We start from the raw sequence: 140,155 nt of genomic DNA on the forward strand, positions 1-140,155 counted from the left end.
CTAGTTTTAGATATTCTTGACTACTCTGACTTGATATCTGAAGATGGCTTCATCCTCTTCTTAGATTTCTATAAGGCCTTTGATACAGTAGAACACCAATTTATTTTTCGGTCTTTAGAAAAATTTGGTTTTGGGAATTTTTTCTGCAAAGCAATTACAACGTTATATATTAATGGCAACTGCTCTATCAAACTGAAAAATGGAACTTCCCCAAGATTTAATCTGAAACGTGGCATTCGTCAGGGATGTCCGATTTCCCCTTATCTGTTCTTACTTTGTACACAAATTCTCTCAACTCATGTCGGTAACAGCGTTGTACAAGGAATGTCTGTCGCGGGTAGGGATATTATCATCAGTCAGCTTGCTGACAATACCACCATCTTTTTGAAAAATGCGAGCCAGGTACCTGTCGCTATTCAAGTAATTAACCAGTTCTCAGAGGCCTCCGGTCTATGCCTAAATATTAATAAATGTGAACTGCTACCTATAAGAGATTGTAATCTACAAACTATCTGCAACATTCCAATCAGGGAAGAAGTTACATACTTGGGCATTATCATCTCTAAAGATCAGAAAGTGAGATGTTCAGTAAATTTCTCTCCAATCATTAAAAAAACTCAGAACAAATTAAACCAGTGGTTGCAAAGGGACTTATCTCTAAAAGGCCGAGTGTTACTCGCCAAGGCTGAAGGGATATCCCGGCTCACATATGCAGCTCTCTCTTTACACCTGGACAGTAACATTTGTAAAGATATTGATAGAATGCTTTTTGACTTCATCTGGAAAAATCGTACCCATTATATCAAAAGAAGTGTTGTCATGAATAATTATGAATCTGGTGGGCTCAACTTTTTGGACTTCAGTACTCTAAATAACACTTTTAAGATTAACTGGGCTAAGCATTTTCTTAAAAACCCTGTCTCGATCTGGAATTTTATTCCCCACTATATATTCTCTCGCTTCGGTGGGCTAAGTTTTATTTTGAACTGTAACTATAATGTAGACAAACTCCCTGTAAAACTGTCCACCTTCCACAAGCAGGTCCTTTTAGCATGGTGTCTAATTTATAAGCATAACTTCTCACCTCACAGATACCTAATCTGGAATAACAGAGATATATTATATAAAAACAAATCACTCTTCTTTGAGAGTTGGGTACTTAATCAGATTCTGCTGGTGGATCAGCTGTTTAATGGAGAGGGGCAACTTTTCACTTACAGTGAGTTTTTATCAACATATAACATTCCTGTTACGCCAAGAGAATTCGCGATTGTATTTGACGCCATTCCATCAGGCACGATAATGCTGTTTAGAAATGCTGGTAGACTTCCTCCTACTGCTGTCTCCCTCCCCAATGTGGCTGAGTCACCAGTTGGAAAAATCTGCTTTTCTCAACTTCCTCGAAATAATAAGAACGTCCGTGCTTTATTTCAGAGAGAAATTGTTTCAACTCCAAATGTTACATTTTATTGGAACCGATTTGTTAATGATATTGACTGGAAAAAGGCTTGGATGATTCCTCACAAATACCTGATAGTGAACAAGGTGAAAGAAGTGTCGTTTAGAATAATTCACAGATATTACCCTGCCAGTCATTACATGCTGAAATTTAAAAGAAACATCAATGCAAACTGTTCTTTCTGTGAAGATCATCCAGAAACTGTTGTACACCTTTTTTGGTATTGTTCATACTCCAGAAGATTTTGGCAACACTTCAGCAGATTTATCATTGACCGTATCTATAAAGACTTTGCCCTATTATGGGAAAATGTTGTATTTTGTTTTTATAGAACTCATAGTAAAAAAAAGATGTTTTTTTATTATAAATTTACTAATCCTTTTGGCCAAATTTCATATCCACAAATGTAAATTCAGTTTTAATAAACCTAATTTTATTCTTTTTTCCCATGAGGTTGTGCATTACATAAATCTGATTTCGGGCTCCCATAACAAGAAGGCAGTTAAAACTGTCAGTATTTGGTCCTCCTTATCTCTCTAATGACCTTTAAGCTTCCCCTGGCAAATTGTACTGTATTATTATGTTTGTTGTGTTTGTATTTTTTACTTTTGTGTGTTGTTAGTGTTCTGTTTTGTATTTTTTGCAATAAAGATGGCTTAAAAAAAAAAAAAAAAAAAAAAAAAAGGGAGAGTCTTACTAAAGAGCAACGTGAGTCCGTGAAGCGAGAGAGGGGGAGAGAGAGAGAGAGAGAGAAAAGCATCGATGATCGCTGAGGCAGCGTGTGACCGGGCAAGAAGCGAGAGAAGATACCGTGCTGATCCACGGGATAAGGACGGAGAGCCATTCCTGACACGGAGTGCAGAGTGCCGCGATTTCGCCAACAGAGGACAGCAACAACGAAGACTACAGCGCCGCAAATAGCCCCTACAGGCGTCAGAGTGCAGTATCTGTTCCCCTTCGAGGGGAACTCGAACTGCGTCGGTTACGACACTATGGGAACGCCTTTAGGCATGACAGGGCTGAATGCAAATGAAAACTACTCCAATCCTATTGGTCCTAGTGAGAACGGTAGCATGTGACGGCATAACCTTTAGGGGCATATAAGCACACCGGCACATAGCTCATTAGCTTTTTTCTATTCAGCAGGCACGTTGGTTGATGTTGGTTTTGAATAAGCTCCTGTATCCTACTCACCTGGAATAATGTCCGAGCGCTTGTACCGGTTCCGGAGATGTGTGTCTCCCTGCCCGCGTTTCATCACGGTAGGCGATTCTCACGAACTGTGTGTTGCTTGTTTGGGCCTGTCGCACGCCACGGCAGCTCTTGAGGGGGCTGTTTGTGACCATTGCGAGGCCCTGCCCATGCGGGTACTGAGGTCCCGCGTGGCCCTCTTTTCCAGTGACGGACAGATACGCTCTCCCCGTGGCTCGGGCCCCGCGCTCGCTGAGGCGGCACGTCGGGTCCGGTCATGGGGTTCGCAGCAGGATCTGTTGGAGGGTTCCGAGACGGCTGAGGCCCTTTCTCGTCCTTCGTCTGCCGATTCCGACTCCCCTGGTCGTTGCTCGGCTTCTTCTGTTCGGGGACGCAGGCTGGAGAGGCGGTCACGCTCTGGCTCTGAGGAGCCGGCTGTGCTTGGCGCCATGGAAGAGGTTGAGGACTTCCGGGTGTCGGACCGACGTCATCAGAAGAGCGCCGCGCCGGACTATGATGAGCTGTTGGATGTGGTGACTCGGGCCGTGGCAAAACTCGGACTGGATTGGCCACAGGCTGTGAGGGAGCTTAACGCTGGTGGCAGGCTGGATGATCGCTTCCTGCGGAGCCACTCCGTGCCCCCGCGCCGATCCATGCCGTTTTTTCCGGATTTACACAGTGAATTGTGTAGATCATGGGATAAACCTTATTCTGCCCGGCTTTCTACTCCCCAGCTGCTGGAGTTTGGCAATGTGGCAGGTATTAAGGACTGCGGCTACGGGACGATGCCGCGGGTTGAAGACTCTCTTGCTAGTTACCTCTCTCCACAGCTGACGTCGTCTTTTGGCAAGCCGGCGCTGCCGACGGGTCCGTGTCGGGTGACTTCCTCGCTGGTGGGGAAGGCGTATATGGCGGCAGGCCAGGCTGGTGCGTGCTTGCACACCATGGCGGTTTTGCAGGCCTACCAGGCGGACCTGCTGCTGGAGATGGACGAGAGAGGAGGCCCCTCTGAGGAGGAGTTGGCGGAGCTACGCCGGGCCATGGATCTTTCGCTTCGTGCCACCAAGGCTACGGCCCGGGCTGTGGGTCGCTCCATGTCTGCGTTGGTGGCCACGGAGAGACACCTTTGGCTGAACCTTTCGGACATCAGGCAGAAGGACAGAGAATTCCTTCTGGATGCGCCGGTTTCTACTACGGGCCTGTTTGGGGAGGCGGTGGACTCTGTCGTCGACAGGTTTCGCCATGTGAGGTCCCAGGGGGAGGCATTCCAGCAGTTTTTCCCTCGCCGGACTGGATCCCGCTCTGCTGGGTCGGCTGGCCCTTCTCAGCCCTCTACCAGCTCCCACCGCCAGAGACAGAGTGTGGCTTCTCGCGGTCCCCCTCGAGTGGCTTGGGACGCTGGGCAACGCTCCCGCGCACCCCCCCCCCGGCAGGTCGGACCTGAGGGCCGTCATCCGGTCTCGGAGGGGGAAGGCGAGGCGGTCCTGACTGTGTGTTGGCCCCCGGAGGCCGACTGAGGTCCCCTCCAGGGCGGCCGCTTGCGTTGTTGTCCCGCAGCCGTGGCGTTCGGGACGCACTAGCCGCCGCCGGGCCTTCTCCGCTCTGCCTTCCCCGAGGGGTGGCAGTGGGCCGGAGGTTCGGCTCCTGGACTACGGGTCGTCGGCGGGTTCTTCCTGGCAGCCCGCTTCAGGGGCTCTTCCGCGATCAGCACGTCGCACTGGCCACCAGCCCCGAGGGGTTGGTTCCGCTGGCGGATTTTGCGGACGCTTGGCGCGGTTTGGTGAACGTGTCCCCATGGGTTCTGCGCACCGTCGTCGAAGGGTACAGGCTGCAGTTCCGGGTCCGCCCCCCCGGCTTCTCTGGGGTGGTCCGGACTGTGGTGCGCCCGGACCAGGGCCTGGTGCTGGGACTGGAAGTGCGCTCGCTGCTGGAGAAGGGGGCCGTGGAGCTCGTTCCCCCGCAGGACAGCGGGTCCGGTTTCTACAGCGGTCCGGTTTCTACAGCCGGTATTTCCTGGTTCCCAAGAAGGACGGGGGTCTGCGCCCTATTCTGGATCTGCGGGTTCTAAACCGGTCTCTGAGGAGATACAGGTTCAAGATGCTCACCATCCCCGCCATCGTGTGTCCCATCCGGTCCGAGGACTGGTTTGTCACCGTGGATCTGAGGGACGCTTACTTCCACATCTCCATTCGTCCTTCCCACAGGAAGTTCCTGAGGTTCGCCTTCGGGGGCGTGGCGTACCAGTATCGGGTTCTTCCCTTCGGCCTGGCACTCTCCCCTCGCACTTTCACCAAGTGTATGGATGCGGCGCTGGCCCCTCTGCGGCTCCAGGGCATCCGGGTCCTCAATTACATCGACGACTGGCTTATCCTGGCTCAGTCTCGGGAGTTGGCGGTTCGGCATCGAGATGTCGTCCTTGCTCATCTTCTTCGTTTAGGGCTGAGGCTCAACGAGGGGAAGAGTGTGCTAGCACCCGCCCAAAGGACTGTCTTCTTAGGGGTGGTGTGGGACTCGTTGACAATGCTGGCACGTCTGTCTCCGGCTCGTGTCGAGTCCCTTCTGGCCGCGGTGAAGGGTGTGAGGCTGGGCCACGCCATCACAGTGAAACACTTCCAGAGGGTGTTGGGCCTCATGGCGGCTGCTTCCAGCGTGATACCTTCTGGTCTTCTGCACATGAGGGCCCTGCAGTGGTGGCTGAAGTCCAAGGGGTTCTCCCCGAGGGGGAACCCATTCCGCCTGATACGGGTTGCGCACAAATGTCTTCGTGCCCTGTCGGTGTGGAAGAAGCCTTGGTTCCTGGGGGCTCCCTGTCGCCGTGTAATCGTTTCGACAGACGCTTCCCTCACCGGGTGGGGCGCGGTCATGGACGACCGCTCGGCGAGGGGTGTTTGGCAGGAGCGTCACTCGTCATGGCACATCAATTGCCTCGAGATGCTGGCCGTGTTCCGAGCTCTGCGGAGCTTCCTGCCTGCACTCCTGGGTCATCACGTGCTGGTCAGGTCCGACAATACAGCTGTGGTGGCCTATCTGAATCACCAGGGGGGTCTGCGCTCGCGCCCTCTCTGCAGACTGGCGCATCAGATCCTCCTGTGGTCCCAGCGGAGACTGCTCTCTCTCAGGGCGATGTTTATCCCTGGGCTTCAGAATCAGGGTGCGGACCTGCTGTCGAGACAGGGGCTGAGGCCCGGGGAATGGCGGCTCCACCCCGAGGTGGTGGAGTCCTTGTGCGCAAGGTTCGGACCTATAGACGTGGACTTGTTTGCGTCTCAGGAGTCTACGCACTGTCCTCTGTGGTTCTCCCTGACGCCGCCGGCCCCGCTAGGGCTGGACGCCATGGTGCGGGAGTGGCCGAGGCTGCGTCTGTACGCTTTTCCCCCAGTCGCCCTGCTCCCGGGGATCCTGGAGAGGGTCCGTCGGGAGGGCATCTGCCTGCTTCTGGTGGCTCCATTCTGGCCGACCCGGGTGTGGTTCTCGGACCTGATGGCGCTCCTGGACGGTCTGCCATGGCGCGTCCCTCTGAGGAGGGACCTGCTATCCCAGGACGGGGGCCGGGTTCTTCACCCTTGCCCCGCCCTGTGGCGGCTGTGGGTCTGGCCCTTGAGGGGGCCCAGTACCTGGAGGCGGGCCTGACGGAAGGAGCGGTCGAGACACTCCTCAGCTCCAGGGCCCCGTCTACACGGAGGATGTATGGCCTGAAGTGGAACGTCTTCTCTGCCTGGTGCAGTGGACGCATGCTGGACCCAGTTACCTGCCCGGTGGTTCAGGTGCTGGAGTTTCTGCAGGACCGCTTCTCTGCGGGCCTTTCCCCATCCACCCTCAAGGTTTACGTGGCAGCCATTTCGGCTTTCCACGCCCCTTTGGGGGATGGGTCTCTGGGGAGACTTCCCTTGGTCGTGCGGTTTCTCCGTGGGACCCTGAGGATGAGACCTGCGACTCGCCCTAGGATTCCCACCTGGGATCTGGCGGTGGTTCTCGAAGCTTTGGCTGAGGCCCCCTTCGAGCCCGTGGAGTCGGCTGAGGCCAAGTACCTGACCCTGAAGATGGCCTTCCTCCTTGCTATCACTTCTCTGAGGAGGGTGGGGGACCTCCAGGCTCTTTCGGTTGCTCCCCGGTGCCTGGAGTTTGCCCCGGGTAATGTGAGGGCCATCCTGCACCCCATTCCGGGCTACGTTCCCAAAGTGCAGTCCTCTGTTGCAGGGCCCATTGTACTGCAGGCGTTTCATCCTCCACCTCATGTGACGGCGGAGGACGGGAGGCTCCATTTGCTCTGCCCTGTCAGAGCGCTGAGCGTCTTCGCTCTGAGGTCCTCCCGGTGGAGGAAGACGGACCAGTTGCTGGTGTGTTTCGGGTCCCCCAAGGCTGGGTTCCCCGCTTCCAAACATACTATCAGCAACTGGATTGTTCAGACTATCTCCCTGGCCTATCAGGTGCGCGGTTTGCCTTCACCTATGGCTGTACGGGCTCACTCCACGAGGGGCATGGCGGTCTCTACGGCTCTCCTCTCTGGGGCGTCTCTTCAGGGGGTTTGTGATGCAGCTGGCTGGGCCACTCCTCAAACCTTCTTCAGGTTTTATAGTCTGGACCTTCCCTCCGCTCCTGGCACCCGGGTGCTCTCCTCCTAGTCGTGCCCAAGGGTTGCTTGCACGCTGGGCAGGCGGGGTTCGGCGCGGGTTAGTGGGTATCTCGTTCCCATAGTGTCGTAACCGACGCAGTTCGAGTTCCCCTCGAAGGGGAACGTCTCGGGTTACGTATGTAACCCTTGTTCCCCGAGATAGGGGAACGAGACACTGCGTCGGTTCGCCGCCCCTCGCCCCGCCTGGAGTGCCTTGCTTCATAGTAAGAGCTAATGAGCTATGTGCCGGTGTGCTTATATGCCCCTAAAGGTTATGCCGTCACATGCTACCGTTCTCACTAGGACCAATAGGATTGGAGTAGTTTTCATTTGCATTCAGCCCTGTCATGCCTAAAGGCGTTCCCATAGTGTCGTAACCGACGCAGTGTCTCGTTCCCCTTTCTCGGGGAACAAGGGTTACATACGTAACCCAAGACGTTTTCCTCCTATGCTGTCAACATATGGCAAGCCATTTTAACATTTAAAAGCTAGACTGGATATGTGTTGCAGATATCTTTAATTCAGTTTTGCCTAGTCAAAAAGAACATTTCGGATATCCGCAAATACATTCTTCCTATCCACAATTGTAATTTCAGATATCCACAAAGACATTCTTCCTAGGACAAATTACATCACGTTTGCCATTCATTTGTATGTGGTTTATCATTCCAGATATCTACAATTCAGTTGCAGATATCCACTATGTGAATTACGGATATTCACAACTGAGTTGTAGATATCTGTAATTCCAGTTTGAGATATCTACAATGTGATACTGACTAGTCATAACTCCAGTTCAAGATATCTTTAATTCAACTCAATTCAAGATATCTATATGGTCCTTTTCAGATATCTTAAATTAGGTTTTGACTAGGCGAAATGACGTTGTAGATATCTGTAACTGGAATTATGACTAGTCAAAATGACGTTGTAGATATCTGTAACTGGAGTTAGGGATATTCGTAATTTAATAGTAGATATCTATTTTCAAGATATAGATATCTTGAAATAAATTTTAATTAGAGATATCTGAAATTTGAGATATCTTTAACTTTCATTCTGCCTAGTCAAAATGTAATTACAGATATCTTGAATTAGAGTTTTGACGAGGCAAAATGACGTTGCAGATATCTTTATGCAAATTGGGCCCGCATCCCACAGGCGGGAGCAGAGCGCATTGTTCAAATCATCAAATCACATAGCTAAAACCTGTTAGTTGTGTAATTAGCACATTAGCACATTAACATGTCGGAGCAGCCAGAGGGCGAAGGCGTTTTTAATCGTCTTTTTAATGCTGCAGCCCGTGCAAGACAGGAGCTGGCACCAAGAAATGAGGATTCAGCGTTACTTTCCGCATATGTTCAATTCTTCCGAGATTTGTTTCACAGTTTTCAATGGAACGACGTTCTCTCTCCCCACAAATCCCCTCTGTGAGGGCTCGTTCAATTGCATGCCATTTTCTTTTTTTTTCTTTTTTTTTATTAAAGCCAACGCCATGACTCTTTCTTCTTCCGTTCTCTGAAATAAGGAAATTAACTTCTACTTAATCTACCACTTCTTTTATTATGGCGGGGAGGGGAAATCACGTATCTAAAATAGAGCAACGTCATGCCCAGTAATTTGCACTAGTCATAATGACGTTTGAGATATCTATAACTTTCATTTTGCCTAGTCAAAACTGAATTACAGATATCTGCAATTGTCATTTAAGATGTGTGACGCGTTGATTAACGTTTTCAATGACGTAATTGTAGATATCTGTAATTCAGTTTTGCCTAGTCAAAACTGAATTACAGATATCTCTATCTGTCGTTTTGACTAGTCACAATCACGATACAGATATCTTGAATGACAATTGCAACTATCCGAAATGTAATTACGACTTGTCATAAAGACGTTATTGCTATCTACAATGTTAATTCCGGATAGTCGAACTTAGCTTTTAAATGTTAAAAGGGCTTGCCATAGTCAACACAAACGGGCGGCTCCACGGACAGCGCCAGGTTTGATTGTGCTATCCTGCGCTTCTTTATGGAACTTTGTAGGCTACAGTTTGAAAGAAAGGACTTGGTAAAACAAACTGCTGCATTGAGACAGTAATTTTATCTGTCTTTACAGTCTAATTGCTGTTACTGAAACTGTGTAATTGTTATCAATGTTTTAATGTTATTGCTAATAGTTTTCATCAGAGAGTTTAAATACTCAATCGAGTTTAGGTGAATAGAAATAGCAATTGACTGCTCTGATAACTACATTGTTGTAAAGGGCTTATCTGCACAATTAGCAAGTTAATGTATACAGTTCCTTTTCTAAAATCTGCAAAATGTCAGTTCACTAAGAAAAATCACCAAGTGCCAAATTAAGTGAAGAAATAGATTCTCTTCAGAAGAAGTTAAGTAGTTTGAGAGTACAGTTAAAGGCACAGACGGATGAAGCTGAAAAGGAGAGATTAGAAACACTTATAGGTGACATTATTGCTAAAATAGAGATACTAAAAGTATCAATGGTTGAACCTACTTCCACTACCTCCCAGACAGACAACCTCAGGAGATCTTCACGAGATAGAAAATTAACCCCAAAAATGCTAGAGTTGAAGCAACAAGAGACTTCTCAAAATGAGAGTAAATTCATAACATTGTATGAAAAATGGAAAGAGCAGGTTAAAGCTGCATGCACCAATCTTAAAGATGAGTGTTTTGATGAAGACTTGTGTGAAATGATGGATGCTGTAGAAGAGCTAGAAAAACAAGTAAAAGAGGCATATGTAAATGTACGGTCTCAATCAGCACCTTCTACTGAGATTAGAAGGAAAGTAGATTCCTGCACAGCGGTATCAAGAGACTTGATGGAGCTAATGAAAGTACGCATGAGTGAAGTAAGGCAAGTGAATTTTGATGCTAAGGCAGAAAGTACAAGACTTCATTTGATACTGGACAAAGAGTATGCCCAGTCAATATTTTGCTCCTAAAAAAACAAATCTACTGTTCGTAGCCATCACTCAAACCATTCTTCACAGTCATCAGAACAGCAAAGCATTACAGCCAAAAGAGCAGAGTGTGCAGCGCAGCTGGCCGCAAAAAAAGTTGAAATAAACATGGAGGAGGCAATTGCTGCACAAAAGCAAGAACTTAAAAGACTGGAAAATCAGAGAGATCTTGATGTGATAGCTGCTAAGCTTAAGGCATACTCTGAAGCTGACTCAAATGAGATTCGCAGCGAAAATCAAGCAACACCTCCAGTACCACGTAAAGAAATTAAAAAAGAACAAACGTATAAAAATGAACAAACAACCAATACTAACAATGAAGCATCATTAGTACAAGCCCTGCATGATGCAATGTTTCTTACAAGACTTCCTACACCTGAACCCTCAGTCTTTGTTGGAGACCCACTTAAGTTCTTAGAGTGGAGAACAAGTTTCAAAGCACTGATAGAACGCCGATGTATAAATCCAGTGGACAGGTTGTTTTACCTGCAGAAATACATCAGTGGTGAGGCAAGATCTGTAGTAGAAGGAACCTTCTACTGAAAAGATGATGAAGCTTACAATCAAGCATGGGAAGCGTTGAATGCACGATACGGCCATCCCTTTGTGATCCAGTGTGCATACAGAGAAAAATTAAACAGCTGGTCGAAGATTGGCTCAAGAGAGTCAGTGAAATTAAGACAATTTAGCGATTTTCTGACAGCCTGCAGTAATGCCATGCCTCACATTAAAGGACTCCAGGTGTTGAATGACTGTGAGGAAAACTGAAAGATGCTCCAGAAACTCCCAGATTGGTTGACCTCTCGCTGGAATCGCCACGTCACTAAGCAGCTGAGGAATATCCCAATTTCAAGGAGTTTGCTGACTTTGTAGCAAAGTAAGCAGATATAGCATGCAATCCTATGACATCCTTTCAAGCCTTAAAGTCTCCTGAAGAAAGGCCAATAAGAGATGTAAAACGTCCAAAGGCAATAATGAAAACATACAGTGCTAGAGAACAGCTCAAAAGATTCAAATGTAGCAAGGAAAGTGAGCATATCCACATTATCTTCACACCCAGTAACATGCCTATGCTGTGGAGAGAGTCACTCCATCCACAAATGCCAGAAGCTCCCCAGTAAGCCTGCAGAAGAAAAGAAAAGGTTCGTATTGGACAATAATCTGTGCTTTGGTTGTCTTAGGAAGGGACACAATTCAAAGGATTGCAAGAATAAATCTACTTGTGGTAAATGTAAAAAATCTCATCCAACACCACTTCACGAAGACCGTGCTCTTGCAGCAGACGCATCTTCTTTTCATGCTATGCAAGCAGAAGCAAACATGTCCTCCCTTTCCTGCTGCATTGGTAGAGGCCAAGGTGGGAGCACATCCATGATAGTACCTGTTTGGATTTCTTCAATCACCACACCTGAAAAAGAGACCTTAGTGTATGCCCTACTAGATACACAGAGTAGCAACACTTTTGTAGACCAAGGGGTAAGTGAGAAGATGGGGGCGGGTTCAGAGCCAGTCAAGTTGAAGCTTACCACTATGATGGGAAAAGATTCCATTGTTCAGAGTGAAAGAGTCAGTGGGCTTAGAGTTAGAGAGTTTACCTCAAAAAGCTTTGTCAACTTGCCACCTGCTTACACCAGAGACTTCATTCCACTAGAACGTTCTCACATCCCTACCCCTGAAACTGCCAAAAAGTGGAAACATTTGACCCAAATAGCACAAGAAATACCAGAGCTAATGGAGTGTGAGGTTGGACTCCTTATAGGCTATGACTGCCCCAGAGCCTTGGCTCCACGACAAGTCCTAACAGGAGGGGACTACGAGCTGTATGGTGTTAAAACTGACTTGGGTTGGAGTATTGTTGGCAATTCATCTCAGGTCGCAAAGTCAACAGAAGTAACAGGTCTGTGTCATCAGGTATCTGTCAAGGAACTTCCACCATTGACACCAGCCAATGTCATCAGAGCCCTGGAAGCTGACTTCAAAGATACTTACCCTGGGGAAAATAGCATATCACAAGATGACATTCAGTTCATGCATTTACTGAATGAAAGAATACATCAGAATGTAGATGGACACCTCGAAATGCCTCTTCCTTTTAAGACACGCCCACAACTGTCAGAAAAAAAGCGTCTGGCTCTGGTGCGGCTGAAGCAGCTGAAGAGAAAATTTGAGAGGAATCCCAGATTCAAAGATGACTACATTACCTTCATGGACAGTGTATTCAAAGATGGGGATGCAGAGAGAGCTGACAACCAACCCAGGGCAGGATACTTCTGGTACATTCCTCACCAGGAATAGCCTAGAAAACTGGAAAAAATCAGGGTTGTGTTTGATTGCTCCGCTAAGTATGAGGGTACAGCTCTGAATGATCACTTGTTAGCCGGACCCGACCTCACAAACGGATTGACAGGAGTATTCTGCAGGTTCCGCAAACACGCAATTGCACTGATCTGTGACGTTGAAAAAATGTTCCACAGATTCCATGTAAGCCTAGAGGACAGAGACTACTTAAGATTCCTGTGGTGGGAAAACGGTGATACAAAAGAAGAGCCAAAAGAATATCAAATGCTGGTCCATCTGTTTGGAGCAACATCTTCTCCAGGCTGCGCAAATTATGGAATGAAGTTCCTCGCAAGCCAGAACGAGAAGGAGTACCCTGCAGCAGCCAACTTCATAAGGAAGAATTTTTACGTTGATGACGGGTTGATCAGCGTAGACTTCATGGAGACAGCCATCAAACTAGTCAGAAGCGCAAAATTTATGTGCAAAAGGGAGATTACACCTTCACAAGTTCATTTCAAACAACAGAAAGTCTTGGAGTCTATTCCTGACAGTGAACTAGCTAATGGAGTACAGGATGTAGTTCTCAATCATGAAGAGCTCCCAGTTCAGACTGTGTTGGGAGTGAAGTGGAGTGCAAACAGTGACACATTCTCCTTTAAGGTAGTCCTAGACGAGAAGCCAGCGTCACGGCGGGGAATTCTCTCCACAGTCGCTTCTGTGTTCGACCCGCTAGGCTTCTTGGCTCCTTTCCTTCTTCTTGGAAAGAAAATACTGCAGGAAATGTGCCAAAAGGGCATTGGGTGGGACGAACAATTGCCCGCAGAATTAAGGCCTTGATGGGAGAATTGGCTGAACGATCTAGAGAATCTGCAGAAACTCCAGATTCCACGATACTTTGTTCCTGAAAACCTAGGAAAGGTACAGAGGATTGAACTGCACCACTTCTCGGATGCGAGTAGCAATGGGTACGGTCAGTGTTCATATATCCGAGTGGTGGCAGAAGACAAAGTGCATTGCTCTTAAGTCATAGGTAAAGCCAGGGTTGCACCCACCAAAGTTGTAACCATACCTAGACTAGAGTTAACAGCTGCAGTGGTCTCATCAGCAGTTGGCAGTATGTTAAAGGAGGAGCTGGAGCTCAAGAGTGATCAAGAATACTTTTGGACAGACTCGCAAGTAGTCTTAGGCTACATTAACAACGAGGCACGCAGATTTCATGTTTTTGTTGCTAATCGAGTCCAACGAATCAGAGAAACGACAGACCCAGCCCAGTGGTACTACATTGACACTGACCAAAATGCTTCCAGATGGCTCCAAGTGGCAGAGTTGATGAGTTCAACGTGGCTTACTGGACCAAAATTCCTGTGGGAAAGAGAGATTGTCACCCAAAAGACAACTCCACAGCTTATGGTGGGAGATCCAGAAGTCAAAGTGACACAAGTACTACAGACAAAAGTAGTCGAAGAGGACAATTTTCTGGAAAGACTGGGGCGTTTCTCAAAATGGCATACAGCAGTAAATGTTGTTGCTCGAATACAGAAACTGGCGAAAAGAGCAAAAACAGCAGAGCCCATAAGTGTAGAAGACAGAAGGAAGGCCAGTCTTGTACTTGTGAAGTTAGCTCAAAAGAATGCCTTCAAAGAGGAAATACAAATGTTGAATCATGGCAAACTGCCACAAAATCATCAGTTGTTCCAGCTTGATCCAGTAATGCAAGATGGTGTTCTCAGAGTGGGAGGGGGATTTTAGAAGGCCTCCTTACATCATGACTTGAAGCATCCGGTAATCCTACCAAGAGATGGGGTGATTACATGTCTGATCATAGGTTACTGCCATGAAAAAAGTCAGCATCAAGGCAGAGGACAGACTCTCAATGAGCTCAGAGCACATGGTTACTGGGTGGTGGGTGGCAGCAAAATTGTAGCAAGTTAAATCAAACAATGTGTCACATGCAGAAGAGCACGCAGACCAACAGAAACACAAAAGATGTCAGATTTACTTGCTAACCGTGTTGATCCCTCACCACCATTCTCTTTCTGTGGGATGGATTGTTTTTGGGCCCTTTCTCACAAGCAGGGTCGCAGAGAACATAAGAGATATGGTCTGATATTCACCTGCCTGTCCTCAAGGGCAATCCACATTGAAATATTGGAAGATCTAACAACTGATGCATTCATGAACGCACTACGGTGTTTTATAGCTATTCGTGGAGCTGTAAGACAAATCAGGTCAGATCGAGGGACAAATTTTGTTGGGGCAAAAAATGAACTCACAAAAGCCTTAAGAGAGGTTGATAAAGATAGACTGACGTCTTACCTGGCAGAGAAACACTGTGACTTTATCATGAACGTACCTGATTCCAGTCACATGGGGAGGGTTTTGGGAACGGCAGATAAGGATAGTTAGGAGCGTCCTTGGCTGTGTTCTTGTCAAGAGTGCTGGAAGATTAGATGATGCTTCTTAAAGAACATTTTTCTATGAAGGAATGTCAATAGTAAACAGTCGACCCCTCACTACTGACAGCATTAATGATCCCAAAAGTCTAGAACCACTTACTCCAAACCATTTGCTGACCATGAAAAGCTCTGTCCCGCTTCCTCCTCCAGGCAAATTTGTGGCAGAAGATGTGTATGCCAAGAAAAGGTGGCACAGGGTACGGTACCTGATGGAGGAAAGAGAATCTAACAAACATTATCCTCAGACAATTCTGGCACTCAGCAAGGCGTAATGTAAAGGTGGGAGATATAGTCATCATCAAAGAAGACGAGGTGCCCCGTAATGAATGGAGAATTGGCAGGGTACTAGATGTTTGTAAAGATGAAGATGGGTTGGTGCGGAAGGTTACAGTACAAATGGGAAATAGAAAGCTCAGGAAAGAGGGTCAAAGACTTACTAGTTCATCCATTCTTGGAAATCTATTCACAAGTTAGTTGTACTTGTAGAAAACAACTCAAATGTGTTGTAATGGAACTAATCTCTAAGAATTTACAGTACAAGTGAGAGGAGTTAAAGTGGCAGTGTTGACCTGTGAGGTGTAAAATGCCAGTTTATTTCTAGAAATTACTTGATTTAGTCAAATGTTTCCATAAATGTGTCATAAATCATAGTAATTTGATGGAAGTGTAACTGTCTGAGGGACAGTGCTATGGAGATTTACACGTTAGTTCATATTGTTTGATAATTCCATTGTGTGAATTTATACGGTAATTAAAAACCTTAAAAATGTATAATAAATAAGTTTAAAAAGGGACATTTGATTTAAAATTGTACTAAAATGTTTTACATTAAAAATATGTTTACATTTTGTTCCTTATTACAAATGCTATTTCTTATGTTGAAATCAAAGGTCAAATGACCAGAGTTTAGTGAAGGCCACACCTGTTGCATTGTGGGAAGAAGGTATTCAGCAAGAGCCAACGTGGCTGCAGAGAAAAAATGTACGGGCTTAAACTAAGATTTGCACGGTCCAAGAGGCGCACACGGTAATTGTGCTTTTGTATTTCAGCTTTGTTATATTTGTTAAATATTTGTTGTAATTTCTTTGTATTTAATGCACTTTCTGCACTGTTGTGACGCTAACACTAATAACATTGTGGGGCCCGTCTAGTTAAAGAAACGTGTGTAAGAGATTGTAAAATGACTGAAAGTATATTTGACTTATTGTATTTGATGTGTTTATTTTCTTTATAGTTTTCACGGTGTCTTGTGGATGGAAATGTGGAAATAAATGTTAAAAGGACATCTGTATGATGCGTGGCCGTATTGAATCATTTCAAATTGTTTTCTTGAACATGACAATAAGTTCACTGTACTTAAATGGCCCCCACAGTCACCAGATCTCAACCCAATAGAGCAGCTTTGGGATGTGGTGGAACGGGAGCTTCATGCCCTGGATGTGCATCCCACAAATCTCCATCAACTGCAAGATGCTCTCCTATCAATACTGACCAACATTTCTGCTTTCAGCACCTTGTTGAATCAATGCCATGTAGAATTAAGGAAGTTCTAAAGGTGAAAGGGGGTCAAACACAGTATTACTATGGTGTTCATAATAATCCTATATGTGAGTGTATATAGCAATTGTAAGTTGCTTTGGGTAAAAGCATCTAAAAAAAAAAAAAAAAAAGACGTAATGTAATTAATAAAATTACAGAAGAGTTCATTAATACACTGTCTAGTATGGGCTTATTTCCAACAATCACCAGACCTAGTATCACATCTCATAATGCCACTTATAAAAATAACTTCCTGTCATATTTGCTGAAACTGAGCCTATGTTCCAGTAGAACTACATGAAGCAGGCTGGCTCCACTGTTGTGCGATTTGCAAAAATCAGGGCCAGGGTGGGGTGTCCATTATAATAGAATAGAATAAATAAAATACTAGATGATATTAACAATACTATGAAAGGTTTATAGAATATTCTATATAGTATTGAAAATAAAATAAAATTGAAAATACAAATTACCCAGAACATTATATTGAAAATGGCAAAAAAATAAACACCATGGAAGATGTGGTTAATAGTTTGTAACAAATTCTTTGCAAATGTGGGACCAAATCTGGCAGCAATGATAGACAACCCACAAACACAAGGTGTAAGATGCTGATCTGTGGAATAATAATGATCAATTCTCAATTTTCTTTAAAGCAGTGGCAAAAGAATGAGATAATAAACACCTTATGAAAGCGTAAAAGCAAATCCTCTATGGATTGGAATAACATTAATATGATTTTAATACAAAAGGTCATTGAAAAAATTGCCAAACCATTTACTCATATCTGTAACCTGTCTTTTCAATCCGGTAAAAAAAAAAAAAAAAATGAAAATAGCAAAAGTAATACCATTATATAAACCTTGGGATAGACACCATTTCACAAATTACAGGTCTGTTTCCATACTCCCCTGGTACTCCAAAATCCTTAAAAAGCCTTTTAAAGAATGTGTTGACAATTTCATTGAAACAGTTTCTATCTTTGGCACTAATGGAAATAATTGAGGAATCAAAAATAGCATAGACAATTAACATGTAGTGATTTTTATAGATTTAAAAAAAGCACAAGCCATATTTTATTACATGAAATAGAGCAATATGGTATGGATTGGTTGAGGATATCCACGATCTCGGGATTGATATTGTTCTGCTAGAAAGTCCACCAGATGTCCCTCTTTCCAGCAAGATGTCCGTCCCCTTCCTCTGTGCCGGCGCTCTAACCTGCAGCTGATTTCTGAGGACTATGGTTACCTGGTCCACAGATTTCTGCAGGGTAAATGCAGACAGCTAGCTAGACTGACCAATCCGAAACAACTTCCTTCCTGAGACTTAGCGTCGCCTAGGACTAATATAAATCATATATTTATTGTACAATCATCACAAATCTCTCAGGATATGTTCTCATAAGTACCTGAACCACACCTTAAAAGTTCCATTCAAATTAACTGTGACTATAAATGTACAATAACTGGACATGGGAGGCCTTTAAATGCACAATAACTGGATTGATACAAGTCAAGGTATGAGCTTGGAATCGCAGCTTGCGGCTTTATTACCAGTTGCTTGTGTTGGTCATCTTTTCTTAAATCACCGTGCCCTAGACTGAGCTACATATCACACTAAGTAGAAAAAATGGTTTTGACCAATCGGCTGTCGGCATTTTAAACAAAGTGCATTGTTTGTCCAGTCAGCTTGCAGGAAATGATTTATAACGACGCTGGACCACGTGTAAAATTACTTTGAAGTTATTATTGACAAGAAGTTTGAACACACGAATTGCTGTTTTTATATTTATTATTTTACTATTTCTCTTATCCCCTGATGCTGCAACAGTGTGATTTCCCCCATTGTGGGATTAATACAAGTTTTTGATTCTTATGATTTTGTCAACTAACCAATTAGTTGATTTAAACAGATTTGGAAAACTGAGTTTCTTCCTGCCAAAGAATTCCTTTAAATCTTGTGATGTGTTCATACAATTTTTGGAAAGGAGTCGTTTAGCACTAAAAAAAAATATTCGTTGACTAAAGAACTGTTAGACTAGGACCAAAACAACCGATTAGTCCACTAATAGGGGAAAGCCCTAAAAAGGTAGCCTCAAGGCTTGATCCTAAAATGTAGACAAGACATATCTTTCATTCGTTATTAGGAAATTACAACAATGGCAAAGAAAGTTTTTGGTTTTTCATTTTATTCTCACAGTGTCCACTGCTCCAGCATCACACTTAGAAGTTCCTGTGAGGCAAACCAGGGGAAGAGGAGACAATTATTATACTGTCAAATCCAAACCAACAGACACTGATTTTAACTTGATAAAATATCCTGTTTGAAATTGCAGAAGAAACAAAAGATACAATTTTACCAACAGCCATCAAAATGTGAAATTATAGTATAAAAGTCTTAAATGTTTTCTTCTGTAGTATTTTCTCAAATCAACACACTCACAGGGGACAGTAAGAATAGGCTGCTTCACTTACAGCCTCAGGGCTTAAAGTGGAAATATGCTCTCATTAAAGTTAACTTTACTGGCAAAACAGTTAAAGTCCTTCCTACATTACACAATAATAAAAGTCATAATTTTAAAGAAGTAAAAAGTTTTGGATACATTTTTACTTCGTCTAACCATATATTAAATTAAGAGATCCGCCACGGTGCCATGCAGCCTTATGGTACAGTGCATGGCTTACTGGGACAGTCTTACAATAGCTTTTCCTTTTATTATCATATGTCAAAATGTCTGCTGTGAAAAAGGCCGAAAGTGCCAAAGTTATAACATTTGAGAACAGGTTCTTACTTTGCAACAATGCTATCTTCTCTTGCCAGCCGCAGGATGGAGTCATCAGACTCGCCCTGTGTGTGGGGGGGGGGGGGGAGATAAATGCTTTCAGCATGTAGAAGGCAATTTTATGACATGAGAGAAAAGAGTTATCTCAAGACACTTTACAGATCTAGTTCAGTTAGGTCTAGACTAGGGATGAGCCGAATACTCGGCTGAAACGAGTATCCGGTACGGATAAAGCACTTTTGCCGAGTACAAGTATCATACGAGTAATGTGAGTCAATATCCGTGCTCTGATTCAGTGAAAGTCTCCACCGACTGTGTCTCCTTTCTGTGATAGGCTAGTCACAGTGCCAGTCACAGCGCCTCTCCCTTACACTATTCTGTGATAGGCTAGTCCCAGCGCCCCTCCCCTACACTATTCTGTGATAGGCTAGTCCCAGCGCCCCTCCCTACACACACAGATTCCTTCTGTTGTTGTGTCCCACCGGCTGTTCTCACACGCACTCAGGGCGTGGAGAAGTGAACAGCTCTACCCTTCAGGTCTGTGGGCTTTCCTGTTAACATTTAGGGTTTCTTCAGCTTCAGGTTTGTTTTATACTTCGGTTTGAACTAGTACCTAGTCCCCAGGAGACTTCTGGTAACGTGGGGTTTGTTTAGACATGGTGTTGGTAGAATGGGACTCGCGTTGCATCTCTGCCGTCGGAGTTTTTTTTTTTTTTTTTTTTTTAAACTGCCTGCTGGCTCTAACCAGTTTTTTTGAGTGTCTGAAACTTTCTTGCTGTGTTTTATAAAAAAAAATAAAAAGCAATTGCGGTATAAATGAATAACATTACAAATTAAGATAAACACACACAAACACATTCCACCCCCCCCCTCTCTTTGTCTCTCTCTCTCTCTCTCTCTCTGTATCTTTTACTCACTCACAGACACACACACTCACAATTGAGTGTGTTTGTCTTTGAGTGTGAAAATAAAAAAAGAACCAAAAATAAATAAATGATCACACTGATCATAGAAAAATTAAAAGTTAAAAAACAAAATTATATTATTGAGTATGAAAACTCTTGTTCATTACATTTTACTTAATAATTGCAAGCACATTGCTGTATTTGTTGCAAAACTTGTTATATACTGTAGGCCTATATAGTTTGTTACCATGACAACACCAATGACACTCAATGCTGATGCTGTCATGGAAATAGTTTTCTAATCAGCAATAAATATAACAATTTCTGATCAACCCATATCAATTGCATGCTTAAAATAACATACCGGTTAAAGCCCCCCCCCTTTCAAGACAACCCGACCCACTTCCGGGTTACATCTGACCACTTCCGGTTTAGGCCCCGCCCGAGTACGGATCCGGATACAGATAATTAATGTGGTAAACTGATACAGATACAGATAATGCTGTACTCGCTCATCCCTAGTCTAGACCACTCTAACGTGTATATGAACAGATTTTTTCCCCCCTGTGATATATATTGCGATAAAAAAAAAAGATTACATAACTAGCTCTATTTTTAAATAATAAAATCATTCTCAACTATTGCGGTGATTTTCTAGAGAGTGCATCTACATAGAAGAAAATGAAAAATAATCTTTTCTAATGTGAACCATTATTTGGTGAACTTTTAATACTTTACAAACACCAAAGCAAGTAAGCGCTGTGACTAATGTTACTCTTCTGAATTGGTTTTGGAGAGGGAAATTAGGTAGAAATATGCTGGTTGACTAGAATGACACCATTGTATTCATATAATACTATCAACGTTTTGTTATGTTTCCAGGTTTGCGGCTCCGAACCGTAACGTTAGTTGGGACAGATGGACGCCGCCTTGTTTCTTTAGGCTAACTATATTAGCTTTAGCCTGGCTGGTAGCAGCTTTCTGCTTGTTTCTTTAGGCTTACTATATTAGCTTTAGCCTGGCTAGTAGCAGCTTTCTGCGGGGGGAAATGGCCGGGAAACGTAATTATGTTGCATTAATCAGGTGATTTAGTTTGTATTTGCAGCGAACATTAAACATTTACTGCTGTAGCTTCACTGACTACCCATCAAAACTATAAGCATCACTGTGTCAGCCGCTACGGCACGGTACCACGAGAGCCTCACTTCCCATAACAAACCCCTTTGGACTAACGTCACATACACATGTTGCCCACATGGCTGCCTGGCTTAAAAGCGGAAGGGCCGGACGGTAATGTAAAAGGAGAAAGGTGAAAGTTTACTTTTCTATCAAGCAACAAAAAAGGAGCATCAACATCGCAACGTCCTTCGATGTGACTAATGCGCATGCGCACATTGCGATGCCTATGCTAAAACACAATATTGTTCAGCCCTAATTCTAAGTTTGATTTTGCTTTCTAATTGTATTGTTAACACCTTATTTGGTCCAGTCAGGGTAGGATGGGGTGGGCAGGGACGGGGTGTTTTGTGTTTAAGAAAAACTTATAACTGTACCACTCATACCCGTACCGATCGATATACACTACCGTTCAAAAGTTTGGGGTCACATTGAAATGTCCTTATTTTTGAAGGAAAAGCACTGTACGTATGAAGATAACTTTAAACTAGTCTTAACTTTGAAGAAATACACTCTATACATTGCTAATGTGGTAAATGACTATTCTAGCTGCAAATGTCTGGTTTTTGGTGCAATATCTACATAGGTGTATAGAGGCCCATTTCCAGCAACTATCACTCCAGTGTTCTAATGGTACAATGTGTTTGCTCATTGGCTCAAAAGGCTAATTGATGATTAGAAAACCCTTGTGCAATCATGTTCACACATCTGAAAACAGTTTAGGTCGTTACAGAAGCTACAAAACTGACCTTCCTTTGAGCAGATTGAGTTTCTGGAGCATCACATTTGTGGGGTCAATTAAACGCTCAAAATGGCCAGAAAAAGAGAACTTTCATCTGAAACTCGATAGTCTATTCTTGTCCTTAGAAATGAAGGCTATTCCATGCGAGACATTGCTAAGAAATTGAAGATTTCCTACAACGGTGTGTACTACTCCCTTCAGAGGACAGCACAAACAGGCTCTAACCAGAGTAGAAAAAGAAGTGGGAGGCCGCGTTGCACAACTGAGCAAGAAGATAAGTACATTAGAGTCTCTAGTTTGAGAAACAGACGCCTCACAGGTCCCCAACTGGCATCTTCATTAAATAGTGCCCGCAAAACACCAGTGTCAACATCTACAGTGAAGAGGCGGCTGCGGGATTCTGGGCTTCAGGGCAGTGTGGCAAAGAAAAAGCCATATCTGAGACTGGCCAATAAAAGAAAAAGATTAAGATGGGCAAAAGAACACAGACATTGGACAGAGGAAGACTGGAAAAAAGTGTTGTGGACAGATGAATCCAAGTTTGAGGTGTTTGGATCACAAAGAACGTTTGTGAGACGCAGAACAAATGAAAAGATGCTGGAAGAATGCCTGACGCCATCTGTTAAGCATGGTGGAGGTAATATGATGGTCTGGGTTGCTTTGGTGCTGGTAAGGTGGGAGATTTGTACAGGGTAAAAGGGATTCTGAATAAGGAAGGCTATCACTCCATTTTGCAACGCCATGCCATACCCAGTGGACAGCGCTTGATTGGAGCCAATTTCATCCTACAACAGGACAATGACCCTAAACACACCTCCAAATTGTGCAAGAACTATTTAGAGCAGAAGCAGGCAGCTGGTATTCTATCGGTAATGGAGTGGCCAGTGCAGTCACCAGATCTGAACCCCATTGAGGTGTTGTGGGAACAGCTTGACCGTATGGTACGCAAGAGGTGCCCATCCAACCAATCCAACTTGTGGGAGCTGCTTCTGGAAGCGTGGGGTGCAATTTCTCCAGATTACCTCAACAAATTAACAGCTAGAATGCCAAAGGTTTGCAATGCTGTAATTGCTGCAAATGGAGGATTCTTTGACAAAAGCAAAGTTTGATGTAAAAAAAAAAAAAAATCTTATTTCAAATACAAATCATTATTTCTAACTTTGTCAATGTCTTGACTCTATTTTCTATTCATTTCACAACGTATGGTGGTGAATAAGTGACTTTTCAGAAAAACACAAAATTGTTTGGGTGACCCCAAACTTTTGAACGGTAGTGTATCTATGTTTAAAGTCTATTACTCAAGACAAAGGTTTAAAAAAAAAATAATTCTGTACTACAAAACTACAGATGATATTACTAAAAACTGCACTTTGTGTTAAACCCTCATACAGAAAGAAATAAAGATTGCATCAACTCATATTTTTAAGTACAAAAGCGACAGATGTAAACTACAGACCAACTTGCGATGGGATGACACCAGCAGGGGTGTAAAATGGCGAGGCAAAGGCACTGCCCCCACTTTGGCTGTCGCGGCTGCTTATAATTCTCTCCTAAACCCTCTTCCTGATGACTGACAATGCTATGGGTGTGCAAGACAGCAATGAACGTGCCATGCAACAGATTGAGCTGATATTTACCATTCTGCGGATGGCGCCACAGATGGCGTAGGTCTTGAACTGACCATTGAAGCGACCGGTCACCTTGTCGACCTGCAGAGTACAGAGCACACCAGATGAGAACATCTGAAGTCCAAATAACTGTTGCATATCAAAACCTGAAATTCAATCTTCAAATAAAAGATATTTATAAATAAGTTTCACAACCAATTGGCATCTTGAAAAGGTACCATAGTAGTGTTTTAGCAGTTTCTTAGCTAAGTTTATGATATATTTTACCATTTTTAAATGCATGTTGTGCAATTTCAGTTTTGTAAGTTTGTCCTTCAGTTTCATGCAGCCAGTTTTCTAGTAACACTTGAGCAATGTGAAAACCAAAAAGACTTTAGAATAGCTGTGCAACACTGTGACTATACATTCTCTGTCTAAGCTATATTACTGCTGCCTGGGATTTTGTGTACTTTTCAAAACAATCTGTAGGTTATATGTTACCACACAACAATTATTTACCTTTTAAACGATTAAATGTATGCAGGCTTTATCACACATGTAGACATTTCCAAAAGTTTATATCAAATGAAGTGCATTGGAAAAGAAACAGTATTTACTGCCTATATATATATATATAGAGGTTACATTTATGTTACATTTATACTAGCAGCCACACATGTGATTTGTAATAAATTGTTAACAAGCAACATAGAGGGGTATGGCCCTCAGACAATAAGTGCATTACTCACTGACAGCTAAAGTCTGTCATGGTCTATTAATTGCTGACAGAACTATGCCAATCATATTCCAGTTTCCATGCTATGGAACCTATTTGTGATGACTGATATAGTCCAGCTTCACATTATGTTACAGCATCAGTTTCCCCCCTCAACTATTCAACCTCTCTCCCATGATGCTGTTGTGGTTAACTCTTGTGACAAACTCCATGCAAATACTCAAACCAACACTGAGCCTATTCTTTGTGTAACAACTACAAACAAAGTGAATTTAGACGGTATAGCATGTGTTGTTGAGCCACCTTATTACAAGTTGCAGGTTGTCATATAAAAACTGATTCACAAATAAGCTGCCACATACCAACAGTAGTGGGGCTTTGACTAAAAGACTGAGCTTAAGCTAAAGACATTCTTTATTGAAAATATATACACACACACACACACACACACACACACACACACACACACACACACACACACACACACACACACACACACACACACACACACAGGACCTGACCAAACACTAATAGAGTAATGAATTTTATTCATGTTATCGTTCGCTTACATTAACACCATGATTTGGCTTAGTTTAGCTGAATAAAAAAAAAAACATTTAATAGAAGTTTATACCCAAAACACTGAGATATTACTACAGGTATTGGTGTTGTTTAAAACAGAGTCTTTCGTATCTATTTAGTTGATATAAAAAATAAGACTCATAAGTTTCCCATGTTACCTCAGCGATGTTGAGCTGGACAGAGGCGTGGTCCTTGGCGCCAATGATTCTGTTGCTAGCAGAGCTGCAATACACACGTACAACATTTTAACTTATTGTCACCATCATTCACACTGATACTCTGCATAACAAAGCTTTTGGCTGACTCTCAATGTAACAATTTCTGTTAACATTAAGGGGTGGGAAAAAAAAAAAAAACAGCATGGTATCGCAATATTTATGATGAAATACTGCACTGATACAGATGCCACAAATCAGTCTTTTATAGCAAATTTCATATTAGAATTGAACTTTGGTATTAGTACAATACAATCAAAAAATGTTCCGTCCATTAGAACTCATCACAACTATTTAGCAATAGTTGAAAATAGGAGAAGGTTGCATACATAACATACGGGGGCGTTAAATGTTTCTTTAACCGCCTCACACTGCTGCGTCCCACTGTGTAAGATTGTGTGAATCACAGGCGAGACGGAGAGCTTTTGCTTTGGGATTGTGGTTTCTTACGCTGTTTTGGATGGAAAACAAGAAATAAAAACAGACTGCCAACACGCTCACTGCCAGTCATTAAGTCATTTCCTGTTTATCGGTGGGATAATTTAAAGGAAATGACACTGTTTTCACACAAGGTGTGTGGGGCCCTATTACACAGAAATGGATCATAGACAACATTTTTACGCTGTTAGAGTAGATCTCGGCAGGTCATACACACCACTCCGCTGCTCTCTGTACCGACTAGTGTTGGAACATTAAACTTTAATTAAATTTAATTAAAAGGTGAGAAACAAAATGCCATAATGTGTGAACACAGCTTTATATCTAGTTATACAATTTTGTCATTCTTTTAGTGGGGTAGGACACCCCCCACCCCACCCAAACAGTGAGGTACTTGCAATTTAGCATTTTCTCTGTATTCCTTTGTATAGCTCTACTCCACTTAATCTCAGTAGAAAATATTAGACAGCTGAAAGTTTAATTACTTTACTTTTTTTAAATGTTTCTTTTTCGTTTAGACAACTCTTATCCATCCCCTCCCTGTCCAGTGAAAGCATGTCTCTCCAGATGTGCTGATGTTGAATGTTAGTGACAAACTAAAAAAGCACAATGAAACAGCTGGATATAACGCACAAAGCTTGAAACAGGGCCTTTTATCTGACACCATAAACATTTGATGATCGTATTCGCTCGACGTTAACGTCACTAACGTTTTTATTTGTACTCACCATTTACGTGGAACGTAAAGGTCCACAAATTCACCAGCGTCGTTCTGCATGGTTACAGCTTGTACACGCGCTACAAATCTGAAAAAAAAAAACATTTACATGAGAAAAGTCGGGCTTTCTTGTTCTTGTTTTAAGAGTCGCTTGTCCCAAATGCTTCGTAAAAGGTTCATTGTAAAACATAAGATCGGTTTCTTTTCAATAATATATTAACATCCAAAGTTACACAAAACCCAGTAAATGCAACCAGTTAGCCAGCTAGCTCATCAGTTAGCACACATCACGGCCGCATGTGGCTGCTCACACACTCGACCTTTACGTCCGATATCTACACATCACTTTTGCCGTAAACACCAACCAAATGCCATCTACGACCACATAGTCACCTTAACTTTGACAAAGTTTAAGAAAATAGCGGGTACGTAGGGACAGAACCTGCATTTTAAGCGTTTCAAAGAAGAGAGCTCGATGAATACACACCGTATATGACAAATGGCCGACAAGAAAGGAAGAGAAGCCGACCCGGAAGAGGAAATATTTCTTTTCTAGTGTTTTTGTCACCACCATGACTAGTCGCCCCCTGTTGGATGTTGGTTTCTTCAAATTCATCTATGGTTGGTATCCTACGATTCATTAATACACAAATACCCATACATTTCCAAGACAACTTCAACAGGAATGAAACAGCTTATAATATAGACTGTATAACGTTACATAATTAGCGAATATCCACAAATCACATCGCGTGTGGTTTGTCCAAGCGGTGTAGCCGTAGCTAGCTGTCAAAGATGCCGGCTGTTCTGCAGATGCGCGACTCACAGCCTGTGCTCACATCTCCATAGACAGTTAAAGACATGGACCAGCTGTCAACAGTGGCTGAGCAAGGCTCACCTTATCACATCATCATTCATACATACAGGCACCAAGGACTTAAGGTCCAAGGAGGACCGACTGGCAGATTCTCCAACTTCCCTACCAGCAAGATAGTCATATCTATGCTGCTGTACAGCAGAGACTTCCACTCCCATGTAAGATGAGATTTATTGAAATGGGGACATTTCATCTGAAGAAAGGGAAGAATATAAGATGAGATTTATTTTGCGAATATTTAGTTAACAAATTACTGTTTGCTGAATACCTTCTTCCCACAATGCAACAGGTGTGGCCTTCACTAAACTCTGGTCATTTGACCTTTGATTTCAACATAAGAAATAGCATTTGTAATAAGGAACAAAGTGTAAACATATTTTTAATGTAAAACATTTTAGTACAATTTTAAATCAAATGTCCCTTTTTAAACTTATTTATTATACATTTTTAAGGTTTTTAATTACCGTATAAATTCACACAATGGAATTATCAAACAATATGAACTAACGTGTAAATCTCCATAGCACTGTCCCTCAGACAGTTACACTTCCATCAAATTACTATGATTTATGACACATTTATGGAAACATTTGACTAAATCAAGTAATTTCTAGAAATAAACTGGCATTTTACACCTCACAGGTCAACACTGCCACTTTAACTCCTCTCACTTGTACTGTAAATTCTTAGAGATTAGTTCCATTACAACACATTTGAGTTGTTTTCTACAAGTACAACTAACTTGTGAATAGATTTCCAAGAATGGATGAACTAGTAGTCTTTGACCCTCTTTCCTGAGCTTTCTATTTCCCATTTGTACTGTAACCTTCCGCACCAACCCATCTTCATCTTTACAAACATCTAGTACCCTGCCAATTCTCCATTCATTACGGGGCACCTCGTCTTCTTTGATGATGACTATATCTCCCACCTTTACATTACGCCTTGCTGAGTGCCAGAATTGTCTGAGGATAATGTTTGTTAGATTCTCTTTCCTCCATCAGGTACCGTACCCTGTGCCACCTTTTCTTGGCATACACATCTTCTGCCACAAATTTGCCTGGAGGAGGAAGCGGGACAGAGCTTTTCATGGTCAGCAAATGGTTTGGAGTAAGTGGTTCTAGACTTTTGGGATCATTAATGCTGTCAGTAGTGAGGGGTCGACTGTTTACTATTGACATTCCTTCATAGAAAAATGTTCTTTAAGAAGCATCATCTAATCTTCCAGCACTCTTGACAAGAACACAGCCAAGGACGCTCCTAACTATCCTTATCTGCTGTTCCCAAAACCCTCCCCATGTGACTGGAATCAGGTACGTTCATGATAAAGTCACAGTGTTTCTCTGCCAGGTAAGACGTCAGTCTATCTTTATCAACCTCTCTTAAGGCTTTTGTGAGTTCATTTTTTGCCCCAACAAAATTTGTCCCTCGATCTGACCTGATTTGTATTACAGCTCCACGAATAGCTATAAAACACCGTAGTGCGTTTATGAATCACACCCCTCTCAGACCACAGCAAAATCAAAATCTATCTGAAAAGGTCCCAGTCTAAGTCTGGAGCCCCGGTGCCTGTGAACTGTTTAACAGCACATACTCATACAGATGGATCCCAGACAGCAGGGGGGCGTACCAAAAGACACTTGAAAATCAAAACATACACAATTTAACTAATTTATTTTTAATTGAAACATTTCCCCAGATTAATTCTGGTGTAAATTCTGCTGTGGACAAAATTAATTCAATATTTCATCCTTTGGCTTCATTGTCTAATTTGAAAGCCTCTAAACCAAAACCTCAACAAATGAACAGTAACAAATGGTTTGACGCTGAATGCAAAAACCTAAGAAAAACTTTAAGGACATTTGATTATTATCAAATGAAAAGCATAGGGACCCAGATAACCACAATATATGCTGTCAATATGAGGCCACTCTAAAAAAAAAACAAATACTCCCTAATAACTAAGAAAGAACAACACAGCAAGAACCAGCTCTGTGAAATTGAGGAATCCTTAGAGTCAAACCAGTTCTGGGAGAAATGGAACAACCTAAACAAAACCCGGCAGAACAAATTGGTGATCCAAGATGGAAATACTTTGATCAATCACTTTAGTGAATTACACAGTAATATTACAAAAAATGATGAACAGTACAAGATATTCACAAAATGGAAAACTCTGGAGGTGATGATAAAAAACAACCAAAACCCTCTAGAGTACCCTGTAACAGAACAAGAATTAACAGATGTCATCCAGTCCCTGAAAGGAAAAAAGGCTTGTGGTATTGATGGAATCCTCAACAAAATGATTAAATACTCAGATTGGCTATATTAAAAGTATTCAGTACTATTCTATCAACTGGAACTTTTCCAGACATCTGGAACAAAGGTTTAATAACCCCAATTCATAAATCAGGAGATAAATATGACCCAAATAACTACAGAGGAATATGTGTATCCAGTAACCTGGGAAAATATTCTGCAACATCATTAATAAACGACTTGTCAACTTTCTTGATGACCACAATATTCAGCATAAATGCCAAATTGTTTTTTTGCCAAATTGCTGCACAACGGGCCATATATTTACCCTCCAGACTCTAACTGATCAAGAATTAAACATTAAGAAAAGAAAGGCCTGTTTTTTTTACTTCCAAAAAGCCTTTGAATCCATCTGGCACAAGGGCCTTTTCTAAAGGCTACTTGAAAGTGGCATTGGAGGAAAAACAAGATTTGAGTAAGAACATGTATACAAAAAGTGAATGTGCCATAAAGATTGGAAACAAACAAACAGCGTTCTTCTCCCAGGGCCGGGGAGTGAGAAATGGAATGCAAGCTCAGTCCAATTCTCTTCAATCTATATATCAATGAATTAGCGAAGCAGTAAGAGAGTTTACCCTGAATGCCACACAGGGAGGAGAGCTTTCTATGCAATAAAAATTAACATTAAAATCTGTATTCCAATTGAAATCTGTCTTAGAATTTTCCAATTTGTACTAGAACCAGTACTTCTCTATGGTAGCGATATTTGGGGGCCAAAACTTAATAATGAATTTGACAAAACAATCATAGAATCTTTCCATACCGAGTTGCGTAAGAGCATCCTGCAGGTGCAGAAAAAAACACCAAATAACCTGTGCAGAGCAGAGCTCGGCCAATACCCCCTCTTACTAAAAATACAGAAAAGATCAATACAATTTTACAATAACTGAAAATCAGTTAACCCCCCAGGTACTCCGGTTTCTTCCCACCATAAAAGACATGCATCCTAGGTAGGACTACAGTTGAAAACTAGCCAATTGGCTAACACTGGCGCATTTACAGAAATGTTCATTAATGTGCATTGTCCTAATCAAATAAATAAATAAACATATTAAATGTCAAAGCCCTAACATACCAGGAGCTGAAAGAGACCCCTCAGCCAGCTGGTCCTGAGGCTCTCTGCAGTAACAAGTCCCCAACAGAACGAACCAAATTATCAACAGGCAGAAAGAAAATATATGTAACACTGGAAAGAAATTACCAAAACTCAAAGTAAATTACCCTAAAAAGAGAGTTCACACTGGCAAATTACAAATTACAATAAAATGTCCTAAACTAAGAAAAATGTTGACAACAATCAGACTGAGTGAATACAGCCTGGCCATAGACAGAGCTGGCTGCTCCCAGTGGGACAGAGAACAGGTAGAGACAGAGCTGGCTACTCCCAGCGGGACAGGGGACAGGTAAAGACAGAGTTGCATGCCCCAAATATAAAACACTAAGACAAAAACACTTTGCAAACACTTCCCAAAAATACCCCAAATTCAAATTCATATCAGACACACAGAAACTCCCCTATTTACTGGGAGCAATGCCCAAATGTGAAATAATTGCTGCAAAATATGTCTCCTCATGCCATGAAGTGAGCACAACCAGTGGAACCTCAGACTGATAGACGGTACAAAATTGTAAAAACAAATTATAATTCTAAAATATTATTTTGATAATATTTTGATATTTTAGTAATTTCTTTACATTTAATACTGATTTATTTTCTAAAATGTATAATTATTTTTTAATAACAATTTTTTTGGTCTTTTAATATACACACACATGTTACTGTTTCATTTATTTATTTTATTTAAAATGTTTATATTTTTAAATTATTTTAACACACACACGCTTACTGTTTTGTTTTATTTAAATTTTTAATATTTTTTTTAGTTTTAGTTTTTAACACACACACACACACACGCGCTTACTGTTTCATTTATTTATTTTATTTTAATTTTTAATTTTTTTTAACACACACAACTGCTTACTGTTAATTTTTTTACATATTTAAACACACACACAATTTAACTACTTTACGCTTTGATTACTTGTTTAATGAAATGTATGGGGCTGATTGTTCTTATGTAGTTTGTTTGATGATACCTTAGGGCGGCTGTGGCTCAGTGGTAGAGCGGTTGCCTGCCAATTGGAAGGTTGGTGGTTCGATCCCTTGCCCTGCAGTCCCATGTCAAAGTGTCCTTGGGCAAGACACTGAACCCTGAGTTGCACATGTGAATTCACATGTGTGAATGGTGAATGTATGATGTAAAAGCGCTTTGAGTAGTCGTTAAGACTAGAAAAGCGCTATGTAAATACAGCACATTTACATTACAACTTTTCTCTGCCATTCCTTGTGATAACAATTATAGGTTGATAATAGGAGGCGATTTTAACTGTGTGCAATATAAAGACACTGTTACACTGGATTGGAGGAGATTGTCCCAACGGGCATGAGCTCACTCTAGCTCACTTGATTTAGGCAAAATTCTATGTGCCCCATCTCCCCCCCTCGAAGCCAATTTTGCGCTAACCCAGTGGTCTATCACTCAATTAGAATTTGGTCTCAATTTAGACGACATTTGAAGTTGCAGTCAACATCCATACATTCCCCCATAAAGAATAATTATAACTTCCCACCTTCTCTCTCAGATTCAACCTTTGGAACTTGGTCCTCAAAGGGCATTAAGTCTATTTCCAATCTGTTTGTGGAGGGCAAGTTCGGATCATTTGCCCAACTTTCTGAATTATTTAATTTACCAAAGTCTCACCTTTTTAGATTTCTCCAAATCAAACACTTTGTCCAGAAAAACATAACCTCCTTTCCAGATTTGCCAGTAAGCAACATGGTTGACCAGATCCTTTTGTTATCCACTTCACTTAATCTCAATTCTTTAGATTAGAGATGTTATGTATTTCCTAAAGCTCGAAAAGATCAGATACACCCTTAAAGGCTCCCTGCAAACATTCAGGAAGGTCTGGGCCCCCTTTTTAGAGTACTATGAGAGCTTGCAAACACCATTAATTATGGATGACTAAGGTGTTATTATGAGACTGAAGCGGCAGCCCCCCCCCTTTTTTATGTTTATTTAATTACAATTATTATTATTTTTATTTTATTTAATTTTTTTTCTCCCTTTTTTTATTCTCCTTTTATTTCATTTCATTTGTCTCTTTTACTGAGATAGCTTACTTTTACTATTATTGTCACTTTTTTCCCCTTTTAATGTCCTCTACCCATTCTTTTCTGTACTGGTATCCATTTATTTAGACACTGAATTGCATATGCTCCATCTCCAATCCCCCGTTGGGCTATTACTCTAATGGGCAATTATTCTTGTGAAGATGTGGACCTAAAGGGACAATCTGGGATGGGTGGGTTGGGGAGGTTGAGGTGTGAGGTACCTTTCATATTGGTTAATTTCTGCATAACACAGCCATATATTGTTTGTACATACTTGGTCCATTATGTGCTGTAGAAATGTTACATTGTTTATGGAAAATCAATAAAAATTGTTAAACAAAAAACAAAAAACAAAAATATAGCACAGAAACAGTTAAAAATACCGTAGAAAATCAAGATATTAGCTACGGTATATAAATAAATATAAACCCATATAATGCTTATATGGGTGTGAGGAGCATGTAGATCGATGAATATAAATATACAACGTCTAAAAAAAACAGAAAAATATAATTATCTAGATATACACAGTTGGGAGTATAAATATCCATATTTAAAAAGTGCAGAATAAGGTGCAGTCAGAACAGATACTAAAGTGCATTCAAACAGATAATTATGTACATGAATAATAGTCAGATTGACTATTATTCATTGTTCAACAGTTTGACAGCAGTGGGGAAGAAGCTGTTCTTGAACCTCACAGACCTTGCTCTCAGACTGTGGTACCTCCTGCCAGAGGGGGGGTGGAAAGGGTGAGTGGGGTCATTTGACAGGCATCTTTTCTGGGCCAGCTCATGAATGGTGGACAGTGTAGTCCTAATAGTCTGCTCAGCCATCCTCCCCACTCTGCTCAGCGCCTTTCTCTCTGTGGAGCTACCTTTCCCAAACCAGAGAGAAATGTTGCTGGTCAGAAAACTCTCAATGGTGCTACTGTAGATATTGGTCCTGATGGTTGGACTGAGGTGAGCCCTCTTATACCGCCGCAGGAAGTGCAGACGCTGGTGTGCCTTTTTGATGAGGGAGGAGGTTTGCAGGTCCCAGGATAGGTTGTCATCCATGTGAACCCCCATTCCATTATGTTTTTATATTTTCAATTGTTCCCTATGTTTCCCTTTACATAAAGATATGTCCAGCGTAAATTGATTCAGAAAAAGGTAGAAATAGGTGCATTCAAAATCACCAAAATGCAGGAAATTAAGTGTTTCGTTATGATTAGGCCAAGTGTTGGTGCCTTCTAACTAACATCTACAAACCGGGCTGCTTATATGAACATTCACTGGTTATTAACAAGCTGGGCAAGCCAATCACTGTTTTGCATTGCATTCAGTTTATGCAATGCAACCTCCAGCAAACCTCCAGTCCTAGAAACGCCACTGATTTTTGGTTTGTTGGCCACCCCGAAGCTGCCACCCATCCTCCTGTGTGAAAGTCTTGCATTTTCCCCTTAACTTTTTCCGGGACACAAAATCCACTCCCCCACTTGAAAGCCCTGTGATGGAGCTTTTTCTTTTTCCTGGGGCATCCCTGGAAAAAGCTCAAGGATCCATGGGGGTCCATGGATACCACTTTAGGAACCACTGTACTAAGTGACTGATACAAACTGTCCAATCATTCTGAATACACTTGTACATAATAAAGTTTATTAAGGGCACACAATAAACTAGTGACATAACACAGCATGCAAAACACCAATCAGTTTCACAATTGTGTTGTACATAAATATTCAAAAGTATTAAAGGTGTTATTGCAAATTATGTGGAGAAGCAGCGCTCAGTTTTTATGCACCATATATCTGAAACCTTTGCAACTCTGAGTTCTTTTACATCAAGGCTGAAAACTTCTCAGCTTGCCGCTCCATTTTATTTAACAAATATACCTGTCTTATTGTAGTTAAGCTTTTTATTATTCTCAAATTTCGTTCTTTTTAATACATATATATGTCCTATAGATATATCATCTAAGTGCTTTTGGTGTTTTATGTAAAACACTTTTGAGTTGGCTTGTTGCTTAAATGTGCTATATAAAGGAATTTGCCTTGCCTACATGATACATGTGACAAATGTGTGGTATACATACGCTGCATACCACATTTTACAAACAAAGCATGTGGGGTTTTTCTCCACAAAATTGGATCCCTCCCTTAAAACGCATAACACTGCCAAAAATATAGAAATTTATGAAATTCCATCACATGTTAAAAACACACGTTTTAAGTTAATTCATGTCACTGACATACATACAACTTTAGCTATGACCGGTTCTATAATAAAATTAGATTTAGCCTGTCATAAAGGATGGAGTTTATATTATAGATTTACGTGTAACCTATGAAAATATTAATATATTAGATATGCACACCTAACATAAAGTAGTCAATGTCTTACAACATGAATAGAAATAAAAGTATGTTCACTAGCTTGACCAAACTGGAGCACTGCGGTGTGAGACTGATAAAATAAAACGTAGAAAGAATTTAAAATCTAGGTTGTTGAAAAAGAGATTTCAAGGCACTATGGTGAAACTAGTCCCAATGATATTACAACTGTTATGTTAGCTACTTAGCTACAACAAATACAGCTACTGCAACTACGCTATGTACTAAGACTTAATGTTCTGGTTTTGGTTGCTCATTCTCATTGTGTCATCTTGAGCCATGTACATCCGACAGCCAGATCAAAGGGACACTTGCACCATTGAATATCTTTGCCATGGCGTATCTTCTCGTAGACCTTAATCTCGATGTAGATAGGCTTGACGATCCTGTTATTTTCAGTGCCTTTTTTGCAATCAGCATACGGGATGACCTCGGGCTCTCTGTCTTCAGAAACATTCAAACTGAAAAAAGGAAAAGAAACAACCATGAATAAATGGAAGCAGACTGTTGCCGCTATTATTTTCCACTTTCACTGAGTTAAATACTTTGGACAACATCAGTCCAGATCAAAACTACCTACTACTATGCATTTGCCAGTCCCAAAAGGTCCCCGGTGATGGGTGAACACAGGAACTTGAAAAGCAATAGATTTCAGCTTTAATACTTGTTTTAGTACTTGATTCAAGTTCTGTCACTGAGAGAATTATTCAAATCCAAGAAGCCATTTTTCATGGCTCCCGGTTGCATCCGTTAAATGGAATTGTTGTTGGCGAGAGAGTAAGCAGGGTTTATGCTTCTCTCTCTAGCTGTCTTTTTCCCTTCATGACACAATCATTTCTGTGACTTTTTAGTGAACAGCCACTTGTAACACCATGAATGCCTTCCAGGAGAGACTGAGAAGATGAGCCTTAATTCTCTTATTTCAATTTCTGATGTGGTCAGACGATACTTTGTTTGAACCAGGATAACCTGACCCGTAGTCTTGTTCGAAGCCTAAGATAAACTTCAGCTGCAAAGTAACTTATTTACCTTTATAAATCTTTGACAAAGTAGCTCTACTTGTATTTTAGCAATGATTAAGATGTTTTGTTCCTCTCTTCTATCCTGGCCAACGGAAAGAAAACTCACCTCACTTTCCAGGGCGCAACTGAAGAGTGTTTGAGCTCCGACACGTGTTTGTATTCAGGCAGGGAAAAATTGGCAGAAGGTTCACAAGGATCCCTACAGACAGTGCTGCACACTGTCCACACCAGTCCCAGAAAAACCTAGAAACACAAATATGTACATGCACAGATATATTATTATGTTATTACATATTATCATTTGTAATTCACCATCACAAAATTGCCAAATAGATAGTTGATAACTTTCTGAGATCATGCTCCGTGTATGTGACCTTCGTTGCATGTCTGTTTTCTGTCTTTGTGTTTCCTCTGTCCTTACTATCAAGTCCCAAATAAAAAGCTGAAAACTTTTAATAATCATATTGTTGGAAAAATATATTCTCACACCAACCGCTTTTATGAATGAAATAGCTTTTAAAGCTTTGCGTATTGATGAATTTTGCAGTCCAAATTTTTCTTAGAAGGTAATTTCTAAAAGTCTTAGACAAAACCTTGCAAGCCAATATTTGAATGAGTCCTGTTAGCCAAATCCCTGCTACTATCAGGACCTCTGACCTCTAATTGGAAGCAGAAGGTTTATGGTCTGACATTGTGACAAGGCATGGCAAATTAATAATGGCATTAATATTAAAGCACATAAATGTTAAGTTAAGTTCATTTTATTTGTACTTCTATCACTCAACCGTATCAATCTCCTCCAGATCATTGACAGTACTTACCATGATTGTTGTGACGTCCATGCTGAGGCTTAAGAGTTAAGTTCCTTAAAAAAGTGAAGCGGGAACAGTCTTGGTACTCTGGTAACTCTGGTATCCTCTTACCTCACTCAGTTAGTGTTCCTCATCTTTTCTCAGAGCACCTTTGCTGTATTTATGCAGCAGCGATGACGAAAGAGCATTTGCATTTGCATGGAGGGAAAACACCGGAGGCATTATGGACCTTAGCTAAAAATATATTGTCTCAATTTTATATTCATCTTTGAGTCCTTGACTGTGAATGTGTCTCTGGCTGTTACATTTCTCAGCTATCAAAACAGAACACACAACTAGCTACCAGTGCAAACACATCAGCTTGTGGAATCCCTTTTTTGTTTCGACTTTAGTATTTTTTTGCAGTGGGTCTGGCTGTATTCACTTTTACACCCCAGGGCTTTAAAACATAATTCATTTTGTGTAGTAATAACCAGGATTAGAAAGTCATTCAAATGGCTTGATAAGTGTACAATTGTGAGGTCAATTTGTCAGAATCAGCAACATTTCATGTTTTGACTTAAACCCCAATCCTGCAATAACCTGCAGGACCTAATACACAGAGGTTTATTATAGCTTAATACATATAAGCTACATATATAGCTTTAAACATATAATATATATATATATATATATATATATATATATATATATATATATATATATATATATATATATATATATATATATATCAAGTTTCACTCATGTTCAACATATGGAACAAAGTATTATGAACACTGGATAATACACAGATTGCCAGACAAAAAGACTATATAAAAATACGTGGTATCAGTGTGGAGTTACATTTAACAACTCTACGTCATCCTGGTGTTCTCCTGATGAGCTGATAACATGCAACAAACCACAAGAGCCACAGGGAAAAGTGAGAGGGAGTTCTCCTGTCATTGAGGCATGGGAGGGGAGGGGATCCTAACCACTATAATGACGCAACCCAGGGTTTTCTCTTTATTGGCTTGGGGAATCCTACACAGACGCCTACAGAGAAACCTTTTCAACAGGCGTGTGGCAACCAGTCTGCCGCCTACACCATCTGACTACAAGACTGTACATGTTTTTCTTTAACTAGCTTGCTCCCTTGCTTGTAGTGAGCTATGGAGGATCAATGCAGACAAAACTAATAATTAAGGTAAAATATGAAATAAACTCATGGTAAAGCATGAAGTGTACAAGGTAGGGCACCAAGTGCTGAGGGGGAACCAAAAATAGTCTAATGAGAAATCATCAGTCATAATAATGATAATGACAATATTATTTCAGTATGGAAATATTAGGCACTTTTTAGGCATGTACTGTATATCACAAAACAGGCAGAACAAGAGTTGTTCAAGAAAGTAGTTATGTGCCCCCCGGTCATTTAAGAACGCATATTTTGGCATTTGCAATGTCCAATAAACCCAGACCATCTTTAGGATTGTCATTTAGTATAATTCAGCAGAATATAGGCAACAGTCTCTCACACAAATTAGTTGAGTTGTCGGATTTGCAGTGGGACAGAAAATGGCTCTTGATAATGTGAACTGTTACTGTAAAGTTTTACTGCGACAGAGGACTATGGTTACCTGGTCCTTAAATCTCTGCAGGGTAAATCCAGACAGCTAGCTAGACTATCTGTCCAATCAGAGTTTTCTGTTGATGAATAAAACTACTTCTGAACGTACACATGTTCCACCAAAACAACTTCCTTCCTGAGACTATTTAGCAGAGGAACCGTGGCTCCGTCCGGAGCTTAGCAAGACGATTGTGATTGGTTTAAAGAAATACCAATAAACCAGAGGATGTTTTTCTCCCATCCCAAAATGCTGTGTGGACTAGCCAGACCTTCCTATGCAGTGCTGTGGAGGAAGGTCTGGTAATGCAAGACTAATTCATCATTAAATATTGCTTTCCTTAAGCTTTTGATGGCCACTGATGACATCATGTCACAATTATAGATGTCTGGATTAATTTCTTTTTAACTTTTTTGCTTACAGAAGTGAGTCACTGTTAATCCTTTCTTCTTGTTTTCACTTCCCACCTGGCATTGCTCAACAACCAGCTTTGTCACTTTGCTTCCAACATGCTCTGTTGGCAAGCCAAAACACATCATGACAACATACAGTGAATACAAGGATAGTAGCAGAATAACTGAAGCAAGAGTATGTGGGCTGCTGTGATAAGCTTGCTGCTATTAAACCACGCATTGGCATTTTATCCAGGCGGTGTCATGATTTTGTTGTTGTTATATTGTTATGTTGTATTTGGGTATCCTGGGGGAAGACCTTGGATGCTTTGTCGCTTTTGCATAATTAATAGCAAACAGGTTGGTGTATGGAGGAAGTATGAGAGGGCAGGACAGCAGGAACAAAAGATGGTCACACACCGCATGGAAAGTATATATTCCACACTGTTGTGGTTTGCATGGTCGGGTTCTCTCATCTATTTCAAGGACGTAAATAGGGATTCCCTACACACACACACACACACACACACACACACACACACAAACACACACACACACACACACACACGCACACACACACAGACACACCCGTTTGGGCAACCAGACACAGAAATGTTGTTTGGTCTTTGAGTCACGTGGATTGGAACTTTCTCCGGGTGTTCCTGATAGAAATTAAATAATTTAAATCATCATTCTGTTTGAATAGCATTTGCTATGGGCTCATGGGAATTTCAGGAATAACGTTTTTGCAAATGCACATAAGCTACATATGTTCACATTCCAATGATAAAGCCCTCTAGCTGCTGTTGAAACTTTGACGACACTTCTTCATTTTCCCCACATTTCCCCATCAATACATGTGGATTTGTGAGTGGGATGTCCTCCTTTCTGGTATACATGTCACTGCCTCTGCGGAATTATTTGTATCCCCATACATTTTGAAAAACAAAACGTAGTCAAACACACCCGAGGAACAAATGAGCGTTTCCTGGGTATTTTGTTTTTGCCGCCTCTCTCCAGTTTGAAAGTGCTGTGTTTATGTTGACACAATTGTTTGTAGGCCTGAAGCTTTTTAATTCAGTTTGGAACTACAGTGTCGTTCAATACAATCATTCCAGAATTATGAATCCAAAAAAAAGTCTGGGAATCACCAACTTCATTAGGGTATACATCTTCAGGGAAACTAGAATGTTTGTTAAAATAAATAAATGGCAGTCCATCTTGTAGATGATGAAATATTTCACAGAATAAAAGAAAAGTTTGACCTTCTGATGGCACTGGAAGAAGAGTCAGGTGATCAATGCAGTCAGTAGGATTCCTCAAAAATGTCTATACAAAATGCCACAGTAATCCGTCAAATGGTTGTTGAGAATTCTGACCCAAAGTGGTGAACCGACCAACAGCACGGCATTGCTATTAAAAGAGCCTTACTGCTAGCATGGATAAAAACAATAGCAAATTTACATACAGAATTCAATGTAATACCTAAGAGTCACCCCCATGCTAGTATCTATAGATAGGCATAATCTTAAGATCATGTGACTCAAGCAGGGATGATTCCAGGATTTTATAAAAGGGGTTCACAAAGTCTAAATAAAGTACACATTTTCTAAAAGTTATCATGGAAACAGTAATTGGTCATGTGACTAGGGCTGAGACCATATCACATACCATGTAAAAATAAGGTGCAATGCACTTACAATAAACTTCTCTCAAACTTCAACAGAGAAAACCTTGCTGTATACAGGAAATAAAATGCAGTTAATTTTCTACAGCAACAAGTGCTCTACAGTGAGTTCAGTATGTTTCTTCTTCTAAACCGGCCTCAGTTTTTTTACACAGTTGCATGAAAAATTCATATTAATATGGAGGGGGGGCAGCTCGGACCGGGACAGGAGCAGACTCAATAGACTGATCCGGAGAGCGAGCTCTGTCCTGGACTGTCCTCTGGACCCCATAGAGGAAGTAGGGGAGAGGAGGATGTTAGCCAAGCTGACATCCATCATGGACAACACCTCTCACCCCCTACATGACACTGTGGGGTCCCTGAGCAGCTCCTTCAGCAGCAGACTGATACACCCACGGTGTAAGAAGGAGAGGTACCGCAGGTCCTTCATCCCGGCCGCTGTCAGACTCTACAACACCTGCTCTACCTGATAGTGTTGTAGTTTCTGTTACTGTTTTTCTCCCATCTACATCACACACTTTCTGTTTATCTTTAATATTGGTATTTATATTATTTTATTACAAGTACTTACTTTTCAATATTTATGGTCTCAGGTTAATATAATTTAAATTATGCTACCGACTCTTGCTTCTTTGCTCTAATTACACATTCAACTTAACTTAATTTTTAACGTCACTTACACCGCAATATTGTTTCTCTTATCATGGCAACCGCACTTTAAAATTCCTTTTGTTTGACGGCATTTTACTTACTCAGTCTACCATATTTTCATTGTCTATTTCTTGCCTGTATTTCTTGCCTTGTATTTCTTGCCTTGTATTTCCTTCGTGCTTACTTGTTTGTGTGTTATTGTTTTGTTTTTCTGTTTTTTTGCTGTTGCTGCTATGCTGCTACTTGTAACGACAGAATTTCCCCGTCGTGGGATAAATAAAGTATAATCTAATCTAATCTAATCTATGAAAGTGTAATTTGTCTTATCCAGAAGGGCTTCAATTTTACTAGCGGTAATAGTAGTCTCGCATTGCCAGCTCTATCATTCTAGCTCTACATATAGAGTAAGTTATGGCTACACCCATACATTTTAGGATAGGAGGATAAAACTCTCTGGGTTGTTTGCATTTCTTTAAACCAATCACCAATCATGGTCTTGGGTAAAGCTACGCTCCAGACGCAGCAACGGTGGCTCTGCTAAATAGTCTCAGGAAGAAACTTTGCACCCTGAAGAAGAAAGGGTTAGGGCAGCTGAGCAGACAGAGAGCAGTTTGGTAACTTGTTGCTCTCTTTAATATAACCAATGTAAGCTGCTCTGTTTAGGTTACAAAACGTACACGCAGGCTGAAATTCAACCGTGCAGTTTTGTCGGAATTAAGCTATAAGCCGAAGGAAAGGACGCTAGCTGCTAGGCTAATGTGCAATGGTAAACAAGTTCTGTTGATGGGTCTCCTGCATTTTGACGGGCTGTAATGTTGATTTGCAGCACTTCAACACATGTTTGTTTTACACTTGGCAAAACGTGACGTCCTGCGGGTCTGCTTGCGTCCATTTTGCGCGTTCATCATGCCTAGTTTAATACTTCTGGATTTGGCTACTAGTGAATGTTAAAAATGTTAAAAACGTAACATTTTAAACAAAAACCCTTTAAATGTTTGGGCTAGTAAGTTGATGTCCCCCAAAAAATGTCCTGTTTCCTGTTCCTGAATAATTTTAATTTGAAAGTCCAGATTGTGACTTAATTTCTTGACACCCTTATCACCAAATGTATTCAGATTCCTGGTCTACCTAGGTCAGGGGTGTCAAACTCATTTTAGTTCAGGGGCCGCACACAGCCTAATTTGATGCCAAGTGGGCCGGACCATTAAAATCATAGCACAGCTCATCATAGCTATAAAAAACAACAAATCCATGTGTTTCCCTTTGTTTTAGTGGAAAGAAGTAAATGCTAATGCAATTTGTTAGAAATTATGTAGGTGGCTTTTACCGTAAGGGGACCAGATTTCTCATACAAAATCCGGGGACATTTTCAGCTCAGAAGCGTATATAGGCCTATCTCCAAAACACATCATGTTTTTGATTTTTGTAAAACTTAAAATGGGGACACTAGACCTAGAGCTGAGTATCGGATACAAGATAAACTATTGAGGAAATATTTTCCTTTGACATTGATGCAGTATTAAACGAGATTGCTGCAGTCGGCAGAAACAAGCTACAATGGAAGTTAATAGGATAATTGTCCAGCTTGTATTTACGTTCATAAAAGTGCTCGTTTTGCTTCTGACAGACTCAGATTAATGTTCTAAGTGTCTGATAACATTATGGGAAGGCTTTCTAAGGAGGTTGACCTTTCTGTTAAAGATTAAGATCCTTTTTTTAAACATAAAAAACCCACCAGACTCCATGTAAATAATCAGTCATTTTAGCATCGTAAAACACGGCTTTCTAAAACCACTCCTTGAGACCTGAGCAGCGCTGCTCGATCGGCTCCGTTTGGTCAGTTTTCTTTCCCTCATTCCAATTTTGGGTCTGTCAGTCACAGTGAAAACCGGGGACAGGTCCAGGGACAGATCCAGCCGGGGACGTCTGGTCACCGTATTTTACCGCTGCTTCACTGACCTCTCCGCTCCGAGTGAAAACGGACTGCTGTTTCTTCAGACCCACCAGCAACTCATCTATCTGCTCTCGTCTCAGTTGTCCTTGCAGGCTGTCGTATTTTTCACCATGCTGAGGGTCATAGTGGCGCCGAATATTATATTTCTTAAACACCGACAGGTGAATAAATAGGAATCTGTCCATTTACCTTGGAAAACTCTACACTCAATATCCACTTTTCTCCTTTTTGACAAAGACATTTTGGCTAATGAGGGTGTAAAGGTGAGTACAAAAGTTAGTAGATGTGTCGTAGTAATCATTGAACATTAGCTGTGTCTGTCTCAGCATTGTTTTTTCTTCTTCTTTCATCTGCTCCATGTCTAAAACAGTGCGCCCCTAGTGGACAATTTAGGAATAGCAGCTTATTAAAAAAATTCTAGCTCATGTCTCATTGCAATTTTTAACTTTCAGATTTATTCTGCGGGCCAGATAAAACCCCTTGGCGGGCCGGTTCAGGCCCGCGGGCCGTACGTTTGACACCCCTGACCTAGGTCATACATGTTGGCAAATTACTTTCTGCAACAGTATCCGTAAGGGTGTGGTGTAAACATGTCTCCACAGACAGTGACCAATCAGTTACCTAATACCTAAAACTAACCATTTTTCTTATGAAGCTTGTTATCAGAACTATATGGCACAGCAGGAAGCTCTAACATTACCTTGGAGATGGACATCACAGCAAAACTAGCAAACTGCTAAAGCATTCTGTTTTAAAGAAGTGGACATAGCTTCTGGGTCTAAAAAGCAGCACAACCTGCATGCTGTTATTGGCTGGGGGTTACACACCCACGTGGGACCTAAAAGCTTTTTGCTGACGCCCGTAAACGTCCTGCACGTACAAAAATAAGAAGAAAAGAGAAAATCCACGCAGATGGCACGGCCTCTGCACTGTAAAGAATTTTCATGTAAATTAACAGTAAAGTGCTGTAAGCAGAGATGCCAGCACTTTGTTATTAAACAATATTCATACTGTTAAATGACTTTACAGCCTGTTACTGTAAATATCAAACAACACATTTCTCATGTTTTTACACTTTACAATAAAACACTGGCAGCAGACACCTGCAATACACTGCATTCCTACATACTATATGATTACATAATAAAAAAGGAAAATGTAGTATATTTGTGTGATTATTTGAATTTACAGTCACATTCTTGTTAGGGGGTTGCCAGTAGATTACTTTAAATTCCAACGTTTTACTGTAGGCAGGCGTAATTGATAATAAAACAAGCAAATTTAGCAGTTTAAAACATTAAAAACAGCAATCTCTAATGCAATTTACTTTATAACCTTATTGTTTTGTAGGCTGCAGAAATCTGCATTATTGTGATTAATTATAAACATTAGGCAATAAACAATTTTGAAACACTTTTATTTAAAAACAACGGAAAACTTGGATGACCCAGAGAAACTAACCAAAAGAGACTTTTGATTAGCCAAATGCCAGACTGCCTCTGACCAAACAAGAGAAAAAACTGATGCACAAGTCATTATGAGTCATTTATTTTACTAAACTTGAAGTGGACTCTCCAACTTAGTGACATTTGTAGACATATTTTACCAATGATTGACCAAAATATTTTCTGTTTATACGGTACTACTGATCACTTCATCATATCTATTTTCAGTACTCAAAACTATTGAATCACAATACTTCTAGAATTGCAATACATGAAAATGCAATACAAATCCAATCAGCACCACTTTATCAAAGGCAAGCAAATCTGGACACAAGCATATCGTCCCAGCCCCAGTAAGAAGTTTTTGTAACTGTGTGTTGGACCATTTTAAGAACATACACCAGAAAGAACCTTTTGAAAATATGCATTAATAGCATTTACAATGTAATAACATTTGGGAAACAACTATGGATTATAGGCTTTGTGGTAGGCTCTTCCCTCCTAAAACAGTCCAATGAGGGAGGCATGTTTACCATTTTTTAAAGTGATGTCAGCTCACTGACCTATATGAAGTCCCATTCAAAAGGAAAGGAGGTTCTTCAGTAGTGTTTGCATTCACTTTGTCCGTCTTCTCTGGACCATCACTCCATTCTAGGAGACAAACTTGCCCCAGAAGTCTGTTGATCCTCTCTCTGGATTGATACCAATAAAGCACCTAAAATCTCAATAGTACAAAATCAAAGACTAAATGGGAAACTATTATGAACACTTTAGTCTTAAAAGGATGGTTTGGGTTTTATAACATAAGGTTTTATGAGCTACTAACCAGTACTGATATCATGAGGTATTTTTTTGTCATTCTGCACCTAATTTTCCTATCAGACAATTAACCTATTACACCTCTAATCAATTTTTTTGTGATCAAATTTTTGTTTTTAGTTTCAGAAAAAAAATGTATACATAACATTCATGAACAGTTACCAACAACACACTGGAACGTGTCCCAGGGCCACAAAATCCCAGAGAGGAAAAACGGGAGGGAGGGAGGCAAAACAACACATGCAGAAACAGACAGACACAAACAGACGGACACAAGACAAGGGCCCAATCACATACGCAAACAAAAGAAAAGGCTACAGCATTGCCTTTAAGTACTCAGCAATGCTGTGCCAAGTCTCCAAAGTCTTCTCCGGGGCTCTAGCCATACAAGCGGTCGAAAGTGCCATGCACGTGACATCCAAAAAAGAAAGCATGCATGAACAAACAAATAAGTCCAGCTATAAGTTCAGCAAACACAGCATGTTTTTGAGCTTTAGAGAGCTGAAAGGCTGACAGGTCATTCATAATCACAACAGTGACGGTAACAGGCACAGTATTATTAATCAAAGTGGAAATTTTGGATGCAATATTGTTCCAGAACTGACCAACAAGAGAGCACTCCCAGAACATAAGAAATGTACCTTGTGCTTTTATTGGGCAGAAAGTGCATAAAAGGCGGTTAATTATTTTCATGTAATGCAATTTCACGGGGGTGAGATATGTCCTTTGTATGAAATTATGGTGAATCTACGAATGATCTGGATTGGATTGCTTGAATCTAAGACCATAGACTATGCCATTCGAGAGCGAGATCTGGGCAATCACATGCCCAGAAACTTTGGCAAAGAGTACGTCTTGGAGTGAACAAGGCTCTGTCATAGCACCCGCAAGGTACGCCAGCAGACAGACAACTCTGGGCCAAGTGAGAAGGGGTCTTAACACAAATGACAAAAATAATGTTTAAAGTTGGGAACTGAAAGGCCACCATCCTCTTTCTTCCTCTGTAGAGTAGACATCTTAAGTTGTGGCGGCTTGCCTTTCCAGATAAATTTCGGTACTGTTGATTGTAATTTGCGCCAGTAGCCAGCAGGAGGGAGGAGAGGTAACATAGAGCTCATAAAATTGACCCTGGGTAAAACATTAATTTTAACCACTGAGATACGGGCTTGAGTAGACATGGGGAGACATATCCATTTTTCTCCATATCCTTCAAAACACTGTTCAGAGCAACAGAATAGTTATGTTTAATGATATGGTTTAAGCAGGGGAAGACCACACTGCCTAAATATTTAAACTGCTTTACAATGGGGATGTCGGCAGAGATGGTTGAGTTGCGGGTCAGTTTTAAATGAAGTAGACTTTGCCCAGTTAATTTTAAAGCCTGATAAGCTTCCATACTCCTTGCATAATGGACACAAGGTGAAGAAGAGACTAATAAAGGTTCACTAAAAAGACCAAAACATCATTCGCAAAAAACTGAGAGATGATTTTCTGTACAACAAATGCATGTTGGTGAAACCATAATCGATTGACGAATGGCTTGAGCCAGCGGCTCTAGAGAGAGGACAAATAGTCAAGGACTCAAGGGGCAACCTTGGCGGGAAGATCTAGGGATTGGAAATAAAGAGGAGGAGGTGCGTCCAGATAAAACTCTGGCTGAGGGATTAGAATATAATACCAATGAAAGTTTTACCAAAGCCCATCACCTCTAAGACTGACCATAAAAATGGCCACTCTGGTCTGTCAAAGGCTTTCATTGCGTCAAGAGAAAGAAGTGACATTGGGGTCTTACAGTCCTCCGCCGCAGTAACAATGTGAAGAAGGCGTCTAACATTATCTGCTGCCAGTCTCGTTTTTTATGAATCTTGTTTGGTCAGGGCTAACTAATTTTGACATATGAGACTCTAAATGGCGAGCTAGGAGCTTTGCAAAGATATTCATGTCAGGGTTAAGCAGGCTCAGAGGCCTAAAGCTAGAACACTCTATAGGATCTGTTTCCTTTTTCAGGAGTATGGAAATCAAGGCTGTGTTAACATCCATTAAGAATTCACCCTTTTCAATAAAGAAGTTAATCATGTCAAGAAGAAAAGGGCCCAGCTGTTCCAAAAAAGTTGCATAAAATTCAGGGGGAATCCCATCAAAGCCTGTTGATTTTAGTTTTTTGAATATTCTGTACTGCCAGTCTTAATTCCCCAACAGAAATTAATCTGTCCAAGCTAATTGATTCCTCTGCTGATAACTGAGGCAAGTCAAGCTGATTTAACCAGCTGTCACACTGAGATTTTTCCACCGTAAACTCAAAATTTATATAGATTGGAATAAAATGTCTGAAAGGATTTATTTATTTCAACAGGGTAAGTTCTAATATTACCATCTGAGGATTTAAAAGTGGGAATATCTGCAAAATAATCACTGTATCTTAAGCTTATTGCAAGAAGGTGACTAGGTCTAGCACCATGAGGTAATAGCGTTGCCTTGCTCTATGGATAAGGAGTTTAGATTTCTAGGCTATAAGAAGATAGCAAAGCGTTTTTAGATGCTAATATCTTCTGTTTGGAATGTATTTAAGAAATGGCAGTCATCAGGTACAGTGGAAGTTAAAGCAAGATCTGGAAGACCAAGACAAATATTACACGGAAAAGCAAGTCAAAACCCACATTTAACTGCACGATCCATCCAGAAAGACCTGGCATAAACTGGATTGGGTGCTACACCATTCCACTATAAAGAGATACTCGTACAAACCTCTTCTACGTCCTCACCTAAAAAATCAGCGTTTGAAGTTTGCAAATGAACATATTGACCAGCCTGATGCATTGTGGGAACAAGTTCTGTGGACCAATGAGGTTAAAGTACAACTTTTTGGCCGGAATGAGCAAAGGTACGTTTGGAGAAGAGAGGGCACAGAAATAAATGAGAAGAACCTCTGTCCAACTGTTGAGCATGGGGGTGGATCAATCATGCTTTGGGGTTGTATTGCAGCCAGTGGCACGGGGAACATTTCTCGAGTAGAAGGAAAAATAGATTAAATAAAATTTCAGCAAATTTTGGATGCTCACTTAATACCGTATACCTTAATACCAGATGATGGTTTCTACAAATGGATAATGATTCTTAACACACCTCAAAATGCATGGTGGATGACATCAAGAGAGGTAAACTGAAGGTTTTGCCATGACCTTCACAATCTCCTGACCTTAACATAATTGAAAATCTATGGATAGACCTTAAAAGAGCAGTGCGTGACAGACAGCCAAGAAATCTCAAAGAACTGTTAGACTTTTGGAAGGAAGAATGGGCGAAGATACCCCAAACCAGAATTGAATGACTCTTGACTGGCTACAAGAAGCGTTTCCAAGCTGTGATACTTGCCAAAGGGGGCAGTACAGGGTATTAACTCTGCAGGGTGCCCAAACATTTGGAGACGCCATATTTTTGTTTTCTGTTATTTTGAAAGTGTAGGTGAGGGAAATTAAATCTAACTTCTTGTGACATATAATACGAATGTCTAATCAACCTGTTGCGGTAAGCGTACCTGACTCATTTCCGTTTCCTGTGCTTGTGTGTTGGTAGCGTGTTGCTGCCCACTGAATACCAGTTCAATTTATTAGATTTGCTAGTACAGCGGCTAACTGTCCGCTAAACACCTATTCTTATAGTAGTTCTGCCAAAGCACTCACAGTTCTTTACATTTTCAGTGACTTTCGTCAAATAACAGTTTTTGAACTTCGTAGCTAACGCCACCGTACATTAGCTTCGCTGTTAGCGACTTTAGCTTAGCAGTTAGCCTTATCTGGTTAAGTGACTTGAACTTGAGATAAGTGTTGTGCATTAAACTACATTTGCTTTGCTTAGAGCTTGCATCAACGGGGATTAGGCATAAGCATTTGTTTTACATTTTTCAGTGACTTTTGTTAAATAACATTTGTTTTGAAAGCTTGGTAGCTAACGCTACCGTACTTTAGCTGAGCACTTAGCCATGTCGTCTCTCTCTCCTACTTTCTCTTGCTTGATGTGTGAGATGTTTAGTTACTCCTCTGCATCCTTTAGCGGCAATGGTATGTGTAACAAGTGTAGTTTATTTATAGACATGGAGGCGAGGCTTAGTGAGTTAGAAGTCTGGATCTGCACCACGATAGATCAGTCGTTAGTTACTGTAGCTAACCACCCCCCGTGGTCGGTGTGGGCCGGCCTGAGCCTGAGTTAGCCTCTGGTAGCCGTCTCCCGGCTACTCCTGAGTAGCCAGGAAAATGTGCCTGGGTGACTGTTCGAGGCAGAAATAGTCGTAAGCTTTCAAAGGCCACGGACCACCACCAGCCTGTTCACGTTTCTAACAGATTTTCCCCACTCAGCAACACACCCACCGAGAAACCAACTCGGATTATCTGGCAGTCTTTTTGGGGAGGACCTGGTCTGATTCGCAGAGATGGCATTCATCCCACATGGAATGGAGCAACTCTCATTTCTAGAAATCTTGAAAAGTTTAACTAGTGGACCTAATCCTTGAAAATCCAGAGTTGGGACCAAGAGGTAGAGTGGCAGTCTACCACACTTTTCTGCTCCTCCATTCCAGGAGTTACCTAGTCTGCCCCCCAACTATTGAAATTATTTAAATCAAAGGTAAACAGAAGAGGAGCTTTGTGTAACCAGGCCCAATGGAGGGCTTAGCCAAAGTTAGCATATTTTGACAACGCCACCTTGGGTCGTTCACCCAAAGAGTTTAACATATGAATTTGATTATCAACAATCCCAGGGATTCCCATTACGCAGGCAAGGCCACAGAGAGATCAGAGGCGTGGTTAAGTTTAACTATGCAAAATGATTTATTGTAACAAAAAACAACATTTATTTAAACATTAACTATAAAAGAACAAATAATAAACACAACTAATGCAATGAGGAAAACAAAAGACACAAATATTTAGGGCCCGGGAGAAATTAAGTTGGTCTGGTGAAAGTATTTAATGAATTTAAAAAGAGCTAATTAAAACAACTGGTTGCTACAGTGTTAACAAGTGGATTATTACAAGTGGTCTTTATTAACAGGCTATGTACCACAGTAGTTTAAAGTAGTTGTAATTAAACCTCTTCTGAAAAAAACCCAACCTTGATCCAGTCTCCACATTTAAGAGTAGGCTTAAGACTTTCCTTTTTGATAAAGCTTATAGTTAGGGCATATAATTGAATATTGTTAGGGAGTGAGGAGTTGCAGCGTCCGCCTAACCCGACCCACCTGCTTCTCGTCAAAGTTGTCAGATCTATCAATCATATAATCAAGAATATAATAAAACTAAAGGGAGACTTGGCATACAGCCCGATCCGGTTGGGGAGAGTGCTAGCCTGACCAGGCCCCTCTCTTAACCCTGTCTCTCTTGGTTATGCTTTGATAAAGCTTAAAGTTAGGGCATAGAATTGAATATTGTTAGGGAGTGAGGAGTCGCAGCGTCCGCCTAATTCGGCCCACCTGCTTCTCGTCATAGTTGTCAGATCTATCTATCATATAATCAAGAATATAATAAAACTAGAGGGAGACTTGGCATACAGCCCGATCCGGTTGGGGAGAGTTCTAGCCCGACCAGGCTCCTCTCTTTACCCTGTCTCTCTTAGTTATGCTTTGATAAAGCTTATAGTAAGGGCATAGAATTGAATATTGTTAGGGAGTGAGGAGTCGCAGCGTCCGCCTAACTCGGCCCACCTGCTTCTCGTCATAGTTGTCAGATCGATCTATCATATAATCAAGAATATAATAAAACTAGAGGGAGACTCGGCATACAGCCCGATACAGTTGGGGAGAGTTCTAGCCTAACCAGGCTCCTCTCTTTACCCTGTCTTTACCCCTCTTAGTTATGCTGTAATAGTTTTAGACAGCTGGAGACTTCCTTTGACACACTGAGCTCCTCTCTCCTCTATCTTTCTATCTTTCCATTTATGTACATCCATGTCCCAGAATTTTTTTTTTCCCCAGCATGTTCCCTCGGATCCGAGAGGCTCCAAAATCCTGGTAGCAGCTGTCGCCATGGTCCCGCTACACGTTTTGCGATGCCATGTTCATCTTGCTACACTCTGCTGTGCCCTGCCACTTCCTGCTGTGCCTTGTAATGCCGAACAGTGCCCTGCTATGCCATGAACTACTGCAAAGAACTGCTACAAACTACTATTTTTTCTATTTTTTTTATTTCCACTCTTCATTCTAACCCCAACCGGCCCGTCAGACACCGCTTACCAAGAGCCTGGGTCTGTCCGAGGTTTCTGCCTAAAAGGAAGTTTTTCCTCGCCACTGTTGCTTGCTCTGGAGGAAACTACTAGAACTGTTGGGTCCTTGTAAATTCTGGAGTGTGGTCTAGACCTACTCTATCTGTAAAGTGTCTCGAGATAACTGTTGTTATGAATTGATACTATAAATATAATTGAATTGAATTTAGTTGAATTAAAGGAACTGCTCTAAGCTGGTTTAAGTCTTATTTATCAGATCGATCTTAGTTTGTTCATGTTAACGATGAATCTTCCATGCACGCCAAAGTCAGTCATGGAGTCCCACAAGCATCTGTGCTCGGTCCAATCCTGTTCACTTTATAAATGCTTTGTTTAGGTAATGTTATCAGGAAACACTCCATAAACTTTCATTGTTATGCAGATGATACTCAATTATATCTATTGATCAAGCCGGATGAAACTAATTAGTTAGCTAAACTTCAAATGTGCCTTCAGGATATTTAAACCTGGATGACCTGTAATTTTCTAATGTTAAACTCAGATAAAACTGAAGTTATTGCTCTGGGGCCCAAGCACCTCCGTGACGCATTATCAAAAGAGATAGTTACTCTGGATGGCATCACCCTGGCCTCCAGCCTCACTGTGAGGAATCTTGGAGTTATCTTTGATCAGGGCATGTCCTTTAATTCCAACATAAAGCAAATTTCAAGGATTGCCTTTTTTCACCTACGTAATATTGCAAAAATCAGGACTATCCTGTTTAAAAATGATGCAGAAAAACTAGTCCATGCATTTGTTACTTCTAGGCTGGATTACTGCAATTCTTTATTATCAGGCTGTTCAAAAAAGTCTATAAAGACACTTCAGCTAATCCAGAATGCCGCAGCACGTGTTCTGACAGGAACCAGGAAAAGAGATCACATTTCTCCTGTTTTAGCTTCTCTTAGAATAGAATTTAAAATCCTTCTTCTCACCTACAAAGCTCTTCATGGTCAGGCACCATCTTATCTTAAAGAGCTCATAGTACCTTACAACCCTACAAGAGCACTGCGCTCCCAGAATTCAGGGTTACTTGTGGTTCCTAAAGTCTCCAAAAGTAGAATGGGAGCCAGAGCGTTCAGCTATCAGGCTCCTATCCTGTGGAACCAGGTTCCAGTTTGGGTTCAGGAGGCAGACACCATCTCCACATTTAAGAGTAGGCTTAAGACTTTCCTCTTTGATAGAGCTTATAGTTAGGGCTGGCTCAGGAAAGTCCTGAACCATCCCTTAGTTACGCCGCTATAGGCCTAGACTGCTGGGGGGACTTCCCATGATGCACTGAGCACCTCTAAAATTGATTTGAATTGAGTAAAGTTAAGAAGTGAGTAGTCGCAGCGTCTGCCTAACCCGGCCCACCTGCTTCTCGTCATAGTTGTCAGATTTATCTATCATATAATCAATAATATGATAAAATGTGAAATGCTTGTTACTAACCTGGCTCTGAGGAGTCATTCCCTGGAGTCTTTTAGTTCTTTTTTGCCCAGCATGTTTTCTTGGATCAGGGAGGCTCCAAAATCATGGTTGCAGCTGTCGCCATGGTCCCGCTACACGTTCTGCGATGCCATGTTACATCCTGCCACGATCTGCGGTGCCCTTGTAATGCTGCACAGTGCCCTACTATGCCATGAACTACCACAAAGAACTACTAAAAACTACTATTTTTTGGGACTGTCATTGCCACTCTTCATTTTAACCCCAACCGGTTGTCAGACACCTCCTACCAAGAGCCTGGGTCTGTCCGAGGTGTCTTCTTAAAGGGGAGTTTTTCCTTGCCACTGTCGCACTGTTGCTTGCTCTGGAGGGAACTACTAGAACTGTTAGGTCCTTGTAAATTCTGGAGTATGGTCTAGACCTACTCTATCTGTAAAGTGTCTTGAGATAACTCTTGTTATGAATTTACACTACATTTAAAATTTAATTGAAATTGAATTAATCTGTCATTTGATGCCTTTTAGAGATTTTTCCATCTTTTCTTGGCTTCTTTATGCACATTAACACAAATTTTTACCTGGGGTGACCAAACTTTTGAACCCCAATGTATCTCTGAGTGGGGGATATAGTTGATGCTGTGCTTTTGGCAAGGTGTCTACATTCACAACTTACGGTAACCCCCCGGTAAAGCCAAATTATAGTTCACTTTTCAGCAATTTCCAAGCGTCTGAGAGGTTTTTGCTTTTTCTCCACCAGTCGGCATGATTCAGAGTCACGAAAGAACAACTCTCAGGGTCATTAACATGCTTACTGTATCAGCATTCACAAGGTGCTTTTCATTGACTATGGTTGAAAATTGGTACAGGGCAGAATATGAGGCTGATTCACATACGCACACTTATCTGTGTAATCTGTGATTTATAAAGGGAACATTGCTTACAGATGTGTGAGAGCTAACACTGCTAACTAAGATGATAACAAAATATGTACAGCTAACACAGTGATGTACAGGTAACAACTTAGAATCATATTTGCAAACAGAAAGGAAAGTTACTTTCCGATGGATACACAGGATCCTACTCCTGAACTATATCTATTCAGTATATATTTTGTAAACTATTTTTGGGGGCATTTTTTTTTACCTTTATTTATACAGACAGATGAAGACATGAAAGGGGAGAATGACATGCAGCAAAGGGCCACAGGTCGGAGTCACCAGGCACTTCTATTGGCTACATAGGTGATGGTTAGAGGCATCACTTTTGCATTAGTCTATACAATGTTTTTTATTGTTAAATCCTACAAATGATACCTTTTAAGTTAAGAAACTAATATTCATATTTGTTTTCAGAAGGTTGCATTTGTTATTTTGTTATTTGTTTTGTTATCTGAAAAAGATGAAGACCAAGTTTACTCTTACTGGAAACTCTTATTGAATGTATTTATTTTGATTTTTGTTATTTGAACTGTTATCACAACAATGCAAAAAATATTTACAAGTTTGGTTGCACTTTTGTATTAATGCCATCGCAAAATCAAGTATTTTGAGTTACATACACACAATATTTCCTAGACCTCCAATTTATAAAAGTCCATGATTTCTGTTTCATCCACTGAGTCTCACTTAAGCATAGGGTGTTCAGAGAACACACTGCGCAGCCATGCATCTCCCAAACATCTCCCCTTATTTTACACTGCATCCTTTTCTTTTTTAAGCCCTCAGTATCTGTTAAGGGTTTCTGGTAGGCATTTCCTCTTTTCTGCAGGGATGCTAGAGCATATTCAGTTTCGACAGGGCGTGACTCATTTTTCTAAAATGAAGAGGTGTTCTACTCTATGCATTGGCGTTGCATCAAAGCTTTTCAGAATCATGGTGCATGCCAAATGACTAAGTGCTAAATACAGGATTGAAAGAAGGATGAAAGTAGCACGTCTGATGAGGCAACTTTGTTTCTAAATTTAACCAGACTTACTGTAACCTTGCTGGTCCAGGTTTCTACATGCTTTGCATCTGCTGACTCACAAACTCTATTGTGGTTAAGCTTATATTTCAGCGTGGGTAATGTGAATGATGTGTGTGTGTGTGTGTGTGTGTGTGTGTGCATGTGTGTGTGTGTGTGTTTGTGTTTATATTACTATCTTTGTTTGAATGCTAAACGGTTATATATATATATATATATATATATATATATATATATATATATATATATATATATATACGGAGCAACAGGCGCCATGTAGCTTTTTCGGGCTGTGCCCGGCCACTAGGCACTCGCTAACGAGCCCGCAGTCTGGTCTTGGATCCAGACAGGGGCCACGGGCTTCCTCTGGGCAGGGTTACTCTATCTCCCTCCCACTGATTCCTACTGGGTTTTTGAACCATTCTTTGTCGGGCCCCTCACCTGAGACCACATTGCCATGGGAGACCCTACCAGGAGCACACAGCTCCAGACAACACAGCCCTCAGTTTCAAAGGGACACACAAACCTGTCCACCACGATAAGGTGATAAAAAACTGAGGAATTGGCATCTTAACTCCTTTCCATCACAGTAATATATATACACATAATATTATCTGCCCCTCCTTGCTTCTGTTCTACTGATGTGACATTTGGATCGTTCAGCTAATAGCATTTTTCAGAGTGCCTTTGTGGCCTTCTACCTTTACTACTCTTGCTATTATATGTAAAAAAGTAGTTATTTTATTTGAAGAGCTGTGCCTTGTTGGAAACGTCATATGTACATGTTTAATTAATAAGTGCATTTGGGTTTATACAGATTATCATGCAAAAGTTATTTTTCTTCATTAATCCAACAACAGCAATTTCTTCATTGTTGATTCATTTTTGGAGACACTTTATTTTACGTGTCCCTTAATTCCCCAAGAAGTTAACTATGCTGTAACTATAGTGACAATGTTACAAGACAGTTATTTGTTTGTTGTTGTTGGAATTTCCTGGAAAGAACTGCTACATTTTAAGACTAGAAAAACTGAAAGAAACCATCTTGAGTGAAATAAATTTTGTTTGGAGTCAAAGCTGCACTGATCAAATTGTTTATTTATTGACATCCAAAACCCAAAGATTACTATCCTAGAAGAAAACCAGCAAATATTCCAAGGCTAAAACCAAGGACGTTTTGGCATTTTTGCTTACAAAATTACTTTTCAATTATCAAAAAATTTTACTGGTTAATTCTCATTCGATCAACTAATCATCGTACAATTGGACCTACAGAATTTAAAAATAGATGTGCGTTTCCATTTTAATAATAAAAGAAAAATAAAATACAGGATCAAAATGCAAGTTAGCAAATCAAACTGCAAGTTAGCAAAAAGTCTACCAGACACTCAAAAATCTTTATCGTTTTTAGTCTGCTTACTGATTTTTCTGAGATCATCCATTGCAGGAACTTTTGAAGAGTTTCATATCCGTTCCTTTCTTTATTAATTTTAGCTAACTATGGGACATAAAATGAAGTGTAACTATAAATGTTTCCACTAAAAGTGTATTTACTCATTTTCAATTCACACAAAATTACCTTTAGCCATTTAAAAAAAAATGTAAGTACTTTGTCTTATTGAAGGGTGTTTATCATTCCAGCACCAAAATGAGTTTGCTGTAGATTGTCTGAAAAATGATGTCAAAAATCATCATGGTAGACGGGTGGAGCTCGGCACTGATACTGCAGAGCTCCCTTAACTTTCAATAGAAAGTGCCACATAATAGTAAAAATGTAAAGAAAAGTTTTGTAACATTTTGTCCTGAGCTTTATTTTATCCAGTAAACACATCTAATGGGCCTGAGTGCAGTATTTCCTTTTCGCTTTACTTCCCCAGTGTTACCATCTGTTCGCAGAGATACAATTTTAAATACTGTTCTTTTCTCATTGTTTTTTTTCTCTACATGATCTTGCCAATCCACACAGCAAAACTTCCAGTTGTGATGTAAATACTCCTATTTTTTCCCTCTCAACTTCATCTTAATTTTTCTGTTCACTGCCCACAATTTTGATTTGGAATGCATATTTATGCCCTACTAGACTTAAAACAAGCTTTTTGGATTCAATCCGTTAAACCCAAAAGAAGACATTTTGAATTTACTGTCAAATTGTCTGCAAGAAATCATCCCTACCACAGGCAATACAACTTGTTAACACTTCATCATTGAGTGTTTGATAAGACTCATAGACATCACAACTGCACTAAGTGCAACTTGCTCAAACACAGGTTTACTTACATCTTTATTAATACAATTCTAGTAGGTTGAACATTTTTATTCACCACTTGTAGGGCATTTTTGTTTTTATTCAATAGTAGTTCTTGTACTCTATCCTTCTATAGACCAATAGATTAATTACGTCCAGTATACTGGTAATGGATTGGAGTCCTGTTGGCTTCATCAGGGTAATAAAGGAGCTTTATCCTTGTGATATTCTTGTTACCATTGGAGGTCACTAAAACGCATTCTACAAAGCAGTAGGAGAGTTACGCACCATCACTCACACAGTCTAAAGGTTGCGGAATACTGAGCACATTTTTACTTCCGTAACAAGAAAGGGGCCCCAGGGGCCTCATTTAAAGTAAAAACAATGTAAAAATGTGCCCACTTTTCCGCAACCTTTTGCGTTCTACTTTTTAATATACAGTCTATGTTTTTTTCATTTACATGCAATATTTAGTTATCCCAGTCAAGTACAAACACTCAACAAACAATACGCTCGTTTGATTTACGCTGTTCTGAACTACCGCCAACTGGCACGCACACACAATCCTTCACAGCAGACTGCATTTCCAGAGGCTGAGTTTAGGGTTGAGTTGACTGAACGTTAATGTAAGAATAAAGTACCTGGTCAGATTAGATATTAGTCCTACTGTCATCTTCAAATTAAACAAGAAGACTCTAGAACTACAAGTCTAGAGACTTTTCGTTTAATTTGACGTAAGCAAGTTGCTTTACTCAAGGCCTCGTGTGTTGTGTTAAAGCAAAACCCACTACTTGGTAGCGTTCCAGGCAAAGTCACAAGCTGGCTAGCTAAACATTGTGCCATTGGCAGGATTCCGGTTTAGGCTAGCTAGCTAGCTAATGTAAATGTTAGGTAGCCACTAGCTAATATTGAGTGTTAGCGTTAAGTAGCCACCAGCTAACGTTAACGTTAGCTAGCCTTAACCCAAACTAGCAATAGCTGATATTGCTTTCCAGTCTGCGACATATTTTGGGCTTCATTTAATAAACATAACATGTGGTAGCACACAATTGTATGTGTATTGTTTTGATTACAATGTGCGGAATTACTTTACTTTAGTCCAGAAATGTAGCTTGCTAGCTTGTTAAGTATGAAAGCCAATGTCTTTCTGCAACCAGTTCTGCAACCAGCAGACTTTATTTATTCTAACAACTGCTGAATAAATGTGCAGTGTGCTTTAGAAAAGATGTAAATGCATGCAAGAAACCAAAATAATCTACAAATAGATAAAATGAATGTCAGGTAAATGGTAAATGTGGAAGACGTTTATGTCAATGCAAATCTGAAAACTTGAATGACTATTTTGCATGCATTTTATTTTGGCCTTTTTATATTCTAGTGCAGTTTTGGTTAATTGCAGTGGGTAGTAACTAACTATGACGTATCTTTACCAGCTGTCTCTATAACTACACTGGATAAAGGTATTCTTACCAGGTGACTCTAGAACTACTGAAGGTTTGTATATACTTAATTGTAATACAGAGGGTTTTCACCGACGTCACGTTCTGGGCAGTAAACCGGATGGGCGGCCATATTGGAGGCACTCGGTGTAAACAGCTGAACGGAGTACAGTGGAGTATTGTGCACTTTGTTCAAAATGCCTTGCACATGAAAAGCACAAAGTACAATCAAGGATAAAAAACACAAATTCCAAGACTTATTTCCATTTTGGTACTCATATTTTAATATTTAATCATAAAAATGCTGCAGTGAAACATGGAAAATCATCACAGATATCATGAGACATGTACAATAATATCTTAGGGTTTGCTGATAATTGTTACTAACAATTAGATTTGATTGTTTTTATGAAATTTAGAGATTGGAATATATTGGAATATGATTTTGCTTTACTGTTGAGTTTTAAAAAGTTATAATGTCTGAAGGAGCCAGGTTAGAAAATTATGCATACATCTGTCCCCATTTCCCCCCTCTTTTTAACATATGGAAAGGGGTTTCCTGCTATGCAACAAAAGGTGGTCTTCTGTCTCCTGTCCCCTGGGGTCTTGGTCTAGGCTGGGACAACACAATGTTGATTGGACTGTGTTGATGTTAAAGTTTCACATTTACACAACAGAACCATTTGCTCTGCAACCAAAAGGGACCCCCAAAGGTGCAGAAGGCAGGTTCTGATTGGACAGCAAAGATACACTCGACCTGCTGTCATGACAACAACGGACCAATGAGAAAGGATTTGAATGCTCCAGGGTAAAAGGAACAGCCATGCAGCGCATGAATGAGTGTGATCTAAGAAGTTTCATGACTGCTTTCACGTGACTCCATCAGGGAAGCGTGGATCAGTCCGAGGTCAGCTGCAGTGTTATTGTGTTTGTTTGTGTCTGATTGTCTTTGTCTTATCATCTTCATCACTGCTGTTGCATTAAACCTTTTCTTAATTCTCAATTTGACCTTCAGCCTCCTTTTCCTCAGAGATCCGAACGAACGCGATGTTAGTTATGAATTTACAACACTTTACTATATAATTATTCAAAATGTTGTAGTGAGTTACAAGAAAGTAATGACAGTAATTAAGACAATGTATATAATTATGTAGCTAACGCTACCAAGTATATGATACTCTGTATAAAGCTGCAATGCTTGATTGAGCGAATTATGATTTCTCTAACAATAGGTCTTAAATTGACTTAAAATGGCCTTAAGTGGCATTTAATTGAACTCTGTGACATCTTTGCTAAACTTCAATACTACTCAAAGCTACCACATAACAATCTGATCCTCTGTTTGGACCGGGAACAAAGAGTTATGCATCCTTCACATTACTATACAATAACTCAGTTTTATTCTCTCTGGTGTATTTTTCAGGTTTTCAATGACGACAATGCTGCAGCCATCCAAGAAGCTATTACTACATTTGCCCTCGGTATCTTTGTTGTCAGCAAAGCCAGGGATGGTCTCCCCAAGCTGGAACAGTCGTTGAGGGAGCATAGTATCCTGATCCATGAAATAACTAGCTTTCAATAATAAACATCTGCCTGACTCTATGGGAATTTAACATAGGGCGGTGTATACTTATGCCACCTGTATTTAATGGAAGAACATTTATTTATTTACAAGAAATTATTCATTCACAAAGAAAATTGGTGTCCTTAAAGGTTGGATTTTTCCTAATGTTTAAAACCCACCTCTTTTCTTTGGCTTTTAACACCAGGTAGAGGGATGATTTATGTGTATACCTTTACCATATGCCGGCAGTGCATTTTATTGTACCTTATATATGTGTGTGTATATGTATATATGTGTATATATATATATTATTATTATTGTATATATCTGTATTCGTGTAAGTGTGGCGTAAAACGGCAGTTACCGGTTAAAAAACGCCACAGAAGAAGACAAAAGGAGAAGGTGTCACGTTGTAACAAGTTTTATTCCCTGTCATGAACTTGGTCTAGCACAAGAAAACACAAAAACAGACGGAGAAAGAGATTTACACAAATGATGGATAGCATCTGTTTGAGCCTTCATCAAACTAAACAAGACTAACAAGATTTAAATCCTCTTGAGAACATACAGAATTACAATACAGAAATAATACAATACTCTTATCTCCCCCTCCCTTCCACCCTCTGCACGACTCACCGCCACTCCACTGAAACCAGAACCTTCTTAGAAGCTGCCACCGTACATTAGTGTACAGCCGCAATCTGCAGGCGTTTAATATCAATAATTAATGGGAAATTAACTCTTTAACTGAGTGTTAAAAAGGGCCTACATGCTGTCTTTCTGGGGTCTGCTCTGAGTGCAGAGTTTGTCCATGTTGGTCCATTTGATTTGTGTGCTTCTGTGATTTTACGCAGGATCCTTATTATCTTCTTCGTAGGACATAACATCTACATAGGAGATCAAGTTGACAGAACTTATTCATCATATTCATTTTGCAGGAAAAAATACGTTTTTTGTCAAATTTTAACAAAGATTGGGGCTTTATGCAGACTTCACTCTCTTGCCTAACCATTTAGACGGCTGTGTGTGTGTGTTTTATGTGTGCACTCACGTCGGCGTTCAAATGATTTGTGCCAGCGTAAAAGGCAACGCTCGTGCTGGAACCTAGTAATTCATGATAAATGTGCGTGTTTGCATCTATCATAAATTGTCAAACATACACTGCCTTTATTACGAGAACTGTACGTGCAGGGGTATTTACACACATTCTTCTAACCATGGTGATGGTCACAGTGAAGGGTGGATGCATCTAAATAAGACACCAACTTGGTCTTTTCGATGCTGTTACACAATCCTCCTTTAGAAAACTTTACAGCGGCCATTTTGCAACCCCTCTCGTGTGTCTACCATCAATCCATGTATCAGGTTGTGGTCATTTTGCGGCGGTTGTATATCCACTACTTTGTTTTGTCAGTGTAAATGTGGGTTGCAAAATAACACAAGTAGCCATACACACATTTATATAAATATATAAAGGTGAAGTCCCTGTGCAGCAGTAGAAATCGTTCTTCAGCAGGATTTCTATTCAGCTGACAGAAATAGGCTCTGTTGAATCAGACGCTGTCCCTTGTCTTTGATTGTGTCCATCCAACTTCCTTTTTTGTTCAGCAAGTTTTTGGTTTATTATAAGAAATCTTAGGAAAAAAAAGTGACACCTTTGAGGAGTTTGCGCGCAGCTGTTTTATTTCTGTCCTCGTGGTGTTTGACAGACGTTACCTCCACAGCCTCTCGCAAACAAACCGCCACGTGGTTTTGGTTGTTGAACGTGTTGCACAGCTAAAAAATGTTCAGACTTTTCCCAACTGCACAGAGTACCTCAGAGATACTCCCAAAGGATTAGTTTTCCTTCTGCAGGCAGAATCTTTGAGAAACTAATGCAGAGGATTGTCCAGGCTCTGATCAACAGCTGTCCGTTCAAAAATATAATTATTTTATAACAAATCATTACGAAACAACAGCGACGACCTGCACATGATTATTAATGTGGGAAAACACTCGACACTAAGGATGAAGATGGTCTCTCTGTAATTCTCAATAAGCATACAGAACACCAGTGTTAAAGGAAATCAGCATTTTTAAACAGCTTCTTAAACTTAAACTTATGATGTATTAGGTTTAGCAAGTCTATGATTAAAATAGTAACTACATGTCTGAAATCACTTTTTCAGTAGGATTTTTGTCAAACATTGTTTGGACGCGCTTCTGTGCCTGATTAGAACCTCTGGTGGGCCGGTTCTGGCCATTGACATCCCTGTCAAAAAACTGTCAATCCTAAAGAGAAACAGCAAAACTTGACGCTTACTTTTAAGAAAAATGTTAACTTCTCTAGTGTTCAGCTACACAACTCTTTTACCCACAATTCCACAGTCTAAAGTCAGCCAAGACTGACATGATGACGTGTCTCCTAACTAATCTACAGCAACACACTGTAAACAGGTAAAATATAAAACCGGTCTGACGTAGGGCTGGGCAATATTTAGATATTATATCCACATCGATATATATGAGCCTGGATATCCTCTTACATTTTGGATATCGTAATATTGTGATGTGACACAAGTGCATGGAAGTAAATCTGTTTCATTGGATTTTAAATTAAAAAGCCATTGAATTTCTAGCTCTGAATATTCATGCATTGAAAGTAATGTACCCGAAACTTTTTGCCTTTGAATTTTACACAACTCATTTTTGCCTTTTTTTTCTAAGTTCACAAATTCAGAATATAAAATTCAATGTCAAAAAATGTAATGTACCAAATTCAGATGCTAAGTACAATGTGTAAAATTCAACTCATATTTTCAACTTGCTCAAATTCATTAGGCCAAATTAACCGATGTTAATGTAATGTATGAAATCCAGTGTTGACATCCTGGAACCCAAGGAAAAGCAATTAATTCTAGAATCTAATCCAATGAAACAGATTTAAGTGATTTCTTTTCCTGGTTTTACAGGCTGCATCCCACTAAAGTGAAATTACCAGACTGTTGTCATATCACAGTATTGAGAAATTTAAATCTTGCTCAAAAGTGGAGATTTGAAACCCCGCCTAATTTTGAACGCAAAGTTATGCCTTCGCGACGCAACATCAACATTGATGTATTTGGTCAGAAGTATCGTGATACGTCTCGACAACAAGAGAAACAGACACATTAAATATCATGTATACACAGCGGTGTTCCAATGTTCAAAGATTACATTTGTAACCACAAACTATTCCTGGACTGAGCATGTGTGAAGGCTATGCTGTTTTCCAGGCAAGTATTATGGGATATAGCACATTAGGACGTGCATACCACAAAGCTGTAGTTAAAGCACATTTACAGTGTATGCCAGCTCAGATAAGGTGATTAACCCTCATGTTGTCCTCTGTAAAACTTGGACCCATTTTTTTTTTTATATAGTTTTATTTATATACAGGAATATGGGATGTTAGAATAAGTGCCAAAAATGCAGATAAAAAATGACAAAATGTTGGGAAAAGCGTTAATTGTTTTGGGGAAAAGCGCGGAAAAAAAAAACACAATAAAAAACCTGGCGGACAACACTAGAAAAAGTGACAAAAACGTCTGAAAAAGCTTTTTAAATGTTGTAAAAGAGTCCAAAATGTTAAAATAAGGACAAATAGTCAACAACGAGAACAAAACACAAGGGTTAATTGAGTGTATTTGCAGCTTTAAAAAAATAATTAAATATTCCAATACTAACATTTATAGCTGCTTCAGAGTTCACACTGTATACTGGCTGCTGGCGTCAGTTTTAAGACAATAATGTAGTTTCTTTTTTTTAGTTTTTTTTTGTTTTAACAAATAATTTGACGAATGGTACGTTTGAGGCATTTTGTTTCTTTGGGGGGAGGGGGGGAGGGGGGTGCAGACAGATAGCAGTTTGAGGCAGGGGTGTCTGCGTGTGTTGGGAGGACCGGTGGGAAATGTTGGGACTCCCTCTCTCCGCCGGCGGCACGGCGTCCCATCAGTGCCCGTCAGCGCCTGCTCTACGTCGTCTGCAGGGGAGAGAAGGAGAAGAGAACACAAACAATTCAATTCAAACAACTTAATTTAACCCTAAAGGCAAATTCAATTTTGCAGTCAACCAGTCACATAAAATTCAAACACCGTCGCAATCGTTCAATCAACCAACAGGTCAGTAGCAGCAGGTCAACAAATTGACGCAAGCGCAGGCTGCCAAAATTAATCAACTATAAACTCAAGTAAAATTAAAAAATTAAGTTAAGTAATAACCACATTAATTAAAACATTATACTTCCCCAGGATTACCAGCCCGGAATGTTACAGGTTGCTGCCATCAGCAGGATTTAAGAGCATAATGGCAGAAGTACTGAAGGTGTTCAAATGTCTGTTGGTGTCAGAATATACAAGAAAGAACATGGCCAAAATGACCCATGATGCTCTAAGATTTCTGGTCTAGTATTTTCTTCCTGAGGGAGCGCAGGTCTGGTAACTGAAGATGTTAGATCAGAGCAGAAGAGTACTTTACAGAGAGAAAAATTGTACACCTCAGTTTTCAAATTCTGCAGAAATTGGTGCAACTCCTTTTTTCCCCTGCACTCCTTCCTTTCCCAGTTTCCTTTGCTTACTCAAACCATTGATTTGCATAGCTAGTGTCCTGCATCCAAACAGCTGTTTTGTATTTTTTATTGTGAGCATGGCAACTTTATGGCAGGCTGACATTTACATAGGTGACTCTCTGCTGCCGACAGATTGTGTGACAATGAAAATATTGACTTTGTAGTGGGAGCAGAGAAACATTACACACAGTCTCTGTTGTGCGATTGCCTAGTCATTGGGTTTTTGTCAACACTCTTACTTTTAGGAGATAGATATACTGTACCTGTCACAATCCCATTCCTAATTATAAAGGAGCGACACGCATCAGCGGCTTTTTTGTAAACACACACACACACACACACACACACACACACACACACACACACACACACACACACGCACACACACACACACACACGGGAAGGGAGTGATGACATTGCGGGTATGCCACTGACCTAAACTTGCTGTTTTATTCCATTTGATGGCCGTATTAGCACATGCCAGCTACCTACCTATATTTGGGGCTGTAATTTAATAATGATACATCATATATATAATAATATTAATATATAATACATTTTTTATAATCAATTGAGAAATTGTTTATAGATAAAATACCCAGACAGCAGGTTCTTCATCACACTGATAAATAAATAGAATCCAATTACATTTTAATTTGCAGCATTGCCCACAATGGTCTAATAAATAACACCTATCTTGTTAAACAAGTAATGGTACACTTAGTTGCCAGTTTTTTAGGTACTCCGAGCTAAAACTAAGACAGTCTAATTCAACAGACTGTGTTGTTGCTGCGATGTTCAGTTTTACGTTGACACTGTTTTAGAGGTGTTGATTCAAAGAAGTGATCATGGGGTGGCTGTGGCTCAGTGTTAGAGCGGTTGCCTGCCAATCGGAAGGTTGGTGGTTCAATCCCTGGCCCTGCAGTCCCATGTCAAAGTGTCCTTGGGCAAGACACTGAACCCCGAGTTGCCCCCAATGCTGTGCCATCGGAGTGTGAGTGTGTGTAAGTGTTTATCTGATGAGTGGCAGCCTCGGCCACAGTGAATCAATGTGTGTGAATGGTTAATGTTTCCTGTATGATGTAAAAGCGCTTTGAGTAGTCGTTAAGACTAGAAAAGCGCTATATAAATACAGCACATTTACATCATTTTGGAGGCTGCTGGACGTGCTGCTATTGAATTGTATCGCATTTTACTGACGATGTTTCTATTATTTTCTTCTATTAATAAATGTGTCAGGCAGTGGCTGGGTTAGATCTGTTGGTGAAGCGGACGCACATGTGTAGCTGTTTATGCCTTGACGCAGAAGGACCAGGCTTCTAGTCTGACCTGTGATCTTTTCCTGCATGTTTTCCCCCCGTCTCCCCTTTTATATCCAGCTGTCCTATCAATTAAAGGCGGAAATGCCCGAAAATGGATATATAAACCAAAAAAAAAAACATGCATCAGTCAGTTTCTTTACTTTCAGTTTAAAAACACGATTATATTCGGGTTAGGCAATACCCCGTGTACACACCTTACCCCGGTTAAACTCTGAGGTCCCATAACCCGGTTAACAGACCTAGAGCACTCCTGACTAACCAGGGTATTTGTGCATGTATACACCGGGTACAACGTAGGGATGTCACCAGAACCGATACTTAAAGTACCTTACGGTTCTAAAATGACAAAACAGTGATGATGCAGGTTTTTTCAAACATATCAAACATAAGCAAAAAGGCTACATTTTATTTACATTCCATAACCAGTTCTCTCTTCAGTTTTTATGTCATCTAAACCATACAAGACATTGGGTGTTACACTGAGCCGTAGCCTGACCTGTGCATTCTGTCTCTGCATCTTGTGCCTGGAGCAGGCCGCCACCTCTTTCTCCCCCGAGCTGTCCCGTTCTGACTCACGCTCCCGCTTCCCTGTGATGCTGCCTCGGCCTTGTAGTAGTAGTCCTGGATGGAAGAAAAACATGCTCATTATCAGAAACATTCTACTGGATGGACGTGCGAGTACTGGATCAACCTATTTTGAGGTCTAGTTAGATAAATCTTCGTTGCTCTTCCACTACTGGGAAACACCTGATGTTGGCAATTACTAACCGCAATTTATTTATGAAGGCCCTAACACGTACACACAAAGTACAAATATATAAGCATAACATGAGAACAACGCATAAACAAACAAAACAAGAATAAAGTATAAGCATCAACTAGGGCTGAGCGATATAAGGGAAATAATGTAAGTGATAACATTGTTGAATATTGCGATTATATTACTTGTGATAAATTAACAAATATTAAAGTGAACTCAATTCTGCTTGTCTGATGCTTTCAGTATTCCACCAAAATAAAATTAACTGCTTTTTGAATTTAAAACCAATAAGAGGAAATAATTAATTTTCTTTTTAAAGTAATTTTTTGGCATTAAGCCTTTATTGTCACAGCTTAGATATGAAAGGGGAGAGAGAGGAAATGACATGCAGGAAAGTGCCGCAGATTGGAAATTAACCTCTGCATCAAGGACTGACCCTCTATATATGCAGAAAATCAATTCTACCATTCTTTTATTGATTAAATTGAACTTTGAATAGAATATAGAAGAATGACAGTTACATTCTGAAGTGCAGTTTTTGACTTATATTTTCTTTCAATATCTTTTTCTTTCTATCAGTGTCTTTTGTGACGTGTTTATAGCGCCAGCTGATTGGGTTGAAGACAAAAAAAATTAGATTGTGCTGCCCTAGCATCAACACAAGACTATCTACCCCACACACACACACACACACACACACACACACACACACACACACACACACACACACACACACACACACACACACACACACACACACACACACACACACACACACACACACACACACACACACACACACACCACACACACACACACACACACTACAGTAGTGTAATGGTGAAGAACAGTCTGGCCCTCTTGTGGCAGCATCTATACACACTATACATTTCTATTGAAATGCTTCCCCAGAACATCAGCAGCTTCTCTCTCACCTGGGTGTTGAGGCACAGCAAACTCATGGTAGAGCGGGCTGCTGGGGATGGTCTGGCTGGTGTCTGGCACCGAGTGGTATCCTGCAACAAACACATCAAACACACACAACAGTGGTTTATGAGAGAGCTCAAAGGTTATGCATCATATCCTCATAATGTAACAATATTCACCCAAAAAAAAATAATGCATGACTTTTAGATTCTTCAGTCTTTCTGCAGTATTTCATTATATCACACTACCTAAAGGAATAGTTCAGATGTTTTGATGTGTGGTTGTATGGGCTACTTCTCCATAGTCAGTGTGTTAGCTACAGTAGATTGGGGGGGGGGGGGTTACCCCTTTCTACTACTGAGGGCTAACAGCTGACATAAAAACGATCAGACATTTAAATGTTCTCTGTAAATAGAAAGGAATTACATGGCTATGTAGGGGCAGTACATTACAACTTGACCCACTTTCACTTAACAGAGGGGCATCATGATGGTGGCTAAGATGATATCGTACATCGGCACAACCCTAATTTACCCTGCAGAGATCTGAGGAGCAGTAAACCATTGTTCTTATAAATCCACCGGATGTTAGAACGTCAACACAAAGACAGAGGAAGGTGATGGACATCTGAAAAAAGAGATGCATCCGGCAAAATTTCCTGCAACACTGGAGCAATCCCTGAAGTTGAACGTTTGTGTATATAATGTATATTGACCACTAATACACTGATTATGGTGAATTAGCACATACATATACAAGCCAAACTATACCTTTGAGTAATGAGCCAGTGATTAAACAAAAAATTCCCACTACTGGGTGGGATTACTAGTCAGGAAACCCAGAAAAAGCAGACAAGTGAACTTTAAGTTTGGAACATGAGCCGCTTTCCAACCAGGTAGTTATAGGTACGTAGTTATAGGAATAATCCATTTCTTAACAGTTCTATTAACAAATCTCCCTATAAAACGCTTTTGTCATTTGCTTTCGCACTGGCCAAGTGGCCATAGGATCTGGTAGGGGGGGGTAAGGGAGGGACGCGAACAAAGAAACGGTATTTATAGCGTTAAAATCAGAAAACAAATACACCGAAAAAGAAATATGAACTAAATACTAAATTTAATGTATGTAAGAGACACGGGTATCTCTCTCTCCCCCGCCTCTGTCTGCTGCACTGTGGCCGTGTGTGTGTGTGCGCTAAATGGCTGTCACATCACTTTATGGAGCTTCTCAACTCTGAAAACTTTAAGGCAAATTTAGTGATGAATAAGATGGCGAAAATTGTTGAAATTGTCTCATTGTTTGTCTGTCTCTACAGGACACCCAACCCTCATTGACTTAGGTTCCTATGTGGAAAAGGGAAAAGACCCTAGTGCCCTGAAGTAGGAGCTGAAAGAGTTACAGGAACTGTGGTCAGAGGAACTTAAAAATCCCCAAACTGGTCCAGTTGGAACACGAGAAAAAAAGGGTTCTAGGAACGTTATGTTCTAGGAACTACAAAAATCCCTCTGGTCGGAAAGAGGCTATATTATATCATTTTGAAATGTGCATTAAGGGCAGTGCAACTGGAAAGGCCAAAGTCATTGTAATCATAAGTCATTCAAGATTTTGCTGATATAAACAAAAGACAAAAAAGCACTCATGTCAGGGGATGCCCTACCAAGCTGTTGCTGTTGGTGTAGATGTTGCTGTTGTGGCTGTTGTTGCTGTTGCTGGTGTAGGTGCAATCGCTGTTGGGTGGTGCTCGGCCCCATGTCTTCTTTATTGTGAAAGTTGAGCAGGATGCTCCCGCTGCTGTTACCCGTGGCAACAGAGCTCCCAGACACTCCGGACACTAAAAAAAAGAATTACAGACAAAAACATATGCCTGATTGTCATAGGTAGATTTACCACACAATTACTATGACGGCAACAACCATAACGGAAAGAAAGTGCAAGCGCACATCTTTAATATTATAAAACTGACTTAATAATAATAATGTATATGTATATACCGCCTTTCACAAAACCCAAAGACTTACAATGGGAGTTGTTGTTGTTGGTCCCTGGTGGCTGCTCTCCGGGAGAGTAGGCCATCATTCCTCCGGTCCCGTTCCCGTTGCTGGATGGCACTGATGCCAGCAGGCCTGAAAGACCCAAACATGTTTACTTTTCTATCTTGAGAGGAAAGGACTTGTTTTTTAAAGACAGATGTGAATTCCTCAGAGTACAAAGAGAGCAAAAGTCCGTAATTGTTTCCATTTGGCCAGTTGAAAGGGATGGATGAAGACTTTTTTTTAGACTTTTTAGAAATCCTGAACACAGCAGTGTGTTAAAGTGTTGCTCTCTTACCTAGTCCCCTGTATCGGCTGAGCTGCTGGTAGATCTGCTTCATCCTCTCAATGTTCAACCGGCTCGCCTCCGCATGGTGAACCATAGGCTTTGGGTAGTGGACACCGATCACGCACTTGGAGGCCGCCTGGACGGACTCCGGAGCGTTCCACGGGTCGTAGATGTACTTAGCAGGAAAACCTCGGAGGACAGGTAAGTATCGTCTGGAAGCACAGGGAGACATCAGATTTGCAGGCTTGTGGCAACCCAATGTGGAAGATTATAGAGGAAATCCAGGCCACGAGTGGTATGCAAGGTATGCTACAGGTTATTCTTTTAAAGATTAGGAAGAAAATGTTTTTCCTCCATTAATCTCATTGCTAATCATGCACAGGGTTTTTTCCTGGCTCAGGATGGACATTTATGGGGACACACATGAAGTATGGGAGGTTTGGGGATTCTCCCCAGGGATACTGTGAGCGTCAAAGACTTCATTTCATCTGCATAGAGACAGAGCGCATCGCGTCATACAGATAAAGATAGGGCTGCACAATTATGGCCAAAATGATAATCACGATTATTTTCATCAATATAGAGATTACGATTAATTATCACGATTGTTTGTTGAAAGTAATCATAACAAGTTTTATTGTCAAATAAAGTAGTTATAAATAGCCTATAGGCTATTTACCTATATTACAGCTATATTGTGCTTCTACTAGTCCAGGACTAAAAATCATATCTCTGTTTTCTTCTACACGATATACTACATTGTACCTCTATATTTTTTTTTTACAATGTGGACTAAATGTTCAGTTTAAGGTCACAGACACCCTTTCATTAAAACAGATTGGGATTAAAATTAAATGCAAAAACAGGGCTTTCTTCCCAGATTGAAAACATACAGCTGCAATACATGTTTACATGAAAATTATCTGAAATACACAGCTAAGGATGTATAAAAAAACAACAGTAATAGACTGTGTGAATCGTCACTGCGCTGCATTTTTATGAACTATGATATTCTGCAAAAAAACAGAGCATTCTATGAACGGAATGACGCATTTAAAATATTGCTCGATCGCGCAAATTTGATCGTGGAAAGCCAAAATTGTGATCGTGATTCAAATTGAACTAATTTTGCAGCCCTACGTGAAGGTTTCCTCCTTTTTAGTCTGTCTGCTAGAAAACATGCCTAAAAGCTGCTGTGTGGTGGAATCCAGAACTTTAGTTTTCATAAGCTGCCAAGCCAAAAAACTGCTTTTATGAAGACAAAACAGACGAGAGGATTCAGCAGAGAGAATGGGGAGATTGTGGGATCTTGATCCTAACAATGTGTCTGACGTTACCTTTTGCAATAAGCATTTTGTTACTAAGTCAAATATCCAAATGTCCGTTTTAGGCTAACTATATGCAAGTTAACACATGTAATGTCGGACATAACGTTTAATCATTAAGCTAATGTCAGGATCCCACTGTCTTCCCATTTTTCCTGCTGAATCCTCACGTCTATATCCACTCTTGTCTTCATAAAAGCTCAGTTTTTCAGGTTGGCAACTTATAAAAGCTTAAAGGTGCTCCAAGCAATGTCGTGTTTTTTAGGCTACAACATTTGTTGTCACATACAGCAAACATTTCTTCACTATCTGCTAGCTGCCTGTCCTCTGAACACATTGTAACAAACATCTCCTCACTATCTGCAAGCTGCCTGTCCCATGAACACACTGTAAAAAACATCTCCTCACTATCTGCTAGCTGCCTGTCACCTGAAGACACTGTAAAAACATCTCCTCACTATCTGCTAGCTGCCTGTTCCCAGAACACACTGTAAAAAACGCGGCCTCTGTAGACAACCCAAGGTCTACAAACGACAACAAGAAACAAACCGTGCCCACCTGCACCATGAAACATAAACAGTGTTCCAGCCAATAACCGACAAGGATTTGGAGATTGGGGTTGGAGGGTTAGTGCATGGAAGGGAGGGGGAGGTGACGGATGAGGAAGAGGGAGGGGCGAGCTAGCCTCTGTTTTGTTTGACAATATTTAAAGAATTGATATCACCCTACATTGCTTAGAGCACCTTCACGTTATGGGTTGTTTACATTATTAGTAGTTCATATTTTAGGAATTTTTTTGCTAGCAGACAAAAAAGAGGAGAAAACCTTCATCCAATACAAGACAATGGAGAGCAGAGAGTTTTCTTTCCCTCCGCTGGGGGCGGGACTTAAATGTGCTCTGTCTCTATTCTAATACATTTTTATGCACCAATTTATGGTGAAATGTCTTTATTTCTAGGAAAACAGAAAATTCAGAAGGCAGGTGACAATTTAAAATATAAAGTGAAGTTTGATTAGTGTGAACAGGGCTTGGCTGTCATTTGTATCCCAAGCAGCACGATTTGCTCTGAAATTGAAAAATGTAGGAGAGCATAAAGAACTTTAGGGATGCAATTTAGTATAACAAATTAGGTTTCCTTGTAATAGAAGGAACACAAGGAGACATTTACAAGCAAAGTGACTAACGGTAAATTTATATAAATAGAAACTAGGTTTTAAATTTGATCTGCTCCTAACTGTATTTAATTAATTAGTTGTACAGTAATTTTTTCATACTTTTAACTGTAACTTAAATCCTTTTGGGGGTGTCAAAAATTTCTCTATGCAGGAAAAACAGAGCATGCTGGTGGTCATCAATCACTGCAAACACTGTAAATCATACAAAGTACAAAGCCAGTCTACAAGGAACTCTTGTGTGGACTTTTAAAGAATGCAGCACTGAAGTGAGTTACCATCACAGTGCTTAATGAGTTCAAGACGTGACGGTAAAAACGTGGAGGGGGGGGGGCATTGGAGCCAAACAACATTTACTATAAGGTGGTGTGGTGTGTAGCAGCCACACAGCAGAAAACAAAAAGGGTGATCCTCTGAGATATTAAGCCAATCAAACGCTGACTACAACAAGATAGAGAAGTCAACATCTCAAAGTACCATTCCAACCTGCTAAAGCTTTGTTTTCCTTCCTCTAGGCCGTCGTGGATTTGCTCCGAGTGACAAAGAGAGGCCACCTACCTACTGCACCTGGTCCGAGCTTACAGAGTCCGAGGAGTCGGGGGCAGAACAGGCAGGACAAAGGAAGGGGGGGGTGGAACTGTGGGAAAGTGCTCAGTGCAGTAAGGGGGGGTTGTGGACACACACACGCACACGCACACACACACACCGGACGATGCGCCGGTTGCTATGGAGACCGCCCCATCGCTATACAGGTCACAGCCACTTGGGTCGATGATGCTAGGAGACGAATACTGTAACACGCGGTTAGAAAGCAGAGGGTAGTAACCCCCCCCCCCCCCCCCCCATTACAGCAGGTGTATAGTGGAAAGCTGCTGCATTGAAACATCTGCTTTTCTTTCTTACACACCACTATAAAACTTCCTTTTCGCTGGCCTTTTATTGAGGCTCATGCACTGTATCTGAATGTGATTCTTGTGAAAGTGCTTTGCGTCCTCATAGTGCGTTCCATTTGTACTCGGAAGTTGGATTTTCTGAGGTCACAGTAGGAAACACCCCAAGCTCGGAACTTGAGCAACCAACTCTCCGAGCTAACAGTCCAACATAGCTGCCCTATGCATCAACACTTGGCTTAACGCTTAAGTAACACACAGTTATTAGCACTTTTGTCTTATTTGCGTCTTGCTAAATGGTCATACATGCAGTCCTGTCCAACTTCTATCTGTGGACCTTTGGTATGCACAAAAAACAGCCTAATGCATTGTTATAAACTATTATTGTTAACAATGGCTAACTTGGCTTCAGCTAATGAAAACAATGAAAAATGTAACTTCTAAATTAAATGAATTCAAGTCCGATGTAATGTCATTCCCAATTTTGGCTTCCGAGATTAATGGAACACACTATTAGTTAATGTCAGTCAAGAGTGAGTAAGGCTAAATATGTACTAAAAACGAAAGATACCTAGTTGATGACAAAAGTTTTCCATTATACCTCACAGCTCAACCCCCCCTCCCCCACCCCCCATCACACAGTGGTGGACTGAGGAAATAGCTCTTTCCTGCTCCTCCTTTCCCTCAGACTGTGGTTGTTGTCTTTTAAAGCCCCTCTGCTGACTGTCTCCTCCCACAACCATAGCACCACACTCTGGGCTGGCCCCCACATTTCAACAAAAGGGACCACAACCTTTTTGCCAGGAAGATCTCCGCCCAGGTCCGCCTGAACCGGCAGGGCTACATTCCCATAAGCAGAGCACCACTGAACATTTCACAAAGCATGGGATGAGGGGCTTTGTGTGGCACGGCACCTAGGGCTGGGCGATATGGAGAGAATACAATTTCACAAAATCTTTTAGCAAAATACATAAATGTAAATATTGCGGCAATATTGCAGGGTTGACTATTGGTGCTTTCACAAAAATATATTTACAATTAGATTTTAGAAAAAACAAACTTTCATGTTGTGGATATGATGACTAAATCTGGTTAAGAAAATTACATCACTTTACTGTAACGCAGCTTCTAAAACCAGAAAAAGACACTTGTGTCTTGTGTATAACTAGTCTCATATCTTGATAAAATATTAATATATTACCCAGCCCTACGCACAGGTAACGTTAGGCCTTTTAAATTCCCTACCAAGTGGTCAGAATCCCTTTTGACAAAATGAGATGCCACCAAGTTACAAAGCTACCCAGAGGGTGCTGCAGGGGCGCGAGCAAAGTCCAGTCCTTCAGGGTTGCACAAAAACAACGACCAGCAAATTAACAACTCAGCCCCCCGACCTCCATCCAAGGCAGGCGGGGGCTTGAGAACTGCTCAACTGATCATCTTAAAAGCAATCAGCTATGATCTACAAAATGGGAGAGGGATAGCTGAACACAAACACAGAGCCACATCCAGAGAAAGAGAAGAATTTATCACACCTAAAGATACGCACAAGTACACAATTGCCAAAGGGACATTCACAAATAATTTAAAGGCACACCAAGAAGTGCATTGTGAACACTGAAATGGTTTTAAAAAGAAATGGCTGAATCCAAAACACTAAAGAGCTCAGTTTTTAGAGAAAAGAAAATGGACCAACAGGCAAAAACAAAAAGATGAGAGGAAAGAAGGATGTTTATTGTGATTCCAAGAAAAGGCGCCCACCTAATGAAGTCCCCGTTGGGGTCGGTGCGTCTGCCAAAGCCCACGGGGCAGTAGCAGTGGAAGAACTGCTGGAAGAAGGAACTGCAGGATAGCCACATCCAGCTGCCTGCGTTTACGCTCCAGTCTGCATCCAGAAGCAACTCTTCAAAGACCTGCAACACAAAGACAACGTTTGTTTTACACTTGATGCACACCTTCCTCCACAGCACTGTCGAAGGTCTGACTAGTCCACACAGCATTCTGGGATGGGAGAAAAACGTTCTCTGGTTTATTGGCATTTCTTTAAACCAATCCCAATCATCTTGGGAGGTGCTAAAGTCTGGACGGAGCCACGGTGCCTCTGCCAAATAGTCTCCGGAAGGAACTTGTTTTGGTGGAACATGTTTACTTCAGAAGTAGTTTTGGTCGTCAACAGAGACTCCGACTGGACAGATAGTCTAGCTAGCTGTCTGGATTTACCCTGCAGAGGCCTGGAGAGCAGGTACAGTACTGCACAGTCCTCAGAAATCCACCAGAGGTTGGTAAAATAAAATAATAAAATCATTATTATAATTAAATTACATGTTTTTGCTTCATTTAGGGTCTAAATGGGCTGCTAGATAATTTTCACTTTAATTTGCTATATGTTTCAAAACTAATCTTGTTGTAGTCTTGCAATGTGTGACCCTGAAGACCCCCAGTCTTTACATATGATGACAGTCTTTAACGTTAGATGTGAGATGATGTGTGATGACACTTTAGTCTTTACAATGTCTGTTCAGAGTCTTCTAGTGGATGGTAGGCATATGTTGCATGGCAATAAATTATTGAATCCTTAAAGTAATTAATCTTGAATCTTTTTATATTCTCTGTTGATCCTGTATTTAACGTTTCTGCATCCCTCACCTTCATCCCTTCCTCCCAGCTGATCCACAGGTCTCCCCGGGTGAGGAAGCATGCCACCGCATGCCTGGCCAGGTGATGAATCCAGCCCTCCTGCCTCAGCTGCGTCATGATAGCGTCTATCCAGGGGAAACCGGTCTTCGCCTCGGCCCACTTGGCCAGCGCTTCAGGGTTTTTGTCCCAGGGGATGCGGACGCAGATGGGGTTCCCCTCCATTTTGTCGAAGCGCGGGTTGTTGGTTGCCGTGGTGTAGAAGAACTCCCGCCACAGTAACTGGCCATACAGGGAGAGTGGAGGGGAGCTGTTCTTTTTCACCTGCATCAAAATAAACATGAAGAGAATTGAGAATATTAGATAACTACCGTTTTTTTTAACCTGGACCCTGTTTTTCTATGTTCCCACTTTTCCAACCATCACAACTCTAGTTTTGGTTGGAATAAACACAGAGTTTACAGATTTCCATGTGAAAAAATGTTGGCTCTATACACGCTAAAAGTATTGCTTTTTTAAATGGAGTCTGATGGGTTTAGCACTAGTGACCTAAAAGCTGTTTCTGGTTATACAGATAGTGTCTCAAAGAGGTTTTAAAAAGGTCTATCTCTGTAGGGATCCTTTCCATAATGTTGTCAGACAACAAGAGAATAATAACCTGTAAGTGGTAAAAGAAGCACTTTTAGTGGATGAAATTGACAATTTGCCCCTTAAGGTTACATTGCAAACCGTCTGTGGCTGCTGGTTCAAGCATTCACACCTGATACTGGATCAATTTCAAAGATTGTTGTTCCCGTCAGTCACTTACACACAAAAACATAGGAAAATAGGGTCCAGGTATGAAAAATAATTTAAAAAAAAATCCTTTAAGTACAGTACGTTATGGTTGTAAGATAATCATAAAGCTATGGTATGAACTGTAGGCATTCTGGTTGTGACAGAGCTTTTAGTAAAATACCATTTATTTTAGCAACATTAATATGTCTTTAGGCTTAAGTCTCCACATTTTAAATTAGGGTTAGCCCTAAAAGTGCATATGAGTTAAATTCTTAAACTCTTAATTTAGTAGTTGCTATGAAACGGCTTCACACAGAGTGAGAAGACGCACTGGAGGAGTTGTAAACGGACCTTGCGGTAGAGGTCCGTGAGCTTGAAGTAGAAGAGGCGGCAGGAGAGGCAGCCGAAGCGCAGGTACGGGCTGAGGCCGGTTGGGCTGGCCAGCAGCGAGTTGGCATTCATTCTGGGACGCTCAAAATTAGCCACCCATGCCTAGAAGACGACAGAGAGGGAGGAAGGGATGGATGGATGAGAGATGGTAGATACAGGGCACAGTTATGAATAAAAACATAATCAATCTTAACCCTCTGAGGTATTAGGGCATTTTTAGAAATCTCCTTGAATTCTCCTTTTGAGGGTATTTGCATATATCCCTGTCAAAACTTACAGAACAAACTCAGCTTTCTGTTTAGTGACGCCCGAATTTGTCCCAGAGCAAAGTGTAAAGAGATAATTTTGGCCCTAAAGTAGAATTATTTATGAAACCTCTTGTGAAAATATATCTATACTTAATTGTTTTGGTGCTTGAAATAAGTTTACAAAAGTCTTGGGTTAAAAAAGTAGCGCAATATATGAATGAAACAGTAAATAAATGTCTAAAATGTAATTTTGTAATATCCCTTTTTGAGTAAGAGTGTTGTTAATCATCACTTGGACTCGCCAGTGTATCTTTTGACCTCAGAGGGTTTAAAAAAACTAAATATATTTCAGTGGAGGGTTTGAGTGTCCTACAGTGACATCATTGATAAAAAATCTTCAAAAATTGAAAGTCATTCAAAAAAAAAATTCCCATGTTCAAAAAGTAGTAGGAAGAAGTTCATAAACAACTTATCAGGTCTGACCCCCTTTCTCTACTTTTATCCTTTAGTAAATACAAAATCTTATGGTTCACTTATTTACACAGCATAGACACAGATGCATACATACATACACACATTTACACAGTTTGTTTCTTTTCTTCCCTTTCTATACCCTCTATCTATAGCAGATTAAATAATAACACATCCATACTAGACTTAGTATATAGATATATTACTGTATAGATGTCAAGAAACCATACAGTCTTTATATAATACTATCACTTCAAATCCTTTTCATATCCCTTTAATATGTTCATTTCCGCCATGCATGGGGAAAAAACAGGAGGGCAGTACTGACTTTTCTCTCAAGATGGCGCTCTATCCGGGTCAAAGCCTCGGTCTCTCCTCCGGGCCACACGGCTGTTGGCAGGCCCTCGGTGTCGAAGCCTGAAAACAATCAGATCAGCTTTGCTTTGATACAGGGTTGCACCCATGTGCTGTCTGGCCTGGTCAAAACACTGCAGCACAGGTGTATGTTTCCACACAAGCTTAGTGGAAGCCTTTTAAACTTCTGTGAATGGAAACCAGACATCTGGATGGACGCTCAAAGAAGCTGGTCAATTCCTTGTGAGGATTTAGACCAGACGCACCTTTAAATAGAAAAATGGGACTGACAGTTTAAGGATTGCTTAAATTTACAAGCGTGTTAATCCTGGAAGGGATTGTCGTTAAAGTATTATTCTTTTTTTCTTTTATAGATTTGGCTACGTAATGTATTCATTCTAGTTCGAATTTCTGATTTTATGTAAATTTATTTAGCCAAAGCTCTGCTGAGATTTAACACTGAAGAATGTTAGAAGTTTGGCTTGAATGTACATCTGTGGATTCTGGAAATTATGTTTAAAACAGTGGAGTATGTTTTGTCTTTGCAGAGGTTGGTTTAAAGCAGGGGTTTCAAACTCCACTTCACTAAGGTCCACACTGGAAAATGAGAACTAAACCTAACTTGAGTAACTAAAATATCTTTGACTATATTATTACATTTAGCCTATTTGATCCACATAAAGCCCTAAACATGTCACCCAAACGTTCCTGAGCCATTGTAGAATTTAGCAAGTAAAGCAAAAAAATTGAAGTATACTAGACATCCAACTCCCAGCATCCTGTTTCACAGCCTGACTATGCAAACTCTCTGCTACTGTGGGAATTTCACGTCTCAAAGTCAGACAAATCTTCCAAATTCTGCATGTGATTCTGAGTGTTGCAGTTTGAAAAGTTTCTTGTCCTTTTGGTTTGGCGCACAACTAATCCAATATTTATTGTGAAACAAAATTGATATGCAGGCCGGATTAAAATTTGTGAGGGGTCGGATTTGGCCAGTGGGCCTTGAGTATGACACGTGTGGTTTAAGGTGTTCACCTCCTGCTGCCTACACATCCAAAGGCTTGTGAAGTCTGTCCAGGTCGAAGTGCAGAAATGTGTGTTTGTTTCCTCACCTAGCTCCTCCAGGGATGGGACCCCATACTTGTCTCCGTGGTCCTCAGAGATGGGGGTGACACAGCTGCCCATCAGGGCGTCCGACAGAGTCTCCACAGGCATCTCGGGAGGATCCAGCCGACTGATCAGAGTCTGGAAACGTTTGTAGGTGAGAGGAGGCTGCCCGCCATTCAGCTCTATGATCCTGGGGAAGGGTGGAGAGAACCTGTTCACATTCCAAATTGAATAAATCTAATTACCTATCAGGCTGCACAGCAATGTACTATGGTGGGGGAAAAATAAAAAATTATATGTATTGCAATCTTTATGTGACAATTAAAAAAAAATCTTTTCCCTAGAAATGATATTTAGTATTTATTTTTTTTACGAATTATTCTCCTAAATATTATGCTGTTTATATGTTACCGCAGATGGCGACTACAGCAAAACAGAGAGAAAGCAGAAAATGTAAAAAATCCATGATATGTAGTTCTTTAAAAATGAAATACATGTCAGACCGACTGACTGACCTGACATGTGATGGGCATTCTTCTTAGAAAAGATTTAGTTTTTCGAAATGTCTCATGAGATATCTCTAGAAGTGTATTATTCAACTTTTGTTTTTGTTAAAAAAGGAAGAGAAAATTCAAATACTATGTAATCCCAATACTTCTAGAATTCCAATAAATTAAAATTGCAATACAAATCCAATCTACAATACAAATCATGTATTGGAGAAAAAAAGCATATGGTCCCAGTCCTACAATGTACTCGTTGAAACCATCCAACATCCTGTATGTTTGCATTTTCCTCACTTATCCAGATCGTAGAGGGTGTGTGAAGTTCTGACGTTGACCTCCACCCCCGCCTCCATGGCCAGCTTCTTGATGGCAGCGTCTCTCTCCTTCCCAAAAGGCTCGGAGTCATACTCAAAGGTCAGTCGAGAGATCTTCCACTCCTGTAATACACAGAGAAAGAGACTGTTTGCCCACCCAAACGTCCCAGACCATGTCTTCTTCAAATGCTGCTTGATGTTATCGTCAGTCAACATTCAATTTGCAATGAAGTATTTAAGAAAAGGGCTGATTTTTAAAAAAAAACTCAAGTTTCCAATTTAAATTGATTTTCATTTGAATGATCCAAAATCGATTCCTAAAATTCAAGAACTGATCTTTGTCTCTATAATCTGAATCTAGAAGACCTAAGGAATCCATTGGTACCAACTATAGGGTTGGGTATAGTTTAGATATTTTGGCTACTGATGTTAAAACAATACTGCCTGTGCATAAATGGTGCCTGAACCGATAATTTGGAGCACTAAAAAAACTGTCAGTAATATTTAAGAATGGTTGTTTATTGCTAAGGCCATATGGTCAAAATTAAATGATTTATGCATTTTTTTTTTTAAAGAACTTATAACAATAACTTATTTCACCAGTAAATTGCTGGTAAACGACAAGAACAACCACTAGATGGGAAAAGGATATTTTACAATAACTTTGAATGCACCACAAGCTTGGCAAGTTTCAAGTGTGATGATTTAAGTTGTTTTACTGACAAATGCAGCAGCAGAATGTTGGATGTCCTGCTGTTGGAATCCTCTCCAGAGAAATTCAGTCACACTTTACACCATTTATCTGTCAGCATTTTAACCCTGTTTAATCCAGCTGCTAGCTAACGATACTCGTGCCAAGTGCAGTGTTAGAAAGTATTAACTGGCATCACATAAAGCGATTTGTTGCCTCTAACCTCTGTTTTGGAGCCCCAGAGAGCAGCGCAGACATTTAAGAGGCACCAAGTCCACGTTGCAATTAGGTCTAGTAGATACCAGTCGTTTAGGCACCGGTGTCATATTGGCACCGGGTCTCGGTACTCAACCCGCCCCTTTATGTAATGATAGCTTGTAAAAATAACGCTCCAAAGTTGCATGCTACATTTTGTTTAAGGAAAAAGTGGCATGGCCATTTTTATAGGGCTCCCTCTGTCACCTCCAGATGTCTGACTGTAGAGTCTGTGGAGCAGCACTTCATTGTGTGTTCATGTTAAATAAAATTACATTAATGTAACTGCTTTGGGGTCAGTTCTTAATGTAAACAATACTTTTAGTAATGCAGCAGTTTAAGAGGGAACCTTGTACAATTGTAGAATCTCTTTCATATCCAAGCTAAATTGGTTTTGTAACTGAGAGAAGAGGATTGAAGAGGAAGCAGCAACTCCTTGGTTTAAGAAATGAGCCATGTTGAAATGGGATTGTCAGAGCTGGTACCAATGCTGACCTTAAAGAGACGCGGGAAGACGTTGGCCGGTTGGCCCCGGATGACAAAAAGGCGAGAGTTGAGCTTCCGGAGGTTAGCGTCCAGATCTTCTAAACACTGAAGGAGAAACCTGAAGAGGGAAGACAGAGAGGGGATGGGGAACCAAGAAAGGCAACAACATATGCATTACTGTATACGTTTGACTTTTTTGCAACTTTTTGGTCCTGTCTGTGTATGGGCGTTGAAATGAATCCCTGCATCGATGCACCTCAATGTGGATGTGGACGATTCTCAATGCAGTGACATATTATAATCGAATATTTCCTATTGATGGTACTTGTTGATATTCAGGTCACCGACTTTTAGTTTTGCCTTTTGTCTGTTGTGTATATTTAGGAAATGTCTTTTTCAGCAGCAGATACAAAGGGGAGTTCATATGTATGTGAAACATACATGTAAAAGGCACAGAGAATCCTTAAGCCAAAATGTATCGGTGAATGTCTGCCATAGTAGTCGATATCCACGTCGTTCCAATTCAGGGTCCTGAAGACCTGTGCCAGTCAGCTGTATGGTGTTCTCCAGTACCTCTTCAACCTGAGCCTGCAGACAGTGTGGAAGACGTCCTGCCTGGTCCCGGTCCCCAAGAAGTCGACTCCATCTGGCCTCAAGGACTACCACCCAGTGGCTCTCACATCCCATGTGATGAAGGTGCTGGAGAGGCTGGTCTTAACCTACCCGAGGCCCCAGGTGAGTTCTTCTCTGGACCCTCTACAGTTTGCCTACCAGCCTCGTCTGGGAATGGACGACGCTGTCATCTATCTTTTGAGCACATTTGCACCTGGATAGCAGTGGCGGAGAGAGCACTGTGAGAGTCACATTTTTTGATTTCTTCAGTGCATTCAACACCATTCAGCCACTGCTACTAGGTGAGAAGCTGTGGGTAATGGGTGTCGGTGCGTCCACAGTCTCCTGGATCACTAAATACCTGACAGACAAACCCCAGTTTGTCCGCCTGGACTATATGCTGTCTGATGTGGTGGTGAGTGGTACGGGGGCTTCACAGGGGACTGTGCTGTCTCCTTTTCTGTTCACCTTATACACCACAGACTTCCAGTGCAACAAGCCCTTTTTTTCATCCTGGGAAGACGTGTGGACATGCTGGAGGAGTACAGATACCTGGGTGTCAACATTGACAACAAGAAGATCAACAGCACTGCTGTTTACAAGAAGGGGATCAGCAGACTATATATTTCCTGAGGAGATCCTTCAATGTGTGCAGCAGAATGTTGGAGATGTTCTACCAGTCGATTGTGGCCAGAGTTTTGTCCCCCCCGCCATCTTCTGGGGCAGCAGCATCAGAGCCAGTGACACAAACAGACTGAACAAACTGATCAGGAAGGCTGGCTCCATGATCGGCTGCAAACAGGACACGTTTGAAGCTGTGGTGGAGAGGATGTCACTGAACAAACTGTTATCTATCATGGATAACCCTGACCCCCCTCTCCACCCCACACCGGTCCAACAGAGGAGCAGCTTCTCTATGAGGCTCCAACAGCTTCGATGCCACACGGACCGTTACAGGAAATCATTCCAACCACAGGCTATAAAACTTTTTAAAACGTCATCACTGGGTGCTGATAAAACTCTGAAACACCACAATACTACACTAAGTGCAACCTGCCCATTTGGTTTATTTACATTTTAGCATACTATTTAAGCATTCCCATCCTGTATATATTCGAATATTTGTTTTTATATTTTATTCCTATTATTATTATTTCATGTATGTATGTATGTATGTATGTATGTATGTATGTATGTATGTATGTATGTATGTATGTATGTATGTATCCAAGTATTTCATTTTATTTATATTCTGTGCTGGGTGACTGATTTTGCTGCTGTAACACCATAATTTACCATTTGTTTTGGATCTCTATCTTCATCTATCTATTGTTCCGTTGCCGCTGGATGTCCCTCTTTTCAGCCGGATGTCTGTTACCTTCCTCTGTCTCTGTGTTGGCGTTCTAACCTGCAGCTGATTTCTGAGGACCATGGTTACCTGGTCCTCAGGTCTCTGCAGGGTAAATCCAGACAGCTAGCTAGACAATCTGTCCAATCTGAGTTTTCTGCTGACGACTAAAACTACTTCTGAACGTACACATAGGGCTGGGTGATATGGAGAAAATCAGATATTGCGATATTCTTGTCCTAATACCTCGATGACAATATTGTAGCGATATTATAGGGTTGACAATGGGTGCTTTAACAAAATATCTTCACAATGAGATTTAAGATAAATAATTTCCAGGAATGTAGATATTAGAGCCCAACCGATAAAGGTTTTTTATGGCCAATACGGATATGTTTTTAAATCAATATGCCAATATATCGGCTGATATATATTAAAAAAAATAAATAAATGCAGAAACGCGTTACAACACATAAACAGATTTCCCTAACATTAGTTATTTGTAGATATTTATGAGTTCTCACTAAAATAATGATAATAATTTGTTTTGTCACAACAGAACAGAGGAACGTCAAAATATATTAAAGTTCTGATAAATAAAATGTTTAAAAATACAAACAGGGACATTTTAGAGCGTCCTCAGGTGGACAAACTATGCAACGCCAACTAAATGCACATGTCCTGTTACTAAACTCTGATCATTGATTGTTTGTTTTTATGTCAGTTCATGTCTTAGCCAGGACTCGCTTGTAAAACAGACTCAAGAGGAATATTGCTGGTAAAATAAAAGGTAAAAAAACACATTCAGACAGCCAGGCAGTCACGTGAGCTTCTGCTTAGTTGGGTTTGCTCTGTCTGACCCCGTTAGGCTGATGATTAAACCAGAGAAGGGCTCGCTCAGAGGCAAAGCTACAGTTGGTCCCAACCTCACACAGTGCATTTACATGCACAGCAGTAACCAGGGTAAGGTGGGACCCCGGGTAAGTGAATAACCGGTTTATGCTGGGTTATTATCTCCCGGTACACCTTAGCGGGAAAGAATGGGGAGAATAACAGGAGTAACTCCCGAACAGTAGGTGGCGCATAGCCTGGCTAAGATGTATACATGGAGTAAGAAGCTCTCTAGCTCTGTTAACTGCTTTATGAGAACTCAGATTTTAACAAGGGTAAGTTGTTTACATGGCGTTTGAGAAATCAGGGCATTGTATAATCTTTTTTTTTTTAAACTGCATGTAAACACACTGACAGAAGGGTAGAGCCGGGAAGCGAGGCCCCACACAGCTGTGGCTTGTGCTTGCTTATAAAACTGACTGTCTTTAGTTCAGATCGTAGCTCCACTTGGGGTTTCCTCTGTTTCAAATGCTAATTCTAATGTAGGCTTTTGATTTAATAACTATTAAAGAACTGGCATAAGAAATGCACATAATTGGTCAACAATACAAACTCTTATGAGGAAAAAACCTTTTTAACCACACATGTAAATTAAAATGGAAGGGTAAGCTTTAGCAATTTAACAATTTAACAATTGACCCTATTTTGTAGATTTTTAACTACACAAAGAATGAACCCATTTCCTAATTAATGCAAACAGAAAATGACACTGTTTTTCTGAAAACGTCACCCAACATCATAAAAACTGTGCAGTAATTAAAGAAATAACGATGGGCAGGTTTTCATCACACATTTGGGCTGCCCTACTTCTATCTCAGTGGACAACAAGCATTGAAATAAAATCAGAGATGCTCAAAAAATCATTGTGGGTGACGTGTCACTTCCTGTTGTTGTCCTGTTGTTGGCTGCCTGGTTATACATACGTCCTTATATATAATTGCTCTGGCCTACATTTGGTAGAACACACATAGCCTGGACTACAACACACACACAATAAGGAGGACATGCTCACATTTCTTTGCTCTCAGCAGGAGTTAAGAGAGAACAATAACTAAACTGTTGGGTGTGAATGAAAAGCAGTACACCTTCATAAAAAAGCAAATTGGTTTTGCGCTTCTGTGTTGGGAAACCCTTGAGTCAAATTAGCAAATAACTTTGCTTTATAAGTGTTTTTGCATTAACTCCCTTAATCATCAACCAGGCAACTGCTAACCAAAATGACAAGTACATGTACTGGAGTAGTGTGGACTGGTAACTGGAGAGGTACAGTTCACCTCAAGGGCACTGCTGAGGTACCGACCCCGCCCTCCCTCCCCAAAAACTAGCAATTCTAAAGGAACTGATTTTTAGACCTGAACTAACTTCCGCTCGTTGTTGGTAGTGCCCATGGTAACATTAGTAGCTTAGTCTCGGAGAAGGAGACGTCCGGAGGAGACAACGTTAGTGTCAGTGTTGGTGTTGCCAAAAGTCTCCGTTAGGAGGTGCTGAGACTGAAACACAACCCCGCAGACTCATAACCAACATGGGTCAGAAGGGTTTCCTAATGTTAGGGGCTCGGAAATGCCAGAACAGGGGTAATGAGACGGGTGGCTACAGGTATTAACAAGTTAAATTTAAGACTTTTTAATACCAATTCTAAATGAAATTTAAGACCAAATGGAAATACAAAGTGGAAATATACAGTAATCTTTCCAAGTAAACACAAAATTAACAGTATGGTAAAATGACAATAATCTGTTGAGTTTAAGAACATTGACTTAATGTGTGTAATCTGAAAGCATAACACAAAAATGTAATTGCTGTCCTAAATTATATTATTACAATATTTTCAGAACATTTGGGTCCCTTGAACAAATAGTTATAACATCAAGTGAAATAACATCAAGTGAATATTAAAAAAATAATAATTAAATGCCAATTCCAGCTGCTTTTAAAATGCAAAGACTCTTATATGATTTGTGCCTAACAGACACAGAGAGAGAGAGAGAGAGAGAGAGAGAGAGAGAGAGAGAGAGAGAGAGAGAGAGAGAGAGAGAGAGAGAGAGAGAGAGAGAGAGAGAGAGAGAGACTCAGATGGATGGGTTGCAGTTTGTGGAGTACTCATCATGGAGAGAAAGTAGACAGCAGTGTGTATGAGTGTTTTGCGGTGTGGGAATGTGTGTGTGTGTGTGTGTGTGTGTGTGTATCTATATGTGTGTTTTCAGGTCACCAAGTGACCCATTTTTGTTCAAGTTTTGATGTCTACTCATGAGCTTTTGTGAATATACTTGGAAAATAATTAATATACTATAATAAACAAAACAGTGACTTTGCACTTGAGAAAGCCTTCCCAAAAGAGTGTATCACCAATTTATAACGATACACGCACATGCAAGTCCAGTTGTTTGCTTTTGGTTTTCTGGTTCAGTGTCTTGAACATAATTACAAACGCACCGCATTTCTGGACTTCTGTAATTAGGTCTTTTTTGATATATGGCGCCAATCCAGATTCAGCCACGTATCTGGTCTTGTCTTTTCCAGAGGTAAATGACTGTACAAGCCTTGAATCTGGAAGCATTGCTTGGAACACTTCTTCAGTCCCGTCATTTGACCTGTATGAATTGTGTCTTGTCACGGTCCTCAGCCCCCCCGTCCCCTCTGCTCCGAGTGTCGGCGTAGAGCCACAAACTGCTCGTAGGTCAGCTGGCATTGTTGGCTGTAGATTTCCCGCATAACATCTAGCGTTGTAGCGTTGACATCGTTGATAGCGGTGGAGCAGAAACTAGCTATGGAGGGTTGCTGGCGTGCCTTTACGTAGTCTCTGTTTTTTGCTTTATACGTGCGATTCCACCGCTCTGATCCCCATTGGCCCAAGTTTGAAAATCTTCCGACACATAATACAGTTCGCTTCATAAGCATTTTCAGGCACAAACCTTAACAATGATACTCGTTGTTTTCAAGCCATTTGTCACTGAACTTGCATTCACCATGTTTCTAGACGGCTATCAACAATTACTGTGTCACCTGCATGCTGCTAAATTACGAATCCCACGAAATTACAAATCTCACTGACTACGGCCACGCCAACACCCGTCCACAAACCAGCTTGATTGGTTGGAGTGGTTAAGGTTAGGATAGCCGATTGGTCAGGGGATAGGACATGTATTTTATTTATTATTTAATTTAGAATAGAATTTAAAATCCTTCTTCTCACCTACAAAGCTCTTCATGGTCAGGCTCCATCTTATCTTAAAGAGCTTATAGTACCTTACAACCCTGGGAGAGCACTACGCTCCCAGAATGCAGGGTTACTGGTGGTTCCTAGAGTCTCTAAAAGTAGAACGGGAGCCAGAGCGTTCAGCTATCAGGCTCCTCTCCTGTGGAACCAGGTTCCAGTTTGGGTCCGGGAGGCAGACACCGTCTCCATTTAAGAGTAGGCTTAAGACTTTCCTTTTTGATAAAGCTTATAGTTAGGGCATAGAATCGAATATTGTTAGGGAGTAGTAGTTAGTCACATAGTTTTCAGATTTATCTATCATATAATATAACTAAAGGGAGACTTGGCATACAGCCCGATCAGGTTGGGGGGAGTTCTGGCCCGACCGGGCTGGAGCTCTCTTTACCTTGTCTCTCTTGGTTTTGTTGTAATAATAGTTTTAGACAGCTTGGGACTTATTTTGATACACTAGTTAGGGCATAGAATTGAATATTGTTAGGGAGTAGTAGTTAGTCACATAGTTTTCAGATTTATCTATCATATAATCAAGAATATAATAGAACTAAAGGGAGACTTGGCATACAGCCCGATCCGGTTGGGGAGAGTTCTAGCCCGGCCGGGCTGGAGCTCTCTTTACCTCGTCTCTCTTGGTTTTGTTGTAATAGTTTTAGACAGCTGGGGACTTATTTTGATACACTAGTTAGGGCATAGAATCGAATATTGTTAGGGAGTAGTAGTTAGTCACATAGTTTTCAGATTTATCTATCATATAATCAAGAATATAATAGAACTAAAGGGAGACTTGGCATACAGCCCGATCCGGTTGGGGAGAGTTCTGGCCCGGCCGGGCTGGAGCTCTCTTTACCTTGTCTCTCTTGGTTTTGCTGTAATAATTTTAGACAGCTGGGGACTTATTTTGATACACTGAGCTCCTCTCTCCTCTATCTTTCCATCTTTTCATTTATGTGCATCCATGTCCCAGAAATGCTTGTTACTAACCTAGCTCTGGGGAGTCATTCCCCGGAGTCCTTATGTTCTTTTTTCCCCAGCATGTTCCCTTGGATCAGAGAGGCTCCGAAATCTGGGTAGCAGCTGTCACCATGGTCCCGCTACACGTTCTGTGATGCCATGTTCAACTGCTACACTGCGGTGCCCTGCTACGTCCTGCTACGTCCTGCTATGTCCTGCTGTGCCTTGTAATGCCGCACAGCGTCCTGCTATGCCATGAACTACTACAAAGAACTGCTACAAACTACTAATTTTTTCTATTTTTGTTATTGCCACTCTTCATTCTAACCCCAACCGGCCCGTCAGACACCGCCTACCAAGAGCCTGGGTCTGACCGAGGTTTCTGCCTAAAAGGAAGTTTTTCCTCGCCACTGTCGCACTGTTGCTTGCTCTGGAGGAAACTACTAGAACTGTTGGGTCCTTGTAAATTCTGGAGTGTGGTCTATCTGTAAAGTGTCTTGAGATAACTCTTGTTATGAATTGATACTATAAATAAAATTGAAAAATTGAATTGAAATTGAATGTACAAATGGGCTTATGTTACCGCGACAACGCAGCGCAAAGCCTACCGGGAAAAAATATTCGACAACAGATTGCCTGCATTTTCGCCGTGACATGACACAAACATATTTAAGACCTACCCAATCTGAATTTAAGACAATTTAATGCTTTTTAAGGCCTTAATTTTAGGAAACGTGATTTAAGACTTTTTAAGACTTTTTAAGGACCCGCGGCCACCCTGTGAGAGGGGAAACGCCAGAACAAGGGGAATGAGAGGGGGGAACACCAGAGCAGGGGGAATGACATATGTAAAAGTAGCAAAAGAACAAATGTAGCAATGTAAATATAGCTTTACTCTTACTCTGCTACTGGCAGAAAGCATGACATTTCTTCAAAAGTATAGTTGGAGACCTAGGTGCTTGCAGAAACACTTGTAATCCTCAGGCCTTCAGCCCATGAATGACTACACCTGTTTTCTTTGGGAGCAGGTGTACTGGATGTCTGGTAGGGCTGCACAATTATGGCCCAAAATGATAATCACGATTATTTTGATCAAAATTTTGATTGCAATTATTCTCACGATTATTTGTTGATTTTAACCAAAACAAATTTTATCGTCGAGTAGGCTATTTATAACTGCGAGAGGGAGTGTGATGGAAGGTACTCACAGAGAGACGGCTGACTCATTATGAACGGGTCCAGCATGGGTCTAATGGCGGATACACACGTTGTGTGTATGAAATGTCTGTATCGTCACTGCACAGCATTTTTATCAACTATGATATTCTGGCCATAAGTCACATCTCTGGCCCAGGTCCAGCAGCTCTGTCTCACACGCTGTTACTCTACCAACTGAAGTTAGTTGCATTCAATAACTTCTTCTGTGCTCTTCGCCGTGGCGGCCGCGATAGGAGTTACCACGGAAAAACTGGTACAAGTACAGGTTTGCCCCTCATACTTAACAATATGCAGCTGTGTTAATAAAAAATTAAAACTGTGGACAAATGTCAGAAGTGTGGACCGGCGCTGTGTGGCCGGGCTGCGCGGAGAGTAGACGATAGAGAGTCGAGGAGAGATTCAACACAGGCACGGCTTTACAGAAGAAATGGGTCATGTAACGCAAAATTAAACCATATCCATATAAACAGCATTGCAGCGGATGCAAGGACATTAACGCCGGTGCGTCCTAGAGGAGCTAACAGCTAACAGACGCTACTAGCACCGACTTGCACTGGTCACTGCTGTTGTCTGAAAAACAGTGGGGACAAAATGTTGCGTTTACTGGTAAACCTTAAGACCGACGTATGACCGACTGCTATCTGTTAAGTTTTCCTCCCATTACTCTGTCCTCTGTAACTGTCTACATCTAGAAACTAAGCTGCACAGGGTTCAGAGAACTACTCTGACTGGCACATGATCAGACGGGTTGACGGAGCGGTAGATTGGCTTTGCAAAAAAACCCGGAGCGTTCTATGAAATGACGCTTTAAAAAAATAATCGCTCCATCACGCAAATTTGATCGTGGGAAGTCAAAATCGTGATCGCGATTAAAATTTGATTAATTGTGCAGCCCTAATGTCTGGTGTTTTGTCTTTGCCTGCATTCTCAGCGTGTATCAGCTGCATAACAAGAAAGCCTTCCCCTAAGTAGGTCATGATCACATAACCGCTTACAAGTTTCATGCACTGACACACTTACCTACATCTCTTGCACAGACTACTCTCACATGCTCCTCTATATGGATAATTATTGATTACTCTCACTTTTATTGTTTTTAGCTTTTTCTACCTGGCAGTGCTATGCTTGTTATATACAATACAACTTTATTGTCAGTTTACACTAAAATGTATTTGTGTTCCCGAGGAGCTCTGCTCAAAAAGAAGAAGATGAAAACATATCAACAGCCATGGCAAAGAAACCATGGACCATGATATCCTGGGATCCAGGATGGCAGCACACTGATTTTAGTTTAGCAACAGGACACACTGATGTGTAAGAGTTCTTGAGCCTGTCCAAACAAAAGGGACTCTAAATCTCCTGTTAAAAGGCAAATGTTGGTATTCACAGTTTACAACATGCATGGAGTCAGAGGAGAGGCTGTTAGCGAGTTTGAGCATGCTCTTCTTGTGGGTTGTTTGAAAGGAGTGTGCAACAGGTTGACCAATGATCTTAGCGCAAACTTTGAGTTAATTGTTTAATTTAGTTTTAGGACATAATCTGGTCACCAGTTCCAATAGATCTAAGCCTGCGGAGAAAGTAAAGGCGATGCTGAATATTTTAACAAATATGCCCCATGTCCATGATAGATTGTGATCTATCATGACTCCATTCATAAGATGGGACGGTCCCTGTTGCATTTTCATGTCAGCACAACAGACCTACCAGTTATTTTAAGTCCCAGTTTAAGTTAAAAATAACACCCCTAAATGGATGAGGGTCAGACCTGCCGTGTCGGGGCCACTTGTTGTCAACTTTCAAAGGAATTTCAAAATGCAATTTTCTTGGTTTGCATAGCCAAGGGACATAAAACTATGTGTGTACAAAGATAAGCGGCCTTGATTCTGTTAGATTAGTCCTAATTTACCCTCTGTGCATGTTCCTGTAACCCTTAATGCAGCTTTTTGGCTTCCCAAATTAAAAGGGTCATTGTTGCCATGGAGTCTGAGAGCTGTGCGTTTGTTTTACGTCACTGCCTTAGCCCAGATATGTGGGACCTATTCAGCAGTTTCCTGCTCCATTCAATTGAAAATGTGAAAAAAATGTGAAAAAATGCTTACTTTTCTTCTAAGATGAGTAAACCAACATGGACAGCACCCATTCGCCAAACTAAATGCCATGTTTGGCAGCACAATGAATATGAATCATGCCAGGATTTTTATTCGCTACTGAATCTCTTGAAATTGCCTTGAGAAGGTTAAACCACCTCAACCCTCCTGTCCTACCTGTGAGTCCAATAAAAAACTCATGCTGTGCAGACTGCCATCTGTTTTATAAATGGGGATTTCTCTGTGGGTGTGCCCCCACACATGCACAGTGCAGCAGCGGGGGCAGGGAGTAGCTGCATCCCTGCATCTCTACAGTCTGTAGCGGCTTCTCCAAAACAAATAAAAGAGCACTACCAAAGTTTCCGATACTGCATCCTGTTGGGGATGCTGCCTGCCTGAGGAGCCATCAGTGTTGACAGAACACCCGCTGACATGCTATCAGTTAGCTTCATGAAGTCACCTTTTCAACATAAAGACTGAATGACAAAATAAAGAAGTGCATTTGCTTCACAGCAGAAGAACAAATTATCTTTTGAAATCTGTGGACTTTGGGAGACAGGCACGTACAAGTGTTTTCCTGCCGCTTCAGATCAGTTTAATGAATTTTTGATGAAACAATCAGCTTGATATAACAGAACAAACGGGTCAGCGAGCAACAAACACTGAAGTGATAGTAGCTATGTTTTCATCCACACGTTTTTACCTAAATTAAGTGATACTGAATGAATAATGCGTTATGAAAACAGTAAAAGTCGACTGAATTTCTTGAATATCCACTCAAAAGAAAATACGGATCATCGGATTTTATCTTGATCGATATACAGCTTATGCAATAAACGCTGATGGAAACGTTATTTGACGAATAAATAATGAATTGCAATTAATTTTTAGCTCATTTTATAGTTGCAACCCGCCACAAAACAAAGAAGAAGAAGTTTTAGTTAATTTCCACCCAGTATTTCCTCTCTGTTTGCACACATGGCGGGTTTCAACAAAGACAGATGGAAGTGGACGGACGAGGAGAAGAGAAAATTTCTGACTTTAATTCATCAGGAACTCGCAAAGAAAATGACCAACAACGGTTAGGACAAGCCATGGGACGTCCCGCGGAGTAAATGGAACACGCTCAAACAACAAGACATGTCTCAAAAAAGAGTTGTCTCGCAGCGGTGCCGGAGGGACAATAACAGACAAGTTGCATCTGCATTGTCATAGTGATAGTGTTAATAGCACCATTGTTTTCTTATTATAGCTTGATATGTTGCTATCAGCTCACACATACAGTGTCTTGCGAAAGTATTCGGCCCCCTTGAACTTTTCAACCTTTTGACACATTTCAGGCTTCAAACATAAAGATATAATTTTTTTTATTTTTTGTGAAGAATCACCAACAAGTGGGACACAATTGTGAAGTGGAACAAAATCTATTGGATATTTTAAACTTTTTTAGCAAAAATAAAAAACTGAAAAGTGGTGCGTGCAAAATTATTCGTCCCCTTTACTTTCAGTGCAGCAAACTCACTCCAGAAGTTCAGCGAGGATCTCTGAATGATCCAATGTTGTCCTAAATGACTGATGGTGATAAATAGAATCCACCTGTGTGTGATCAAGTCTCTGTATAAATGCACCTACTCTGTGATAGTCTCAGGGTTCTGTTGAAAGCGCAGAGAGCATCATGAAGACCAAGGAACACACCAGGCAGGTCCGTAATACTGTTGTGGAGAAGTTTAAAGCCGGATTTGGATACAAAAAGATTTCCCAAGCTTTAAACATCCCAAGGAGCAAGCGATCATTTTGAAATGGAAGGAGTATCAGACCACTGCAAATCTACCAAGACCTGGCCGTCCCTGTAAACTTTCAGCTCAGAAAAGGAGAAGACTGATCAGAGATGCAGCCAAGAGGCCCATGATCACTCTGGATGAACTGCAGAGAACTACAGCTGAGGTGGGAGAGTCTGTCCATAGAACAACAATCAGTTGTACACTGCACAAATCTGGCCTTCATGGAAGAGTGGCAAGAAGAAAGCCATTTCTCAAAGATATCCATAAAAAGTCTTGTCTAAAGTTTGCCACAAGCCACCTGGGAGACACACCAAACACGTGGAAGAAGGTGCTCTGGTCAGCTGAAACCAAAATCAAACTTTTTGGCCACAATGCAAAACGATATGTTTGGCGTAAAAGCAACACAGCTCATCACCCTCAACACACCATCCCCACTGTCAAACATGGTGGTGGCAGCATCATGGTTTGGGCCTGCTTTTCTTCAGCAGGGACAGGGAAGATGGTTAAAATTGAGGGGAAGATGGATGCAGCCAAATACAGGACAATTCTGGATGAAAACCTGTTGGAGTCTGCAAAAGACCTGAAACTGTGACGGAGATTTATCTTCCAACAAGACAATGATCCCAAACATACAGCAAAATCTACAAAGGAATGGTTCACAAATAAACATATCCAGGTGTTAGAATGGCCAAGTCAAAGTCCAGACATGAATCCAATCGAGAATCTGTGGAAAGAACTGAAAACTGCTGTTCATAAACGCTCTCCATCAAACCTCACTGAGCTCGAGCTGTTTTGCAAGGAAGAATGGGCAAGAATTTCAGTCTCTCGATGTGCAAAACTGATAGAGACATACCCCAAGCGACTTACAGCTGTAATCGCAGCAAAAGGTGGCTCTACAAAGTATTAACGCAAGGGGGCCGAATAATTTTGCGCGCACCACTTATAAGTTTTTTATTTGCTAAAAAAGTTTAAAATATCCAATAGATTTTGTTCCACTTCACAATTGTGTCCCACTTGTTGGTGATTCTTCACAAAAACAATTTTTTTATATCTTTATGTTTTAAGCCTGAAATGTGTCAAAAGGTTGAAAAGTTCAAGGGGGGCAAATACTTTCGCAAGGCACTGTAAGCACTATGACAGCTTGTCCCATATTGATCATTTGTTGTTTGTCCCATATCGATCATTTGTTGGTTGTCCCATATTGATCATGTGTTGTTTGTCCCATATCGATCATTTGTTGGTAGTCCCATATTGATCATTTGTTGGTTGTCTAGTATTTATTATTCGTTAGTTTTCCCATATTTATCATTTGTTGGATGTCCCATATTGATCATTTGTTGGTTGTCCCATATTGATCATGTGTCCGTTGTTCCATATTGATCATTTGTTGGTTGTCCCATATTAATCATTTGTTGGTTGTCCAATATTGATAATTTGTTGGTAGACGGCGCAATCCATTTTTTCAAGAAAAACTTTGTTCACAAATGTTTGTTGAATGTTTTGTGATTCAGTGAAAATGAATGGAAACACCTTAAAATATCTCAAATCAATTCGATATACCAATTTGATTGCATAACAGCGTGTGACGTCATTACACACAAGTTTTTATTTGCTTTAAAGCTGTTGAAATACACTTTCACTAGCTTTATTTGCATGAGTTTTATTACCGAACTTCAGATAATTCGATTAACAAGTGGATGGAAACTTAGCTAGTAACTGTCATCCCCTGCAGAGCAGAAGTGATGCTTTACACAAGTAGTGTTTCCACTAGGCAGTCTGGTTCAGTTCAGCTCGTTACATATTAGGACTGTGTGTTTGTATGTGTCTGTGTGTGTGTGGGTGTGTGTGTGTGTTTTTCCTTATCACAAGTTGTGGATGATCTGGATAAAACCATCTAGGGCTGGGCAATGTACTGATATAATATTGACATCTGAGGTTAGATATATATATATATATATATATATATATATATATATATATATATATACATACACACACAAATACACACACATACTAAAGCTAAAAGGTTGTTTTAGCTTTTTTGAAATGATTAAATCTCTGAAAAACCTACACTTAATTGTTTGGTGCTTGAAATAAGTTTACAAAAGTCTTGGGTTCACAAAAGTAGCGTAATATATGAATAAAAATAATAAATAATGTCTAAAATGAAATTTTATAGTATTGCTTTTTGAGTAGTGTTGTCAAACATCACTTGGACCCGCTGTGTCTTTTGTCCTCAGAGGGTTAAATTTGTTAAGACCAGCAGAAATGCTGAACTGAGTATCCTTTCATATCCATTTTTTTATCGCAAATAATATCATTATTGCGATATTCAACATTGTTAATGTGGCATATTTTCCTCGTATTGTGCAGCCCTAGAGATGATCTCAACATACTCTGCTCTCATGTAAACTCACATGCAGTCTCTCAAAAGACTGGCACAATCTTTATCTTACAACACACAAAGCCTATTTACACAACATGTATCCCTGTCGCGTGTACATCTCTTCTAATAACCTAAGACCCCATCTGGACTAGGAACAGACTCCTCCTGGAACCTATTCATGCAGTCACCATGTCCTAAGTATACCTGCTGACCTGACCTCAGGACGTAGCTTATGTGAGCAGAGAGGCTTTAACAGAAGGCCAACGTGTGGAAGAAAGCTAAGCAGGTCCATCCAAGACATGGGTCTCAAACTCGCGGCCCGGGGGCCAATTGCGGCCCGCGGGATGATATTTTGTGGCCCCCTACTTGACATCAAAGTTAAGTGTTAGTGCGGCCCGCGCGTTCTGAAACTTTTTGTCATTGTGCATGTCACTTATGGGCTACCGTAGTCTCGTGACAGCGGCGTAACCGTTGTCAAGCTAGCTAAGTACCCTTTGTGGCAAATGCCTGAGGTTTGACAATGTGATGTCTGTTGTTGTGAAATGCACCAACCATATCAGATCTAGGGGTTTAAAGCACCGGCAGTTCCGCGCCCTTTTTTGAGGAAATAGAGGGTTTTTTTGGAATACTTGATGCGGCCCAGCTAAACCCAGACTCTACTTCCAGCGGCCCCCAAGTAAATTGAGTTTGAGACCCCTGATCCAAGACAAAGGGGGGGGCAAGTATGGATGGAATCCCATTTTGCAGCAATAAAATTAAATTGAGATGAACAAACAGATGAAATGTATCTTTTTAGGTGAAACAGAAAAAGTTTCCTTTTGGGGACATCAATTGAAATTGTAAAAAAAGGTCTGGAATTGCAATATTTCGCAGAATAATTGCAATAATATTGTGATATTGTGACGATATCACACCGTGAGGCCACTGACGATTCCCAACCCTACAAACTAGGGCTGAACGTTTAACTATTGTTTTTTCAACCTATTTTTCTATGTTTTTGAGTTTAAGTGACAGAGGGGGACAACAATCTTTGACAGTCCAGTATTAAAATAGATCGCTGCAGTCTGCAGCGAAGAAACAAGCTACAATGTAAGTTAATAGGGCAATAGTCCAGCTTGTGTTTACCTTAACAAAAGTGCTTGTTTTTCAACGGACAGGCTCTGATTAATATTATAAATGTCTGACAACATTATGGAAAGGTTTTCTAAGGAGGTTGACCTTTCAGTTAAAGAGTAAGATCCATTTTTTAAACATAAAAACATCTGTGAAATTGTGTAAGCTAAACCCACCAGACTCCATGTAAATAAGCAGTCATTTTAGCATCGTAAAATACACCTCATTCAAAGTCGACAGAAACAAAAAAAGTATGAAAAGCCGTTTTGGGTCTACTTTCAACTTTTCCAACCATCACAACTCTAGTTGTGGTTGAAATAAACACAGTTTAAAGATTTACATGTTAAAATATGTTGGCTCTATACGTGCTAAAATTATGGCTATTCTAAATGGAGTCTAGTGGATTTAGTTCTAGCAACTTCAGAGCTGTTTCTGGTTCAACACATAGGTCTCAAAGAGGTTTTAAAAAGGTCTATCTCTATAAGGATCTTTTTAATTATGTTGTCAGACACTTTGAATAATAATCTGAACCCATTAGTGGTAAAATGTGTACTTTTATGAAAATACATACAAGCTGGACAATTGTCCTATTATCTTACATTGTAGTTTGTTTCTCTGCTGCTGACTGCAGCAATCTCACTTAATACTGGACCAATGTCTAAGACTGTTGTTCTAATGAGTCACTTAGATACAAAAACATAGGAAAATAGGGTTGAAAAAAATGGTAGTTACTAGGGATGAGCAAGTACAGCATTATCTGTATCTATATCTGTTTACCACATGAATTATCTGTATCCGTATCCGTATCCGTACTCGGACTGGGCGGGGCCTAACCCGGAAGTGGTCAGATTTAACCTGGAAGTGGGTCGGGTTGTCTTGAAATGGGCGGGGTTTTAACCGGTACGTTATTTTAAGCATGCAATTGATATGGGTTGATCAGAAATTGTTATAGTTATTGCTGATTAGAAAACTATTTACATGAAAGCATCGAGCTTCAGATCAATAGTGTTGTCATGGTAACAAACAAACTATATACAGAACGTTTTGCAACAACAACACATGCGGTTGCACTTATGAAGTCAAATGTAATGAACAAGAGTTTTAAAACTCAGTATAACTTTCTTTTTTTAACTTTTAATTTTTTTTTGGTTCTTTTATATTTCCACACCAGGTGTGTGTGTGTGTGTGTGTAAGTAAGAGAGAGACAGAGAGAGAGAGAGAGAGAGAGAGAGAGAGAGAAAGAGCGAGAGAGGGGGCGGTGGGGGCAGCTGACAGTTAAAAAAAAAAAATCTCCGATGGCAGAGACGCAACGGGAGTGGCATTTAAACCAAGCAGCATGTCTGAAACCCAAGTTCACCAGAAATCTACTGGTTACTATGTAAGTACTACAAACCGAAGTTAAAAACAAACCTGAAGCTGAAGAAACCCTAAACGTTAACGTAACAGACCAGCAGACCCAATTGACTGACAAATTCTGAATCATGTTAAAGCCTCCACACTTTGGACAGACACGGAGCAAAAGTCTCCCTCCAAAGTCTCAGATGACACATAGGGCTTCAGAAGCAGAGAAATGCTGACACCTTGTTGTGTGTTGAGGCACTGCAGCTCTGTAGTTTTGTTCTAGTTCCCTAGTTCTCCTCTTACTAGAGCCAACTCATAATGTATAAATAACAGTAGGGATGATCCGAGTACTCGGCTGAAACGAGTATCCGGTACGGATAAAGCACTTTTGCACAAGTGCAAAAGTATTATACGAGTAATACGAGTCAATATCCGTGCTCGGATTGAATACAACTCCTCAACTAGCCGCGCTGCGTTCTGTGATAGTCACGCTCGGCTCAATCACACACACAGAACACGGAGAACTGCGGTCCCTCGGTCCCTCGGCCTCTCTCTCTCTCTCTCTCTCTCTCTCTCTCGCTCCGTCAGTCAGTCAGGTCCGCGGGTCTGTTCCGCTAACGTTTAGGGTTTCTTCAGCTTCAGGTTTGTTTTTAACTTCGGTTTGTAGTACTTACATACTTAGTAACCAGTAGATTTCTGGTGAACTTGGGTTTCAGACATGCTGCTTGGTTTAAATGCAACTCCCGTTGCATCTCTGCCATCGGAGATTGTTTTTTTTAAACTGTCAGCTGCCGCCCCCGCCCCCTCTCTCTCTTTCTCTCTCTTTCTCTGTGTCTCTCTCTTACTCACACACACACACACACACACACACACACACACACACACACACACACACACACACACACACACACACACACACAGACACAGACACAGACACAGACACCTGGTGTGGAAATAAAAAAATTAAAAAAGAACCAAAAACAAAACAAAAAATCACACTCATCATAAAAAAATTAGAAGTTAAAAAAAGAAAGTTATACCGAGTATGAAAACTCTTGTTCATTACATTTTACGTTATTATTGCAACCGCATGTGTTGTTTTCATTGTTGCAAAACGTTTGTTACCATGACAACACCATTGATCTGAAGCTCAATGCTGTCATGTAAATAGTTTTCTAATCAGCAATAAATATAACAATTTCTGATCAACTCATATCAATTGCATGCTTAAAATAACATACCGGTTAAAACCCCGCCCATTTCAAGACAACCTGATCCACTTCCGGGTTAAATCTGACCACTTCCGGGTTAGCAGGGTATGTACAGCAATCCTTTAGTTAAATTTACTACTTTTCAATACCTTTTTTACTACCTTCAGAATTTTTTTTAAAACCATCACGTCACTGAATTGCAAGTGTTAATCAGCGACTTTTCTATTATTTACACAGATTTTGACATTTATAACATACAGAAATGAATAGATTTAGAGACAACATATCATTAACAACATATTGCACATATTTATTTCACTTAGTAAATAAAAGTAAAACAAACTACATAAATGTGCAATGGAGAGAATGGATGGTTCCAGCACAATGGCGTTTTTTGAAGAACGATGCTAATCCAAATCCGATGATGTACCCGGTTTTGTTTTTACCACAAGTGAATGACTTCGCGATGTCAGAGTCGAGAAACATTTCTTTAAACAGCTCTGAAATTCCTTCATTTGAGTTAAATGAGTGGTGTTTAACTGCAGTGTTCAGACACCATAGAGCCTCCGCGCGCAGTGTTGGTGTGGCGCCCATGGCCATCCGGAGGTCAGACATTGCTGGAGCCGTAGCGTTGGCCAGGAGGCCTAAAGTGGCACTAATTTGCGCGGTGGTGGTGGAGGTGCAGCCGCACAGACAGCTGATAATTAACTGCTCTCTCCGAGCACGCATTCCATTTTTATGTTTAGTGGATTGCATGCGACCGAAATGCGTTAGCTCCCATCCAGTTAACATTGATGTTTTTTTACACACCGAACAATAAGCCTGCCTGTTATTCCCTACTACAGGCCTGAGCCAGTCCTTAAACTCTGGGTTGTTCACATAGCCATCAGAAAACTTTCATTTGCCCATTAAAAGTAAGGTGACCAGATTTCTCAGACAAAATCCGGGGACATTTTCAGCTCAGAAGCGTATTTACCTCCAAAACAAGTAATGTTTTAACTTTTGTAAAACTTAAAACAGGGACACTAGACCTACAACTGTTCTCATTAGGGGCTGAGCCCCCCCCCCCCGCCCCAAGTCCTAATATTTCAAGCTAGAAAGTCCTAATATTTCAAAATAGAAAGTCCTAATAGTCCTAATATTTCAAGCTAGAAAGTCCTAATATTTCAAGATAGAAAGTCCTTATAGTCCTAATATTTCAAGATAGAAAGTCTTAATGTTTCAAGATAGAAAGTCTCAATATTTCATAATGTTGTGATGTTTACTGAACTACTGACAGCTTTTGCTTTATTGCTCAAGGCTTGTTTCTGCAACAGCTCCTTTAGAATCAGATACAATAAAAACTACTGAGGACATATTTTCCTTTGACAGTGATGCATATTAAACGAGATCCCTGCAATGTAAGTTAATAGGATAATTGTCCAGCTTGTATTTACGTTCATAAAAGTGCTTGTTTAGCTGCTAACAGACTCAGATTAATGTTCTAAGTGTCTGACAACATTATGGAAAGGATTTCTGAGGAGGTCGACCTTTCTGTTAAAGATTTAGATCCTTTTTAAAACATAAAAGTCCGTGAAATTGCGTTCGCTAAACCCACCAGACTCCATGTAACTAATCAGTGATTTTAGCATCGTAAAATACGACTTCTAAAACCTCTCTGAGCACCGCTGGCTCTGGCTGCCTGGAGCCTGCGTGTGTTGGGTGTGCGACTATCGGCTACGTTTTGTCAGTTTTTTCTTTCTTTCATTCCAATTTCGGGTCTGTCAGTCACAGTGAAAACCGGGGACATTTCCGGGGACAGATCCAGCCGGGGACAGGTTGCTAAAATCGGGGACAGGTCGCTAAAACCGGGGACGTCTGGTCACCCTAATTAAAAGACGACGATGGTTGTCCAGTCGTTGAAGATATGGCTTGAAGCAAGTCTAAAATAAAACATAAGTCAGCCACTTCTGTTGAGCGCACAGTGTTCTGAGACGATGCCGAACGACCACTGAATATGACGTCAGCATCAAACATAGACGGAGACCAAAGATCTTTGATCATGTCCCAGACATGCCAAAGCCCATATTTAAATGGACTAACGCGAACGCAGGATAGAATTTCAATCAGAATAGGTCACCTGATAGTCTGAAAAAAATAATACCTAATTTAAAAAAAATAATACCTCTGAGACTACATTTAAAACTTTTAATGGCCTTAAATTTGACATTTTTGATTTATCACTTTTTAATACTTTTTAAAACCCTGCGGACACCCTGGTTAGGCCCCGCCCAGTCCGAGTACGGATACGGATACAGATAATTCATGTGGTAAACAGAGACAGATACAGATACAGATAATGCTGTACTCGCTCATCCCTAAATAACAGCTTCCAGCAGCTCCTCGTCATTATACAAAATAGAGCCCAATCAATATATCGGCGGGACGATATTATCGGCCGATTTCAGGCATTTTGGTATCGGCATTTATAATGGCCGATTAAAAAAAAAAATTATATATATATATATATTTTCATTCATCAGAATCATTTATATTGACAAATAAATGTCCACCAGAGGACGCTCTACAACATCCCTGTTGGCAACACTATTTTTTTCTTTTTTTTGTTAATGTGTTTTTGTTCAAAAGACTTTAAAGCCCATGTTGCAGTTTTAATTTTGCAATGAATTTGAGCAATTTGCTTGTTGGTAGTTAATATTTGAACTGTTATCAATTGTATTTGATAGTGTAGGATATCGCAAAACTGAATATAATACGAAAAGTAGGCACAATTTTACAGTGTTTCCTTCTTTCCCCCACAATGCATTGCATGACATCACGTTGGGGAGATAACAGAGCAGCCTTTGTTGTATTTACCACTGGTCTGGCCTGATGTGGCTTCTGGTCTTTTATTATTAACAGTCTATGGTCTCGACCGAGTCCATGTGACTTTATTATATCTAATAATATTGGAGGGAAAGTGAAACACAGCTTAGACGGGGATTTTGTTCGGCTTTTCACAAGTTTAAACCGCTAGCTAAAGCTACGCAGCCGGACGTTAGCACAACAGCGTTAGCCTAGCCTGCTAGGTAAATATTACGACTGCCTTTGGTGTTGTCTATGTATGCGTCCATGTTGTCAACTTCATACATGTGGCATTAGTGCACCTTTTGTACCATAACTGTATTTAATGAAATAGTAAGCTTCGCTCCTACGAGATGGGTGGGTTTTTGTTACGTTACACACAAAGCTAACTGGCAGTAGTTAGCCTATACGGATGCTAGCGGACATAGCTAACGTCGCATAGCTAGCCACCAACTTTGCCAGTAGAGTTTTGGTAAGCTAACCACGACAGCGTTGTCGCCCACAATCAACTTGCAGTGGTGTTTGAAATGGACACACGCATATCGTTTCTTTCCCCGGAGATCCTGGACATTATTTTCATTCATGACGTTACGTTAAATAAAGAGTAGCCCGAGTGTGCGCGGCCTGGAAGGACGCGTCCTACCACACAGCGGCCTGGAGGGACGCGTCCTACCACGAGTCGGTGTGGGAGCCGAGCTCCATCTGCGGCGAGCAGTCTGCAGACCGGGGGAATAAAGTTCAGATTCTCAGTTTAAGAGTCTGAGCTCCATGATTCATCCAAAGCCTGGACTGGTGTGGATGTTTCAACCTCGCAGACAACGGACTCGGAAAAGCTTTAAAAAAACTTTTGAAGGATGCAACGCTGTACAAATACGTGTACCGTTGAGTATACTGTGAACATGTTTTATGGAGTTCTCAGCTAATCGTATTCCGTAAAATATTGATTTTGCTCCAACCTGCTAATTCCTTAAAAACTTCCATATGGATTTATTTTAAAGTGATTTTTTTCTCAAATAAAAAAAAACATATGTTAAATTTCACTCTGTTCATTGTTGTTTAACCAAACTTTAATGTTTTGGGGGGGACCATGATCCGGTGTGAAATGTCACAAACGGATTTAGGCATCGTCAGATCAGCTGATCGCGGGGCGAGCTTCCCGACCGGAGGTTCAGTCCCCTACACCACCCGCTCTCCACCGCAGCTTCGCCGCCACACACACGCACCGGCCAAACAGCGACACGTTTTCACCGGAGGAAGATGAAAACGCTTAGAAAAAACACTCTGGGATGCCTTCTATTCCTATATCTAGATAGGTGTACCAGTACTTATCTGAACTAACGACATGATCCCTGTCACTAGATAGAAAGAAAACGTTGACGTTCACTCGGTGCTATTCACTGACAGTAAAAAGTAAAGTCATTGTATGCACTGCTGCGCTGCTAAATAAAGGAGATAAATGAAGGAGATAAATGATGGAGACTTCCCCACAATCTTGACAATTCCTCATTTGCCCTCTCACATCTGTAAGGTTGGTAATTATTCAGCTGCTGGCCTTTCCTCCTCTTCCTCATCCCAGTCACTCACCGTAGTTCTAGTGCCAGACTGAGACTTAACTCCCTCCTGTGACGTCATCGCTGAATTGACTCCATAAACCCGCGAATACCAAAAATGACCAAAAACTAACTTTTAAAACTATATGGAGACATTTTAAAATACATATCTTGAGTGTTTTTTGTACCCAATAATCAACAGTGGTGGTTAACTTGCAACATGGGCTTTAAGTTTCATATCTTAAGTTTGTATTTTTATTCACTTTATTTATCAAAACTTTAATATATTTTGATGTTCCTCTGTTCTGTTGTGACAATAAAAACAAATTATTATCATATATATATCAACGAGTTTCTTGATTTTTTTTATATATATATTTTGGCATATTGGATTTTTAAATAACCAAATATTTGTATTGGTATCGGCCTTAAAAATCCTTTATCAGTTGGGCTCTAATATAAAAGGTTTTAAATATGGGAAATTCTTAAATTTGAAAGACTGTACACATATAACATATCCACTGGTTGTTTCTGTAATACTAGGTAATACTAGTCCCGTGCAAAGAGGGCTAAAATCATCTGGTGAGACATGAGGTTTACCTTATGATACCGTATTATGATGCAATCACATGACACACCCCGACACAACTCTACTAAAGGTGCTTTCAGACAGCAAAGCCGTTCTAGTCTCTAAACAACTATTAGCCTGTCCAAAAGCAAAAAAATCAAATGATAAAACAAAAAAAATCTTCTTACCTCCACCTGTTGACCCCGACGTTGGACGAGCCCGCGAACCAAGGGTCCAGGAAGTAAACACAGCGTACTGTGCCTGCCCCTCTGACCGCCTGCAGAAGTGCCGGGTTGTCATGGAGACGGAGGCCCTTTCGGAACCAGTGGATGGAATTTGGGGCCATTTTGTTCTGAGAGAACAGAGTGACAAGGGGGAAAAGAAGAAAGAGAAGAATCACTGAGTTGGTTGAAGCTATTCTTGCATTGCCAGACCTTCTTCCACAGCACTTCGGAGGAAGGTCGAGCTAGAAAAACAAGAGAGCTCTGTACGTACAGAACAGAACGTGATACTGTCGGCTCCTTTTCTTTTCTTCTACAGTTCAATCACACTTGGAATCCATTTTGAATGTTAAGGGGGATAATAAACCCAAGAAAGTCATTCTAAGAAGGAGGTTTTGACTACATTGACATTCCAAAGAGTTTTCATCATTGTTTAAACGGAAAAGTGCATCATCAGCAGAAATGATGCCTAACAAAAGACTTTGAAAAAAAGCAAAACACGTCCAGGAGACAGCTAACATTTTTGTTTTCAGAAGTGTTTCCTAAGGTGATACGTATGGAATCAAATAAGGGTCATTCATATTTTGTGCCTGTGCAACAATCAGCAAATTATTTAGTGCATGTGTAATTAAAACTTGTGGAGGAATATTTTCTACAGTGAGGTTTCACAAAAATCTGAGCGACGGACACACAATTCCTATCTGTGTGCAACCATGATTTACAAATTACATCTGTGGGCACAAAGCTTTTTCACACACGTACAAAATAATTCTACAGCTGATTATTGTTGCACAAGCTCAAAATATGAATGACCCTTATCTGATTCCACAGACACGGCTCCAGGGCATCTTTAAATGTTGCATTCACCTTTGATGAACCTGGCTTACTTAAGATCATAATCATTTGTCTATTATTTTACGTAACTGTGGTTTCTTAGTTGAACCTCAATGAATTGCTAAGGTCCTAAAGGGTATGACTATTGATGGTAATTGTTGATTTTGTTAAGATGTGCCAAATTGTAAATACTAGTCCAGTTTGATATATGCCTGTATGGAACGGGGAGTTGCTTGGCCTGTTGTATTGCTGCTTGAAGCTTTCTCCAGAACCATTGTAACCCAAAATTAATTACAGAAGCGACCACATTGTATAGCCTACTACTGACTTACTGTGCACTCCTACTTCAGAGAAACACACTGTGCTACTACATTTACCCAACAGACGTGGCAGATTCAGAATTTAATGACAAAATATCACAATTAAAACGTGGACTAATCACAGACATTTGCCTTATGGACTGAGGGCAATGTGCCATGTGCCACCTAATCCGGCCTGTAAGGAGAGCAATTATGAAAGTATGGATTTGATTCACGTGGGTATTTTGCCAAAGGTAATGTTATTAGTGAAGTTAGCAGCACACTTGGAACAAGCGGACCCAGGCTGAGCATAGTGGGTGAGTCTGAGCAAGAAGGAAGAAGTGGTGAATTTACAGCTCACAATACAATATAGTGTCTATATGATGTAGTGTCAGCAAAAATGACTTTTGATTGAGTTTCCTCTAAGCAAATGATAATGATGAAGAAAATTTAAGCTGGGCTTTTATTGCGAAGCGTAGACATTTTTCTGGGTCACATGACAGTGATATAACCAAAAGATGTCTCTTGGGATTCAGTCACAACTTTATTTTGTTTAAAATACATAAAGTAATACATAAATAAATATTTTAAAATTTGAATTGATTTTAATTATATTGTTAATAGCAATTATTTCTGGGGGAATTCATTGTATAGTAAAATTTGCAACTGTTACAGCTCTACATTTATCACAAATAGCAATTGGATTCATCACATTCTCTGCTACACTGCTAAGTTTTGACAGCTAAAATGTGTTTCTCTGGCACAGTAACAGACAATAGCTGCAGCTCCTCTGTGACGCAATCAAATATTTGCCACCATTGTTGAGAATACCCATATCTTGTCTGCAAATCACAAAGAAACAATTTCCAAATACACTCCATAAAAGTCCACACTATACAAAAAATATTTGTGGGATGGAAAAGGGACAGATGTGGGTCTTACAAGTGTTACGTTTGAATTATGACAATGTTTTCTTGTTTTTATTTTCCATTTCACAACTAATTAGCTTAATAACTTAATAATATATTCAATTCCATTTTATTTACTGAGTCAAATCATAACAGGAGTTATCGCAGCACACTTTACAGATAGAGTAGGTCTAGACTACATTCTATAATTTACAAAGACCCAACAATATATTTAAGAAATGTATTAAGGTCTTCACAACTGTGAACATAAGCATCCTTTGTAAAAAAAAAAATATATATACACAGTATATAAAAAAAACATGAGATGTTTAAATAAAAAAAAAAGAAGGCAGTTAACCCAAGTCACAGTGATGCTATAATGACGTCAACAAGTGGAAATTAGGTCACAGCGTTTATTCTGAATGGGGGGCATATTGCATCCACTTGATAAAAACTTCATCCAGAATCAAAAGAAAATAATGGTAGAAACAAAGAGCTGTTGAACAGGGCGTCTATAGGCTATTTGAGATAAGTTGAGCGAGAAAACCGCATCTCTGTAACGTTAGCTAGATCAAAACGGGGTCACTACAATTCTCCTTATGTAAGGTTAGGTGGTGGCGCTGTTTACACCGGTTTCCCTTAAAGCCAGACCCCTCAAAACTGCCAAAAAAGACCCATCTTACCGTGTACTGGCACCTCGAAGATAATATTTATGTCAAGCCTGAAGAAAGAAGCATTTCTTTCCTCTGTGTTGATGTACGGGGTCGTGCCGCTTGCCAGAGAAACCCTCTGCTTTCTGATTCTGCACTACTTTGTTTCATAACAGTTTGCCTCACTGCGCATGCTCCGTTTACTGAGCTCAAAGCTATGCTGCAGTCAGGGCACAGCGGTTTAAAGAACAACCTAGTGCACACCTCTTGAAAGCGTCCACACTTTCAGAGCATTTACTGACGTTGTCAGTAGACAATAGATGTAAATACAATGCATACGTGTAATAGTAACATATACTATATTATGAAAACCATTCATTCGGTGTAAACCATTTCGTTTTATTTAAAGAAATGTGCCTATATTTTGTGTGTTTTTGTGTATCTTTTTCCGGGGACAGTTATTACAGAGGCTTAGAGAAGCTTTGGAGGAGGTCAAAGACAAACGTGAATGGTTGTGTTTCCGCACGAGAGTCCACATGAACCGTAATGTTACGTTAGACAGAATTCTCCCCTTCCCCACAACCTGAGAACGCAGCACTGAACCTGTCAAACGTGAACGGCGACGTGTTTTCAATCCGCCGTTTCCGTTGGTCGATTCGCCGTCACATGATGCCGGATCACGTTTCCGAGGCATGGAAACCAAGGGCACTTAAAAGTTTGGTTTCCTTGATGCAAGTATGCACTTGCAGCCTACGTTCATTCACACCAGGGTGCCGTTTTATTCAATATTGAATAAATGAATAAATACACACATAAATCAATAAATACACACGTAAATAATACATGTATTGCATTGTTTAATTATTCGGTAATACATGAATAAGCCTTTGAAATACATCGTGAAATAAATAAATGAGGCAATAAATACATAAATAATTATTATTAATATAATTATTAAATAATATTCATTTAAAAATGACTCACTTTATTAAACAAATATATTAAAATGGTTTACTTTTAATTATTTTATGGTACTTCTATTTCTTAATGCCACATTTATTTATTTCCGTGGAGTTTTATTTCCTATTGCCCCATTTATTGATTTCCCTCTCTGTTTATTTACCCAGCCCCCCCTGGTTTGCAAAAATGAATTGGAAATAAATAGAGAGGGAAATCAATAAATGTGGCATTAGTAAATAAAAGTCCACAAAAATAAATAAATGTGGATTTACGAAATAAAAGTTTCTTGAAATTAATAAATGTGACATTAGGAAATAAAAATGCAATTATTCAAAGTAAAACCTTTTAATATATTTCTTTAACTAGTATTATATTATATTTACATTTATTTAATAATTTATGTATTCATTGCCTCATTTATTTATTTTTATGATGTAGGCATATTTATTTATTTATTATTATTTATATTTATGTATTCATTTATTTATTTATTCATGTATTATTCCTTTATTTAATATTTAATAAAACAGCATTCCATAGTATGCATCTCGCATAGTTCCAAACATCCATTCTACGGCGTGGACATGATTCATTTCCATTGCTGACCGACCAATAACTTCTGAGGTAAGTTGATTAAATAGCTACCTCTTTTGAATTGTCAACTCAACATACGTTGCTTTTTATTTGTATGTATACAGCACAACTATATATGTTTTTAACTTTAACCAATTGCCTGCTAGTTTGTTAGCTCGACTTTGCCAGCTGTGTAGGTATCCCCGCGGGTAGATTGATCAATTAGATACCTCTCTATCGGAAGCTCTTTATAATGCATATACTTATCTTTATTTGTATTTGCACAGCACAATCATCTGGGGATTTGGGGCTGCACAGAGCAAAACAGACTAAGACGTTTTCTGACTGCTAACAGCGGGTCCCGCGGTTTACTGCAGGCCTCCAGGAAAATGAGGAGCAATACAGGAGTTATTTAATGCTAACTATTATTGTTTCCCCACTTATTCCTCTCTTCTTAACACTTACAGTTTATACACAATATTCTTATCAGTTCCATCACTTTGTTCTTCACACAGACACTTGTTGTTTCACTCATTGTTTAAAAAAATAATACTATTTCAGTCCAAGCATAATGAGTTGGTATTCTTTAAAGGGGTGATAGAATGGTTGTATAGAGTATATCACGCTGTTCTTTGAGGTCTCCTGATAGGGTATGTAACATTTGTTGGGCTAAAAATGTTGTTTTAGCTGTTCTTTTGGCCCTCACACCACCCTGCTAAATTGACCTGGCTTGAAACGAGAGCTTTTCTGCCTTATATGGTCTGCTCATGAATATTTAAATAAGCTGCGCGCTGATTGGTTGGTGTGCAACGAGCTTTGCTGCGGCACACAAACATGACTAAAACATCCAAGGTGGGCGATAGCATGGTTACCGTATCTGTTTGAGCCTGAATCAGAGGAAGGATCTGACATCGAGGAGCAACCTGCCGTAAATTGGAAATGACTTCTTCAGACTGGTAAGTTTGTAATTTAGCATTTACTTGCTTTTTCAACATTAGAGGTTTGTTGTCACACTAGTGTAATACTCCCACTTCAGTGTTGTAGCCTAAGAATAACTTTGTATTAGCCTTGTTTTTAGTATTGTAAGCAACATAACTTATTAATTTGCACATGGACAAATATTTTACAACTTGTACCCTCGCAATTTCAGTCAAGATGTCCAGTTGGCAGAAAAGTTAGTGGCCAGTTCATAGAGCTGCTCTCAACGAAAGTCTCTTAGTCACATTGTAACATTTGTTACCGTATACTCTCCTGCTGAATAGTGATTGATTGTGATTATGAGTTACGTACATTCTTTACCACCCAGAAGTAATGTTATCTTACAACAGGACGTCCATTTAGCTGGACAGGAGCCTTTTTCTGTTCAGTTTGTATGCTACGTCTAATGTTATCTTGGAACTACTATCATGCAGATTAGATCATCTGACTATGAGATTATTACCTTCTTAACATGTAGTAATCTAATGTAGTATCTTACCTTGGCAGGTGTTCTTGTGGAAACTGTGCACACATGCCCCAGGAGAGAGAAAATATGTTGCCAATAAATACCTCAGTTAAATAAAACTAGAGATACATTAACTCAAGCTACTTTATGCTTTCTGCTCATTCAACATTATGAAATAACAACAGGCTCATTATGTTGTTTTTACAGGTCAGAAGAATAAGAATGACCTAGATTCCTGAGGAGATAACCTGTATGGCTCACCATCCTGGCCTTCATCCGTGCCTCAATATATATTCTTTGCAAAATGCAATGAATATTTACAGAGTTGACCATGGCCAGTTGAGAATCAGATGGATGGAAAGGTGAAGCCAATTTGATACCACTGTTAGCAGTTCAAGTATCTAAATAAAATGTTTATAACAATACGCATTGATTATTGATTCAGCATTATTACAAAAACACAGTATTATCAAGACAACAAAATTACTTTATTTTGTTTCAAAACAATCATCATTACTCTTAAATCTAAAAAATGTGATTGTCCACTACACCCTGTTCTCTTTGCAGGCCATGCAGACCCAGGGCCTATAGGACTTTTGTGAGCTGGTGCTGGTTTTCTTGGTAGAAGTGTCCGTGCCGTGACCCCTCTTGTGTCGTGCAGCGTGGAGGGAGTTTCTGGATGTTTCAGGGCAGTATGTCGGGTTGGGTGCCTGTCGAGCTGAGCACACAGGTCCTGGGGCACAGGACTGCTTCCAGATAAGGAAGGGGGTCGTGGATGATCTCCTCAAACACCATTCGCATCAGGTCTAAGACATAGCCTGTTGTGTGTGAAAAGTCATTTTAGCACCTATATCATTGCACATTCAGATTTGTTGTTTGCAGTGTGTGAAAAGTTATTTTGAGTGCCGATAAGATGCAATTTAGTATTTTTTGTTTGTAATAAAAAAAATATTTAAACTTACAAACTTTTGTCTCTGTCTTCACTTCTTTGACGGTGTAACCTCCCCTGTTGGCCTTTGGGAACAGACGTCTGTACATTAGTTTCCCCTTGGCTGTCTTCCGTTGTGGCTGCAAGATACAATCAAACAAAAACATAAATATTGTAACATAACTGTATTACCTTTTACACACACCAAGCAAAATACTCCAGTTGACTCATAGCAAAAGCAGTTGCTAAACCTCTAAGCTGTGCCAAAGCTGGACTCTAACCAGTGTTGTTACAAGTGTCTTACAGTGGGAGCAGCTTAAATCTGAAATGATTTACATTTATATGGCCGGCCATTAGGCTTGATGTCTCTAGACCATGTTTGTGTCTCACTCCTTCACTGAACAAAACCAGTTTCTGCAGACAATTTGTCCCCCATTCACATTTGCCTTTTCTAAAGACTTGTTTTGTTGAATGACAAAGTTCATAGGGCGTGTACATACCTGCAAAAGGCATCGTCAACACACAATCTAGCATTCAGTCATACCTGTTGTATACAAACACATTCCTGCCTATTGTCCAAATTATTTTCACCAGCCCCCCCCCCACAAAAGGAAATGCAGGAAAAAATCAGACCAATCAGTGATAATCCAGATGAATAGTTCTATTCCTACTTTAAATAATTCACCAATGTGTTGGTAATGGCTCACATATCTGATAAAAGTCACTCACTCATCATGATAACATTAGATAACACTGCTCTGCTAAATGCTACCCAGTCACAATGTTACACAAACACTATAAGACGTCTGGTTTGTAAGAATAATTAGAAAGGTTACCTTGTATGATATGTGCGGTCTTGATGTCTTATGAGACAGTTGTGTCCCCCGAGATGACACACTCGGAGCATCTGTTTGGCAAGCTGCATCTTTCGCGTCTTGTCCTTGTGACATAGCGTTGCTCTGAAATAAAAAAAACTGCAAATCAATACATTGCAGTCTATATACACACTGTTTTCACGAGATTGACTAGATATCATATGAAATGATAACGTTTCCAGTTCTGTTGTCGAAGCAAACGGGATAACAGAGCTAGCTAGCTAGCTGAGTAACGTTACAGCTTAGCGCTAGCTAGCAACCAAACGATCATGATTCTACTCAGCTGCAGTTAGCTTTCTTGCTGAAATACAATAAAAATGAACCTGACAAAGTGGACAAACATGCATGGTGAACTATAGATGGAGCTACATGACAACACGGGGTATTTATTCGAATGGAACAGTTAGGAAAATGAAACGTTAGCCCCTTTGCCATTACAGTTATCAACACACATTCAGCCTATGCTAGCTACAGGATACCTTAGCATTGCCAATGTTACTGTTAATGACGAAATCCTACTTACAGCTTGTGGTTGGGATGACCAGACAGTCGGAACAGCAACAGCAGCTTAGCAAATCCTGCTTTAAATTGTCCAAAGTTTTGAAAACTGTCTTTGGTGAAAACGTTCCCTGGGATCTCCTTATAAACAGCAGCCGAGCCCGTCAAGTGGTTGCTTCCTTGGGAAGGCTATGAGAAGTGTCACCGTTCCTTGTACAGCCTGGAACTCTGCATTTACGACCCTGGTTCATTGTCATTATCCTGGGAAATATTCCAAACTTTCTTCTTAGTAAATCCCGTCAGAGTACACAAGCAGCGTTCTCAGTCGGACATCTAACTGAGCTAACGCTAGCTCCATTAGGAGCTGGTCTCAGGTCAGTGGCCTGTGTGTAGATGTTGGGGCTGGACCGTTCTCCTTATACGGTAATGGGCGTGACAAAGCTAATGGTTCTGAGATCCTGACGTCATCTTTTGGCTTTGTTGAGATTCGCCCGTTTTCAGCGGCAGATTCAAAATGTGGGATTTTCAGAGGAAAGGCATGTCAATGGGATTTAAAGCTTCTTTGTATGTCCTATTTACCCACCAAACTGTCGGTATTCACATATGACAGGGTAAAATCGGTTTTGCATTCTATCACCCCTTTAATACATTTGATGCTTTGTGTATTGTTGTCTAAAAATGATCATAGTTGTGTGGTCAACTCATGCCTCAACAGAAGAACACACCAAAGCCTGAATGGATTGTTTTGATTGAGAAAGAAGAGTAGCAAAGTAGCAAATAATGTTCTGTAACACTTTGATTGATAAACAATAGTTAGGCTATTTTTAATATTGTGGTGTAATAACATAAAATGGCCCATTTAATAACTGTATATAATATTATGAATGTGTGCACGCCAGGCAGCCTCTATTCAGTACCGTCCCACCGGGAAAAGTCCCACTCCGGATCAGGGTGCCAGTGCAACCATTCCTAACCATCCAAACAACTGTAGTAGGGTTTAAATAAAACTCGCAACAATAGTGACAAGTAGGGTAATGCATGTTTATAAAAATAAAGCAGAAGACAACGGAATAACTGTTAAACACATTTATTTTGGATCAGACGGCATCTGATTTGACACATGAGACTCCAGGATTAATCTTTGCCTGCTCTGGACCAGGCAAGCCACAAAGAATAAATCTCCATGGTTACTTGGCTGGGTTTAATTCAATCTGGTTTCGTGCAACCGAGTAAAAGCTAAATTCATCCAGGATAACTTGAATATCCCGGCTTAAACCTCTTCAGATACACTTGAAAATATATGATTTCCTCGCCTAAATTTTGAGTTTGAGTTTGCTGACTGTGCTATGGAGGTTGTGCCATTTTCATGGGTGGACAGGTCTACAGAGGTATGCAGTTGTGTAGATTTTTTACACATTATAAATGTTGTACTTGCAACACTGTAAGAAATTATCTGACATTAGGTACATTTTTCCAAAAGGTTGTCTCCTGCTACTTCACTACGCCAAATGTGAGGGCCCACGTCAAAGCATGCCATTTGCCCAACAGCAGCTGGGCCAAATTTCCAGTTAAGAAAATATGGCTGTGTACAGGTAACCTGTTGCTTGCTTTATATATATATATATATATATATATATATATATATATTATATATATATATATATATATATATATATATATGCATGCATTCATGCATGCTGTGGCGCAATGTAGGCAGCTGATGGACACTTCCAGCATCAAGACAGAAGAGGAAGCAAGCGTCCAAGGCAGCGCCAACGCCCAAGGTGGTTTGTGACAGATTCTTCAAGTGATGGTAAGACCTTAATTATAGACATTATTTACACATTTCAAATATAAATTTTGCAATCGGTACAAATTATATGGTCTTATTTTTGCAGATGAATCCGTTGCACAACCAGAAAAACATCCCAGGAAACATGGTGACTGTTCTTAGGGCAGGGCAAGTTAACGTGTTAATTAATTAATTAAAAAATTTTTTATTGTGCGTTAACGCAGTTTTTATTATTGTAAAAGTTTGTTGCTCAACGGCTTTGTAAATACTGCAAATTTGAATTTTCTTATCACTGGAGCACTTCCAGTCTGAAATATCACCTTGACAGTTGATACCAGCAAATCATTCAACGAAACACTTTTTGGCCGGCTACGTTAGATGCAGAGTGTGGGTAAGTTTAGATAAACAAAGGCAAGAGAAGCTAACAAATGCCATAGCGACGTGGATAGCTACAGACTGCAAGTCCAGTAGGGTTGTGGAGGAAATCGGTCTGAGAATCGCAACATTACGGCAGGTATGAGATTCCCTCAACACGCACAATCACAAGAATACACGAGTTGTATGAAAAGGCTGCAAAAGCGACCACGCTACAACTACTGGACTCACTGGGTAGCCAGAATTATCTCGGAGTTACAGTGCATTTTACTGATGAAAAATGGGCGCTGCATTCACTCTGCTCTGAGTGGAATGAAAACAGAGGAGAGACATTATGCTGAAACATGCGCGGGACATTTTATTGAAGTTGCACAGCAGTGAAATGTGTCAAATAAAGTCACTGCAGTTAGCACAGATAGTGAGAATAGATACAAAATAGGATCGCTGCTGCGAGCCTTCTGCCTTTTGATCATGTCCCCTGCTTTGCGCACGGTCTCCAGCGTTCTGTCACAGTGTCTCTGCTTAACAGCGCATTGGACAGTGTCCCTCAGTGTCTCTGCTTAACAGTGCGTTTGACAGTGACGAGACATTGCAAGATGTTCCAACCAGATGGAATTCACCTTTGGACATGATAAATACATTGTTTAAGTTGACATGTACACTAAATATTTTATTTAACTGCTAATTTATGAACAAAATGCTGGTAAGTTTTTGCAGAACAAATGTTACGGCACTTTTATTCATATGGCAGAACATTTAAAAAAGAATTTCACCATATACATTACTTTTGAATTCTTTATTTCATTTTGCGATTAATCGGGGAAATTATGCTATTAATCGCGATTAAAATTTTAATCGCAGCCCATCTCATAACGATAAACACAAGAGTAACATAACGTTTTTGTAAACAGAAGACCTCTCACAAAGGGAGGTGAGTCATCCAACAGAAGGAGGTGGTTCACACATGGAGATGGAAATGAGAAGTAAGAAGACTTAAGGTGTGCGTGTGCGTGTGTGTACTATGATTACTAAAACGCTTTTTTTCTCTTTTTACCCTCCTCCCCCTAGGCATGAGGGCATCCATAAACCGCATGGTACAGGTCATCCATGTTCTCAAGGATCAGATGGATGAGCTCTTAAGACGCACCCGGTCACCTCTTGCTCCTCCTGTTGATGACGTGTTGCTGTCGCCCTGCTCAACTGTCACCAAGCTGCAGGAGTTTGACAGGAGTCTTTGCCAACCCGAGAGGAGGAACAATGTGGTACTTAAGTGGCCGTAGTCCTGCCCTAAACGTAAATGTGCTGTATTTATATAGCGCTTTTCCAGTCTTAACAACTGCTCAAAGCGCTTTTACATCTACAGGAAACATTCACCATTCACACACATTCATACACTGTGGCCGGGGCTGCCGTACAAGGTGCCACCTGCTCATCAGATAAACATTCATACACATTCACACTCCGATGCACAGCACCGGGGGCAACTCGGACAATTCAGTGTCTTGCCCAAGGACACTTTGACAATGACTGCAGGGGCTGGGATCGAACCACCAACCTTCCGATTGGCAGGCAACCGCTACCAGTGAGTCACAGCCGCCCATCAACACTATATAATTGCATAAATTCAAATATCATAACTGAACAGACTTCTTACAAAAGGGATTTTACAAGCTCCACACTCCACATGTATAATTTGTGTTTATATATATTTTACAGAAACTTTTCCTGACAACCCTCGGCGGTTCTACTGAAAGTGATGCCATCCGCCGCATGCTGCGGCGAGTGGCAACGAATGATGTGTTGACACAGTACAGCCTGCGGGGAAGAAAGGCAAAGAAGGCCTTTCAGGACTTGGCTGTATGCAGGGTTATAACAGGCATTTGTTTTTTATTGTTCACATCAGTATTATGCTTAGCTTTGCTGACAAGAGGTTTTAATTTGACCTATAACTTTGCTTCATTTTGACTTCTCCTCTAGCGGCCTGCCAGAAAAACTTCCCTGTGCTGACTGCTGCAGAAGCGGAGGACTTGATTGGACAATTCCTGAAGTTTGCCACACACAGACGGTAAATTGCGTGATGTTTATAATCAAAGGAATGTGAAAACTATCAATATTTGTAATAAAAAAATACAGGCTTTTTTGGTAATTTGTCTTGCTGTCAACATGTTTATGCTTAGCATTACATGTCAAACTTTTGTTTCTTTCTTTATTGGCCAGCTGAGAAGGACTGAATCAAATGCCATGAAACCATGGATCTCTATTTTTTATTTTTTTGGCCAGGTCAGTTTTGTAGCTTCTGTAACGGCCTAAACTGTTTTCAGATGTGTGAACATGATTGCACAAGGGTTTTCTAATCATCAATTAGCCTTCTGAGCCAATGAGCAAACACATTGTACCATTAGAACACTGGAGTGATAGTTGCTGGAAATGGGCCTCTATGCACCTATGTAGATATTGCACCAAAAACCAGACATTTGCAGCTAGAATAGTCATTTACCACATTAGCAATGTATAGAGTGTATTTCTTCAAAGTTAAGACTAGTTTCAGAATCAGAATCAGAATCAGAAATACTTTATTGATCCCCGAAGGGAAACTCTGTGTTGTAGTTGCACAATATTATAAATAGAGTAGAAATACAAGAAATAAAGAAATATAAGGAATTGGATACGTACGGTATTTACATAAAGGAATGTTATTATACATTATTTACATAATTCACATAATTAAGGATTTGGAATGGTGAAAAGTTAAATAATAATAATAATACTAATAATTGTGGTATTTGAGATTGCACACATGTCAGGCCAGTGTTATTGCACAAAACAGATAATACAGATAATATTGTCCAGTTTCAACCTCTCTAAGTGTGTGTGTGTGTGTGTATGTGTGTCAGACACTTAGAGGGAGGAGTTAAAAAGTTTGATGGCCACAGGCAGGAATGACTTCCTGTGGCGCTCTGTAGTGCATTTTGGGAGAATGAGTCTGTCACTGAAAGTGCTCCTGTGATTGAGCAACAAGCCATGGAGTGGGTGCGAGACATTGTCCAAGATGGCATGTAGTTTGGACAGCATCCTCCTATCTGACACCCCCGACAGAGAGTCCAGATCCACCCCTACGACGTCACTGGCCTTGCGAATCAGTTTGTTGAGTCTGTTGGCGTCCGCTACCCTCAGCCTGCTGCCCCAGCATGCAACAGCAAAGAGGATAGCACTGGCCACCACAGACTCATAAAACATCTTCAGCATTGTCCTGCAGATGTTGAAGGACCTCAGCCTCCTCAGAAAATAGAGACGGCTTTGGCCCTTCCTGTAGAGGGCTTGAGTGTTCTTGGCCCAGTCCAGTTTATATTGATGGAAACAGGGCTCACTGCTGCCTTGGCTCTCCTTAGATCCACCACCAGCTCCTTGGTCTTTGTCACATTGAGCTGGAGATGGTTCTGCTCACTCCATGTGACAAAGTCCCCCACCACAGCTCTGTACTCAGCCTCGTCCCCCTCGCTGATACATCCAACCACAGCAGAGTCATCAGAAAACTTCTGAAGATGGCAGGACTCTGTGTGGTAGTTGAAGTCTGTGGTGTAGATGGTGAAGAGGAAGGGAGAGAGGACAGTCCCCTGCGGGGCCCCGGTGTTGCTGGTGTTGTTTAAAGTTATCTTCATTGAAAAGTACAGTGCTTTTCCTTCAAAAATAAGGACATTTCAATGTGACCCCAAACTTTTAAACTCTCACCTTCCACCATCCTCACACCCCAGTCATCCTCCACCCCCTTCTCCATGACAGATGATCAGGTGAGAAGTCAACTTAAGAAGATCAAGGCAAGGAAGGCCCCGGGCCCGGACGGCATCAGCCCAAGTCTCCTCAGGGACTGTGCGGACCAGCTCTGTGGTGTGTTCAGGCACTTATTCAACCTGAGCCTGAGCCTGGAGAAGGTCCCAGCCCTGTGGAAGACCTCCTGTGTGGTTCCGGTACCGAAGTCGCCGCGCCCCAAAGAGCCAAACCACTTCAGGCCTGTTGCCTTGACTTCTCACCTGATGAAGACCATGGAGAGGATCATCCTGCGTCACCTTTGACCCCTGGTGGGCACACAGCTGGACCCCCTGAAGTTTGCTTACCAGCCTGGGATTGGAGTGGACGACGCAGTGATCTACCTGCTGAACAGATCGCTGCTCCACCTGGAGGACAGCGGGAGCACTGTGAGAGTCATGTTTTTCGACTTCTCCAGTGCTTTTAACACCATCCAGCCTTTGCTCCTCAGAGTGAAGATGGAGAGTGCCGGAGTGGACCAACATCTGGCTGCATGGACTACGGACTACCTCACCAACAGACCACAGTATGTGAGGCTCCATCACTGTGTGTCTGACGTGGTGCACTGCAGCACAGGTGCCCCTCAGGGTACGGTGCTCTCCCCCTTCCTTTTCACCCTCTACACCTCGGACTTCACACACAACACCACCCACTGCCACATCCAGAAGTTCTCCGATGACACAGCCGTTGTTGGTTGTGTCTCTGAGGGGAACGATCTGGAATACAGGTCGGTTATCAAGGACTTTGTCAGCTGGTGTGAGCTCAACCAGCTTCAGCTTAACACCAGCAAGACAAAGGAGATGATAGTCGACTTCAGGAGGAAAACATCCCCTTTCTTACCGGTGAGCATCCAGGGATCGGACATTGATGTAGTGGAGAGCTACAAATTCCTGGGTGTTCACCTAAACAATAAACTGAACTGGACTAAAAACACCCATGCACTCTACAAGAAGGGCCAGAGTCGCCTACACCTGCTGAGGAGACTCAGGTCCTTTGGAGTGTGCAGGACTCTCCTCAGGACCTTCTATGACTGTGGTGGCCTCTGCCATCCTCTATGCTGTGGTCTGCTGGAGGGGGGGCAGCTCGGACAGGAGCAGACTCAATAGACTGATCAGGAGAGCGAGCTCTGTCCTGGACTGTCCTCTGGACCCCATAGAGAAAGTAGGGGAGAGGAGGATGTTAGCCAAGCTGACATCCATCATGGACAACACCTCGCACCCCCTACATGACACTGTGGGGCCCTGAGCAGCTCCTTCAGCAGTAGACTGATACACCCACGGTGTAAGAAGGAGAGGTACCGCAGGTCATTCATCCCGGCCGCTGTCAGACTCTATACGCCTGCACTACTTGATAGTGTTGTAGTTTCTGTTCCTGTTTTTCTCCCATCTACATCACACACTTTATGTTTATCTTTAATACTGGTATTTATACAGGGCTGCCAACTTTTCCAAAAACCTTGGAGTGAGATTTGAGGGGGGCCGACCCATATTTTGCCGCGTACAAAGCAATTTCTTTTGGTCTTTATCCTTTAGGGTTTAAATTGGGATTTGGTATATGTGGGTGGATGGGGGACTCCCTAGGGGGGTCTGGGGGTATGCCCCCCCAGGGAAAAAATTTGAAAAATAAACCATTAAATGGCACTTTCTGGAGAGTTTTTTTGCAAAAAAAAAATGGAGAAATCAAGTCTTACATGATATGTGCAAAACGGTAGGGTTAGGAGCCTTTGTGTTGTTGTATCAACAGGTTTTAGGGCATTCAGCATTTACATTATTAACTTCTTATGATATAAGAACTGACCCACACATTGTGCCAAACATAATGAACCACATGAAGAGACAGTAGCATATGTCAGCAACAGCTGAGAAGATTTGGGTCTGTGGGGAACAGGTCCAGGGGTCCCTGGTGTAGGGACCAGGGACCCAAAGTTAAATTAATGTTGAGGGATCAACTAAGACCACTGAAATTCTAAAGAATGAGAACCACTGAGTTACATAAATTCTAATCCTTTAACCTTTGTGCCAATGTTCAGTAATGTTTGGCTGTCATCCTCTGGCCCCACTTACTGTTTTTACTTTTTTGTGAAAATAAAGACTATTTGTTCATTTTAAAAAACATCAAATTAATTATTTACAGTTACATTTAGAGATGCAGAGGTTAGAGATGCACAATAGTGGCCCAACGTTGCAGTATCGTATATATATATATATATATATATATATATATATATATATATATATATATATATTATAGTATATATAGGCTAGTATAGCTCAGGTGTGTTTCACCAGATTTTGCTCATATTTACAACTTTGTGCACATAACTCCTCCCATCTCTGTGTCCGAGATGTGGAGAGTTGTAATATAGTCTGCTGTGCATGTCATTCCTCCGCTGATATGGTAGATCTCATTCAGACCGTCTGACAGACGCAGAGGCCCATTTGGCCGCCCATCAACACTATATAATTGCATAAATTCAAATATCATAACTGAACAGACTTCTTACAAAAGGGATTTTACAAGCTCCACACTCCACATGTATATTTGTGTTTATATATTTTACAGAAACTTTTCCTGACAACCCTCGGCGGTTCTACTGAAAGTGATGCCATCCGCCGCATGCTGCGGCGAGTGGCAACGAATGATGTGTTGACACAGTACAGCCTGCGGGGAAGAAAGGCAAAGAAGGCCTTTCAGGACTTGCTGTATGCAGGGTTATAACAGGCATTTGTTTTTTATTGTTCACATCAGTATTATGCTTAGCTTTGCTGACAAGAGGTTTAATTTGACCTATAACTTTGCTTCATTTGACTTCTCCTCTAGCGGCCTGCCAGAAAAACTTCCCCTGTGCTGACTGCTGCAGAAGCGGAGGACTTGATTGGACAATTCCTGAAGTTTGCCACACACAGACGGTAAATTGCGTGATGTTTATAATCAAAGGAATGTGAAAACTATCAATATGTATAAAAAAATACAGGCTTTTTTGGTAATTTGTCTTGCTGTCAACATGTTATGCTTAGCATTACATGTCAAACTTTTGTTTCTTTCTTTATTGGCCAGCTGAGAAGGACTGAATCAAATGCCATGAAACATGGATCTCTATTTTTTATTTTTTTGGCCAGTCAGTTTTGTAGCTTCTGTAACGGCCTAAACTGTTTTCAGATGTGTGAACATGATTGCACAGGGTTTTCTAATCATCAATTAGCCTTCTGAGCCAATGAGCAAACACATGTACCATTAGAACACTGGAGTGATAGTTGCTGGAAATGGCCTCTATGCACCTATGTAGATATTGCACCAAAAACCAGTGTGAGAGTCATGTTTTTCGACTTCTCCAGTGCTTTTAACACCATCCAGCCTTTGCTCCTCAGAGTGAAGATGGAGAGTGCCGGAGTGGACCAACATCTGGCTGCATGGACTACGGACTACCTCACCAACAGACCACAGTATGTGAGGCTCCATCACTGTGTGTCTGACGTGGTGCACTGCAGCACAGGTGCCCCTCAGGGTACGGTGCTCTCCCCTTCCTTTTCACCCTCTACACCTCGGACTTCACACACAACAACCACCCACTGCCACATCCAGAAGTTCTCCGATGACACAGCCGTTGTTGGTTGTGTCTCTGAGGGGAACGATCTGGAATACAGGTCGGTTATCAAGGACTTTGTCAGCTGGTGTGAGCTCAACCAGCTTCAGCTTAACACCAGCAAGACAAAGGAGATGATAGTCGACTTCAGGAGGAAAACATCCCCTTTCTTACCGGTGAGCATCCAGGGATCGGACATTGATGTAGTGGAGAGCTACAAATTCCTGGGTGTTCACCTAAACAATAAACTGAACTGGACTAAAAACACCCATGCACTCTACAAGAAGGGCCAGAGTCGCCTACACCTGCTGAGGAGACTCAGGTCCTTTGGAGTGTGCAGGACTCTCCTCAGGACCTTCTATGACTGTGGTGGCCTCTGCCATCCTCTATGCTGTGGTCTGCTGGAGGGGGGGCAGCTCGGACAGGAGCAGACTCAATAGACTGATCAGGAGAGCGAGCTCTGTCCTGGACTGTCCTCTGGACCCCATAGAGAAAGTAGGGGAGAGGAGGATGTTAGCCAAGCTGACATCCATCATGGACAACACCTCGCACCCCCTACATGACACTGTGGGGTCCCTGAGCAGCTCCTTCAGCAGTAGACTGATACACCCACGGTGTAAGAAGGAGAGGTACCGCAGGTCATTCATCCCGGCCGCTGTCAGACTCTATAACGCCTGCACTACTTGATAGTGTTGTAGTTTCTGTTCCTGTTTTTCTCCCATCTACATCACACACTTTATGTTTATCTTTAATACTGGTATTTATACAGGGCTGCCAACTTTTCCAAAAACCTTTGAGTGAGATTTGAGGGGGGCCGACCCATATTTTGCCGCGTACAAAGCAATTTCTTTTGGTCTTTATCCTTTAGGGTTTAAATTGGGATTTGGTATATGTGGGTGGATGGGGGACTCCCTAGGGGGGTCTGGGGGTATGCCCCCCCAGGGAAAAAATTTGAAAAATAAACCATTAAATGGCACTTTCTGGAGAGTTTTTTTGCAAAAAAAAAATGGAGAAATCAAGTCTTACATGATATGTGCAAAACGGTAGGGTTAGGAGCCTTTGTGTTGTTGTATCAACAGGTTTTAGGGCATTCAGCATTTACATTATTAACTTCTTATGATATAAGAACTGACCCACACATTGTGCCAAACATAATGAACCACATGAAGAGACAGTAGCATATGTCAGCAACAGCTGAGAAGATTTGGGTCTGTGGGGAACAGGTCCAGGGGTCCCTGGTGTAGGGACCAGGGACCCAAAGTTAAATTAATGTTGAGGGATCAACTAAGACCACTGAAATTCTAAAGAATGAGAACCACTGAGTTACATAAATTCTAATCCTTTAACCTTTGTGCCAATGTTCAGTAATGTTTGGCTGTCATCCTCTGGCCCCACTTACTGTTTTTACTTTTTTGTGAAAATAAAGACTATTTGTTCATTTTAAAAAACATCAAATTAATTATTTACAGTTACATTTAGAGATGCAGAGGTTAGAGATGCACAATAGTGGCCCAACGTTGCAGTATCGTATATATATATATATATATATATATATATATATATATATATATATATATATTATAGTATATATAGGCTAGTATAGCTCAGGTGTGTTTCACCAGATTTCTGCTCATATTTACAACTTTGTGCACATAACTCCTCCCATCTCTGTGTCCGAGATGTGGAGAGTTGTAATATAGTCTGCTGTGCATGTCATTCCTCCGCTGATATGGTAGATCTCATTCAGACCGTCTGACAGACGCAGAGGCCCATTTGGGTCTCTGGTCTCTGACAGAGTTTAGAGGTGGCCGTACGCTGCTCTTTATCGGAGGTCTACGCATGGATGCAACGCCTCACAGCCCCCAGCAGAGCGAGTCCACTACAATGAACTGAAGTTGCTACACTACCAGCCGCGCTGCTCACCTCCATCTTTACAGAGAGAGTGGACACGAAGCGCCGGACGGTCTGTGATACTCAGAGCTCATACCTGAAGCGCCGGACGGGTCTGTAATACTCAGAGCACATACCTGAAGCCGGGGAAATGCACCTGGGATGGCTCGTGAAAAAAATGTTCTCATTTTGCGACAATTTAAAAATTCCACAGACAGGGAGCGCTCTTGAACCCCCTCACAGTCTCTGAAAGCACAACTAGTCGATCACAAGTGGCTCAACAGGTAAAAACATAGATAAACTCATCTTTCATAAATTTGACCGACCGGGTTGACACTTCAGCGTGAGAAATCGGGGGTGTGGCGTGTGCGCGTGTGAAACCAGTCAAATGCGTGTGTCTCACGGCCAATGCGTGAGAGTTGGCAGCCCTGTTTATATTATTTTATTACAAGTACTTACTTTTCAATATTTATGGTCTCAGGTTAATATAATTTAAATTATGCTACCGACTCTTGCTTCTTTGCTCTAATTACACATTCAACTTAATTTTTAACGTCACTTACACCGCAATATTGTTTCTCTTATCATGGCAACCGCACTTTAAAATTCCTTTTTGTTTGACGCCATTTTACTTACTCAGTCTACCATATTTTCATTGTCTATTGCTTGCCTGTATTTCTTGCCTGTATTTCTTGCCTTGTACTTCTTTCGTGCTTACTTGTTTGTGTGTTATTGTTTTTTGCTGTTATTGAAAAATGCTGTTACTGTAACGACAAAATTTCCCCGTCGTGGGATGAATAAAGTATAATCTAATCTAATCTAATCTAATCTAGTGTATGTATGTTTATACACTCACCTAAAGGATTATCAGGAACACCTGTTAAATTTCTCACTAATGAAATTACCTAATCAACCAATAACATGGCAGTTGCATCAATGTCTTTAGGGGTGTGGTCCTGGTCAAGACAATCTCCTGAACTCCAAACTAAATGTCAGAATGGGAAAGAAAGGTGATTTAAGCAATTTTGAGCGTGGCATGGTTGTTGGTGCCAGACGGGCCGGTCTGAGTATTTCACAATCTGCTCAGTTACTGGGATTTTCACGCACAACACGAAAATGCCTTGTTGATGCTAGAGGTCAGAGGAGAATGGGCCGACTGATTCAAGCTGATAGAAGAGCAGCTTTGACTGAAATAACCACTCGTTACAACCGAGGTATGCAGCAAAGCATTTGTAAAGCCTCAACACGCACAACCTTGAGGCGGATGTGCTACAACAGCAGAAGACCCCACTGGGTACCACTCATCTCCACTACAAATAGGAAAAAGAGGCTCCAATTTACAAGAGCTCACCAAAATTGGACAGTTGAAGACTGGAAAAATGTTGCCTGGTCTGATGAGTCTCAATTTCTGTTGAGACATTTGGATGGTAGAGTCAGAGTTTGGCGTAAATAGAATGAGAACATGGATCCATCATGCCTTGTTACCACTGTGCAGGCTGGTGGTGGTGGTGTACTGGTGTGGGGGATGTTTTCTTGGCACACTTTAGCAGAGCTGCCAACTTTTCCCAAAACCTTGGAGTGAGATTTGGGGGGGCAACCCATATTTTGCCGCGTACAAAGCAATTTCTTTGGCTTTTTCAGCATCATTATACTTCAGGGTTTAAATTGGGATTTGTTATATGTGGGGGGATGGGGCTCTCCCTAGGGGGCTCTGGGGGTATGCCCCCCCAGGAAAAAAATTTGAAAAATAAACCATTAAATGGCACTTTCTGGAGAGTTGCAAAAAAAATAAAGAAATCAAGTCTTGCATGATATGTGCAAAACTGTAGGGTTAAGAGCCTTTGCATTGTTGTAGTATCAACAGGTATAAGGGCATTCAGCATTTACATTATATACATTATTAAATTCTTATGATATAAGAACTGACCCAGACAATGTGCCAAACATAATGAACAACATGAAGAGACAGTAGCATATGTCAGCAACAGCTGAGAAGATTTGGGTCTGTGGGGAACAGGTCCAGGGGTCCCTGGTGTAGGAACCAAGGACCCAAAGTTAAATTAATGTTGAGGGATCAACTAGACCACTGAAATTCTAAAGATTGAGAACCACTGTTTTGCATAAATTCTAATCCTTTAACCTTTGTGCCAAGGCTCAGTAATGTTTGGCCCTCATCCTCTGTGCCCCTCTTACTGGATTTACTTTTTGGGGAAAATGAAGACTATTTGTTCATTATATAACACATTGAATGAATTATTTACAGTTACATTTAGAGATGCACAGAGGTTAGAGAAGCACCATAGTGGCCCAAAGTTTCAGTACCGTATATATAGTATAGTATAGCTCTGATGTGTTTCATCAGATTTCTGCTCTTGTTTACAACTTTATGCACATTCAAAATATAACTCCTCCCATCTGTGTCCGAAATGTGGAGAGTTGTAATATAGTCTGCTGTGCATGTCATTGCTCCGCTGATATGGTGGATCTCACTCAGACCGTCGCACAGACAGAGGCCCATTTGGGTCTCTGGTCTCTGACAAAGTTTAGAGGCGGCTGTACGCTGGCATTATCGGAGGACTAGACGGATGCAACTTGTCACTGCCCACCCAGAGCGAGTCACTAACATGAACTGAGTTGCTACGCTACCACCGCGCTGCTCCCTCTATTGTTACAGAGAGAGTGGACACGAGCGACGGATGGTCTGTAATACTGAGAGCTCATACGTGAAGCCGGGGAAATGCCCTGGATGGCTCGTGCAAAAATGTTCTCAGTTTGCGACAATTTGAAACTACAGACAGGGAGCGCTCTTGAACCCCCTCACAGTCTGCACAACTAGTCGATCACGAGTGGCTCAACAGCCAGATCATAGATAAACTCATCTTTCAGAAATTTGACGCCGGGTTGACACTTCAGCGTGAGAAATCGGGGGTGTGGCGTGTGAGCGTGTGAACAGTCAAATGCGTGTGTCCACGGCCAATGCGTGAGAGTTGATAGCCCTGCTTTAGGCCCCTTAGTGCCAATTGGACATCGTTTAAATGCCACAGCCTACCTGAGCATTGTTTCTGACCATGTCCATCCCTTAATTGGACCATGTACCCATCCTCTGATGGCTACTTCCAGCAGGATAATGCACCATGTCACAAAGCTAGAATCATTTCAAATTGGTTTCTTGAACATAACAATGAGTTCACTGTACTAAAATGGCCCCCACAATCACCAGATCTCAACCCAATAGAGCATCTTTGGGATGTGGTGGAACGTGAGCTTCGTGCCCTGGATGTGCATCCCACAAATCTCCATCAACTGCAAGATGCTATCCTATCAATATGGGCCAACATTTCTAAAGAATGCTTTCAGCACCTAGTTGAATCAATCAATTAAGGCAGTTCTGAAGGTGAAAGAGGGTCAAACACAGTATTAGTATGGTGTTCCTAATAATCACATAGGTGAGTTTATATAAATGTATGTATACAATTTGCATTAATGTGCATAAAGAAGCCAAGAAAAGATGGAAAAATCTCCAAAAGGCATCAAATGATAGATTATACATTTGCATAATATGTCACAAAAAGTTAGATTTTATTTACATTATTTAAACTTTCAAAATAACAAACAAAAGAATGGCGTCTGCAAATGTTTGGGCACCCTGCAGAGTTTATAGCATGCACCGCCCCCTTTGGAAAGCTGAGACCTCACAGCGTGATGGATTGTTCTCAATCATTGTCTGGAAAATCAGAGTTTGAAGTTTGCAAATGAACAAGCCCGATGCATTGTGGAAACAAGTTCTGTGGACCGATGAGGTTAAAATAGAACTTTTTGTTCGGAATGAGCAAAGGTAAGTTTGGAGAAGAAAGGGCACAGAATTTAATGAAAAGAACCTCTGTCCAACTGTTAAGCATGGGGGTGGCTCAATCATGCTTTGGGGTTGCATTGCAGCTAGTGGCACAGGGAACATTTCACGAGTAGAAGAAAAAATGGATTCAATAAAATTTCTGCAAATTTTGGACGCTAACTTGATGCCATCTGTGAAAAAGTTGAAGTTGAAGATGGTTTTACACCTGGAATATTATCCTAAACACACCTCAAAATCCACAGTGGATTGCATCAAGAGGCGTAAACTGAAGGTTTTGCCATTGCCTTCACAATCTCCTGACCTCAACATAATTGAAAATCTATGGATAGACCTTAACCCTGTGGACCCGAGAGGCTCATCCACGAGCAAAAACAGCACCTCTGATTCATAGCTTAATCATTTAATAACCATAAAAGATAGAAACTTACCGATTGTTGCGGCTAAAAGCTAACAGCGGTTCCGGGGGTTTCTTCTGGGTCTTTCTAACCTCTACAGGTAATTTTCTATCCAGCCTTGAACTTGTGCCCTTTTTCAGAATTTTTTAACATTAAATCCAAACTGTTACATCCAAGATTTATCCACTTGAAGTCCATAATTCATTACGTTTTCGCTCATTTCTGCCGCTAGCTCCGTTCTCTGTGTCTCCTCTCTGTGTGTCGGAAGTGAAGGCAAGCAGCATGCCCATATGTGGGAGACAACGTGACTAAAGAGTTCAGTGGGAAAGATAGTAATTGCCCCAGTCAAACTAGTCTAGTATGCGATCAAAGATACATAGCGGACAAGATAGATATCTACCGTTTTACAGAGGAGAATGGTGTCACTGGTTTGAGATTTGGCATATATTTGGGCCTTTTTTTGAAGAAATGTAAACAGTATGTGTTTCATATGAGTTATACTGTTTATTATGTTTATTTGTTGCAAATAGGAGAACTGTTTTAGACAACATAAATGCTTTGTAGCATTGCTGTGGGTGTAATATCAATAAATTTGAAATTATTATGTTGATTTTTGGCATAATTAAATGTTATGAGGGCAAAAGCGTCTTGACTTTCTTTGAAAAGAATTATGCATCTTGTCAACTTTATAAGTTATAATGTTTATTTCTTCACAGTGTGACTCCCAAGACATATGAGAAGTGTTTTAAAGAGGAGATTAGCTCAGTTTTTACTGCTCTGTCTGTGATATCAATACATAGCTGTGAAATTCATGTTCCGTTTTATTTATTTATTTGTCTTTAAGGTCCCACAACCATTTTTAACATTCAAGTGACCTCACAGCAGGCACAGTGACACCTGGTGGTTTGAAAAGCTTACAGCAGCCCTACATCTGGCTGGCTTTAAATGTCTTGATGACATTTAAAGCCAGCCTGCAGCTAATATAAAGGTCTGCTGGCTCCACAAAATGTGCACTTTTATTTATACAAATGTCCCAGCACAAAATGGTGTACCTGTTGTTCTTCAGGGAAATACATTGCTGCCACTCAACGACCTGATGGAACATGGAGGAAGCCGAGGCGGGTGAAGGATGGTTGTACCAGAGGTGGGTAGTAACGAGTTACATTTACTCCGTTACATTTACTTGAGTAAGTTTTTGAAAAAATTGTACTTCTAGGAGTAGTTTTAAATCACTATACTTTTACTTGTACTTGAGTAGATTAGTGAAGAAGAAACTGTACTCTTACTCCACTACATTAGGCTACAAGGAGCTCGTTACTTTTCTTTTTACCTGTTTGGTATTCTACGCGTCATTGTTTTTACCCCAGCGTACGCCTTATTTTAATGTTTTATTTTGACAGACAGAGAGAGAGAGTCTTCCGCTTAAGACTCTACCACGTGACTGTGTTCCACCAATCAAACGGCGTTGTGCAGTCACGTGACCATACTCGTTCTCAGCGGCGGGACCATGGACTGTATATATCTATGGGCGGGACGTGTTAGCTTACAGTCGTAGCAAAACAAAGAATCAACCGTTGCCAAGGCAACACAGACGTGGAGGAACCCCCCGGCCTCATAGTGAAAGCATGGTTACCTTAAGAAAAGTGCGAAACAGCAGCTACATTGTGCGGCGTCTTCTGTGTCGACCAAAACAAACGGACATGTGAGCATTCAACAACTCAACATCTAACCTGAGGAAACGTAGCGATAGATTTAGTTTTTGCTGTGGATAGGTGGATCTTTGTCTTTTAGGTTACATACAGTATGTTTTGCACATGCAGTATCCATCCAAATGTAATGTGACAAGTCTCTCACTTAAGCTATTTTGTAATTAATAAATACATTTTAATTTATTTTATTGATTGGATGAACAATAGTTTGCCTGAATATGATTATTTTGTATTTTTGTCTGTCTGACTGATGCTTGTGTTAAGAAATAAATCAGACGTTACTCAACAGTTACTCACTACTTGAGTAGTTTTTTCATCAAGTGCTTTTTTACTCTTACTCAAGTAATTATTTGGATGACTACTTTTACTTTTACTTGAGTCATATAATTCTGAAGTAACAGTACTTTTACTTGAGTAAAACTTTTGGCTACTCTACCCACCTCTGGGTTATACCCTCCAGGAAGAAGTGCGGCTGCGGGGACAGTGAGACAGCCTAAGTCAAAGTCTGCCAAAGGCAACATGAAACGCAAAGAAAAACGGAAACATCAGCAGCACCAGGATGGCAACGTTGATGCGGGTGTGGACTCGGTGAGCGACGCTGTCGAGAACGTGTCCATTTCAGTCTGCGTGGAGTCTTCAAACAAGATGAAGGCGCCTGTTTCTGTCTCGTCCTGAAAAAATGATGTTCACATCTCGACTGTAGCCAACAGGGTTGATGTTTTACAAGATTTTTTATAAAATAAATCCAGACGGACAATGAACTGTAAAAATGACCTTAGGTTTCAGTGCGTGACAGACAGCCGAGAAATCTCAAAGAACTGGAAGACTTTTGTAAGGACGAATGGGCGAAGATATCTCAAACAAGAATTGAAAGACTCTTGGCTGGCTACAAGAAGCATTTCCAAGCTGTGATACTTGCCAAAGGGGGCAGTACAAGGCATTAACTGTTGAAATGACAGAAACAAGGTTGACACATCACAACTCTGCAACTCTGCAAGGTGCCCAAACTTTTGCAGACTCAATCTTTTTCTGTTATTTTGAAAATGTAAATGATGGGAATAAAGTCTAACTTTTTGTGACATAAAAATGTCTAATCTGTCATTTGATGCCTTTTGGAGATTTTTCCATCTTTTCTTGGGTTCTTTATGCACATTAATACACATTTTTACCTGGGGTGCCTAAACATTCGATCCCCACTATATATGTATGTATGTGTGTGTATATGTGTGTGTGCGTGTGTGTATAAATATATACAAAAATGATATGAACTCAAGTTTCTTGCATAGAGATATCTGCAAAGCTGCTAATGTTAAGAAACTAATGTTACACTGTTGAAATGACAGAAATGACCTTTTACATTGGTTTCTTAACAGTAGTTGCTATACACATATCTCTATGAGGGAAACATGCATTTTGGCCTCTTTTGAGCTTCTTCTGATGTGTAAACCTTGTTTCTGTCATTTCAACAGTGTGACATTAGTTTCTTAACGGTAGTTGCTACACACATATCTCAATGCAGGAAACGTGCGTTTTGGCCTCTTCTGAGTTTTTTGTGATGTGTAAACCTTGTTTTTGTCTTTTCAATCCTTTTACATTAGTTTTTTAACAGTAGTTGATATACACATTTTTTTTTACACATACTTTATCTCCATGCAGGAAACATGCATTTCACTGCGTTACAGCTTCAAACACAGCAGATGAAACCACAGCAGCCATGGCACTCAACGTCACAAGAGGGGGTCAGTCATGCAGCACTTCCATGATCGTCACTGTATGGGTATCCTCTGCTACAAATCCATCCCAGGAGCAGCTTGTCTATGCATTATTTGACACTCAGTGTGACAGTACATTCATTGAAAAAGAGAAAGCAAGGAATTACAATCAGACGCCTACCCTGTGAAACTGAAACTTACCACCATGCGTGGAGAGAGCATGACAGCAGTTGCTGTACGCATATCTCCATGTAGGAAACATGCGTTTTGGCCTCTTCTGAGTTTTTTGTGATGTTTCAACCTTGTTTCTGTTATTTCAACAGTATTACATTAGTTTCTTAACAGCAGAGGTGGGTAGAGTAGCCAAAAGTTTTACTCAAGTAAAAGTACTGTTACTACAGAATTATATGACTCAAGTAAAAGTAAAAGCAGTCATCCAAATAATTACTTGAGTAAGAGTAAAAAAGCACTTGATGAAAAAACTACTCAAGTAGTGAGTAACTGTTGAGTAACGTCTGATTCATTTCTTAACACAAGCATCAGTCAGACAGACAAAAATACAAAATAATCATATTCAGGCAAACTATTGTTCATCCAATCAATAAAATAAATTAAAATGTATTTATTAATTACAAAATAGCTTAAGTGAGAGACTTGTCACATTACATTTGGATGGATACTGCATGTGCAAAACATACTGTATGTAACCTAAAAGACAAAGATCCACCTATCCACAGCAAAAACTAAAACTATCGCTACGTTTCCTCAGGTTAGATGTTGAGTTGTTGAATGCTCACATGTCCGTTTGTTTTGGTCGACACAGAAGACGCCGCACAATGTAGCTGCTGTTTCGCACTTTTCTTAAGGTAACCATGCTTTCACTATGAGGCCGGGGGGTTCCTCCACGTCTGTGTTGCCTTGGCAACGGTTGATTCTTTGTTTTGCTACGACTGTAAGCTAACACGTCCCGCCCATAGATATATACAGTCCATGGTCCCGCCGCTGAGAACGAGTATGGTCACGTGACTGCACAACGCCGTTTGATTGGTGGAACACAGTCACGTGGTAGAGTCTTAAGCGGAAGACTCTCTCTCTCTGTCTGTCAAAATAAAACATTAAAATAAGGCGTACGCTGGGGTAAAAACAATGACGCGTAGAATACCAAACAGGTAAAAAGAAAAGTAACGAGCTCCTTGTAGCCTAATGTAGTGGAGTAAGAGTACAGTTTCTTCTTCACTAATCTACTCAAGTACAAGTAAAAGTATAGTGATTTAAAACTACTCCTAGAAGTACAATTTTTTCAAAAACTTACTCAAGTAAATGTAACGGAGTAAATGTAACTCGTTACTACCCACCTCTGCTTAACAGTAGTTGCCATAGTTATATCTCCATGCAGAAAAAGTGCGTTTTGGCCTCTTCTGAGTTTTTTGTGATGTGTAAACCTTGTTTCTTTCATTTCATCATTTCAACAGTGTTACGTTAGTTTCTTAACAGTAGTTGCTCCATACTACTGGAAATCCCAATGCAGGAAACATGCGTTTCGGCCTCTTCTGATCTTTTTGTGATGTTTTAACCTTGTTTCTTTCATTTTGACAGGTTTGCATTAGTTTCTTAAAAGAAGCTTTTAAACACTCATCTCCATGCAGGAAACATGCGTTTTGGCCTATTCTGATCTTTTTGTGATGTAAGTAAGTAAGTTCAATTCAATTCAATTCAATTTTATTTATAGTATCAATTCATAACAAGAGTTATCTCAAGACACTTTACAGATAGAGTAGGTCTAGACCACACTCCAAAATTTACAAGGACCCAACAGTTCTAGTAGTTTCCTCCAGAGCAAGCAACAGTGCGACAGTGGCGAGGAAAAACCTCCTTTTAGGCAGAAACCTCGGACAGACCCAGGCTCTTGGTAGACGGCGTCTGACGGGCTGGTTGGGGTTAGTGGAAATAACAAAAAGTTCTTTGCAGTAGTTCATGGCATAGCAGGGCACTGTGCGGCATTACAAGGCACAGCAGGATGTAGCTGGGCACCGCAGAGTGTAGCAGATGAACATGGCACCGCAGAACGTGTAGCGGGACCATGGCGACAGCTGCTACAATGATTTTGGAGCGTCCCTGTAAGTAAGTAAGTAAGATTTATTTGTATAGCACCTTTCACAGATAAAAATCACAAAGTGCTTCACAGTAAAATGAGTACAATATAATGCATTAGACACTTAAAAACAAATGGAAAACATAAAAACAAAACCATAAAAACCCCACGTCTAACTAAAAGCCTGTTTGAACAGCAGCGACTTCAGTTGCTTTTTAAAAGAATCAAAAGAATTCATACACCGTAAAAATGTAGGCAATGCATTCCACAGCCGAGGTGCCACTGCTTGGAATGAACGATCCCCTCTGGATTTAAAATGAGTGCGGGGAACAACTAACAGTCTCTGACCTGATGACCTCAGGCTACGGATCGGAGTATGAAGCTGAATCAACTCAGAGATGTAGTAAGGAACTTGAACATGCAGGGCTCTAAAAGTAAGAACCAGGATTTTAAATTGAATACTATACTGGACTGGAAACCAGTGAAGTGCTGCTAAAACAGGTGTGATGTGTGCTCTTTTCTTAATGTGCTCTTTTTTCCCCAGCATGTTCCCTTGGATCAGAGAGGCTCCGAAATCAGGGTAGCAGCTATTGCCATGGTTCCGCTACACGTTCTGTGATGCCATGTTCAACTGCTACACTGTGGTGCCCTGCTACGTCCTGCTACGTCCTGCTACGTCCTGCTACCGTCCTGCTGTGCTTGTAATGCTGCACAGCGTCCTGCTATGCCATGAACTACCACAAAGAACTGCTACAAACTACTAATTTTTTCTATTTTTGTTATTGCCACTCTTCATTCTAACCCCAACCGGCCCGTCAGACACCGCCTACCAAGAGCCTGGGTCTGACCGAGGTTTCTGCCTAAAGGAAGTTTTTCCTCGCCACTGTCGCACTGTTGCTTGCTCTGGAGGAAACTAGAACTGTTGGGTCCTTGTAAATTCCGGAGTGTGGTCTATCTGTAAAGTGTCTTGAGATAATTCTTGTTATGAATTGATACATAAATAAAAAAATTGAATTGAATGAATTGAATGTGAGTTAAAAGCCTTGCAGCAGAGTTCTGAACAGCCTGGAGACGGCAAAGCTCCTTCTTGCTCAAACAGGTAAAAAGACTGTTACAGTAATCTAAGCAAGAGGAAATAAAAGCATGAATGATCATCTCCAACTCACCATTTGACACCAGTGCTCTTAATTTGGATATATTGGATGGATTGGATGTTTTAACCGTGTTTATCTAATTTTAACAGGTTTACATTAGTTTCTTAACAGAAGCTGTTAAACACTCGTCTCCATGAAGGAAACATGCGTTTCGGCCTCTTCTGATCTTTTTGTGATGTTTTAACCTTGTTTCTGTCATTTTAACAGGTTTGCATTAGTATCTTAACAGAAGCTGTTGAACACAATTCCCAATGCAGGAAACATGCGTCTCGGCCTCTTCTGATCTTTTTGTGATGTTTTAACCTTGTTTCTTTCATTTCAATAGGTTTGCATTAGTTTCTTAACAGAAGCTGTTAAACACTCATCTCCATGCAGGAAACGTGCCTTTCGGCCTCTTCTGCTCTTTTTGTGATGTTTTAACTTTGTTTATCTCATTTTAACAGGTTTACATTTGTTTCTTAACAGAAGCTGTTAAACACAAATCTCAATGCAGGAAACATGCGTTTCGGCCTCTTCTGCTCTTTTTGTGATGTTTTAACTGTGTTCAATTCAATTCAATTCAATTTTATTTATAGTATCAAATCACAACAAGATTTCTCAAGACACTTTACAGATAGAGCAGGTCTAGACCATACTCCAGAATCCACAAGGACCCAACAGTTCCAGTAGTTTCCTCCAGAGCAAGCAAAAGTGCGACAGTGGCGAGGAAAAACTTCCTTTTAGGCAGAAACTCGGTCAGACCCAGGCTCTGGTGAGGCGGTGTCTGACGACCAGTTGGGATTAGAATAAAAGAGTTTGTTTGTAGTAGTTCTTTGTAGCATAGCAGGGCACTGTGGGCGTTACAAGGCACAGCAGGACATAGCTGGGCACCGCAGAGCGTAGCAGGATGTAACATGGCATCGCAGGACATGTAGCGGGACCATGGACAGCTGCTACAATTTTTGGCGCCTCTCCTGATCCGAGGAAAAATGCTGGGGAAAAGAACATAAGGACTCCGGGGAATGACTCCCCGGAGCTAGGTTAGTAACAAGCATTTCTGGGACATGGATGCACACAAATGGAAAGATAGAAAGATAGATGAGAGGGAGCTCAGTGTGTCAAAGGAAGTCCCCCAGCAGTCTAAAAGAGAGAGAGAGAGAGACATGACCATCCCCTGTCTAGCGGAGGTGGCTATGAGAGAGAGAGAGAGAGGAGAGAGACATGACCATACCCACTGTCTAGGGAGGTGGCCATGCGAGAGTGAGAGAGAGAGAGAGGAACATGACCATTCCACTGTCTAGCGGAGGTGGCTATGAGAGAGAGAGAGACAGACCATCCCACTGTCTAGCGGAGGTGGCTAAGAGAGAGAGAGACTGACCATCCCACTGTCTAGCGGAGGTGGCTATGAGAGAGAGAGAGAGAGACATGACCATCCCACTGTCTAGCAGCGAGGTGACTATGAGAGAGAGAGAGAGAGACATGACCATCCGCTGTCTAGCGGAGGTTGCTACGAGAGAGAGAGAGAGAGAGACATGACCATCCCCTGTCTAGCTGGGTGGCTATGGGAGAGTGAGAGAGAGAGAGAGAGAGAGAGAGGAGAGACGAGAGAGAGACATGACCATCCCACTGTCTAGCGGAGGTGGCTATGAGAGAAAGAGAGAGAGAGAGAGAGAGAGAGACATGACCATCCAACTGTCCTAGCGGAGGTGGCTATGAGAGAGAGAGAATTCAATATTATTTATAAAGTGCTTAATCACAACAACAGTTATCTCTTTGCCTATAGCGGCGTACTAAGGATGGTTCAGGACTCTCCTGAGCCGCCCTAATATAAGCTTTATCAAAGAGGAAAGTCTTAAGCCTACTCTTAAATGTGGAGACGGTGTCTGCCTCCGAACCCAAACTGGAAATGGTTCACAGGAGAGGAGCCTGATAGCGAACGCTCTGGCTCCCGTTCTACTTTTAGAGACTCTAGGACCACCAGTAATCCTGCATTCTGGGAGCGCAGCACTCTTGTAGGGTTGTAAGGTACTATGAGCTCTTTAAGATAAGATGGTGCCTGACCGTGAAGAGCTTTGTAGGTCAGGAGAAGGATTTAAATTCTATTCTGGATTTTACAGGAAGCCAATGCAGAGAAGCTAAAACAGGAGAGATGCGGTCTCTTTTCCTGGTTCCTGTCAGAACACGTGCTGCAGCATTCTGGATCAGCTGTAGAGTCTTTATGGACTTTTTCGGGTAGCCTGATAACAAAAATTGCAGTAATCCAACTAGTATCACAAAGCATGGACTAGTTTTTCTGCATCATTTTTAGACAGGATATTCCTGATTTTTGCAATATTACGTAAGTGAAAAAAGGCAATCCTTGAAATTTGCTTTATGTGGGAATTAAAGGACATGTCCTGATCAAAGATAACTCCAAGATTCCTCACAGTGGTGCTGGAGGCTAGGGTAATGCATCCAGAGTAACTATCTCTTTGGATAATGCGTCACGGAGGTGCTTGGGTCCCAGAGCAATGACTTCGGTTTATCTGAGTTTAACGTTAGAAAATTACAGGTCATCCAGGTTTTTATATCCTGAAGGCACATTGAAGTTTAGCTAACTGATTAGTTTCATCCGGCTTGATTGACAGATATAACTGAGTATCATCTGCATAACAATGAAAGTTTATGGAGTGCTTCCTGATAATACTGCCTAAAGGAAGCATATATAAAGTGAACAGGATTGGACCGAGCACAGATCCTTGTGGGACTCCATGACTAACTTTGGCGTGCACAGAGGATTCATCGTAACATGAACAAACTGAGATCGTCTGATAAATAAGACTTAAACCAGCTTAGAGCAGTCCCTTTAATGCCAATTAAATGTTCCAATCTCTGTAATAGGATATGATGGTCCAATGGTATCAAATGCAGCACTAAGATCTAATAACACAAGTACAGAGAGAGTCCTTGTCTGATGCAATTAGGAGGTCATTAGCAATTTTCACAAGTGCTGTCTCTGTACTATGATTAACTCTAAATCCTGACTGAAAATCCTCAAATAAGCTGTTGCTATGCAGAAAGTCACACAGCTGTTTGGCGACTGCTTTCTCAAGAATCTTAGAGAGAAATGGAAGGTTGGATATAGGTCTATAGTTGGCTAAACATCTGGATCAAGGTTGGGCTTTTTCAGAAAGGTTTATTACAGCTACCTTAAAGTGCTGTGGTACATAGCCTGTTAATAAAGATAGATTGGTTATATCTAGTAAAGAAGTATTGACTAAGGGTAAAACTTCTTTAAGTAGCCTAGTTGGGATAGGGTCTAAGAGGCAGGTTGATGGTTTAGATAAAGAAACAATTGAATTAAATTGATAAAGATCAAGTGAAGCAAAGCAGTCTAAACACGTATCTGGTTTTACAGCTGTTTCTAAGGTTCCTGAGTTTAGAGATAAGTCAGTGCCAGTTAAAGGCAGGTCTTGGTGAATTTTGCTTCTAATAGTTATAATTTTATCATTGAAGAACCTCATAAAGTCGTTACTACTAAGCTATGGGAATACTGGCTCAGTAGAGTTGTGACCCTTCCGTTAGCCTGGTACAGTGCTGAAAAGAAAACCTGGGTTGTTCCTATTTCCTCTATTAATGAGGAGTAGTACGCTGCTCTGGGCATTACGGAGGGCCTTCCTATAAGTCTTAAGACTACTTGCCAGATTAAACGAGAATTTTCCAATTGGTGGAACGCCAAATCTTCTCAAGTTTCCGCGATATTTGCTTTAATTTGCGAGTTTCAGTATTTATACCATGGAGCTAACCATCTTTGTTTTGATATCTTCTTTTTAGAGGAGCAACAGAGTCGAGTGTCATTCGCAGCGAGCCTGCTGCCGTATCGACAAAATATCGATTTGGAGGGACTAATAGCATAGGAGTCCTCCGTTACTTTGTGACTTGGTAATGAATTAAATGCTAACGGAATCGCATCCTTAAATTTAGCTACAGCCTATCAGATAGACATCTTGCATAGAAGGTTTTGCCTAATGGCGTGTAGTTCAGCAGTATAAACTCAAAAGTTATCAAACAGTGGTCAGATGAAAGGGATTCTGTGGGAACACTATTAATGTTCAATTTCCAACACCTATACCAGAACAAGATCGAGGGTTGTTTTAAACGGTGAGTTGGTTTATGAACACTTTGAGAGAAGCCAATAGAATCTATAGAGAGATAAACGCAGTGCTAAGGCTATCATTATCGTCCACATGAATATTAAAATCCCCTACAATAAAACTTTGTCCGCTGTTAGCACTAAGTTTGACAAAAACTCTGCAAATTCGGATAAGAATTCAGAGTATGGGACAGGTGCTCGGTACACTATAACAAATAGAACTGGTTGCATTGATTTACAACTAGGGTGTGAAAGACTAAGAACAAGACTTTCAAATAAGTTATATTTCGTTTAGGTTTAGAGCTGATTAGTAGACTAGAATCGAAGATAGCTGCAACTCCACCGCCTCGTCCTGTGCCTCGAGGAATGTGAGTATTAATAGGACTGGGGGGGTGG

The 140,155-nt window shown here is 40.8% G+C and overlaps 3 protein-coding genes and 1 long non-coding RNA gene across 4 annotated transcripts; 1 reads left to right on the forward strand and 3 right to left on the reverse strand.

Moving 5' to 3' along the window:
* The first annotated feature begins 2,661 nt into the window (after nt 1-2,661).
* LOC116675969 (uncharacterized) lies at nt 2,662-6,280 on the forward strand. Its single transcript, XM_032507416.1, has 3 exons — nt 2,662-4,052; nt 4,208-4,601; nt 4,637-6,280. Exons 1-3 carry the CDS (start codon nt 2,662-2,664, stop codon nt 6,278-6,280), a joined length of 3,429 nt encoding a protein of 1,142 aa, XP_032363307.1.
* A 12,417-nt stretch (nt 6,281-18,697) lies between these two features.
* Nucleotides 18,698-27,033, reverse strand: rps21 (ribosomal protein S21). Its single transcript, XM_032507419.1, has 6 exons — nt 26,915-27,033; nt 26,438-26,515; nt 25,215-25,278; nt 23,769-23,840; nt 19,318-19,373; nt 18,698-18,758 (listed from the first exon to the last, which is right to left on the reverse strand). Exons 2-6 carry the CDS (start codon nt 26,485-26,487, stop codon nt 18,749-18,751), a joined length of 252 nt encoding a protein of 83 aa, XP_032363310.1. The 5' UTR covers nt 26,488-26,515; nt 26,915-27,033; the 3' UTR covers nt 18,698-18,748.
* A 12,787-nt stretch (nt 27,034-39,820) lies between these two features.
* Nucleotides 39,821-59,073, reverse strand: LOC116675971 (uncharacterized). Its single transcript, XR_004328570.1, has 3 exons — nt 58,970-59,073; nt 57,749-57,753; nt 39,821-39,831 (listed from the first exon to the last, which is right to left on the reverse strand). It is a non-coding gene; the product is annotated as an uncharacterized LOC116675971 (long non-coding RNA).
* A 3,923-nt stretch (nt 59,074-62,996) lies between these two features.
* On the reverse strand, nt 62,997-108,210 carry LOC116675970 (cryptochrome-1). Its single transcript, XM_032507418.1, has 15 exons — nt 108,045-108,210; nt 105,288-105,451; nt 81,994-82,102; nt 80,533-80,675; nt 79,738-79,922; nt 78,600-78,688; nt 77,514-77,654; nt 76,398-76,709; nt 75,513-75,664; nt 70,376-70,578; nt 70,066-70,170; nt 69,705-69,878; nt 68,056-68,136; nt 66,857-66,981; nt 62,997-64,453 (listed from the first exon to the last, which is right to left on the reverse strand). The coding sequence occupies exons 2-15, from the start codon at nt 105,443-105,445 to the stop codon at nt 64,445-64,447; spliced, it is 1,986 nt and encodes a 661-aa protein (XP_032363309.1). The 5' UTR covers nt 105,446-105,451; nt 108,045-108,210; the 3' UTR covers nt 62,997-64,444.
* Between the last annotated feature and the right edge of the window lie 31,945 nt (nt 108,211-140,155).

This window comes from Etheostoma spectabile, unplaced genomic scaffold, assembly GCF_008692095.1.
Source record: "Etheostoma spectabile isolate EspeVRDwgs_2016 unplaced genomic scaffold, UIUC_Espe_1.0 scaffold00002529, whole genome shotgun sequence".
NCBI classification, from domain to species: Eukaryota; Metazoa; Chordata; class Actinopteri; order Perciformes; family Percidae; genus Etheostoma; species Etheostoma spectabile.

What these genes read in the sequence shown, in the direction of transcription:
- LOC116675969 (XM_032507416.1), top strand. Translation starts at nt 2,662, where the DNA reads ATGTCCGAGCGCTTGTACCGGTTCCGGAGATGTGTGTCTCCCTGCCCG. An exon ending in CGAGTGGCTTGGGACGCTGG is followed by an intron (nt 4,053 to 4,207) that starts GCAACGCTCCCG and finishes GTTGTCCCGCAG; the next exon opens with CCGTGGCGTTCGGGACGCAC. An exon ending in AGAAGGGGGCCGTGGAGCTC is followed by an intron (nt 4,602 to 4,636) that starts GTTCCCCCGCAG and finishes CGGTTTCTACAG; the next exon opens with CGGTCCGGTTTCTACAGCCG.
- rps21 (XM_032507419.1), bottom strand. Translation starts at nt 26,487, where the DNA reads ATGCAGAACGACGCTGGTGAATTTGTGGACCTTTACGTTCCACGTAAA. An exon ending in TCCAGCTCAACATCGCTGAG is followed by an intron (nt 23,841 to 25,214) that starts GTAACATGGGAA and finishes TGTACTCTGCAG; the next exon opens with GTCGACAAGGTGACCGGTCG. An exon ending in GTGGCGCCATCCGCAGAATG is followed by an intron (nt 19,374 to 23,768) that starts GTAAATATCAGC and finishes CCCCACACACAG; the next exon opens with GGCGAGTCTGATGACTCCAT.
- LOC116675970 (XM_032507418.1), bottom strand. Translation starts at nt 105,445, where the DNA reads ATGGCCCCAAATTCCATCCACTGGTTCCGAAAGGGCCTCCGTCTCCAT. An exon ending in ACACCAACAGCAACAGCTTG is followed by an intron (nt 68,137 to 69,704) that starts GTAGGGCATCCC and finishes TGTTTGTTGCAG; the next exon opens with GATACCACTCGGTGCCAGAC. An exon ending in TGCTGTGCCTCAACACCCAG is followed by an intron (nt 66,982 to 68,055) that starts GTGAGAGAGAAG and finishes TCTTCCATCCAG; the next exon opens with GACTACTACTACAAGGCCGA.